This window comes from Leptosomus discolor, chromosome 2, assembly GCF_034619465.1.
Source record: "Leptosomus discolor isolate bLepDis1 chromosome 2, bLepDis1.hap2, whole genome shotgun sequence".
Taxonomy (NCBI): domain Eukaryota; kingdom Metazoa; phylum Chordata; class Aves; order Leptosomiformes; family Leptosomidae; genus Leptosomus; species Leptosomus discolor.
Window position 1 is genome coordinate 81,842,838 of NC_141392.1, and position 142,291 is coordinate 81,985,128.

At 42.1% G+C, this 142,291-nt stretch overlaps 6 protein-coding genes across 7 annotated transcripts in view; 5 read left to right on the top strand and 1 right to left on the bottom strand.

Annotated features, from left to right (window-relative positions):
- CCNC (cyclin C) overlaps positions 1-781 on the top strand; it is a 16,708-nt gene extending 15,927 nt beyond the window's left edge. Inside the window, exon 12 of the mRNA XM_086461345.1 lies at positions 634-781. Coding sequence (XP_086317471.1) covers positions 634-688 — 55 coding nt within the window. The 3' untranslated portion in view covers positions 689-781. The remainder of the gene's footprint in view (positions 1-633) is intronic.
- A 5,927-nt stretch (positions 782-6,708) lies between these two features.
- On the bottom strand, positions 6,709-8,949 carry TSTD1 (thiosulfate sulfurtransferase like domain containing 1). Its single transcript, XM_086461346.1, has 4 exons — positions 8,865-8,949; positions 8,506-8,676; positions 8,120-8,279; positions 6,709-6,806 (listed from the first exon to the last, which is right to left on the bottom strand). The coding sequence occupies exons 1-4, from the start codon at positions 8,947-8,949 to the stop codon at positions 6,743-6,745; spliced, it is 480 nt and encodes a 159-aa protein (XP_086317472.1). The 3' UTR covers positions 6,709-6,742.
- Positions 8,950-13,099: 4,150 nt separating this feature from the next.
- USP45 (ubiquitin specific peptidase 45) lies at positions 13,100-69,534 on the top strand. Its single transcript, XM_086482449.1, has 18 exons — positions 13,100-13,135; positions 21,569-21,678; positions 23,783-23,952; positions 25,562-25,665; positions 26,158-26,258; positions 35,321-35,466; positions 36,743-36,838; positions 38,942-39,072; positions 51,688-51,775; positions 55,381-55,462; positions 56,462-56,553; positions 58,600-58,656; positions 60,029-60,172; positions 63,257-63,926; positions 65,618-65,715; positions 66,048-66,134; positions 67,008-67,161; positions 68,371-69,534. The coding sequence occupies exons 2-18, from the start codon at positions 21,579-21,581 to the stop codon at positions 68,502-68,504; spliced, it is 2,454 nt and encodes an 817-aa protein (XP_086338575.1). The 5' UTR covers positions 13,100-13,135; positions 21,569-21,578; the 3' UTR covers positions 68,505-69,534.
- A 5,918-nt stretch (positions 69,535-75,452) lies between these two features.
- PNISR (PNN interacting serine and arginine rich protein) lies at positions 75,453-105,530 on the top strand. Of its 2 annotated transcripts, none has more exons than XM_086482450.1 (12): positions 75,453-75,523; positions 88,268-88,386; positions 89,658-89,843; positions 92,820-93,043; positions 94,702-94,888; positions 95,179-95,369; positions 95,984-96,121; positions 97,171-97,270; positions 97,978-98,031; positions 99,311-99,481; positions 102,190-103,291; positions 103,540-105,530. In XM_086482450.1, exons 2-12 carry the CDS (start codon positions 88,299-88,301, stop codon positions 103,568-103,570), a joined length of 2,472 nt encoding a protein of 823 aa, XP_086338576.1. In that variant the 5' UTR covers positions 75,453-75,523; positions 88,268-88,298; the 3' UTR covers positions 103,571-105,530. The 2 variants fall into 2 exon arrangements, with proteins under 2 accessions (XP_086338576.1, XP_086338577.1); XM_086482451.1 differs by having other exon boundaries at positions 102,193-103,291.
- Positions 105,531-109,366: 3,836 nt separating this feature from the next.
- Positions 109,367-115,978, top strand: COQ3 (coenzyme Q3, methyltransferase). Its single transcript, XM_009947177.2, has 7 exons — positions 109,367-109,374; positions 109,455-109,595; positions 109,948-110,100; positions 110,263-110,362; positions 111,975-112,217; positions 113,377-113,536; positions 114,968-115,978. The coding sequence occupies exons 2-7, from the start codon at positions 109,543-109,545 to the stop codon at positions 115,162-115,164; spliced, it is 906 nt and encodes a 301-aa protein (XP_009945479.1). The 5' UTR covers positions 109,367-109,374; positions 109,455-109,542; the 3' UTR covers positions 115,165-115,978.
- A 10,603-nt stretch (positions 115,979-126,581) lies between these two features.
- The window catches only part of FAXC (failed axon connections homolog, metaxin like GST domain containing), a 24,317-nt gene continuing 8,607 nt past the window's right edge, over positions 126,582-142,291 (top strand). Inside the window, exons 1-3 of the mRNA XM_086461350.1 lie at positions 126,582-126,856; positions 127,310-127,445; positions 136,231-136,427. Coding sequence (XP_086317476.1) covers positions 126,582-126,856; positions 127,310-127,445; positions 136,231-136,427 — 608 coding nt within the window. The remainder of the gene's footprint in view (positions 126,857-127,309; positions 127,446-136,230; positions 136,428-142,291) is intronic.

The following is a 142,291-nucleotide window of genomic DNA, read 5'->3' on the forward strand; positions in this document are numbered from 1 at the left end:
AAAAACCGGACTACTGTCTTAAGAATGAGTAAATGTTTCATTCGAGGTATAGTGTATGTTTTTACAGGGCAGACCTTTTTGTTACAAACAGCCAGTCTGATCGTTCAGGAGCTAGTGAGAAGCAGAACAGTCATTGTTTTATGGAGAACGTTTACTTGTGATTAGAATTTGATCAGCGCAGCTTAGCACTGTAAGGAACCGCCGTGTGAGGCTCCGTGGCTGGGCCAGATCCGTTGGAACTGGGCCTGCTTGATGTCGTATTTAATTACTGTGATTAAATATCACTGTTGGGAATCTGCACATGCAAATTCCTGTGCACATGCTTATGTAATGTGAACTTTGAAATGTTGACTTCAGAAGTACATTCAGCAGGCAGCTGCATGGGGATCTATTGAAATTGTTATTCAAATACACTGAAGTTAGTTATGCATGCTGAGAATAACCTTTGCATTCTTTATGAAACCGAGAAGAATATCTTAACCTATTTATGTATATGTTGAAGTATTTTCCTTCAAAAGGTTTTTACTACTTTCAGAATACTGTATTTTTTAATTAAAAAAAAAAAAGTAAGTCAAAATGTAATATGATGCTTCTTTTTGAAGACGTGGTTTTTGTTTTCTTTCTTCCAAACAGTGAAGGAGAACAGGGTCCAAATGGTAGCCAGAACTCTAGTTATAGCCAATCTTAAGACATTCCAAAGAACTTCTTTATGGACCACTTTGACTCAAGACATCCTGGGATCTTTCCTGTGTTCATGAAATGGACAGAAGGTTTTAGTAACATCTTTGACGAAGAACTTGAAGAATAAATAGCTTGTTTGTGTCAAGCATTTTGAAAGCTTTTTCTCTAAAACTGCATCATTTTCTCTGACGCTGGAGCAAACGTGCTAAGGTTTTTCAGTGTAAGGAATCAAACGTTAAACCAAGCTGCAACAGATTAACACTATCCACTCAAATAGTTCATTTTTGGGTTTGTTTGCTTTGAGAGAATTGTAACTTGCCATTGAAGTGAACTATTTTTAAAGCAACAGTAACCTGAAGCCTAAGTATAACTGTATTAATGACTTGTGTTGTCTTCATTTTGTTTGTGACTGAAGGAAGATAGTGCACTGTATGTTAAATCTATTAATTACCTTGAGTTTTGTTGATTTTTAAAAGATAAATCTGGATTCTGTAACACAGCAATCCTTCAGAAACAAAGCCTAGAAGAGCCTACAAATATCATTACAGTTTTAATGAAAGCTGCCAGAAAAAAAAATCAGTTCCTTTTTTGGATTAGAAAAACGCTGTTTTACTTAGTAGATGTACTTGGATGTTTTTGCTATGAAGCCCAGCTTACCAGAGAAGTGCAATATGTATAGTGATTCTGCAGTTTTCTTAAACATTTCAAGTGTTAGGAATTAAAAAACCCCAACATACTATATTTTTTTTTTTGCAAGTAAATGTACTGTATAGTACAATCAGAATATTTCACAGTCAAGTACAAATCTGGATATGATTGCTATTTTTTATGGTGGGTTTTTTTTGTAAAAAGATACAAACTGTTAGTCTGCCTTCACTGTTAGCGTGAATTTGTGTGATTCATTAGAGAGTTTATTTAAGAGGATCAAGCTGTTGGTGAGCTTCATACTGGCTAATTTTAATTGTGGTGTTAGGAGCAACTCTTCAAAATAACTGAAATGGGATTCCTTGGTTAAGCATGTGCTGGAGAAAATGAGATTCCTTCAAACAGAAGGCCATATCCTGTATTCCTTACTCAGGCAAATACCCCGCTGAAGTCAGGAATTGGCCTAAATTGAGTTTCTTGATTTTTAGATAACTTTGTTTCTGATTAAGTTCTGTACAACTTCATTTTAAATGATAACACCAACTTGCCCAAGTATAAAAATTGAATGATAAAATAAAGTGCAGTAACATTGTTCTCCATTTTTTTTCCTGAAGCAACACATTTCACTGGTTTGAAATATTGGAGGGAAATTCTTGAAAACCCTTGCTCTGTGATGCGTCTTGGTTCAAAAAACTTTAAAACCCCCTGGTTTTGCAAATGCCTGTCTTTGTAATTGGCTGGTCACTCAGTGAAATATAATGGAGGTGTGTTTGTATGTAGCCCATTAGGCTACTAGCATTTATTTCTGTTCAGGTTATTTTCGTAAAACATTAGGTAAACAAGCCCAAACCACTTTGGCGAGATAAGAAATATATACATTTTGGTCTTTGCTACTTTTGTTGCCATTTGATCCATACCTTTTATAGATACTTGATTGCTGAAGTGGAATTTGGCTATTTGCCTTTTTTCTTGAAGTCTAAAATGTGCTATTTGTAATGTGGACTTGGGGAATAGAAATAAATCAATGCAACTTGACCACTGTGTGGAGTTCTTAAACAGCAGCTGTTCTTTAGGGAAACACCAGCCTTCTCATGTATACCACATAATCTGCTAAGAAAGCTAATGTTTTGAAATGAGTTCACACTATTAGTGAAGAATTCTGGCTGGTGTGGCTAAAAGTTTTCTTGCTGCTCAAGAGCCTTTGCAGACTTTAGTTCACACCTAAATTATCTGTGTGACCCAAATCTCAGAGCTAAAATATCAGGCACTTCTTGAATGGTAAATTAAAAGTATCTTAAGTCATTTCTCTACTGCGGTGGTGAGGACAGTTCTGCCAGCTCTGATTCCAGTGTGAACAGGGAAAGGCAATAAAGTGTGGTCAAAGGAACTGGATTCAGTGATGACAGTTATAAAAAGAAAGACATAAATTGGAGCAACAGGAAATGGAACATAGTGTGAATTCAACAGCTTTGCTACCAACCACACAGAAAAAAATCACTTTTACTGTGCTTCCTTTCAAAGGAGAGAAATGCATAAAAATGGTCTATGTCATTAAAAGAGAGGTAGCGGAAAGTCTTTACGGATTACATGGTTACAGGTGACAGCGGAGTGTCAAAGCAAACACAGGCCAACTATGCTAAAAAGACTTAAGGAAAAATCTAAAAGGAAGCAAACTGAACTGGATCAGACAAGTTACTTAACTCAAAAAGCATCATTTGAAAAGCAAGGTATATCCACAGAAGGAAGACACAGAGGAAGAAAGGATCATCAACTTTGACAAGCTACACATAGTTTGAGAAACACCTTGCAAAAACTACCAGGACTAATAAAAACTAATGAAAATAAAAAGAGAAGTATACAGTGGCTTTTGTATTAAAAAAAAAAAAAATAAAATCCACAGTTCTTCAGCTCAGAAAAGATAGCGGAGATCTAGAAAAAGCAGGAGTGGTGTGAAGACTGATGAGGTCACAACTGTTCATCACTTGTGACAGAAGAAGCAGGAGCATCTGAGGAAAACAACACATTACAAGTTGAGAAGCAACAAAGGGGAAGATGACTTCTCACAACTGTTGTTAAGCCCAGTGCAGCCTGCTGTGGCTGCTGGGAGTTTGTGCTGAAAATTTACAAATACCCAAATCTACTGAGACATGGAATGCCTGAATGAAGTATCAAAGCACTCTGAGCTGTAAATGAGAATAATCTGGGGGTTGTATCACTCCATACTTGGCCTGTTTTATGCTCTTCCTCAGGTGTTTATTATCGGTTGCTGCCAAACAGAAAGTAATGGGCTAGACAAATCTTGGTGTGACCCAATATAACTGTTCGTTGTTCGCTTTTTGTGGCTATGTAGTTTTAGGTGTTGCCAAAAAACTTGCATGTAGCTACCAAAGGAAGCATTGGCCACCTACAACTAAATTGTGACTTGAGTTTAGTTGATTACCTCTCCTTGCTTTGTTTGGTGGCTTGGTCAATACTGCTAGGCATGATTAATGCATTTAGCTAAATATTGTCAGTGTCTCAAATTTTCTGTACAGTCTGACCTTAATGATCGAGATCAAAAGGCATCATTGGTCCTGGTGAGGCCTGGCACAATGCAGCCAACAGTGGGCTTCCATTGCCCCTTTGACTCCGTGCCCACAGCATCATGAAACTGACAGTCTAGGTCATGTTAAACAGGGAAAATTAATAGATCATATGATTTGGCTAAATCCAACAAAACTGTCGGCATCTGTCACTCCTCCTGATCCAGTCTGAAAAGGACTGTTCAAGAGTAAGGTAGTGAGAACTGCAGAGTAATTGACCACAACCTATCACCCATACTCATCCTGGCATTTTAATTTCATCTTACTTCCATTAATTCATCAGTTAAACTAAGCCAGTATTTTGGAAATTTTTTTATGGATTGGAAATAAAGTACAGCAATAAGACCGCTAAAAAGTCAATGATACTTGGAAGAAAAATGCACTGATTGCTTGCTATTATGACAGCTACATCACAGGGTCTCTAATTATTAGCAAAGCAAAGAAGAGAGAACAGAAGCCCCTGTAAGATACACTGTCAGGGCAGCACAGCTAACACAGCTGGCCGTGCCAGCTACAGGAGTTCTCCTCTAGAAACAAATGACTGCAGAGAGACTGTGGGACTTAGTAGAAAGAAAATTCTAGAAGATTAGTTACTTTTTCTTCTCTGTTCTTTAAACTTGAGAGGGTATAACTTTTAGGCCCTTTTCTCACCACGTGGACTGTGCTGTCAGAACGGAAGAGCTGTAGGGTAGGTGCACACTGCCTGCAGTACTGATCAGAGCAGAACCAGACATTTTAATTCCTTTTTCCAGACATTCTGCAGTCCTGAACTTCTATGCTAGGATGTAAATTTTCTAAAGACAGAAGCAATTCACCTTTGCTAGTTCCCCTGAACTGCTAACAGCATTAAAAACAAAACAAAAACAAACTGAAACAAACAAATCCTTAAAATTATGACTATGCAAATTTATAGGTGGGGATGGGATGGGTTGGGGTTTTCTTTAAAGTTTAAGATATGCAAATTAACGTACATAAAAGGAGGAAGGGTGTTTAGTAACTTCCTTGGACACCTCAAATTTTCCAGCCTAAAATGATCACCTCTCTGTAATAATAACTTCAAATATAGGCAAGTTCTCACTTGATACTGCGCTGCTGAGGGAACAGAAGTTGTTGACTGACTGCTAGAGCTTTTTGTGCTTGGAAGCAGGTCTGTGTATAAAAATGGCTGTTCTTTTAAAATAAAGAACCACACAACGTTTGAACAGTGAGTATGCTAGCATCAGGTCTGCTTCCCTTTGTATTTTCTGACCAGTAGTGAAGATTTGGCCTTACAATCACATGGATGGCCGAGCTCAGAGAGTTGTGGTGAATGGAGTTAAATCCAGCTGGTGGGCAGTCACAAGTGGTGCCCCCCAGGGCCCAGTGTTGGGACCGGTCTTGTGTGACATCTTTATCAATGATCTGGATGAGGCGATTGAGTGCTCCCTCAGTAAGTTTGCAGATGACACCAAGTTGGGCAGGAGTGTTGATCTGCTCAAGGGTAGGAAGGGTCTGCACAGCAACCTGGACAGGCTGGATCAATGGGCCAAGGCCAATTGTATGAGGTTCAACAAGGCCAAGTGCCGGGTCCTGCGCTTGGGTCACAACAACCCCATGCAGAGCTACAGGCTTGGGGAGGAGTGGCTGGAAAGCTGCCCGGCAGAAAAGGACCTGGGGGTGCTGGTCGACAGCTGGGTGAATATGAGCCAGCAGTGTGCCCAGGTGGCCAAGAAGGCCAAGAGCATCCTGGCCTGTATCAGCAATAGTGTGGCCAGCAGGAGCAGGGAGGTGATCGTGCCCCTGTACTTAGCACTGGTGAGGCCGCACCTCAAATACTGTGTGCGGTTTTGGGCCTTTCTCTACAAGAAGGACATTGAGGTGCTGGAGTGTTTCCAGAGAAGGGCCAGGAAGCTGGTGAAGGGTCTGGAGAACAGGTCTTGTGAGGAGCAGCTGAGGGAACTGGGGTTGTTTACTGTGAAGAAGAGAAGGCTGAGGGGAGACCTTATCGTTGTCTGCAACTACCTGAAAGGAGGCTGTAGTGAGGTGGGGGTCGGTCTCTTCTCCTAAGTAACAAGTGATAGGACAAAAGGAAATGGCCTCAAGTCATGCCAGGGGAGGCTTAGATTGGACATTAGGAAAAATTTCTTTACTGAAAGAGTGGTCAAGCATTGGAACAGGCTGCCCAGGGAAGTGGTGGAGTCACCGTCCCTGGAGGTGTTCGAAAAACGTGTAGATGTGGCATTCATAGACATGGTTTAGTGGGCATGGGGGTGTTAGGTCAATGGTTGGACTTGGTGATCTTTGAGGTCTATTCCAACCTAATGATTCTATAGTACAAACCTTAAAATTTGTGCTTTACTTGTACTTTTTGATAACACAGCAATTGTTTCAAAACTCCAGCTACACATGAAGTATAATAAATCCGTGCTTAAGGCAGTTACTCCAATTCCATTAGAATATCTCCAGTTTAACTATTCTAAACAAACTACCCAACACAGTTATTTGGGAAAGGATAATTTTATTTGTCCTATCATCATTAGTTTAAACAGTCATAAACTCATCATACAAAAATCTTTGTAAACATAATAACCACTTAGGTTCTTTCCATATAATTTCACCAAAAATCATAGCCCAAAGTAGAAGCTGAACAAACTTAACATCCTCTGTTCATGCCATAGTCTTTAGATATAATTTAAACCAAGCAGTTAATTCGCATGGCTATTTGAAGGTCAACGTCCATTTACAAAAGAAAACAGGAGTGGGCTGTGTTCTGGAAGTGGAATGCACGTAGTTTGAATGCTAAAACCTACAAACCATCCTGAAGCCTGATGGGGCAAGGGTTGGGGTAGTCACCTTCATTTTTTCTCTGGAGGTTCATGTTTTACCCAGTCCTCAAAGCCACCAGCATATTGCTGAACTCTGAAAATATGCAGAAGATACAACGTTAAGAAGGACTCTTCTTGAAAAAGGCATCTAAGAGGACATGACAAAAAAAACCCACAACCCTCCAAACCACAACAAAATAAAAAAAATCAGAGAAAAACCCCACAAAAATTCTCTGCAATCAAATACACTTGTACCTGGCTTCAATGAGCCAGATTGACATTCCTTGTACTCTAATACTGCCTGCTTCCATTCAGGGTGTTCTGTAACTCTTTTCTTCCAAATGACTCAATGCTGGAGATCAGACAAGCAAGCAAGTAGCAGCTGGATCAATGAAACAGTTTGCCACTTCTTTTTTAAAAAGCAGGGAACAGACTCACTGTGGTGGGAGAGTTACATGTTATTATGTCTAATACTTCAGATGTCATCAAATAAATGCAGCATGCTGATCTTTACTTCTTTGTAAACCTACATGCTCTATAGATCTGACATAAGCCTGCACAAAACTAAACTCTGGAAAAAAACAAACAAGACTCACTAGGCAAATCTATACTGACTGCATCAATTAGGCAGCATGAAAAACAGGTAATGGAGGGTTTTTTCCACTTATTAAAAGATATAAAACAAGAATGTGGTTCCATACTTTTGACTAGAGTTAGCAGGGATATTCCAGTTCGTGAATTACAGCTCAGCAAAAACATGAGCAAACAGTTTTTAAAATTCTATCTGCAGTCTTCAAGCCAGCAAGGCACCTTCTGGCACAGGTGTAACAATTCTGCCAAGCAAATGCTGCTTTTGCGTTCATTCTGTCAATCTCATTGTCTTTCTAGCTCCTGCCTTCACTGCTTTACTCCCGGAAAACAATCCAATGCTTTACTGAAAGTGATGGCGTACTTTGTCAACAGTGAACTGTACAGGTAGAACTGCAATTTAACAAAGGGTGTGGTTTCATAAACTATTTAATATAAGATTGTACTTCTACTAAAGCGAGCAGTTCTACCCCTTTCCATTCATCCTGTGTCTCACGACTAGTGCTTATGAAGCTGTATAAGGAAGTAACGTCTCAGTGAGGGAGGCCTAAAAGCCAGAAAGGCCCTTCAGTGGCAGCATGGTCTTGCAGCAGATTGCGTCACCTGCGGCGCAGGGAGATACACTTCACTTTGCTGGAATACCCAACGGTGTCTTTCGAGGTTCAGTGGAGACAAGAAGAGGTGTCTAACTCAAGTACCAGTCATTTTGTTCATATTTCACATTTACATTTTTACCCTTGCCCACAAGAAGCTGAGTACAATTTCTGCTTCATGGGAGGGACGCCACACGAATCCCATCCTTACACACACAAGTCATACCTGCTGAAACCCAAGGACATGGCAAAACCAAGTGCTTGTTTACTTCTCGTTCCTGCCAAACAAGAGAAAACCACAGGGTCCGACTTGGATGGCATCTTCTGATTGTACTGCTCCTTGAACTCCATTGGGTCCATTTGTAGAGCTTCCACTAATTCACCCACTGGGAAATACAGAACCAAAAAAAAAGCCTCATTTATTCTCCATCCACAGACAGGCTGACACAGTAAGGCTTCCAGTTCCTCTGGAGGAAAAGTTTAGCCTCACAACACACTAGCAGCTGTCTAGCACAGCTCCTCTTTGCTCAGTCACCGCCACTTGTCCACAGACTTGACCAACGAGCAAATGGGAACACCCAAGGCCTCCACCTTGCCGTGTTCGTAACTTACACGGTATGTTGATGGACGCCGGGATCTTTCCAAATCTATCGATCTCCCACCTCTCCCGCACGTCTATGTGGAGGACGTTGGTCTTCTTCAAGTCTTTGAGCTCTCGGTAGGAAAGGCTCGGCTCCCCGCCGGCGCAGAGGCTGCGGCCGGTGGCACCCGCCGCCCCGGGACCTGGCAGAGAGGCGCAGCCCGTGAGCCCAGAGCCGCCCCCGCTCTCCCGGCCCCTCGGGGAAGGCCATCGCCCCTAGTAACGTTTAGCAGTCACACGGGACTCCCCCCCGGACGCCGGCAAACCTCACCCCGCCGCCCGCCTTCGGAGAGGCGCAGCCGCCCCCCCTTCCCGCCCGTCCCCGCCTCACCGGGCGCTGCCGCCCGCCACCAGCCGCCGCTCGCCGCCCGCAGGGCCCGCGCCGCCCGCCACCAGCCCCAGCCCCCGGCCCCCATCAGCCCGCCTCCGAAGATGGCGGCCGCCCGGACCCTCCCTGCCGCTGCCGCCGCCGCCGCCAGCCGCCCGCCCCCGCCGGCGGGGGAGGAGACGGCTCCTGGGGCGGCACCGTCTTCTCCTCGGAGGCGGAGACCCGGAGGCCTTGAGGCGGCGCGGGCCGGGGAAGCACAGCCGGGATAGCCAGACTGGGTTAAACACAATCCGTTGGGATATTTTTTTTTTTCTGTTGTGAATCCTTCTGATTTCTGACAATTTATGACTCGACATCAATAACATATTTGCATACTCGTATTCCATGAACTGACATCTCAATGCGGCCAGTGAGGGCACCTCCCTGGCTCAGGGAAGGCCCGGATTTGGATTTTGCCAGAGCAATAAAAAGCCAAGCGGCCTGGGCGGATAAGCCATAGGGAGCTGCCCACCATCATGTACGGCACCGGCTGGCACCAGCTGCCGGTGGGTCAGGCAACCGCTGCCTTTGGTTTCGGTACGTCCAGCAACTGCTGCTCTGCCTGGGCAGGGTAATTTCCATAATGGAGCCAAGCTGTTGAGAAGCCTCAAAGTACCAAAGGCTGGGAGATTGAACAGGGATGAGGAATTGTGATGCCAAATCTACTCAAAGGAATTCCAAAAATCCCCTCATTGTTAACACCTGAGGAGAAAAGGCAACTTTAGCACTGGCCTGCATCGCTTTCACTCTTGCCACTGTCCCCTTACAGCCATAGGAGCTGTGGTCCAAGGGTAATAACCGCATCCCTAGTTTTGATATGCTTTGGTTTTGAAAGCCGTCAAGTCTTCCAGCCCGAAGGACTGATGGCCAAGACATGTTCTAAGCAGAGAAACGAGGGTCCCTCTGTTCAACGCATTTTAAATCAGTACTCCGTATTTACTACATACCTTTGTAGATATATTACGTACCAGCGGTTCCAGTCTTTCAAGGCAGGCATACTGGATCTTTTCTCTTTGTAAAAGATGCATTTTGAGGAGTATGTTGTTGAATCTTTACTAATGAGAGTTTTCCTTCCCAAAACAAGAACAAAATATTTTTGGTACTGTAAAGTGTGACAAATTGAACTTGGCACATATAACTGGTTCACTAGCTGCCCTTCTGCCAGCCTCTCCATATGGCCTCCTTGACAGGCATTTGCAAATTGTCTCTTTGAAGCAATGTATCTATACATGAGTTGAAGTTTTATGCATTTTCCATTTTCAACAAGGTACGGGTAGAATATATTACTTCCATAAACACTCTTTTGAAGTATAATTTACTGTATATTTTATCTGTGGTAGAATAACAGCAGTTACTCTCCATTTATTACACATACTGCTATAAGAACCATGAAGCACGTGCTGTGGAGTAGCAGGATACTTGCTGTATGAAATGCATACTCACATGAAGTTGCATTTTTACAAATTATGGCTTTAATTTGACGCTAGATCATACATACATAGACACAAAGAGAGAACACACTAGCTCGCTTGCAGAAATAGGAGTGATCCACCAGCCATCTTGTGAAAGACCGAGAGGTTGAAGTCAGAGACCAAGCTAGGCAGAATCCCCTGGTCCGTGAAAGGGTGGCACCATTTCCCAGCTGACTCCCCAGTTGCATTTACCCTTGCACATTATTTGAATCTTCTCCCTTGACTGAAGCCTTTGTTGATTGAAGAAATGGTCCACAGACATAGGCTTTCATCAGTCTTACTGCCTGATTTTTTTTTTTACTGCATCTTCTTTTTCTATCATCTGTTTCTTTATTCCCCACAAACTTTTCAACCTTCCCATAGTATTCTTTACCATGCTTTACTCTTTGCTTTTGGCCTTCACTGTTTTTCCTTTCTTTCATGCCTCTGACTGCTGATGCTCTTCATGTTTCTTTCTTCTTTGCCCTTGACCCTTCATTTTCTCTCATTACCAAACACCAGACATGATTCAGTCTTGACACTGGCTTTCTTTTGCTCTGCTTTTGTGTTGTTGAGTGCTTCTGGAGAAAAGCTGGAGACCTGGCTGATTTCTGTGACAAATCTGTTCTCCTAACGTGCAACTCTAACTTATATCTCATTTTCCCCCACAGAATGGGAACTTATGCATAAGGTCTGCTGTCCTCAATCTCTGCACAGAATTCAAACCATTTCCTTTGGAAACATTTTCACAGAATCACGGAATGGTAGGGGTTGGAAGGGACCTCGAAAGATCATCTAGTCCAACCCCCCTGCCAGAGCAGGACCACCTAGAGCAGGTCACACAGGAACACGTCCAGGCAGGTTTTGAATGTCTCCAGAGAAGGAGACTCCACAACCGCTCTGGGCAGCCTGTTCCAGTGCTCTGTCACCCTCACAGTGAAAAAGTTGTTCCTTATGTTAATGTGGAACATCCTATGCTCCAGCTTGCACCCGTTGCCCCTTGTCCTGTCATTGGCCATCACTGAGAAGAGCCCAGCTCCATCCTCCTGACAGTCGCCCTTTACGTATTTATAAACATTGATGAGGTCACCCCTCAGTCTCCTCCAAGCTAAAGACACCCAGCTCCCTCAGGCCTTTCATCATAAGGGAGATGTTCCACCCCCTTCATCATCTCTGTGGCTCTGCGCTGGACTCTTTCAAGCAGTTCCCTGTCCTTCCTGAACTGAGGGGCCCAGAACTGGACACAATGCTCCAGACCCAGTCTCCCCAGGGCAGAGTAGAGGGGGAGGAGAACCTCTCTCAAGATACTGACCACACCTCATCTTTTCCACTGCCTTTGCTTGCCTTCCTCCTCTGTCAGTGCCCTGACGTTCTACCTCTTCTGGGTATTTCTGTTCTCTCCTGTGATAAATGAACATATTTCCCTCCATATCATTCTATCCCCCTTTCACACATGTTCACTTTTCCTTCCTTCTCTTTAACCTTTTGATCTAGTCATTGCTCTTGCAGCACAGTAATTCTGTAATCTCTCCTATGCAGAGAAGGAAGGACCCACTTCTCGATCCAATTTGTTTCAGATTATTGTCCCATATTCTTTCTCCCTTTCATGTATAGACTCCACAAGCATGGTGTTCACAACCCTTGTCTGGGGCTCCTCTGTTACACGGCCTGCAGTCTGCTTGCAGATCTTTGTGCTCAGTTGTCACCACTGTCATTGAATTCCTCTTACCTAAATCAGATCCCGCTTAGTCTGTCAACTTCTTTCAACAATACTCTTCTTGACATCTTGTCTTTGCTTGTTCCAATAACTTCTGCATGCTTCTCTAACCATTCTTTTGGCCTGTTGTCAGGAGATCTACTACAGGTTCTCCACCCTTAGTTTTTGAGGGATGCCACACCAGCTTCACCATTTTCCCCTTTTTTTCACTATGCTTTATCATTGGATAATCTTATTCCAATAAAACTACTATCTCTCAGTCCTTAATTCAGATTTGCCTTCTGTCCAAATAAAGCCCCCTTGCTGTCTAGCCACATGCTGAGTTTAATCTCAATCCCAGTTTCTACTAGACCCTTCCTCGTGTGCTGGACACTCTTTACTCTGCCTGTCCCTCACCTGGGCTATGCACCTTTGCGTCTCACCTCCCTCCAGTCCCTCCCACGGTGGCTACCTTGAAAACCTATGCAGGGCCCAGACCCTTCTGCGTAACCTCTGGGTATGCCCACCCGCACCCTTGTGCACAGGCAAACCTGCTAGCTTGCTCCCCGCACGCACACATCCAGTGCAGTATCTCCAGGTCTTTCAACACCACCCTGCCAAATTCGGATGTGAACGTAGCCCTGTCACGTCTCCCTTCCTTTGCACCCCCCTCCTGTCTTTGCCTTGACTTTCTAAGGTGCCCCGCGGCCAGACCTGCCGCTACCTGTTGCCTCTCGGCGGGTCCCGGTACGCTCCCGCCCAGCCGGCGGGCAGGGGCGGCCCAGCCCCCCTTCCCCACCGCCCTTCCTGCCCGGGGGTCGCATCCTGCCCTCGAACCCGCAGCACTCGCCCTCCGCGCTACCTGTCCCCGGCCGCAACCCCCCTTGCCGCCACCGCTGGGCCCGCGGGGCGCCGGCCGGGCCGGGGCTGGGGCTGGGGCCGGGGCCGAGGCGGGGAGCGGCGCGGCGAAGCCGGGGGCGGGCCGCGCCGGGCGGAGCGGAGCGGAGCGGCGCGGCCCTGGCTGCGGCCCAGCTTCCTCCGCCGCTTCCTGCCGCCGCGCTTGCCCGCCTGCCGCCCGCCGCCGCTCCGTGAGTGCGGGGCGCTCGGGGCGGGGAGGGGGGGAGGCCGCTGGCCCAGCTCGGGGAGGGGGGAGCGCCGTGGCCACGGCGGGCTTCTCCTGCGGAGCCGGGGGGGGGGCCGCGGAGCTGACGCGCGGCGGCCGCGGCTGGAGGGCCAGGCTGTGCCGGGCCGGGCCGACCAGCCACGCCATGGCGGCTGCCGGGCCCGCGGCCTGCGGAGCTGCGTCTCGGGGGGCGCCGCGCAGGTGCGGCCGGGCGGGGCGCGGGGAGGGGGCGCGACGCTTGTGCCGGGCTGGGAGCTGGCCCGGGGCGGGGGGTACTGCCCCGCCGTGGCCCCGGGCCGGGCGGGACGCCTTCCCCGCTGCCCGGCGCTTCTCCGCGGTGTTCCGGGCTGGTGGCCAAGCGCGGCTCGCGTGGGCTCGTTTTGGGTAGCCGGCGATGAGCTGCTGGTGCCGACCGTCCGCTGTTGGTTTAAAATAGGTTAACCCTACTGTGACATGCGGACAGCAGCACCGGGCCGTCTTCGTGACCTGCAGTAAGTTTCTCGGTCTGTTAAATTAGAGGGAGTCGGTAGCATCGCCTTTGGTCGGGTTTAAACATAAGCTCGGTTCATTTTGCATTAGGGAAGTTAGCAAGCGAATGCAGTTACAAAATGCTCTTGCGGTTGTGTGTCATGAGGCTGGCGTGATTATTTCTGCCCCGCTCTGACAGCGTAGCATATGCCGGCCTGGTGATGCCACCGCCGGCCTGCTGCCACTGCTGCGTGGGCGCGTGAACGCAGGCTGCGGGCTCCCCACGCCAAGTGTTCTAGCAGGCGGCGCGTGTGGCCACCGCGACGGCCCTCCGCTGCCTGGAGTTTGGTTTTCAGCACACACAGGCCGGTACGTGCCTGGTGAGTCGATGACAGCCTGGTGACGGCCCTCTGCATTAATCGGGGACGTGGTATTGTAGACCCGTAACTGCAACTCTGCACGTTGCATTTGAGTTAGTGTTTTGATTCTCTGATTCCTGGATTTTTTTTTTAGAACTTCCTTCAGCCTTTTGCAGTTGATGTCCTTTCCTTTTGGGCTTCATCTTGCTCTTGCTGTAGATCTGTTGTTACTCTCATGGTGAAACAGGATATGCACGAGGGTATATTAAACACAGATGCAGAAGAATAAAGTAAGGTGTCAAGAATAGAAGCAGATGGCAATAACTCCAGGTGTAGCACTATATTCTTGCTGTCTGTTGTCTTTTGCTGCAAGTATTTCCCAATGCCATTAAATAATCCTCTCATACAAGCATATAAAGCAGAGTTGTGTTTGGAGGATTCTTTCTGCTCTCATTTTCTAGCTTTTTAAATGGAAGCGTAGTAGCAGCACCAGCATCTGCCAGATTGATAGCAGAATATGCCTTTGTGAAATTGCTCTGCAGTTTACTACGGTTGTAAATATTTTGTCAGATTTCTTAATGAAATATTGAAGAACTGGTGCTCTGTAGTTTTGTTTCTGTGAGATTCACAGGAATGCAGCTAGCGTCTCACGGGTTCTGCTGTGAGCCTCAATCGTAGATCAAGGACAAGTTGTTCCACTTTAGATGTGTCATCAAAACAAACTGGGGCAGTTTGTGTGGAGGAAGAAAATGGAATGAAATTTTTTGCTCTCAGTGGCAAGACTTTGACTTTCAAAGAGCTCAAACTAGTTTTCTGTATTCCTTTACGGTTTTATTTGTTTTACCCCCATTAATTAGCTAACTCCCACAACACCCTTCCAGAGTAGACGGGAAGTTATGCGCAGCCATGGTCTTCCTTCCTCTGCTCCAACTCAGCCCTTTAGGCAGGGGTACAGTGTGAGTCTCAGCTTAACGTATTCTTCAGCCTGCTATCTCACACACTTCACAGAATTAGCATTTCTCTGAAGTTCATCCTTTGCTCATACTACCCTTCATGTTCTCTTATGACATCTTGGACCATTTTTCCCCCAGTTTTTCTCCAGGTGGTTATCCTGCCAAGATACTGTGAATTCACTGGTTATTCTCTATCTGTTTCAGTTGTTGCGCTCTCGGATTTTCCGTGGTGATGGCATCGTTACATCAGTGTTCATATCACGTGAATGCATAGTCTCTCAGCTCTGACTGCCTTTTCACCTGCCAAGTTTTCACTTGTGGACCAGCATCATTAGTTATAAGCCGTGGCTATTTTTATGGTACTTCTGTGTTTTGCTTTTTAAAGCATGAATTTGTAGGAAAATCCGTGTTAGACCACAAATGCGTCTACCCTGGTGTTTTTCCCTCTTGCTGTGTTCATATTTTTTTTTAAATACACTTATGATGGGATAGAGAACATAAGCAAAAGTTGGAAGTTGCTTCATAAGGTTGGATGTTGGCAGGTATCCCTGAAATTTTCCGTAAGACCTTTTCTGTAAGATACTAGCAAAAATATGTCATCAAAATATTACTCCTTTTACCCACTTAATCCTTTATTTTGCTTTAGTCATAAAACCAGTTACAGGGTCTTTTCTTTCTTGTTTCTGGACACATCTGGTTCCTGTTCATCCTTAAAAGTAATTTTTCTGCAGTAAGTGGGTTTCAGTAGGAAGTCTGAGGGGGATTGTGCAGGATGCAAGCATGAACATTGACAGACCATGTTTAGCATGGGTGGCTGGATAAAAAGGATTAATACAAGTGAGAAATGCTATGGGTTTTCTGCTGTCACTTGGGAAGTTGTGTCTAGTGGTCCGAAGGCTTTGTCTGACTCTTTGCGCAAAAAGTACATCAGTGTCTCACCCTTTTAGGGCTGTAATATAATGTCAGGATTGGTGTTTGAGCTCTAGTGATGGTGTAGGATGTGTGATGTGCCTTTGGGCTAGGAAATCTTGGAGATGACACTTCCAGAATTTCAGATGACATTTTCCAGGGGAAGAAGTGTTGCTGCCACTACCAGTCAGCAGTTCTGGTCCTTTTACTGCTCTAGCAGGCAGCGGGGGCTTGTTTGCCGCAAAGGTTTCGGTGGCTGTCAGAGCGCTGAGCTTCCTGGCCTGCTGATGGGTGACACTGCCCGGTTGCTAACTGTGATGGATGCGGTTCTTGCTCTGATTGGGTGACATTTGATCTAGCGGCAAGCAAGCCAAAATGCCACAGGTAACGCTCAGAACAGATGTCCAAAATATATCAACTAGCAGCTTACATCAAAACATGTAGCAATTCTGCAGAGGATTGGGCACTACTGACCCGTACAAGGCTCCTCTTTCTGTACTCTGACAGTTACATGGAAGCTTATAAAGACCTTTCACAGATGTGCTATGGAGCATCTTGGCCTTTGGACTTAATCTGCACATCTGCGGTGTTCCTCAGCCGCTTGCTTTGATGCTAGGCTGCTGTTGGCAGCTGGAGAGTTCTGTAAAGTTACATGAAAGTGCTATTTTTTCACTGTATTCAGTGCATGCTGTGCCTTTTCAGCCTGATGCAGAGGGTTTTTTTGCATTAGCAACATAAAATGGTATCATTTTAACTTGAAAGTGACTAAAAGTGGTGAGCCAGCTGGAATTTAGGATGCCTCAGATGAATTGAGGGATTGAGGTAAATGTATTTGCCCCAGCTTCTTTGAATTCAGGTGCTCACTGATGAAATGATTAATAATACAGGTTTTACAGTTAATGGCCAGTCCTACTGGGAGGCTCTTGCCCATATCCAAAACAGTACCTGGAGACTATCTGTAGACTCACGTGGCTGTATTTCATAGGGTAATGATAGCTTAGATGAGCTGGTAGTTATTACACCATTTTTATCCTGTTTGCATTCTAGTAATCTAGTTAATCAGGAATCAGGAAAAATCTTGTGATAGGTGTTACACAGATAAGAACAAAAGTGTGGCACTTGCCTGGAAGAGCTAGCACCCTAATTATAAGAGGAGGGAAAAAGTCGGTCTTGGCAGATGGAAGCGGTGATATGGTCGTAGTCAGCATGGCAGGTTGTTTCTCTAACATGCTGATGATCTGGTTTGGGTGTCTTGTAAGCATCATAGTGAAGGTGCAGCATGGGAAAACTCACTAAGGTGGCACATTTCAAAATTTAGCAAGTGAGCTGTGGACATTGTAGGAGGAGGGACTCAGCTTCTGAGTAAGGAGTGCAAGATGATGAGACAGGAGTAGGTTTTGGGGAGTCTGGACAGTGAAGACATAGTTTGCTTCTCGATATCTCTTGCATAAAGGTGCTGTGAAGAGGAATGACCTGTTTGGTTTTGGTTTGGTTTGGTTTTTTTTCCCCAAAAGAAAAGTGAATTCTAGTTCACACTAGCCTTGTATCTTTGATTGGCCCTAGCTCTACTGACTTCCAGTAAAATATAAAATTTAAAAAAAAAGCCCAAATTATTTATTTTAAGAACTACAGCCAGCTCTTTTTAGTTTCTAAATACATACTTTATGAAGAGGGTGCATTTCTAAATAGAGAAATGTTAATGCTGTTAAATATAGACTATTTCAGGCATACCTTACATTTAAAATAGTCTAGGCATACCTTAGATTTAACTTCACAAATTCAGCACATTGATTTTTGGCACTCCGTCAAACTTGAAGCTTTTAAAATTAGGTAGGCGGATCATTCTGCTGCTTTTGAAGTGATTTGTTCTTTCTGGAAGGGTGGAAACGAGCAGTTGTAGTGAGGAGATTTTGATCTCGATCAGCTTTCTGTAGGCAGACTGGCGTTAGGAGTCTTTTAAGAAGTAAAAAGTAAACTGAGAATAGCAAGTGATGGTGATTATACTTCAAACTCTTGTATGCTGAGCTCACAGAATCTGAATGCATTTGGCAAGGACTAGTTCTTAGTTCTATGTGAAATGATTGTTTAAAAGGAAGAGATTTACCTCTTTCTATTTTTAGGGTTTTTTTTTTGCCATGGAATGGCATTTCTACTTAAGATTTTTACTGTGTCAAGCAGACATCAGGGTAGAGCTAACATACCTGCTGAACTCAGCCTTTTCTACCACAAAAATCAGGGGTTTTTTATTTGTCAGATTCATTTGTCAAATATCATTTGCACTGTGACTTGATGTTGTGTATACAAAATGGAAAACTTACCATATTTGTTCTTCCATCACAAAAAGAAACTTCCAAGCAAGGATTCATGGAGACTGCTTGCTGCATAGGGAAAGAGGGAGAGTCTGTCTCCTTTAGGATGCTCCACAGTTGATGACTGTGGCCACAAATTACTCATTGAACATAATCAAAAAGTAGGAGAATGGGTTGCAAAGAGGCAAATCATGGGAATATTGCCATGGTTTTTAATCTTCAGTCTATCAAGTTTGTTTTGTATAAATTTTTCATTTCTCCTCTGCCTGCTTGTCCTATGGTCAGCAGAAACCTACAGAATTTCTCTCTTTCTTTTTTCTTAGCTGTATTTTGTGCTTTCTTGAGTCTATGTTTGTTGAGAGTTTTCAGTCCAGTAAAATCTCAGTCTTGTATTTCCCATAAAGTGAAATATTTCAGAGAAGTATTTTCTGAAGTACCTTTCATTTCTTCCTCATTTATCTCAATTAGATATAATAATCAAATTCCTTGTGTAACCATTTTGATTTTGAAACGTTGATCGTGTTTTTAATTTTTAAATGAGAACTTTTACTTGTAACATTTTCTGTCCCCAAATATACTGGAAAAGGGCCAATAGTACTGCATATATACCATGCTACTTGCATCATAGATGCATGCTGAGTAGCTCGTTGCTCTTACCCTTTCGTCCCACTTACATGCTTTTCAAAATTGGGCACAAACCCTGGCTGGCTAGGTCCTTGATATGCTGTGGCTTTTCCAAGAGCTCACAGGTCAGTAAACATTGTCTGATGGATGCCTGTCTCTATGTGTGTTCATGAAGACTGATTAATCTAATGGTCTGTGTTTATCTTTTGTTCTGCCTGCTCTCACTGAAAGAAGACTGAAGAGTTCCCGGATTGCTCAGTGGGTTCCCAAACCTACAGTGTGAACACTGGCTTCTTATGCCAGTGTTCATTTCTAGTGCCATATTGATTATGTTGGACTGAAAATGCCATGTTTTCAGTTGTTGTGGGTACCAGCTGACACAGTGTCTTTTCCATGTGTCCTGAAGGACGCTGGAGAGCGGGTTCAGCAGTGGGCTGTGTGTGCCCTGATCCAGGTCATATCACCTGGCCTATTGCCACAGGATTTCACAGGTGGTAAAGACTTGCTTGTGTTGCAGCTGGTCGGGCCCATAATTGTTCTTTCGTGAAGTTATCCGAGCTCTCAAAATGTACTGATATGAGCATGACTTCCATTTGGGTGAAATCTGTGGTTTGGACAGCCTTACATAATCTGTCCAAAGAGATAAATATTGTTGTGCTGAAATGAACTCATAGATCATTTATGTCAATGTTGAATAACGTAAACACAACTACATTCCTTTAGGGAGGACACTTTTGCTGTCTTTGCTATTGACTCTTTACATAATTTAGTGTAAAATCATGGGTTTTCTAACAGCGGCCGTATCAGCCTTACTGCTCGATGAATGTCTTGATGAATCTCATGCTCAGTTACGTGGCAGTGCAACAAGCAGCGGTGGGTAGTTCCACAAGAAACTTGGATATATATGATAAGATGCAAAGGCAGAAACACACAGTTGAAACTGTTTGGGTCTGAAGCACCTTTTCATGTTCTAGGGATGCCGTGATGCATGGTTGTCGATGTACATTAGTTGTGCCAACGTTTGTTGAATATAAATAGTCTAGAGCTGGAATATTCAGATCTTTCTTACTGTATGAGCATGAATTGCAAACCTACAAAATCAGCAAAGCTGAATTCAGTGGCATTGTTTGCTTGCATGTCTAAGCATTTGAAGCTTTATACCCTTAAGTACAGGAATTTTTGAAATCTACAATTTAAGAACATTGTGGTATTTAATATAGAGTAAACAGATTGCTGTGTAAATGTAGCATTCTGCAGAAAATGAAGTGCATTTTGAAAGGTTGAGGAGACATGAAGCTGTTGCTGCAAGGAAGCAGAGAGTAAAGGTTTCTTTAATACTCTACAGAAATTTGACTTGTCCAAAGTAAATCTGTAATTGATACGTTCACGCAGAAAGCCTTTGGCAGTAACAGTATGCCTGCAAGAGGCAGAGACATCTGTCCAGATCTGTAGGAACCTGGAAGAGGAGCTCTGAGATACAGATTGCGTGCTTCACTTCAGCGAAGGCTGTTCAGATGCCAGGGATGGTGGTGCTCTAGTATTGATTTTGATGACTGTTCTGCTGAGTGGCTTAATGGGTAAGAAGGAAGAGGAATATTGAGTTTGCTATACAGGTCGATTCCCATGTCTCTCGGAGCTTCAGTAGTACAAAGGTCTGAATGCATATACAGACAAGATTTAAAAACTTGGGTAGACAAACTTTTTAAACTTTGGCAAACTTATCTACTTGATTTATAGCAAGAATGTATCTTTTGCTGTTCCCAAATGTAGGGCTTTTTAAAGGTTTCCTATACATAAAAGGGTTAGCACAGTTGAAAATGTTTGGTACTGGTGGCTCACGTGACACTATTAACCTGTTTGTGGTACACAGGATGACATAATTTTTTTTCTAAACAGAATTGCTCACAGGTTTGCAGTTTTTGAATATTGACTGTCTTACATTCATATGCTTTGTAGATGAAAACAGAAATTTATTTTTATGAAGCACATTGTTAAAAGACAACCTGTAAACTGAGCCTCAGAAGCTGTTTTTGTGATGTACAGCTGCACTTCTTCAGTGAATTCACATTTGGATTTTGATTAAATGACTGGTGTGTTGAAATCTGCGAGAATTTTTTTTTTTAAAGTTTAGTGGCAAATATTTATCCTTTAATTCTGTTCCTCATAGGACTCCTTGAGTAATGACCCAAATTTCCTATGAGAGAACTTCATCTGTATGATTCTCTGATGTTTAATAGAGGGGTCAGCTTGTACTCCAGTTTCTCCTCGCTCACAGGAGAGGACACTTTCATGAGATTTGGAAGGCTTTTGTATTTTGTTAAAGTGTTTGAAATTGCTTTTAGGGAATGTGCAAGGGTAAATGGTGACTGAAACCTTTCCGAGGGAGATATGTTAAGGGAGAGAAGCTTTTATTTTGATGAAGTTTTTCTGGTAAGGTGTGGCTGGAGCTCTGTAGTAGTTTACTTTACAGTAACAAAAATAAAGAAAATATTGATATCTCAAATATTTAACACAGTTACCTGGAAGCGTGTGTCCCCTGTAGCTACAGATACAATTCATGGTGTCATGTTGTGCAACTAACTGATCTTGCAGCATTCCTAAGAGATCATTCCCAAGACATTGATACTGTCATTACACAATAGCTGACATCAGTCAAAGCCTAAAAGAGTGTTTGTGAGGTTTGAATGTGTGATTTGATCTCATGCTTTTAGAGTTCAAACTCACTCCATTTGATGAAGCATTTAGACATTAAACAACCTCTGTTTCTCTTTCCTAGTAAGTAACAGATGCGGGTGAAAGATCCATCAAGAGCCAACCCTGAGAAACCAAAGCGAAGCAAAAGGCCTAACAGGCCGCAGGATGAGGACTCTTCAGATGATATTTCAGGTAAATACATTAGGTGATGTTTGGCCCTGAGGTTGATGGCTAATAACTTCCGTGTTGGCTGGTGAAAACCGCAAATCAGTGGTACCATGAAATACTTCTTGTGTTTGAATTTATAACAGAAATATCCCCAGTTAGGTGTTTATGACATGATCGGCCCTGAAGGGCCGGAGGGTTGGTTGATCTTTGATGACAACATTTTCAAAGCAGGAGAACGATTCTTTCCAGTGTGTGGGAGGTCAAGTACATGCGGCAGGAGGCTGCTGGGCTGAACGGGGAGCTTCCAGGTGAGCTCAGAGGCAAAAGGAAGGGCAGAGAGGGTGGAGGCAGGTTTGGTCTGCCCTTGGAGGTGCCCCGAGTGTGCAGGGGTGGGGTTAGGTAAACCAGCCTCAGTTAGAGTTGGATATGATGTGGGATGTAAAGGGTAAGGTAGGCTTGTATGGATACTGTGCCAGTAAAGCAAAGGGTAGGGCAAGTGCAAATGTGCTACTTGAGGGGGCAGGGGACCTAGAGACACAGGACATGGAAAAGGCTGAGGAACTCAATCCCCCCTTGGCTTCTGTCTTCACATGTAAGCTCTGCACTTAGTCCTCCCTGGTCCCTGGGCCTAGTGGTAGACTCCGGGATTTAAGCGTTGTTCAGAGTATAAGAAGATTGAGAGCTGTTAAGCAAACTGGACATGCACAAGTCTGTGGGATCAGATGGGATGCATCTGAATGTGCTGAGAGAGCTGGGTGATGTCATTGCGAGGCTATGCTCTGTCATCTTCTGACAACAAACTGAGGAGAGCTGTTGATACACTGGAGGGCAGATCTGCCATTCACTGTCACCTAGACCAGCTGGAGAAATGGGCTGGCAGAAACTTCAGAGTTCAACAAAGGCCAGTGGAGAGTTCGGCACCTGGGCCAAAATAACCACATGGAGTTACAGGGTGGGAATCAATGGCTTGAAAATAGCTTTGCAGAAAAGGTCCTGGGGTTCTAGTGCACATGCTGAATAAAAGCAAGCGATGTGGCTTGTGCCTGCTGTATGCTGGGCTGTATTAACTAGAGCGCAGGGCGAGGTACATGATTCGTCGCATCTTTTTGGCACTTAAGAGACTTCATCTGGAATACTGTGTGCAGTCGTGGGCTCCCTGTTACAAGACAGGCCTGGACTTGTCAGAGTGAGTCCAGCCATAGGTCACCCCGTCCACACGGTTAGGGAGATTGAGAATATGATGTGTGAAGAAGGACTGAAGGGAATGGGTTTGTTTAGCCAAAGGAATGAAAGTTTAGTTTCTCTGACAGGCTGATAGGTGGTTATAGAGAAGGCAGAGCCAGTCTCTTTTAGGAGGTCCACGATGAAAGGACTAAAGACAACAGAGAAGAGTTAGGGCAAGGAAAATTTGGCTAGGTATGAGGAAATTTGTTTTATTTTCACTCTGAGGCTGGTCAGAGAGAAAGCTGATTTTGTAGTGAGTTGGTGAAACATCTGTCCTTGAAGATATTCAACACTCAGCTGAACAAAGCCATCAGCAACCAGCTCTAAATTTATATTTGGCCCTGCTTTGAATGAGGGTTTGGACAAGATGTCCTTCAGAGGTTCCTTCAAACCTAAATTATTCTGTGATATAGTGGAATTTGTGCAAAAAATATGACAGAGAAAATGGTGGTTGATATTCATGTTCGGAATGTACAGTTGTAGTAGGGTTGCATGGGTATTTAAAATCTTTCTTTATGGGTTGAAAAGGAGGTCAACTTCCTGTGTTGTTATATGCAAAAACAGCTTTATGTAGTATTATACCATTGACAAAAAAAACCCCAAAAACCAGGAAAATGAATTTTGTACAAAGTAATCTGTTTACTTTTGTATGAAGTAGTTTATCTGTTTTTAATAGGTGGCATTTATTGACTTGAAAAGGATTTTCATTATAGAAAGACTGAAATAGATCCTTCATAAAATTCATTATATGGGGAGCAGCTGGCTAATTTTTTCTAATGTAGTTCTTAGCTATTTTTTTTGCTAATGCTGAATTCATTGAAGACTGCTCTTTTAGTGTACATGTGCTCCTTTTCATAAATATTATTTTTAATGGATGAAAGCGAGTATGTGTTGTTTTCTCTAGGCTTAACCTGCCAGCATGTGAGCCAAGCAGTGGATGTGCATCATGTGAAGAGAGCGGTAGCTCAGAGTGTCTGGTCAATATGTGCAGAATGTCTGAAGGAGAGGCGGATGAGTGATGGTGAGCCCGTGGCACCTTCAGACATATGGCTGTGTCTCAAATGTGGCTCTCAGGTAAGCATATGCTCTGAATTTACAGAGGTGGATCAGCCCTGATTTTCTAAAGGATACGATTGGTGTGGATCCTTGCCTGTTTGGCATCTCATTACCTTCAGTGAAACTAAGCACTAACATAAGTGCTTAGTTGTGAGAATCCGTGCTTCAGCTTCCTCAGTGGAGTGGAATGTGGCCTGATGTTCTTCTTGTCTCGTTTTTGACAGTATTTTGCGTTAGCTCCATGTGCTGTGGTACGGTTTGGCATCACAGGCAGTGAGTGATGGTCCTGCCTTTTCTCTGTTCTTCATCTGCATGCTCTTGCCACTTCCAGAGAATTGCATCCAGGAGCTGTGTGCTTGCAAAATGCATCAGTTTGGCTGGCTCATCTGGCAGAAGATCCCACAAACACGAATGAAGAAACAAATATGCATATTGCTGAATCAGCTTATACTGTGAACACTTGGTTGCTAGATTTGATTGAAACCAGGGAGAAAGGACTGGGCCAGAGTGAGACTTCTGCTTTTTGTGGCAGCTAGCCATTAGACTGGATCAGTTATAATGTCAAATTGTGGCCTCAGAGTTTAAAATGGCAGGTCCTGACCCCAAGGTCTTGCACGGGGTTCTGCTTTGTGAGTGAAGTAAAGCCTAATACAGAAGAATTCAGTTTACAGGCAATGTCATGCTTGTTCAGCTAATAGTTGCGTGAACAAAGTGTTTCACAATTTTCTTATGCTTTCAGCAGATCTTACTGTAGTAAGCCAGCTCCTGCCAGTATTACCTGGACATATTTAATTTTGCAAAGAAACATGCTATTGCAGGCTTCAGAAAAGACAGTTAACTAGATTTGAGGAGAACTCGTCTATCTCGCCTCTGAAAATTTGTTGTTAAGGAGGGCTTTTAAAAGAGGTTAACTCTGTGTGTTTTTTCATGTTTATGCTGTTAATAGCCTCCAAAACTCATGCCTCCTTCAGAGACCAGTCCTGAATCTTTTAAGTCCCACTCTGTAGATACTTGAAAAATGGCAAATGCTTTCTGTTGAAGTTGCTGTACATAAATGGTGTGTTCTGAATAGCTTTTTAGTACAAAACAATTTATGTACCCTTTACATTTGCTGTCTGGAATGCATTTGGCATGCTTGAGCAGTGAGGGTTACCTACGCTGTCCCTTCCTTGATATTCTGTGGAGCTTATATGCTACCTAGTTGTTTCATTCACATTTTTTTAGACAATTCTTACTTTTGTGAATGACTTAATTTTCTATGTATTGTTACTTATTCAAAAGCTAGGAATTATTTCTATTAAGTTAAAACAAACTTTTACTATACTTTTAACTGATTTTTCCAAGCAGAAAAGATGAGATTTTGGTTTTATGTTGTCATTGATTTTCTTTTATTAGTAAAAAGAAAATGCGTTCATTTAAAAAAAAAAAGGTTAATTGATATCGTAATACTGGATTATAAAGAACGTTAAACCCTCTCAATCCTTGACAATGCTAAAGGAGTATTTAGGGCACTGTAGCTTTCTGTCTTAATTTTGAAAAGTGACTTTTTTGTAGTTTATTTAGTAATAATATAGTCTTTTCCTGCTTTCCTTTTTCCCCCTTACTATGTTGATGTTTCCATTTTTAGGGATGTAGTAAGAACTCAGAAGGCCAACATTCTCTGAAGCACTTTCAAACAGCACGCACAGAACCTCATTGCATTGTTATCAACCTCAGCACATGGATCATATGGTAAGAATGAGTATGCAGGTGTTTGTGTATGCTTGTACATAAGGACTGCTCGTAACTTAAAGCAGTGTCCTCTCATGATAAAGAATGATTCTGAAGGTAAAATGAGTACACAGAGGAAAGGCAGGCTTTCTGGGGGGAGGATTAGTTTGTCCTTAGGACTCTCAGATGGATCACAAATCAGTACTGAGAAGTTTGAGTCCATTGTGTTCTGTAGAGAGTTGGCTGGTTATAGCAGTTCATCCTTCCTGCTTGTTTCTATATGATTATTTGCAGGGCTATAAACTGAGATTATTTAAATCTGTAAGTATCACAGTGGACTGATCTATAGAAGAGCATATATGAGATGAGAGAATTCAATTTTATTCCTCTTTTTAGTATGAAAAATTGAAACCTAGCGCTTAAGTAATTTGAGGAAGGTTGTTTGAGAGGTTGTTAGAGCTGGGAGGTGCGTCCAGATACCCTGAATTCCAGTTTGTTTCTTCTTTTGTTTAGGTGTTATGAATGTGATGAAGAGCTGTCAACACATTGCAACAAAAAGGTTTTGGCTCAGATTGTTGACTTTCTTCAAAAACATGGTTCCAGGGCTGAACCAAGTAAGTTTACACAAATAGTTTTATCTGGAGACATCTGCAACATACGGTCTCTAAAAATGAGCATTTTGGATCTTGAGTCATGTTAAACATACAATTGAAAAACTATGTATGATGCGAGTATAATGCAATTTGTAACTGCAGAATTACTTGAGCAAGTAATGCCTGCCAAAACATAATGTAATTTTTTTTTACAGTGTGATTACATTTTAAAAATATTTTGGGCAATGTAGGGCAATTTTTCCAAATTTGGACTTTAATGAAGAAAGTTCATTGTAGAGAAGATGTTGCCTTAAATAAGTTGCCTTGTGAATTAATGCACAAAAACTATATAGAAGTGTAAAGGAATTGATTTTTTCCTAGTGTGGATGTGTCACATCTTAATTTTTTTCTTTTTAAAATTTGTTTTCCACAGTTAATTGAATTTGTTTAAGCAAATTTTCTAGCACTCTGTTGTTGGATGTAATACTTTCTGTTAATTTATGGTTTTGGGTTTTAATTGATAGAATGCTTATTTCTATTAATAGAAAATAGTATTCAATTATTTTCTTAATGTTAGGAGCCAGAACTTCGTATGTGTGGCCCTCAACTGTCTATTCTTGATAATGCTGATGTTATTCATCCCTGCTGTAACACGCTTGGCAGGATTTCTGGCTTATGACTTAGGGAGCGCGTCCGACTCCAGATTTTCTTCACAAAAACCAGCTTAAGTAAACTTTTAAAACAATTGGTTGCAGTTTTTAGTGGAGATAGTCAACTGGTTAGAAGTAAGAATGGAAAAGGATTGCATTACTGAATTAGACTAGGTATTCCTGTAGCTTCATGTGCATAAATCCTACTGATTTTAATAGGTGTTATGTATTTTTTTGAGGGGGAAAAAATGAAAAGGCACTCAGAAATAGGTATTTTATATTTTGATCTAGTCACAAGTTGTATGTTAAATTATTCTATTGTAATAAATTGATACATTGCTACTTTTTGCATCTTTTTGCCTGGAGCAATGAAAATACGGTATGTGATTTCACTTTTGTTCACAGCTTCAGTTTCAAGTTTTTGTGTAATATATGGGTTTTGCACCTTGCTTGCAGATGGAAATGCTATAGTGTTTGTTTCAGTTAATTTAGTGGAAACAATTTTGTTCCATTTTTGCACTGCTAGATAAGACTTTTTGAGTGATACGACTCCATGCTTCGGGGTTTAGATTCTTAATTTGTGAAACTTAAGTTTTCTGTGAAATGTCTTAAATTAAGCAACTGAAATTCCAAACTAATGCAGGAAAAGTAAGCTTAAATTAGGCCCAGGATTTCTTAAAAATAATGTGTTTATAGCAGAGCAGGGCAGAATATATTTCTGCTGTATATGTACTTATGTTTCATTTTGGTACTCCGCTTTGAAAATGTCTCTATTTCATTTAAGTATTTGCCTGATACAACTGGAAACTTTTCTGTAACTGGAAACAAAATTGAATTGTTTTTGTTTAAGGCATAAACATTTTTTTCTTCCCTCCCCTGTTTTATTTAAACCAATTTTCCCTTCAGTTTCTGGAACCAAGCATTGAAATGAAAAACTAGCTATTGTCCAGCTTCAGTTTGCGGTCGTGCATTTTGTGGTAGCAGTGCTTTGATTTGCCCCTGCTGGCTTTGGTGCCTTGGAAAAGGAGGTTCACGGCAGTGATGTAAAAGGTAGAGTCGGGTGCCAGTGGTGACATCAGGCAAGCGGTGTTTTGGGCAGCGTGAGGGTCCTCCTGCAAGGTGCTGGGAGGTGCAGGACCGTTTTAAAGAGGCGACGGGCTGAGGAGTCTGCTTTCCCAGCGTCTCGGACCGTCTGTTACTGGTCTGCACGGTTACGCTTCCTCCTTCAGAGCCACGCGCACGCCTGGTTTTGAGCGTGTGAACAGTCACGCTGGCATCCTTCAAAGCCAAGGAAGCCACACACAAGCCTGGCAGGGTGGCCGCCTCGGCAGCAAGAGGTCTCAGTGTGAGAAGGTTGCTCGTGCAGGGCAGTCGTGTCTCCTGTGCCACGCCGGGAAGGGGCTGAGCCTGGAGTGCAAGCTTGCATTCGCGCAAAAAGCATGCGTGTGTGCTTCCAGTAATGTTCTAACGGTGGAAGTCTGCAGCCCTCCCCATGTGGCAGAGTGCAGCTGTGCTGAGCAGTTTGGATCCCGTTCTTGAGAGCTCTGGGAACGTTGGCCCAAAGATGACATGTTGGGTTTCCTTAAGTGGCAAGGACAAGAGGAAAAAGCTGTTTGCCTGGCATGGTCTGTTACTTTGGGCCAGACTCCTTGCTGGAAGAGGCTGGGAAACAGCTGTGTATTGATAAATAAGGGGTTTGTGTGAGAGGGAATTCCCAACCAGACTTTGCATTCTTGTTCTCACTTTGATAAATGCAACACCACTGTCTTTTCTGTTTTATGTCAAGTACTTGGGCTGACACACTTGGTACATCCCCTAAAGAAATGTAACTTAAGTGAGATTTTTTTATTTTCTTTAAATTAGGCTGCCTTTAAGAACTTTCTAAAAATAAAATCTCAAATCGAAATACAATTCGTGCTGCTGACCAGAACACAAAGGACACAAAGTATAACAGTGAAAATTAACTCTATGATTGATAATTTATCTTTTGTGATTTTTAAGTGTAGCATTTTATTTCATGTTACAGTGACATTTTCAGTATAACTGTCATCCTTTAAATTATTAGTAAGCTTAGATTGTTTTAAATTTATTTTGTATATTCGGCCATTAAAACCATAAACTAATTTAAAAAAAATGAAGAATAACTGGTGAGAAGCAAGTAGTGTAAAAGTGACAATTAAGAATTCATATTTCTCACTTAAAAATCAGTCTTGTGTTTTTTTTCCCATTACTTTTCCGTTTCTTCCTAAAAAAGCACCCAAAGTCAAGACACTTAATTTTCATGTCAGAATGTGAGACTGTAACAACAATTCATCTTATGTCTGGGTTTGTTTCTGTTGTAACAACTGGTTGGCATGGTGCATCGTTAAAATTCAAATAGCATTGTGTAGAAATTTCTGCAGAAATGCCGTATGAACATGGGTATAAGTAGCAGATGAGGGCTGCTAGGTTTTTTTTTCGGTTCTCGAAAGTGCAGGAGTCATTTAAAGATAAAATAATCAGCTTAAACATGTATATAGATTTCCTAATTAATGCATCTTGGAAAATAAACAAAAGCAAAATGCTTGTCATTTGGTACTAATGTGGTGGAATAGTGTGGCAGCAGGATCCCTGCTTTTCACTCGGCCTCTCATAAAGATTCAACTTCACTTCAGCTGTAAAAATGTGCAAATTACATTACTACTACATGACTGACTTTTGTAATTACATTAAGCGATTGAGATAAATCCCAGTGCTGGGTTCCCAAAAGAATGCTTGCAGCTGTGTGATTTTCGCATCTGATCCTATGGTTTGTTGTACCCAGCAATGCCTGCCTTTTTTTTTTTTTCCTTTTTTTTTTTTTAGAGGAGTCTGTTTGGTTAAGGGGTCATGTTGGGCACAAGATGGAAGAATAAAGGAAGATTGCTTTCTAGGGTGTACCACCCAGAAATTTGTTTTGTGGAAAAGGTTAGCGGGCCATGATGATTTTCACAGAAAGGCAGGTGCAGTATTGTCTGTGTGGCACACTTGTGAGCTTCACATGGACATAATGCACATGTAGTACACAGAAACCATGCTGAGACATTGCGATCTGCATGTCTGCTCATTTACTGGAGAAAATAAATTGGTTTGCAGGCTTAAAAGTGAATATTACGCATATTTTCCTTTACAAAAGCCAAATTAGACGTCGGTGGAGACACAAGATTGCATACTCAATTTTTTTGTAGAGCAGTTAATGAAATTGGTTTGTGTGGCAATAGAATGAAAAGGAAGAATATTTATTCCCAAATTTTGTAGTTAAATTTGTTGTTGGGAAGGTCAAGCAGAGGAATGAGATTTTGCTAATAAGTTCAACTGCCCAGATTTGCCAATAGATGAAAGTTAGAAACTTGATTTCTGTTTTAATGGATGAAACTGATGTAAAACAAAGATTAAAAAATATATAATTTTACAGTACAGGTAATAGGTGTTAAACAGATTTGCATTCATCTGCAGATACTAGCAGTTGACAAAGGATTGTGCTAAAAAAAAAATTGTGTTCTTTCATAATTGATTTTTACTGTGTGTAATTTGGACCTTGAAGTCATGTAAGTCTATTCTGTCTACTTAAAAAGAAAATGAACTAGCAAAATAAAGCAGAACATGTTGATTCTCCAAATCTGAGATACAATTCAGCAAAAAGACATTTATGTTGTCAGTCATAGATTTTCTTTCAAGTTTACTTATTTGTTAGGGGCTACTGTTAATTATATGCGTTGCAAAGAAATTAAACCTGATCATTAGCAAAAATTTTTTTAGACATTCTGTGATTTTTATTCATGGATTCTTCCCTTTCCTGTCCACCTACCGACTTAGTTGTGAAGTGTAGTACAAGTCAGCTGAACGTGGGGGTCAAAACTGGTGCTTGAATAGCTTGCTCTTTCACAGGTGTTTTTTTAGTTTATAACATTCTGGCAGAATCAGAGAAATAAAATGGCAGTTTGTAATCTTTAATTTGATAGGATTGTAACACTGCAAGAGAAGATGGGCTTTTAAAACATAAAGCTAGTGACTGTTTAAGAAGAGAACCCTGCTGCTTTTCGAAGGGTTAGATTCTCATTGTTATACAAGCTTGAAAAAAAAATTTGAATTTTTTAAATAAAAAAGGAGTGCCAGACAATTTAGTAGCATTTCATAATACAGCGTGATGAGAACTTGGTAAAAGAAAGGCAGTCGATTAACCTTGCTTTTACTGTAAAGACCTTCAGCTGAAGTACCAGAGTTGTATTCAGTAGAAAAGGCTTGACCTTGGAATAAAACTGCGTGTACCTGGAACCCTCATTTTTAATTAAAAAAAAAAAGTTGCATGAAAAGATGAGCAAAACCCTTACTCCCCTGGCTGAAAGAAAAATTGGATGTCATTTATCTTTTTGCTTGCATACCATCTGCACCCCCAGGCACAGCTCGGTTTCAGCAAGGGTGGTAAAGAAGTCCGTGTGCGCTGCAAGTGTTTGAAATACTGGCAAAACAATTGATAGGGAACCTGCGGTAAGTTTTCTGAACATCTTTTTCAAGTGGATGTGTCAGCACCGTGTGTGTTTGCACACCCGGTCCAGTGACTTGCTCTGATTCATGAACTGAATCATTGTCTGTGTTAACGTTGGGCTTAGGAATCTCAGTCAGGTACCCATGAGGCCGATGCTGTGCAGCTGTGGGACAAAAGCTCTCCCTGCCTCCGGAGAGCTTACGAGACAAGACTACAGGTGAGCAGAAGTAGGTAAAAAAAAAAAAAAGAAGAAAAGAGTGGCAAGAACAGGGGGCATTGCAGGCAAGAGCTGTAGCAGGGGAGCAGTGACTGCCGTCCTCTTTCCTGCAGGTCTGGTGGGAATTTGCTAGCATGGGGGAGAGCAGGGTGACTTTGGGAAGGTTTGCTGAGCACGAAGGCTGTGCCTATGCAGAAACACAGCTGTCTGAGAACGGACGGAGTGAGCGCTGGAGGTGGATGTCATGGTGGGACCAGAGGCAGGCACTGACCTGGTGCCTAGGAAGAGGTGGTCAGTAGGGTGTGACAAGTTGGATGGAGAGCTGGCCAGTTGATCTTGGCAGAGTGCGCTGGTAGGGTGTCTCTGCAGCCCAGTATGCTTTGTCAAGGGAAAAGGAGGTTATGGTGATCAAGGCGCAACTTAGGTGAGAGTTTTCCCTGTGTGACTGGATTAGAAAGCTGCCTCAACAACAAAACTGCAGAAGGAGTCTGACAGAGCGGCATAGTCTGAATGTGTGAGCCCAAAACTGTCAGTTGGACATACTGTCCCCACTGCAGAGGCACAGGCCTGAGGCTGGTGTCCACAGTGCCTGAGAAGGGCAGAGAACTTGAGGGTCACCATGTCAGCTCTCTAAAAGATGTAACAGTTAACTACAGACAGAAATCAATCTATGAATTTAATTATTTTTGTGCTTCTCACCCACCTTGTTCTCAATAACATTAACAAGGTCCTTCGTAACAGGTATTACTGCATGCCGATGGAGGGCTTGGACTACTTCTTTTCTCCTGTTTAGCCAGGAGCTGAAGGCCCTTGTGGGCAGCAGCAGCTGACAGCCATTTTGATGGATTCCCTCTACTGGGGTCCTTGTTGTGTCTATGCTGGCTTAAAAATCACTTTTCATATCTGAAAGCACGTCTGTTAAAACATTACAGGGTTGCAAGATTGAGCCGGCAAGGGTACATGAAACAGTTCAGTGCAAATTCACTTTAAAAAATTACATATTAGCCTTTTGATTAATAACATGCTTGTAGCCTTGGGTTAATCTTGCAGAAGGACCCTCCAGCCCCAATCTGTAGAAGTATTAGCTATCACAGTCATTACCAGCATCTTCTATTATGACTGACCAACCCTTCACATGTCAACTAAACATTCAGCTTCGGGCCTGTCTGTCATTTATCACTGAGCTGGGGACACTGAGCAGAGCTAAATTAAAAACTGATCTCCATCCTCTGGCTCTGTATATGTCCTTAAAAATATCTGTGTGGAGTAACCGAGGCAGCAGATAACATTTATAATGGCAAAGCAACACTTTCCTGTCAAGACTTTTTCACAGATACAAACATGTGGATTGTGTTTGTAAAATTATAAAAATATCAAAAGGCTGTAATTAAAACCTTCTGAATGAAAGGAGGTTCCTAAGACTTTACTAACAACATACAGGCCTCTTCTTAATTTACTACTACTTCTCCTTATCCCTATACTAATTATGCACCTTTGTGGCAATCGGATGTCTGGTTCTCGTTTATTGTGTTTTATAATTGCATATTCATCCAGCTCTTATCAGAAAGCTGGATGCTTCGGCTTTGTTTTCCCTCCCTTAAATAATTTATATGTTAAGGTTCAGCAAATGGAACCTTGCTACTTGTGTGAAGCTGCCATTTAACCATGAAGTGAAATGCTTTTATTGAGTTTGCCCTGCAGATATGGTCCGCTGTGGCAGTGCTGTCCATATTTGGTGGCTGTGCAAGGAGAGCCAGGTGGTGCTGCAAAGCATAGCACAGTGAAGCGTGGACAGATCTAGGTTTGACATTTGTCATCCTGTACTGCTAAAGGGAAGAGAAAAATCTGCTTTTCCATATGCTTATGCTTTAATTTTTGCCTGCAGTTTTGTCCAGATGGCCTTGTGAACATTGTTTACTTTAAGATGCTGTCCCAGATGTTTTTGAATGCCGATGGATAAATGCAACAACTGTGGTATACTAATACACAAATTATTTACACAATTTTGGCTTTTTTTTTTTTTTTCCTCTTTTTTTCTTCTTTTTAACCATCTCTTCTCCCCAGCACTACTCTGTATGGCACAGTTTTCTGAGGGGGAAAAAGTGTCCACTTGTATTATTAAATTTCTGAGAGTGAGCAGTGCCTTCGAGTCGTGGACACTTGGAGCTCCGTTCTCCTGCTATGATTCTTCTGGAGCTCTGCGTGGGTGGATGAGTCTCAGACACCGGCACGCGCCCCTTATGAGCATGTCCATTAAAAGGTGTTGCTGCTTGTAGCCCATAAAACTGACCGTTTCAGGGTGTGAGCAGCTCCCAAGCTGGCTGTCATTCGTTGCATTCAAGACCACTTTGCTTTTTCAAGGAGAACTTAATCTCTTACTTTGCCCTTGTACTGTCTTGATTTTCCACACGAGTGGAAAGGAGAGTATTTTAAAGCTGTGTAAGCAGTATTACCAAGAACATTTAAAAATGTTTTTAAACAGCAAAGCACCTCTAACTGCGTTTTGACAATCTTGAATACAATTTGGAAAAATGATTATGCCTTGATGGCACTATAGGGTGCAGACAGACTGCGTCAGAACCTTGTTACCAGATACAATAGATATTTAAATGACTTCTTTTTTATTTAATTATATTTTTTAATCTCCTAAGCAAGAAGCTACCTAGGAGTGTACATAAAGGAACCTTTTGGCATGAGCATTTCATTAACATAAATAGGTCTGTTAGTTATTTCTCAAGAACACTTTAATGAGACTTCAATGTGAAACTCATTAGAACAAATATATGAATTCATATGTCAAGACAGAGATTGCAGCATCACAGTTCTTGGCATCTATTAAGTCCATAACTCGTTTACATTGACATGCATTGTTAATCAATATTTAAGACACTGCAGATGTCAGTAATGTTCATATTTAGTCCTGCAACCATGACAATATGAAAGTTGCTAGTAGAATTTGAGGCTAAATGTTGCTATCTGAAGTCTTTCCATTACCTCTAGGCTACAAGTTAATGATTGTCTAACTTTGCTGCCCCTCATCTATTTAAATAATAAGGGAAATAGGGAAATATGTGGATGTTATACTGGTAGCGTATTCCATTGCAGTTTTATCAAATTTTTGTGGTTCGAAGATAAAACACTGGCATTGTATGTGTTTGGGTTGTGTTAGCCATTCCTCAGGCTGTGACAAAGGGAGGTGGGTTGGGGAGCAAATGTAGCATTTGGAGAAACTGATAACTCCAATTCAGCCGTTAACCAATTTGTACGAGGCAATTCAAATGACGCAATAATTGATAAAGACTTGCAGCATTCAGGTGGTAACTTCTGATTACCTCTCTTCAAATGCTCCAAAAAGCAGCCTTTGTGTGGTGTTTCTAGTGTGTCTAATGAACGTTACATCTCAACTGCCTGTTGTTAATAAACTAACGGAGCCTGTTTGACTGTATTTATTGCTTGGGTAATTGAAGAAGTCTTACGGGACAGTATGATTATTGTGGACGGTTTTGTTGGATATATGTAGTGGTTGGGGGGATTTTTTTTTCCCAGGGATATAACTGCTGATGTCTCTTTTTAAAGATTATGTAAAACAGCTTAGAGTACCGTCAGGGTATCTTTCCACATATGTTACAAATGATAAACATAATCCATGGAAGGAATGAATTGATTAAACTATGCGATTATATAGTAACATTAATCTATAGTTTAATTATAGGTTCATCAAAAATCATACGACTCCGTGAAGAAAACAGTGAAACAAGTGAAATACTGAAAGGAAAAAGTTCTGGTAGTGGCACATCAGTTCCAGTTAAAGGAATAAATAATTTAGGAAATACGTGCTTTTTTAATGCTGTCATGCAGGTAAGGTGGAAAGATCATACAGCTTTCTTTTAACAGATGTCAGAAATACTTGATCTGTATAAACCGTGGGCTTCAGAAAAGGTTGTGACTGTGACCAGTCTTCATTCTGCTTTCCGAAGGTCCTTCTCAAATTCTTTTTACTCCTTGCTATCCAAGCAATATTTCCTGTTATAACAAAGAAGAATTCCTGGATCAGTAGCATTTTTCACAGTAATGAGACAAATGAAAATGTCAAGTGTTTTACACACTGCGTGTGTGCGTGGGTTGTACTCTAGCATATGGTTTTATTTGTAGTTCAGCATTAGGCAGTCATGAGTAATGCGCAGTATTTACCATACTGGTGGGTGTGAAAAGTGGTACTTTATGCATAATGTAAATGTCTGCACGGTGCATTGTGATGATTTTAGGCCCCTACAGTGGATGCAGTTATAGAAGTACTTTTAATTGATTATGTTTTTTTTTCTGACCAGAATCAGAGGAATGAGCTATATTAATACACTTTTATTGATGTTGAGTGTACAGCTAGTCCATCATCCTCAAAAAAAGCAGCAGCCTTAGCAGGTTTTATATTGGACCATTCTATTGCTTGTCAGTTGAGCAGAGACATCTGTATGTGTGCAGACAGGGGTGAACGAATGAGAGAAAACTGCAACAAAGGTGTTATGAACTGGCACTCTTTACCTTGTGATTATGGTGGTGATTACAAAACTCAGCAAATAAATAGTAAATTTGTAAGGAGTAGAATTACTGCAAGTTGTTCTCTTTCCATAGTTGGGGCATTGTCGAAACCTAAGTCATCAGCAGTCAAAGTTAACCAAAAATAAAGAAGCAAAGCTGAGGTCTGTTGAGTTGGTTTCTCTCTTAAATTCAGAGAGACAATGTTTTTCAGTGTGCCAAAGCCTTTGTGCATCTTGGGGGGGGGGACGGGGGACTGCAGAGTTTAAAAGAAACAAATGTTTTCTGATACTAACATGCTCACCATAAAAACAAAAAATTAACAAATCCTGTAGTTCAACAAAAACTACAAAGTTATTACTAGGAAACTATTTTGGAATTACACAAACAGATACAATTTTAGAAACAGTTTAAGATCAATGATCGTGGCTCTTACAAGGGTGATACTTACTTTTTCTAGTGGTCTGATTTAAACCTCAGTTGTACATTATGAAATATATCTGGTTTTGTCTACCCTGAACCTAGAATTTATAACTAAAGGAAAATGTATAGCTGAAAGATCAGCATGTGTTTCTTTGGTTTATTTTTTTTTTTCTTTAAGAACTTGGCACAGACTCACGTACTAAATGAACTGATGTATGAGATGAAGGAGAAAGGAACAAAGTTAAAAATCTGTCATACTTCAGACTCCCAGTTGGTAAGTATGCAGTGAGAAATACAAATTTGAGGAAATGTGGGAAATCGCGTCTCTATTAAAGGCACACTCTTACTCTCCCATTTCTTTTGCCTTTTAATTGTTTAGCTGGTTTATGATATGTTTGAACTCACTCGTTTTACAAAACTGATTATTCGGCCCTGGAGGAGGAGGAGGAGTAATAACTTCCTTTCACATTTTATGGCATTGAAGTAGCGAATAATGCCTGACCTTAAGAAAGAGTGACTGGCTTATTTTTGTTTCCCGTGTAATTTCTTCAATATGAACGTATGATACAGGAAATAGTATATTTGGCTCTAGAAAGCATTAATGAAATATTTTATTCCAGTCTGTTCCAGCCCTTAGTTGATAAGGCTTGTAACGTTCATCAGGTGCTTCATAGGCTGGAGGATTAAACTGAGAGAAACAAAATTTCAGTAAGGACCAAATTTTTTGTCCTCAAGCTCATTGCGGGCATATGGGAAAGAGACTCCTGTGGTAATTATGAGAAGAACATGCTGCTGCTCCTGGTCATGTCTTACAGACTTGGGTTTCCATAATACATCGTTGGCAGTAAAGATAATAGCCCTTTCCCCCCTGCTAGCTAAAGAAAGCAGTTTACAGAGGATTTTTTATTCTTTTTTTTTTCTTTTTTTCTTTTTCTGCTGTTTGCTGGGAGCTTTCTGGTGGCAGTGAGGGTTGAGGGATGGGATTGTGTTTCAGATACCTCTGAAATGATGAAGATTTCTGTATGTTGCTGTTGGTGATGTTCATAGCTTCTCCAGGCAAGAACAGTGTGAAATTCACTACGTTGCTGTCTGTATTTCCTCCAGTGGCAGTTCTGAGCACCAACATGTTTCACTAAGTTATCCTGAGCCACCACAGAGGTCTGGAGCTTGTTTGTGCCCAGAGGCTTAGAAAGCCAGTGGTACGTTGGCTTATGCTTGATGAGAAACTTGCACAGCCATAAGGTTGAAAGATTTTTTTGTTGTTGTTTAATGACAATGCTTACAATGTAAATAAGATCGTTAAAGCAAAAACTGTGTTTTCTGATCTTTGTATGTCAACACAGAATTAGAGGGCTACAGTAGTCTAATACTAATGTAGATGCTCCCAGCTTACTGCTTGGTAACCCACATTTTTCCACCTTTTGATAGTGTATATAATGCAAATACTTTGTATTTGTGCGTATTCATAGCGCTTACGTTTTGTGTAGACCTGCTTTCTGGACGAGGCTCTCTAATTGTTTGTCTGGCAGGTGTAATCTTTTTTTGTGAGAGGTCAGGCCAGCTAGTAGGGACCACTGTGGTCACGTATGAACCTGGGAGTGCGTTAAGGAAAGCTGGTGGCCTGTGGGCATTGAGTCAGACGTGGCACGTAAGCAGTGCAGGAGCATCTCCTGCTCTGAGACTGGCTCGGGTCGCTGCTGGCCGGCTCCTTCCAGCCCCAGGACCTGCTGGCTGGGGCAAATCTCACACCAGGAGGGGCTGTGTGGGCTGCGCCCTGTGCCTGTCCCCCCGCTGCCACGGCAGACCTATGGGGTCTGCTGTCGGCTCCCGCTGCGAACCACTGCTGGTGCCTTCCCAGCGCCTGGTTGCTGGAGGAACAGGGTTTGTTTCTGTGGCTGTTGGATGTGTGGAAATTTCGGTGTGTGGCTCACAGGTCAGAGAGGCTGGCCACCCCTTTCTTAAAGTTGAGCAGATGGGATGCCACTGAGCTCTGTCTTACACTGGCCCATGGAGGACAGCACCCGCCTTGTCTCTACCAACTGAATTTCAGTGCGTGCGAATGTAAGAGTAAAGCAGGTAATACGGGAGGTAGTCTGTTTTTGTGAGAATCAGGCTGGCTCAGTGACATGCCTGTTTCCAAAACTATTGTGTTACCAGCCAATTTGCTTGACAAGAATTGTTTAATTTTGCAGCTACTACTGCTAAAATAATAAATTTCTCTTCGACTATTTCAATCATATAGGTGACATCAACATTTAAAGAAAAAAATAGCCCGAAGTCTGAAAGTTACATTGTTCTTTGTCATAAATGTACTAACTTGAGATCTTGAGTGTGATTAACTTTGAAATCTGATGTGCAATTTACCTTTGCTTTGAAGGATCCTTTGGTGGTAAACCTCTCCAGCCCAGGACCTTTGACTTCAGCAATGTTCTTGTTCCTTCACAGCATGAGGGAGGCTGGAAAAGGTCCTCTTTCTCCCAAAGTGCTGTTCAGCCAGCTTTGTCAAAAGTACGTATTGTCAGTATCTTTTATATTTATTTATTTGTTTGTTTTTAATTTCCAAGGATATGTTTCTGAGTGTGCCATGTCTGTTGTCCTTTCTAAGGTGCCATTAGATTTTTACTGTGCAGTCCAGAAAATGTCGTCTTCAGGTTTTAAAGTTCCAGGGTTCCTTGTTGTGCTCCAGGGTTGTACCTGCTCTTCATGAACTGTGTGGCCCAGTCCATAACCGCTAACTTCAGTGGGCTTTGAACTGAGTGTGAGGGGGCAGAAGAGGGCATGGTAAAACTGAAGAAAATAGAATTACCTTTCAAGTTTTGTTGTATATTAGCATAAAGCTGTCCTAGTATTGCAAAGCATATGTAGGTATTTTGGAAAAAAAAGGGTAAGCTTTTAAATGGGAAACCTCTGCTATGATGTCTGACCTTGGCATCGATTCAAAATTGAAAAGGGTCTAACAAGTAAGGACTTGAAGCAGTACTGAAATGGCATATGGCTCCAGATTGCAAAGAGCTTACAGGCCCTAAAGAAACTCCTGTTTCTTGGTGTGGAAAATGTTTACAGTGGTGCTTTGTAGGTGCCTTCAATTATGATGCAAACAATCTTGGTTTTTAAAACACCTGTAGAAGACCTATTTAAAAGTTGATACAAAAACTTAAATACTGACTTTACAAGTAAAAGAAGCTGTAGAAGCAGAGTAACTGATATAGCTCAATCTCACATTTAAAAAGATGAATAATGCATGTTAATTTATTTGCTGCTGTATTATTGTGTGGAATTTTAAGTGTTCTGCAGCAAGAGAGTTAGGAGGAAAGTTGCAGCCTTCTACCATGATGTTCCAGGACAAGCTCACTGTGCAAGCATGGGCTGAAAATATGGTACAAAGAAACAAAAGCTTTTAGACTAGAGCAGGGACAATTTAATTCTGGTGAAGAAACCAGTTATTACTTTATCCTCAAAATTTAACTTCAGAAATTTAGTATTATATTTTTTCTATTGTACTTTATTTCCCTTTGTTTCTTTTGAGCTGTAAAAGTAAATATGTATAAAATGTGATTTTTGAGTCCAACAGCAGTGCTCTGTTTAGCATTATCTACCTGGAAGAAAAATACATGGGGAAGAAAAATATGTTGTTTCCTCCCTCCTCCTCCTATTTTGGGGCTGACTCAAAAGTTTGATTATACAAAGATGATTAAGGGGGTAGAACATCTCTCTTATGAAGAAAGGCTGAGGGAGCTGGGTCTCTTTAGCTTGGAGGAGACTGAGGGGTGACCTCATTAATGTTTATAAATATGTAAAGGGCGACTGTCAGGAGGATGGAGCTGGGCTCTTCTCAGTGATGGCCAATGACAGGACAAGGGGCAACGGGTGCAAGCTGGAGCACAGGAGGTTCCACATTAACATAAGGAACAACTTTTTCACTGTGAGGGTGACAGAGCACTGGAACAGGCTGCCCAGAGGGGTTGTGGAGTCTCCTTCTCTGGAGACATTCAAAACCTGCCTGGACGCCTTCCTGTGTGACCTGCTCTAGGTGGTCCTGCTCTGGCAGGGGGGTTGGACTAGATGATCTTTCGAGGTCCCTTCCAACCCCTAACATTCTGTGATTCTGTGAAATAAGACAGTAGTTTTTTCTCTATAAGTATCAAGGATAGACAGGAAAAGGTGATGTAAAGCATGTTTTGCAGCCCACTTTAGCAAACTTATTGTAAAATAATCACGATGCAGCGCACTTTGGATGGCATTGTGTTTTTGAAGTGATACCTATTTTGTATCTGCTCTGTGTGTGTGTGTGTGTTTTTGTAATCAAGTGATGCCTACCCAATTATTATCGGTGTTAAATCTCAGATATCTAGTTGTTCTTTTTTTGTTGTTGTTTTTTGATCTTTAAGATGGGCACGCATGTTAACGTGGGCATACACTTTAACATATGTTTTAACGTGGGCAGCAGACTTTTGCTGTTTAGACATGTATCTATCAGCTTCTACCATCTTTTGCCTTCGTACCTACTTGTTACTTTTGTTAGCCTTGCAGAACACAACTCAGATTTAAATTCTTTCCTAGCTCTAATATCAGTAACAAAAGTGTCAGCCACATCCTGATAGCAAGAAATTGATACTCGGGGCAGTAAGTGACTGCATAGGTATGACAGAAGGTTTTGGTCTTTTGATTATTTTCTTGCTGATGGTGATGTAAGCAAGAAAGAAGGGAGAATTTCAGCAAATTCAGCAGTCTGCAGAGGTGAAAGTAGGACGGGAAATCTTTATCTTTGCAAACTGAATACATTTACTATATATTAACTTAAACAGTGTGATTGCAGTGTTCTGTCATGCCATTTTTACAAAGTCTTTTTTCATCTTTTCAAATTGGTTTCCTACTCTTTAGCAAAGCTGAAGTGAGAGAGGGACCCTGGCAAGATTGCAGGAGTCCCAGCTAGGAAGAAGTCTGTGTTGCTGCTGCATTCTCTGTAAAGTGCTTTTTGAATCCTGCCAAGAAGTCGTGTTAATAAAGTAATCTTAAAGGCATGCACTACTTGTGGTCTTCACATGCATTAGCACAAACTCTTTTTACTTATCAAGTAAAGTTTGAACAGCATCTTTCCTAAAGACATGACAGGATGAATATGTGAAAGGAAGCACTATACTGAAAAAAAGTTTGTATTTCAGAGAGATATGTCAGACAAAGACAAGTCAGTTAAATACTGGGGAGAAGGGCATGGGGAAGGACTTCTAATAATAATGTTTTGGTTTTATATATTTTATATAAAACTTTGCTGACTCAGTTGCAACCTTGGGTTTTTTTAAAATTTATTCTTTCCCCATCGCAGATCTTGCTGTCTCAGTCCCAGTCTACAGGATATGGCCATACCTTTCTTCAGTAAAGAATTTATAAAGCAGGTTGTGCAGATAGTATAGGATGTACTTGTCTGTGATGTCAGGAGTTGGACTGTGACCCAGAAATTGTCTTCCCAGTCCCACTGTTTACCATAACATTATTTTGAATAGTCGATTGTAGCTTGAAAAACAGGGACATGCACACTGAGTCGTCATGCAGAATATAGACGTTTTACTTGGTATAGTCACTTCCAAATCCTGTTAGGCTTCTTACAGACGGGAATGGTTGAAATGCTGAAGCTGTTGGCAGGTGATGGTCTGCTGCTGTTCTTTATATACTTAGATCTACCTGCTTGTCAGGACTGTTACAGTGTGGTATCTAGCCCAAAAGTAACACAGCAATTTCCTAATACTATTTTTCTCATGTGTAGCAGAAGGCTGATCCTTTAAAAATGGTTACTTTTTCCTGATGACACAATTGGATTATATATATAAAAATGTATATAAATTTCTATTGAATTGGTATTGATGAGTTTGGGTGGTTTTTTGGGTTTTAATCTCCTAGCTGAATGGTGATGTATTTTCCTGTTAGATCAGTTGATGCAAGATATAGCAAAGTTAGCTGAATAATTTAAGACCTGGCACTTTTCGTCATTTCCAGTTCAACACTGGAATAACACTTCTGAATTTGATGTCCAGAGTTGCTTTTTTTGATGTCCTTGTAGGACTTCAGGACTCCACCTGCTTCAGATGTTGCGTTACGCAAGAGTTTGAATGTTCACATTTGAACTGGGCATCCTTACTCAAAAATTGAAACATGCTCAGTGAAAGAAGACCTAGGAAGGCCGGGAAGGAAGGAAGAGATAAAAAGGAGCGAGTGAAGGCACGTAGGAATGCGGTTAGGTGTGGGCAGAGAGCGTGGTGCTGCCTTGTTCGGGTGCAGCTCTGTCATGGCACCGGCTGGGATCCCAAAACCTGCAAGTGAGAAACGCTGCAAGTGGATGCGTGTTTGCTGCTCAAAAGCAGTAAGAGAACTGGGACACAGTCCTTTCAACTGTGAACTGCTTCTTTAAGAGTCTAGGGAGATCATGGTGTGAAGTTCATCGTCTTGTGTATGAAAGGGTATTTGTGGTGCTTTTTTAAATTAAATAACAAAAGAAAAAAATGATACTGAGCATTAATTTTATCAAGTGGTGGGGTAGCCAGGTTGAAGAAGGGGAGAAGAAGAAAAGAAATGGATGAGTCTTTCTATAGCAACTGTTTAGCGTCTGGTACTAATTCATCCACTGTTAATTTTGTTAGTGTTGCAGCTGTCAGATGTTTTGTGAGGACAGATTGTGAGCATAGCTACGGGGCCCTTCTGTTGGTTTTCCACTATGCTGAATATCAGGACTGCAGACTTCTGACTTATCTGGAGACTTAGTGACTAATGCAACACTGATATATTAAGAGGACATAAATTTTATTTCTTTTATTTGTTATGATTGAATAATTTTATTGGTGGAAGAAAGCTTAGATTTGTGTAGCAGCTAAATGTTGCAGCATGTAAGTGATGAGTCCAGAAAGTAGTTACAGAATTTAGCTGCTTCAAACCTCCACCAAATAATTATTTATAGGGGTATTATATTGCTACATTAACGTGCAGGAGAAAATACTTGCCTGACAAAGATTTTATCGGTGGTCATGAAACATACATAGGTCTTCCCTTCCCGAGGAGTATTCATCCTTCCTTCTCAGGTGCAGAAAGTAGAACTCAAGGCAACGGTGGGACTGATAGAATGGAGGTCATGTCCGGTTAGGACTATTGATTAGTTTTGGAGGGAATCCTGAGCAATGCTTAGAGCATTCTGCAGTTATCACTTCTAAGAGGAAGTGCTGAGGGAAACTGAGGTAATGTTGTACGAGATCAGGATTTTTCTCATTAATTAGGAGTCTTTTTGAGCCTTTTCTTTTAAAATAATATTGCTGTAGCAGAAGATCTCTTTTTAGAAAAGATTTCCAACTTGCTTATTTTTCACGTTTGACTTTTACCATTTAAAGGTAATAGCAGCAGAACACATAGTTGATGTTTCCTTGACCAATTGTGACAAATGATTTTGAGTCCCTGTTGTGCGTCCACATGCCTTGCAGACGGTCCTGCATCATGTTCAGGAGGTCTCTGACAGAGGAGATTGTATCTTCTCCATGCAGCAGCAGTTGCGAACTTGCACGTCTTTATTTCAGTTAACTTTGTCAGAGTTTCCTTAATTTTTGGAACAAGTTAACAAAGCTGGATGGAGAAGGTTTATGAATGCAAAGGAGATTAATTGCGTATATAAGTAGTGTGCATTGGCAGGAGTCATTTGCGCTTGTTCCTGAGTTTTCTGTTCACTTCTTCCAGTCAGGAGGAAGACCTGTGCAGCATTTTGGGCAAGTATTTGCAGTGTGTGAGGTATCGGTGAGCTACGTAAGCAATGCTTGTAGATACAATGAAGGAGAAAACCTGTAATTTCATTAGGTACATTGGAGGTGTATCCTCAGTAGCAATGCTCATGATAACCAGAATAGAGCCACATAAGATAAAGCCAGTTTGGAGATTTAGGGAGAGGTAACAAAACCAGGAAGGCTTCACATCAAGAGGGACTTGGATATTGGGAGTTTAGGCAGAAGAGGATGTGAAAAGGAGGGATGACAGCAAGAGAAGATGATAAATGATAGAAGATAAATTAGCTGTGCTCACTTAACTGCCCTCGTAAGAGTTCAAGGAGCTGTCTGTGGAAGGCAACAGATTTAGAGCCAGGGGAAGAAACAGTGGTGGTTTTTAACATTTTATAGAGTTAACCTGTGGAACTTGCTGTCACAGAGTGCTGTTGAAAATCTTAGCAGGACTTAAAGGAAGAAAGAAGGATTAGACATCCATATAAAGAGAAAACTTTTTTATAGGGAGGCAGGACCTCATGCCTAAAGGCCTTCACTTGGCTACCAGCTGGTAGGAAGAAATTTCCGCAGACAGGTATTTCTATTACTTGGTAGAGAGAGATGTATTTTCCCTCTGATGGTCAAGTGGGAAATGGCTTTGTTGTAGCATGTCAGCTATTACGTCCATTCAGAGCTACTTCTAACAAGTGCTTTTTGCTCAGGTACCAGAGGTCTGATGCATTGTAAGAAAGTGATGGTGCCTCGTTTTCTCTTTCGGGGGAAGGTGAGATAGAAAAAGATGAAAGAAATCAGCCAGCATGTCCAAATGAGAGCTAAGTGCTGCCTGTCCATGCCGTCAAGATAGGACAGGCATGTCTGGTGTTACTTGTTAATTACATCTGGGGACAAGCCCATGTTTGGTTGGGTTTTTTCATACCAAGGACCTCATGGTAGCAGAACTCGTATGTCTGTGGGGCAGATGTGAGATAAGATTAATCATGGGGATTAATCATGCTGTAGGATTTTGCTCTCTTTTCTGTCATAGTGCTGCATATAATTTGGGATCACTAATGAGAACGATTGTTTTAGGAAGAATAAAACTTTTCATTCTAGCTATTCTCTAATGACAGCTAATAGGTATTTGATAGCGTCACTGAGAAAGGTAAGTCCTGTGAACTGTGGTAACTTAAAAAAACTAGCCCTTTGCGTGCTTTTTTTGGTAACTTTCATTGGTAACTGGTCAATCCTGAGAGGTGAACATCTTCATCTGCAGATAAGCAAAATTTCTTCTCCCAGTCTAACATTAAGTAAACATTCTACTTTGCTTCCCTATTGAAAGGGTTCCTCTGCATATTGCACTAGTGTAAAAAATCAAATAGTACGTTCTGTTTTCTGTTTTCAAGCACATACTATTGTTTCTAAAGTTTTTCAAGGTATTAGGCTATCTTCTGCTCAAAGACAATAAATATTGAAAGGGTGATTTTGGAGGGGATTTTTATTAGAGACACTAAAGGTGTGGCAGTTCTGTGCAGTGTGATTGAATGACGGTAATTGTATCCCAGTTTTGCTTTTGAAGCATAGCTTGGTTTATTTGGTTATTATATAATTCCTATAAGATAGGAATTAAAAATATTAATGCGTAGAGAACTGTTTGGGTTTTTTCTTAAAAAAATTGTTATTATGTAGGTTTTATTATTAAAACATTCTAGGAAGTCGATCATCATGAAAAGTATTTCTTTAACTGACAGTCGCGCAGTCGTAACTGGTCTCCAGATGAGTAATGAGAGGCTAGATAAGTCGTATGCGTGTAGATGTCACAGTTGTCCTTCACCACTTATGGCCATTAGCAGGAGTTCAACCTGTTCTGTCATTATCCTGCTGACACTGTACAACAGGTTGTATCGCATTGGCACTGGCTTCCATATGTCAGCACATCTGTGAGCGGTCAACTCAACCAACCATCTTCAAGTCCCCCACTTTTGCCAAGGATCTTGCTTGAAGCATATTTTCAAGGAGATGAGAGCACACATCTTTTAGTTGTCAGATTTCTGTGTATCAGCATGGATTAATTCCTTTTTTTTTCCCCCTAATACTGGTTTATAAGTGTAGGAAGTTCCAGTAAATGCACTGCATTATCTTTTTTTCATTGTTGTTTTGTTTTTGTTTTCTTTTGTGGCTTCCTCCCAAAACCAGATGCCCTAATCTCAAATGTTTTTCCACAGAACATCAGATATTCAGAATCGTATACAACATTACATAGCATGCTGTGTACATGAATGACAGATCAACTACATGTTAAGCAGTGTTAACTGTTACGTCATTTGTCAGTCCAAGTTAATGACTCAGACCTTATGTAGCATCTTTACAAGTCACTTTCCCTGCCTTTTCACTTTTAAAAGTGGTAGCGGTGACGTTCCCATCATCCTTGTTGCCATTAAAATCCAAGCATGTAGATTTATGACAGGTTGGAAGAGGATTTAATACAAGCACACAAAAGCCTAAATAATGGTGTCCTCGTAGATGCACTATGTGCTACTGAAGTGAAAGACTTAAGAGAAATGAAAAACTGCCATGGCAGAGTTAATTTTTTCACCCATTCATTTAAGCTAGTAAAACCGTGTGGAACGTATGGGTAAACAAGTTTCCTGTGAAATATCATTTAGGAAATTAATTTTAATCTGAAATTACTATCGTATGTTCGTCAGTGGGAAACTGCAAACCATAAACAGTAATGAAAGGTATGTGTGGGGCTTTTTTCTGATCTGCGTTGAAGATGTAGCTCTGTGAGGTGTGCCTACAATGAAAACAACCGCCTGTGACAGCGATGGAGTTTTTGCTTGCTTCTTCATCAAGTAATTATTAGTTTTTTCTTCCTTTTTACTGTAATGTCTCTTGCAGTGGCCCTACTTCTGTGGCCAAAAAAAATAAAAATCCCTATTAGTACCAGGATCCAGGTTGAGCAAATGCAAGATTTTGTTTTCTCACTATACACCGGAGCTATTAATGTGCATGTATTGGAGGAGATAGGCTGAATATACTCATTGAGTCTCACTGTCTCAGGAAAGCAAGAAATTTCTCATAAAGAAAACTAATGATAATACTGTGGCTAAAAAACTAGGTTTCTCAGAATTTAACTGATTTCGGCATCTGAGTTAAAAAAAAAAAAAAAAAAGATTCTTTCAGATTCCTTGCCATTCAGTGAAAGAAACAATGAGAAAACTGTTTTAGAAAATTGAAAAGTGAAACTGTGCATGCAGGTAAACATATGCATGCAGGTACATAGGTTCTTTTTTGTTGATAATGTATATTGAGTGGTTTATTGGATTCAAAATAAAGGTTCAGTACTTTTCAAAATGTATTTGGTTTTTATAATCAAATTAATTGGAAATGAAACATTTGATTTTAATAGAAGCAAAAAGTTGCATTTGAATAACATTAAACCAAAATATTTTATTTTTAAGAGGACTCTTTCAAGTTTGAATTAATGGATTTTTTTTTTAATTTGAAATTAACTTTTTAGGTTGACCTGCACATGCAAAGAAATGTTGACTTTAAAATGAATGCTTAAAAATATCACCCACTCTGCTGATTCTAGATTTTATGGTAAGCCTCATAGTAGAGCAGCATGATTAAATAATTTTTAACTAGGGATATTGTCAACTTTGTGTTAAAAAATAGCTATGAAGTACAAATGTGAAAGTATATTTGTAAATGTCAACATGTTGGTTTGCATATGCAGGTCGAGATTTATTCCACTTAATTTTAGGCACTGACCTTAGATGCCTCGTCACTGTAGATCCTTCTCCAGTTACATCCCAAAGTGCCTCCAGCGAGCAGTTCAGAACTGAGACCCTTGCATCACTGTCCTGCCTGTAGCCCAGGGCTGCTGTGCCCTAACTTGGCATCTCGACATCTTGCCCAGCTTTAAGTTTTACTGTTGCAGGCACGTTGCACATCTGATGCATTTTGTGATCACCTTTAATTTCTCCTATCCATGAGCACAAACTTCCAAGGCAAACCTGAGCAGGTTTAGTGCCTGAGTGGGAAAGAAACCTCACCGTCAGGAACCCTAGAACAGCTGAAGAGCATGGCCGGGCAAGTCAGATCGTTGTGCCTGGAGAAAACACTGATGTGTATTCACAGCTCGAGGTACTGGTTAGCCAGAGCGTGCGATCTGAGGCTGAAAATGAAAACTGGCTCAACATGTGTTTAATAAAATTGAGTAACTAAGTGGTTGGTTTTTCTGGCTGCTCTGCCAGCTTGATAAAATTCTTGTTTGAGCTCTGCTCAGCCGGTTGTCTCCTGTGCTAGATTTTGGAAGGAGTGCACGTGGTTACGTGCTCTTCTCAGTATGCAGCAGGTCACAGTTGCCGTTTGGTGGTGTTACTGGAAATGCAAAAAACCCTACCATTTCAAATCCCATTTTAGATGAATCGGTCCAAGACCATAATTAAAGATCTAAAGGATAACTTGCCTGGAAAGACAGTTATGGTTTCCCAGTAAGTTATAGTCAATACGAATAGAGATACGTTAGTAGTGAATATTGATACAGTCTGATTTGGGGCTGCAAGCAGCTGGACATCCAAATTGTTTATGAGAAGCCGTCCAGCTATGGTTATCTCAGTAACACCTTCAGGTTCTATCCATGCATTCATAAGTGTATTTTGTAATTTCTGTGTAATCTATGCCTGCAAAATATGGTATTTATAGTATATTTAGATGCTGTGAGTAGTGAAAAAAGGAACCTCCAGGTTTTGAATAGCAGTGATTGAGACTACTGAATGGCTGTCTTATGAACAGATGCAACGTTACCCCTGTGCAGTTGCCTAAAACATCACTGGTGTAAATGGTAGCGTACTCCAAAACAGATGTTTTTCCTCTTCTGGTTTAGGAGGGTCATATGCAGATGCTGCTGGTGGTGGTCTAAAAAGACTAAAAAAGAATCGCCTTTCCTGTGGAGCCTTCGTTTTTTGTTTGCCCAGTGTACAAACTCAGCCAGCGCCAGTGTCCCCTCTGTGTCCTTGGGCTGACTCACGAGCTGACTTGTCTCTGCTGGTGCTGTGGCCAGGCACCACGGAGGAGAACAGCTCAAAGGACGATGTAGCCTGGGAGGACAAGGGTGACACCAGATGTGTGTTTTCTAAGGTGCATAGACCCTTTCCTTAGAGACTTAATTTCTAGAGATTAAAAGTTTGGAAGTGCACTGAATTTTTTTTTAAAGAAGCTGTTGCAGTCTTTGGTGATTTAGATCTCTGTTTAACCTGAGTAGCCAGTATATATTATTCTAGAAGGTGGGCTCGTAGTCTGGGAATCTGAGTTATTCAGTATCACAGATCCAAAATGTAATGACGTTATTTATGCAGAAGCAGTCTCTTTTTCAGTTGAAGCTCTAATGCTTTTTAGCTTGTCTGGATCTCAAAAACAAAGCAAAAAAGCACTCCTTCATACAACTTTACTGTAAAAAGGAGGGCTGTGTCACACGGTTATACAAGAAGTACTTATCACTCACCTCACAGACAAAATCACAGCTGGAGAGCTGCAGCCTTGTGTTTTTCTCCTGCAGGCCACTTCATGTGCTCAGCCTGAGATGCTGCTTGCTCCTGTTTTGGGGGTGGCCAGGGAAATCCCTGTAGGGGGCAGCTGTGCAGGAACCAATTCTGGTAGGCTTGGGGCTGGCATATCTGCCACCCGTGCCTACAGATACAGCACGGGAATGAGACTTTAAAATATTTTTCCAGGCGTTATGAAGTTTGGATGGAGCGGACCACACTATCTCCCATCTTCTAAACCTGATGAGTGTGAGAAAAGAGTGTCGTATCAGGGTTTTCTTTTTAATGCTGTCCATTCAGATTAGTAAAGTAAGTGAATGGTGATAGGAAATGTAGCAGTATTAAATCACAGTAACAGTGTGGATAGTTTATGATCTTCCATTGTTTGTCCAGATAACTTGGTTTTGGTGCCCTCAGGAATTGCAAAAAAGCTGGAACTTGTAGTGTCTTTGTATTCGATATGCAGTGAGAGCAAAATACTTGATATACTTGGTTGTCTTGATAGGTGAGTAAGGAGAGTTCCTTTGAATTCATGCAGAAGACGGGTGAAGTTTGCAGCTCAGATTTTTTTTGCTGTCAAAACCAGTTGAGTACACAATTCCCATAAGAAGCTTTGGGCGGGGGGGGAATCAGACAATGTGTATCCAGTTTATTACCTGCCTCAGGTTTTGATCGGTTTTGGACTCTGGATTCAAATGTATTGTCTCAATCAAAATAACTGTCAAGAGATTGTCTCAGTTTTAGAAGTGAAGCTGCGTTTTGTTTGCTTCTGGTAATACTGCGTGTATTAACATGAATTTCAGATGTGTGAAGTATTGCAGTTTGTTAGACTGTAGAACAGGAGTTTGGATGTGGGTATTGTATGAGTTGATAATTCATGATGTTAAAAGGTCCTTTTAAAACTTCTATGAAGCAAGTACAAGAGTAACTCTTATCTGATAATGTAAGAGTGATTAACTCTTCCTACCCAAAAAAACCCAACCCCAAACCCTGGCTTTTCTGATTAGGAATGCTGTTAGGATGGAGATTCTACGTTTAGAACATTTATCACTAATATATATAATATTAGTTGAAGAAATTTAGTATAAATAGAAGAGTAATTGAATATAGTGTAAATTACATATATCAGGATATCATACCATTATAATTTTCTCTTAAGTTTTCTTAATAGCATTTGAAATTCATATGCTATATGTCATGTTTACCATCTTACTCATTGACTGTTCCCTCAGTTTAGTAAGGTGCAAATTACTGGCTTGGTTGACTGTGGAGCCATTTGAAAGAGATGGTTTACATATTTCTGTTTAAGAAGTTAAGAAATTCTCATTTGGATTCTGACCCACAGTTTTTGTTTGTTTGATGCATAACCTTGTGACTTCCTTTCCATTTCAAGATCATCTTTTTCCAGTTCAGATTATAGTGCTGTTTCTGGTTTACTATGTACGGACCGTTCTATGCACATTTGAGATTTCTCCTTGATAGACAGAAGAATGAGATAGCAAGAGAGGTTAAGCACATCTTCTGTCTCTCCATGACATTGGGAATGTTTGGTGATACAGAAGTACTGGTGTCGTCTGTCAGGAAAGTGCTGCTAGCATGCATGAAACTCTACTGGCAAAGCTGTATTTTAGTCAAGCCATCCCCAATAGGGTCAAAATGCTGCCCAAGTGAAAGTGCAGCCTTGTTGCTGTAATTACAACCACACCAGAAGCTTCTTGAAGCCCCGTTAGGTCCAGTAGGGATTTCACCTATTTGTACCCCTGGCATCCAACAAGAATCTGATGTAGACCGTGCCTCATTAAGAACCTCCCAATGTAAATTTAAGTTCCTCACCGCTTCTTTCCTAGGGCTCCTCGATTTAAGGGGTTCCAGCAGCAGGACAGCCAGGAGCTTCTGCACTATCTGTTGGATGCGATGAGGATTGAAGAAACAAAGGTAGTGTCTGTGCGCGTGGTTTTAACGAACTTCTTTGTTTATATGATAACCTACTAGTCATTGCTTCAATGTTCTTCATGTTCCTGATGTTTTAAAGACGTACTTAATGGAGTAGCAGTTGCTGTTTTTTTTTCTTTATCTTGAGAAAAATAATAACTTTTTGAAAGAGGGTTTAATTATATTCATGTTGATATCTTAAATTGCTGATTGGAATAAAAGTTTCAGCCAGCAGTAGAAAGAGTATGATTTATGTTTAAAAAAAACAAAAGGACAAAAAAAGGACTTCAGAGGGGTCAAGAAAGTAGAAGTAGAAGCTGATCTAGCTGGGAAACTGCATTTTAAAGCTTTGGGACAGAAATTAGCAGGTCCTAGCTGTGGTGCTGCCCATAATTTTCATTGAAATCTAGTTCAATGAAAAAAAAAAGGACAAAAATAAGATCTTGCAAAGTTTCTTGTAGCTTTTGAAAGTGTGAAGAACTGCTTGTTTTATAAATAAGGTGCTGCGTTTCATTATTTATAATCTCTATCTAAATGTGCTAAGCATATAACCATTTATATTATATTAGGAATGTCCCTGTGTGATTTTGCATGTTTCTTTTCCTTTGTTATTTCTGATTCCTACATTGTTGAATACAAGAAAGCGTGTGTTTGCTTGCTCAAACTATTTTGACCATATCTGATTTCATCTTCCTGACTTAGTCTTGGAACCATCTTTTCAGGTGATATTTTGGTAAATAGCCTTTTCTAAGTCTCCTCAAAAGGAGGTCCTTAAATCTCATACTGACCAGTGTACTTCCTCCTCCCTCTCGTTTAGTAATGTGATGAATGTCATGATCCTGAGCTGAATTGTCTTGGAGATGAGATATAACGCTGTGTCTGAGCCCAGTTGCTGGCACTGGAGTAGTGCTGAACGAACCCCCATCCTACCGGAGTATTAATATATATTGGTTTTGTCAGCAGTATATTGAACTGAACTACAGGGAGAAATAATAAGCAGAACTAACTGCAGGGAGAAACAGATAAACCTTGACTTTGTCACACTTACAAATAAGGTGTTGAACAGGGCACAGCAACAGAAGCAGTGACCTTAGTTAAAAAAGAGTTGTCATGTTTTTGCAGTAGAGGGAAACTTTATTTTGTTGTTTGTCAGTTTTCATGTAATAAAACGTGGAAACTGTTTGCTTCTCAAATGAGGATTCACAAAAAGCAGGATTATTACAAGAACTAAGCAGCTTCTCCAGTGGGTGATTGCACTTTCCCCTCAAGTCAGTCTCCTGTTTCACCAGTGAACGTGCTGTCGTTGTGATAACCCTTGTTTGTATTTGCCTTTTGAATCACTTACTATTAGAGAGCGGTGACAGCTACATTAGCTACCACAAAAGAGTAATGGAAGATGGTGGGGATTGAAGTGACCTTTCGGGCAGTAGAGTGTTTCCACCGCCCCATCACCAGGCAGGGAGGGGTTGGTCCCACCTCACCCTGCAATGACACCCCTCTGCTGCCCTAATTACTGCAAACACATCTTGTCACCTTGGGCTGCTCCGCCACCAACAGTATTGGTAAAAGCTCTTTCTTGTTTGTTTTTTTTTTTTTTTTTAATATCCCATGTTTCGGGTCTGCAGACGGTGTGACAAACGGCAAACGTCAGGCCCATGATGAGTGCCGGCCACCACGCCGGCCCGACCTGCCGCGGGAGCCTGGCAGCTGCCCCTGTAGCCTCCCCACCACCCAGCCTCCGGCTGGGGACAGCCTGCAGCGACGTGCCTGCCACCAGAACCCTGTAGCAGGGGTTACAGCCGCTAACCTTTCACGCCGCTTTTAAACTTTACTCTGGGAAGAGGGAAGCCCTGCTGAAAGGGCAGCCGGCTGCTTTGCCATCCACCTGCGAGTGAGCTGACCACGGCCACCCCTGCTTCCCTGTCCCTGCTGGGATTAATTGTTTTTAAGTCCTGACAGTTTTGATGAGAAATAGAGATAATACATGACATGGCACTTCTTATAGGAATGAACAAAAAATCATGTTACACTTTTCCCTCTTCTCTGTGGTTTTGTGTCTTGTATCTGACACCAGCGTTAAACTTTTTCCTATCCCTGTTAAAAAAAAGTTAGTGTGTATGTACACAAGTGGATTTTTGAGATAAAAGCTTGTCGATACTACAATAAAGATGACATAGCGTCTGCCGTTTCCAGCAATGTGGGCTGGAGATGGTTTCACACCGGGGCCTGAAGTGGCTGAACCCTGCTGCTAATTGATTAATGTCTGCTGCCATTGTCCGCAGCACCCTGCCCATTCAAAGACTATGTCTTTCTTTGACCTAAATAAATGGTTCAACGCGCTAATCCCAACAAAAGGGTTGCTTATGGCCCTAAACCCATTTATGGTGCTCAACTTCATGAATTACCTATTGATTAGTCCTTTTAGTATATTGTTGGCTTTAAGATGAACAAAGCTGAGCTCGGGGCAGCGGGAGTTAATTCACAAGCCAGGTCACATACTCATAAGGTAGGAGTGTGACTTGGTCTGATGGGTGCCTGAACTGGAAACCAAACCTCCGATGCTGTCATCCTAACACTTCCACGGCTTAAAAGCATACTTTGCTGCCTGCAAACGGGAGCTATTTATTATTCTTTTCCCCTTTAGGACACAGGGTTTTGAGTTACTTGCAGAAGGTTTGGTATCGCCATTTGCCTCTAGAATGGTACTTTGCTCCAAGTGTGACTTCAGTGACACATTTAATTATAAATGTCATTTGCACACCCGACGCGGGAGACTCGTACATGTTACTTCGTAGATGAGAGAGCCAGTGCATTTGCCAGGAGAAAGGGAAGCACGGGTCATGCACGCTGCATGTGTTCCTTGTCAGGGGACCTGCTTCGCCCTCCTGCTCCCCCCTCAGCAGTGTGTCGGAGGTTGGGCTGAGCCGCCGTGTGTACCAGCCTGTGCAATTCTGCTGCCAGGGTACGCCTCACGGGGGTACAGCCTCTCCTTATCCCAGGGCAACTGAGAGACTGGGGGGAAGCACCCCCTGTCTTGAGGTGCAGCTACAGCTCACCCATATGAATTTGCTTCTTTCTGATTCGTCTTTCAAAAATGTAGTTTTTAGGATTTTTTGAGCAAATGTTGATGACGTTTATATGGATTCATGAAAAGATTTGTACTTCCCTAAGGTTTTCTAACATAACTCTGAAATGTGCAGTGTTAGAAAATAAACAGAAGTGGTAAAAATACCGCCCAAACACGGTCATTAAAGTCTGGCTATTAAAAGATACTTCGCTGCCTTCAAGTATTGTGTGTCCTAGTCAGTGGAAGAACTGGATAGTATTTGTTCACTGAAAATCTCATCGTTTCTTGATAGCCTTTGGAGTACTCTGCAACGGCTCCCTTTTTAAGAGGAGGAAATTTTTGGATGGTTACCTACTAAAGTTAAGCCCATGTATTTTTGACTCTGTTAGTGTATAACAACAGGAGTTTTAAAATATTAAATTATGTTTATTTTACGGAAATAAGAGTAGACAAAAATCTCGTCATACATAATAGTCTTTAGAATGTTTACACTTAAAATACTTGCCAAATGGTTTTTTTGTTTTTTTTTTTTTAATTACAGCGTATACAAACTGGTATATTAAAAGCATTTAATAATCCAACTACTAAGACAGCAGATGAAGAAACTAGAAGAAAAGTCAAAGGTATGCAACTCTTTATTGAAAACTTCTAAAAATGCTCAAGTTTTTAAATACCATTTTCTTTAACACTGACTATTGCCAGCAGCAGTCCCCAAGTGCTGTAGTTTTAAGACTCTTCTTATGTATTATTCTAGTGCCACCTAGTGTGTATCTAAAGTATAGAGAGCTTAGTGTGGTAGAGGGAGCTTAGTATGTGCTGCCATGCATGTTTGTATCCAGGCTAAACGCTTCCACTGTATTGATAATGCTTCTTTTAATGATAGACAAATTTTAATTTTGTTTTCTAAAGTAGCCACAATTATTGTATCGTTCAGAAAGGCCACTTTGCATAAATAAAACTGATTTCTGTCAGTTGACTGATGCTGCAAACACTGGCTACAAAGCCAAAATAGGAAGCTGCTTCAAAGGAAGGCATGTTTTTTCAAAATGAGAGGTTTTTAATTGTTTTGTATGTGTGTGTGTGTTTATGCAAAAATTCTAATTTGGGGGATTTTGTTTTAATTAAAGTCTTAATGATTAAGCTGTTTTGAAAGCCACGCTTCCTAAATCTGCAACAGTTAAGGCGTTGAGGTGCATTAGAACAGGCTTTTGTCTCATTTTTTAGAGTTTTATAGTTTCAAAAAACATTTAGAAAGGGTGACAACCTGTCTGCTATCCTAGTGTCTATATCAAGGCATACATAGACATATATATATATCTCTATGTATTCAAAAGAAAACTGCGATTTTATTTAAAAGTCTTCTTCTGGAGAGATACAATATTATTGTTCTGTTATAGTAGATGGGGAAGGGAAGGATAAAAGGGAACTGCATCACTAAAATATTTTTAAATGTTGAGATAATACAGTATATGATGTATTAGTTCTTGTATTGTGTTCAAAACGTTTTGAATATGTTTAAAAACTGTGCTTTCATAATGTATCTTAGAAAGAATTTTGTTGTACTTATAGTGTGGCATTGGATCTGTTATTTTTCACATTTAAAAAAGGCAATGTTTTTTCAGCATATGGAAGAGAGGGTGTGAAGATGAACTTCATAGATAGGATCTTTGTTGGTGAATTGACTAGCACTGTCATGTGTGAGGAATGTGAAAATGTAGGTATTCTGGAATTTGGTTTGATGTGGAATAGATCACATACTGGTTTGATTACATTGTCTTGAAAGTATAAAATTGTATTGCCAATTTTATACTTGTTTGTTTGTTTGTAAAAACAAGACTTTATTAAAAGTTTCTCATTTAAAATTATTTATTCCTTCTTTAAAGCATTATCCTCCCAAACCTAAGAAGAGGGGTCCTTTGAATTCAAAAAGGTTTCAAGTACTGGGCTTGATTTTACAACTTAAGGCTGGAGGTTCCAAATTTTATAATCATCCATGTTACGCCCCTGTTTTATTTGATATTTTTAAAACACCTACCTATCTTAAAACATAAATCCTCCTGCCTGCTCTTCTGGGATATACATGAAAATTGGGAATTACTTACTTTGAATTAGTATGAGTGGGGAAATGCTAAAATTACTTTTTTTTCCTTGAAGTATTTTTAATAATTAACGTAATAACTCTAATGAACAGCATATTCCTTTCATAATTAATATTACTGACATTTCATCATAAATGCTTTCCATGATCCTTATAATTTTCTTTAACTTTGGAAGAGAAAAATCTTATTTGCATGACTTTTCTGACTGAATGTTACGTTTGTGTTTGGTTTAAAACATTATATTTCATATTATAGAGATTAAGTAAATCAATCAGTGTGAATAATTAAGCACAGTCCTGCAGTGCCAGGTAAACTTCCCTGTGTATGATGTGTAGATTACACTTCAATGTGCTACTAGTATCAATGAAGAACTTTGACTATGTACAAAATAGAGGTTGTATGTATTTTGCATGTCTCATTTACTTTTGCTGGATTTTTATATTCTGCCTGCACAGGACCTGGGAATTTGCGAGCTGTAGCCCTTTGAGGAAGAGTTTAGCATTCACTTTGCTTCGCCTGCATTGGCAGTGATATTTTTGACTAATGTTTGTTCATCCAAACTCACTCTTTAGAGGAACCCCTGGTTGAACACCGCTCATCAGGCAGGCAGTCATCGTAGTTACAATAGTTTTGATCTCATTTACTGCTTTACTGGAACCTAAACCATGCTGAGTCCCTTGCACAGCAGGCAAAAAGAAGCCTACAGGCTGTATCAAATATTTCAGGTGGAAGACAGGATCAGCAATACAAGAAAGGGACAACAATGACAGTAATTGAGGGCATGACTGCGTTCAGTAACTGACATGTACAAGGTGATTTTTTTTTTTTTTAAGGCCTTTTTCACAGTCTTTCCAGAGGTAGGATAAGTCAGTTTTGGAAGGAATTTGAGAACGGCAAGGGAGAGAGCTTAAGGAACAGGCTTGGACAGGATGCTCTAGCCATAATGGCAGATGGAAAGTGCTGAGAGTGAGTGTCTTTAGCTAGGATTTGTCAGATATTTCCTGTTTCAGCTTAGATTTTATGTGGCTTATAGATGGCAAAACAAAACTTCAGTACAGAAAAGAAGGTTGTTTTTTCTTCAATCCTCTTTTCCCCAGTAATTGGATTTATTTTAACAATTACTAGTATGTGTTATGGTGCGAAAATTTCTATTAAAGCTTTTGGCTGTAACCAGTAAGCCTGATGATCTTTTCTGAGAGCGTCAGTTAGAACCTGTCTTCTAACTGTCATTAACCAGTCCTTGCTGCTTAAGTGTACGAGATCAAACGCCTGCACAGAAGTGTCCAGGATCAGGAAACTCTAAAAGTTAGCCTTCTGCAGAATTGTACCATCTAGAAGGCTCGTATGACCTGAAAATCTGTCTGGAGCTCAGAGAAACTGAGCACCACACTGCTGCTAGGTCCAGTTTGTGCCCAGATGAATGGCCTTGCCCTTTGTGTCCGTATGCTGAAATTTTGTGCAGTGATAGAAAGAAAATCAGAGCTAACTTAAAATAAAAATTAAAAAAAGTTTGTGGGAAGTTCTTCATTGTAGTTTGATGCATCTTGTAACTAATTAGCATTTTGTATAGTTTCTGATAATTTATTTTAATAAAGGGAGCTATGTGTTAAGCCCGTATATTGTTCTTTGCATTTAATATGCATTTTCTCTTTTTCTTCAAGATTTCAACAGTAAAAGAACCTTTCATTGATCTTTCACTTCCTATAATAGAGGAGAGGGTAAGAAATAGAACATGTAATAACTATTGCTTCCACTGGATTGTTTTTACATATCTTTATGAAGACATTTATGGATATACACACAGTTTTGATTTCAAGCGTAAAAATATATGCTTGTCCATAAATACATGTACTGTCATATGTCTGTTCATTAGGATTTCATTTATATATCTATAGACATTTACATATCTATAGACATGACTAATGTCATAAGTGCATATATTTTTTAATTAGTCCAAACTTGGAACAAATGACAGTTGTAATTTACAGTATATGTAGGTCTGAGATTAGCTTAACTTAGTAGTATTTCTAGTATATACTTATATGAATAAAATTATTATAAACTTTTTTTTTAAGGTCCAGAAAGTTAGATTGTAGCCTGTTGGTTTGCATCTAGGAGAACCCGAGTCCCTTGGGCTGAAGTGTACCTACGGGATGAGACAGTGTGAAAATGGGTAGACTTTGAATATATTTGTTCTGTGGTTTTGCATTTCACAGAATGCCTCCATTAGCTGCAGAGGAGCTGTGTTCCTTTGAAGGCATATACTCTGGTTTTGCAGGACTTGGGGTTTTCATTTGAGAGTATGGAGGTGGGTTGGGAGTGGCTCTTCCCCCATCCTGCATATATTCATGTCTATTTAAGGGAAAGTATTTAATGTAATATTTGATCCTGTATAAAACGTACTGCTGTCCAAACACCAGTTTTGCTCAAAATAAATTCTTCATCTTTGTGGCTGCATAAAGCACAGATCTCTGTGGGACTTAAGGCTTTAAGAGCATTTTGAGTATCTGGGCCCTTGTGCGTCCTGGCTCACATGTTTAACATGGGAACTTCATGGCTTCTGTTTGAGAGAGAAAACTGGTGGCTTTTAGCAATCGCTGCTCTTCCTTGAGGACATGCATTACTTTGTGGTCATCTCTTTCCTTTATAGTCTAGATGTGCTGCTGCCGTTAACGTGATGGGGATGTGCAGCAGTTGCTTCATCACATCATAAGGTGGCAGGCTGCACCAGAGACTGACTTAAGGGGAGCTATGTCCCCTTTGATAAATTCACATCTCATACAGCCACACATGTGCTTATACAATGCCAGAATAGGTTATTTGGTATGTATTCTGTACAGGAATTTTGTATCGTTCCTATTTCTTGTGGCTCTCAGTTGATCCTTCAAAGATGTTGACAGTGTGTTTATGATAAATAAAATTAGAAAGTAGCCTTAAACCACAATTCAGGGGCCCGTTTATTGGATTTATGTAGGTTACTATGTGCTGAAGTAAAGGGAAAAAAGACACCTACGTTCATCTTTTCTGTAGGTTGCAAAGGAATACAAAATTGGCATATTTCCATTCCTAATTTCCTCTCTAATTTCTTAGGTTGCAAAACCTGTGCCTTTGGGAAGAACAGGTAAAGGTAAAAGCGTACAAGAGGCAGATCTTGGTCAGTATAACTGTTCTTCTATCACTACATTGAATAATCAACCCAAAATTGTCAAGAAACATGCTTTAACAAAAGATAAGGTAAGAACCTAAAATACTCACACTAACAATATTCTTGAGTTTATTCTGAAGTTTCTAGGGCTACAGGGGTGGGAATTTTGACACCTATCAGTGGGGGTTTTGTATACATACAGCTGACATAAACTTGTTTTAAAATATTTAGGTCATTATTAGAAGTGTGAGAAATGACAGTCATTGGGAACCATTTAGTTTTCAGTTCCAGGGTTTTGTTTGTGAAGAAATAACCTGCAAGTTAGTTTCAATTCGTGTTGCTTTTGGTTTTGTTGACTGCTTGTCTTTTGGTGTCCTGCTAGTTTGTTTCTGGTTGCAGTCACAAGAGCTGTAACGCTGGCTAAGAGAGCAGGGAAGTCTGCGTTAGTGCCATCCGAGGGATTAGCTGGCAGTGGGTACAACAGAAATAGTACAGCCAGCAGAGGCTCTTGGAGACTGAGAGCTTGGTGTCCGTGATCCACTCAGCCTTCAGCAGCCCGAGGGCTGGGGAGCTCGGTTCAGCCTGGCTGCAGTGCAGCCTCCTAACACAGTTCTTTGTGATGGCAGCAAAACGGTTCTGCAGATATGCCAGGCTAACAGAATTGATGATTTGTATGTATGAGTGTTTACAGGTTTAAAAAAAAAAAGTGCACAGACGTTATTGTTAATGAAACGTGACAAAGGCTCTTACTGTCATTATTAACGTTGGTTTTTTTTAACAAGCCTTATCGTCCATATAGGATTATGTGGCCAGTTGGAATCTATACTAGACGAGGCATGGAAAAATCCAAAATAGTGTGAATAACGGTGTTAATACTGACACATGCAACCACAATTACTGAAATGTTTTCAAAATTTAGAAAATAAGATACAGTATGGATTCAATAACCTAGACTAGATGGTCTAATAGAAAGGAAGCAACAACTCTGCTTTCAATAAGAATGAATAAAGTGACCTATGAAGTATGCCTGCCTGACTGTTGAGGCTTTGTGATTCTCTGTTCCTCCTCCGACTTTTCAGACAATGTATTTATCATGATTTTAGTCTTTTTAGAAAATTATTTTCAGTGTAATATATCTGATCTGCAGTAAAACTTCTAATCCAAAAGCAAAGAGTTGTGAATGCAGTCAGCATTTGTTCTGTGACTTCAGTTCATCAGTTCGTAAGTTTGCTTGTGAAAATGGGGGGAGTCCCGTGGGTGGTTTTGTAGGTAACAGAGTACCTGAACAGTCCTTGTTAGGCTTTTCTCCTGAAATGGGGAGCCTCATGATTGTAAGAATTTTTTGACTGCTCTTTGCGTAATAGCCCTGAACACTAGCAGTAATGTCAGGCAAATTTTTGTAAGGCAAACAAGCTTAAGTAAGACAAGAAATGGTCCTAATGGAAAATAGTGTTTGGGGATTCTAATGATTTTTATTGAGATTTTGGGTTTTTTTGCTAAACTGTTTACTTGTTTGTAAGTTTCAGGACTTGAATTATTTGGTGTAAATTTAAACTTACTGTACCAAACTACTGTACATTTAGTGAAAGTTTAAACCCAGTTCAGGAAAACATTCAGGAATATTTTTTGTCTTTCACATGGACTTCATTTGGACTTAAGTTCTTGCTTGAAGTTTAAAAACTGAGTATGCACTTGAGGATTCTTCATTAATTGACTCTACTGTGTATATTTAAGGGATAGACTGAACGACGTTCAGTGCCTGCAAGTTAGGCAGTTACCTGTAGTGCCTCACATTTTGGTACCCGTGAGCTGGAGTGGGATCAAAAAAAAAAACCAGTCCAGAAACCCTCTCTACCAAATGAGAAGCTACCCAAAGACAGGAAATACTGAACCCAAAGTCATGTCTAAAGTTACACCCTCACTGCAGCTTAGGCACACGATTAGGTGTGCAGAAGGGTGTTTCCCTCACCTAGGTTCCCTGTTACGGAAGCAACCCATCAAAGTTAGTTTCTGTAGTTTTGTTCTGTGAAAGCACCGATATGAGTTCAACTCATGCTGTGTGCCACTTCGTATAAAAGTACTTTATTCACGCCAGGAAGTGGAAGATGGAGGTGCAGGTTCCTGATGCTCAGAGGGAGTTATTTTAGAGCCTTATTTTAGGAATGTGCCTGGGCTGCAGGTTATGAGGTCATGGCAATTCTAGATTCTTGTACCTGGTATCTGAGCAAGTCCTACTGAAAGGGTCTGTGCCTTGTTGGGCCATAAAAACTCCCCTGAGTCAGGTCCTAACACACTAAATACATGTGAAGAACAAATGTAACAGAATAACCATGTAAAGACTGACAGGAGAAAAGAGTGAGACAGAAGCAGAAAAAGGACATAGGGTAGAAACAAAGGGAAGGATGGAAAGAAGAAGGTGCAGACACTGTTATAGGAGAAAACTCAAACTGTTGAGGTGAATGGAAGGATTCCCACTGGCATCACTGGAGTTTTGATTCAACTCAGATAAAGGAAAAAACCAAAGGGGAAGGAAAGTTGCTCATTTCTTTTGAAAAGCAGCCAAACAAAAGAAGGAAAGAAGAGAATCATGAACATGTATAAATTGCCTAAAATTATGGTAGCTTTGGGGGTTTTTTTAAATCTATAGTAGTTGTTTTCTGTGGCAGCAAAGGTTTTTTTCTTCTTGCAAGCTTGACAAAAGAAAAAATCAGATAATACACAAATTAGCAAACATACTACAAGCGATGCTTTGTTTAATTCTAAGACAAGTGCGTACAAGGTTCGTTGAATTTTCTTCTGGAGCTGCTCCTCAGCTAAGGCCTCTGATGGGAGGCTAGGGGACTAGCTTAAACCTGAGAACCTTTTAGAAGCTTAAGTTAGATTAAGTGAATACCACACTTATCCACAGCTGTCACAATGTGAATGTAATTAGTTGTGGGAAGTATTGATCTCACAGTAAGTATAATGCTCTTAGCTGACTGGGGTGTAGGTTTCTAATCCTAAATTGGTTTAGAAAGATCTTAAGGAAATCAACTAGCTTAAACATGTGAGAGGTGGGGGAATACAAAATAATGTGCTTTGAATTTGTCATGTTTCAAAAAGCTGTTTTAGATCACATACCCGTTTTCTGTTTCTCCCCTATAATACTGAAATAATAACGCCATAATTTACAGAATCAATTGAACCAGGAGAGACGGCTTGCCAGAAAAGCTTCCTCGAATGAAGAAGAAAGAAGTCCTGTTATCATACAGGAAAAAAACAAAAAGCTTGAGCTGGAAGGTAGCTCTGGCATCCTGTACTCTAAAGACACGACTGCTGACTCGGCTGTAAATGGAAGTCAGACGGACGGCAGCGAGAAGGAAGCCAGCCGCTCCGAAAGCAGCTTTGATGCAGACAGTGAAGCCTCAGAAAGCGAAAGTGCTTCTAAGCAAACAGCTTTCAGCCCATCCAGCAACGTGTCTGGTTTGCACGTCAGCCACATAAATGTTAAAATGCCGCACAACAAGCCGAGTGATAATAATGAAGAGGTGATTTCCAGTGCCATATCCAAACTCAGCTTCTGTGATACCGTGAATGAAGACAAAAAATCAAGCCGTGGAGATCCAGCATTAGCTTTATCAAATAATTCGGTGTTCTCAGTAGACAAATCCCCGCTATGCCAAAACCCGCAAAATGCTTTCCAGACGCTTTCCCAAAGCTACATAACTAGCTCAAAGGAATGTTCTGTTCAGTCCTGCCTTTACCAGTTCACCTCTGTAGAGCTCCTAATGGGGAACAACAAGCTTTTATGCGAGAGCTGCACAGAAAGAAAACAGAAGTATCAGAAGAAAACCAACTCTACAGGTAAAGTGCTTGTATCTGTCTGGACACTTTACAGAATGGCCTCTCAAAACCTGTGCGCTCGCTGGCGTTTCATTGCTCCAGCATGGGCCTCCCCCTCGTGGCTACATAGGAACTGTCTCCCCAGGCAGAACTTGCTTGTAACAGCTCAAAACTTCATCCTGCGAAGGCAGCAAGACTAAATTTTATATTGGAACATAATCGCAGATGTTACTTAGAATTTATTTTGCATCTTCTATTTATTTTATCCAAGTAATTTAAAGATGACCGTAAACTGAACAGGTGCATCGTTTGATATTGATCTTTGCTGCTGTTTCTGTTCTTTACAATCCTAGAAGCTTTGAAATAAATGCTGTAATATTCAGCTCTCGCAACTTACATATTGTCTACATTTAGCCTGTATCCAGGGGTAAACTATAACAGTTGCTTTATTACCCAACAACCCTTCACCAGCCAGGGAGGGGAATTGGGAAAAGGAGAGGAGGAGACCCAGGGGTTGAAGTGAAAACAGATTTAATGAAACACCACCAATACCAACAAAGGTGTACAGAGTTATACTCAGCAACATGAATATGCAGCAGTCACAATCAACAGCAGAGCAGTCCTCAGGAGCAGGATGTATAGTAATTGATGTATAGTAATTCAGAAGGATAAAAAATTTAAGCTCTTCTGATTATTTGTAAATAAAATATAAAGGGAGGTCTTACAGTAACAAAAAATTGCCTGATTGCTGTGCATTTATAAATATATGGAGAGATACAAGTCAAGCATGAGAAAATTCAGAAAACTTAATCTAAAAATAGTATTTTATAATCAGTCATTATTGGACTGAGAGTAAGTGCTATATTTTGGTTCCATGGGCACAGGGAAAAATGGAAAAGGAAAACCCGTTCACAACTAGTCATTACTAATTTTTTTTCTCTTCTAAAACAAAAGATTTATGAAGTCACTCCTATTACATGAAATGCTCCATTCTACCTCACATGAACTATTTCCCTTTGGACACATGTAAAGCCAGTAAAGTAATTAATTTTTTCAGTGAAAAAAATGCTGATGGTATGTTCCCTCTTACTGAGCTACTTTTGGTGAGAGCCCCGGGTTCAGTTCCCTCTGGACCACAGGGGGACTGGAGTCCATATATCCCAATCCTGTGTGCTTAAGCCAGCAGGTTATGAGGCATCCTGAAGTAGACAGCCCTTCTCAGACCTTTCTCTTAAATAAGCACAAAGTACGTAGTCATGCAGAAAGAACTGAAGAATGGAAAATTAATCTCTTATCTCTGTGGTTAGGACATTAACATAAATAGAGACCTGTGCCTTGCATTTCTGGTTCCAGTGATCCTCTGTTTATTTAAGGTGAAACAGTTTTAACAGGACAGTTGGGTGCCATAGTAACAGACAGTGTAGGTAGCTCAGTGTGCAAGCTGACCTGGATAGTGTACGTGCTTCCAACTTTTGATCCAGTTTACACAGGACTGGCTAAAATAATGCTCATGTTCAGCAGATTATGTTTATTAAAAACTAGAAAAAAAAGAGAAAATATTTTTCTGTTACTCCACAAAATTTCTCTTGCATTTTATATAACATGTACAAAGTCGTCGCAACGTAGATCTATCCTGTCAGATGTTTAAAAAATAGTTAAATTCTATGTGACTGCCTTCACTTTTCAAATTGTTTTGATATTCACGAACACAGAAAAGAAAATGGAAGGTGTCTACACAAATGCTCGGAAACAGCTGCTGATTTCTTCGGTTCCTGCCATTCTTATTCTCCATCTGAAAAGATTCCACCAGGTAAAAGGACAAAACCCTTTTGTACATTCCTCTTTATATATATTTGCTCTTTATATGGACAACTGGTGGAACCAGTATTTGAAACTGGTTTTTGACTGTCTAATACCTTCAGAGTGCATTTGGCCATTCAGATGTATCCAGGGAAACCACTTATGTGTCGATCACGCCTACGTGTAGCAGGCACCGTATTGAAAACATAACAGAGAATGTTTAAATCAGTTACAGTCTTATTCTTGGTTGTGGTTTATTTTAATAGCATAGTAATGCACCTTAGCTTTGAAAAGCTTCCTAGTAAAAATATTTACTGTCTTTTTTGTTCTTTTCTTTTGAAGGCTGGTTTGAGTCTACGGAAAGTAAATAGGCATGTGGATTTCCCACTGATTTTAGACTTGGCACCATTTTGTGCTGCATCTTGCAAGGTACCCCTTTCAAACCTGTATTTTTATTGTACTTCAACAGTCGTTGTCCTCAGCACAAGTTAAACTGGATTGATGATGATGTTTATTATTCCTTCCTTTCCTAGAGAAATTATAGAGGAATGTTTTCAAATAGTATCCAGAGATCAGAATGATAACTAATTGAAAAGCCCTTCATATCAAGAACGTCACAGGTGTTAACAACTATTATTGTCTACATTCAGCCTGTACCTGGGGCTAAACTGTAACCGTTGCTCTGTCACCTGACAGCCCCTCACGAGCCAGGAAGGGGAATCAGGAAAAAGGAGAGCAGATCCATGGGTGTAAATGAGAAGAGATTTTAATGAGATAACACCAATACCAGAGATATCCAGAGTTATACTCAGCCCAATGAACATGCAGCAGTCACAGTCAACAGGAGAGCAGTCCTCAGGAGCAGGGAGAAGCCAGAGGAAGAGCGGGAGGAACCCCAGCAGGAACACAAACAGGAGCTCCCCTTCCTCAGCAAACCTCTCCCCTTTACAATGACCATGACCTGTAGCTAACTCAGGGCAGCTGCCCTGGCCGACTCAAAACTGCTGGTGGCCTGCCTGGCGTGGCTGGGCTGTGAGTCTGCCCCGGCCAAACCAGGACAATTAGTTAAGCTGTGGTGCCTTGATGGCATTAGTGTATCTAACAGCATTAAGGACAAGTTTTGCTGCTTCCATGGTAACTAAAATAAGTTAATAGACTATTGAGTAGTTTTAATAGATATATTTAATTTTGTAGGTGTCTGTTTGCTTCTTTTAAAGTAATACTGTTGATAGCTAGTTAAAATATCCGTAAAATTCACGGTGAAATAATTTATCTTTGTTTTCTGTGTTTCTGGGGATGCAGAATGTTACAGATGGTGCAAGAGTGCTGTATAGTCTTTATGGAATAGTGGAGCACAGTGGGTCAATGAGAGGTGGTCATTATGCGGCGTATGTGAAAGTCAGGACACCCTCCAAGAAATTACTGGAGCATATTTCTACCACTAAAAATGTCCTGGGTACGTACAAAGAGAGCCTCCTTTCTCTGTGAGTAAAACCAGAAGCAACCACTGGCTACAGCTCCTTAAGGAATCCTTAAGGGGATTTATAGCAAGTAATTGTTTTGGTCAGAATATTCTGTTATTTTTAGGACCACATAAATCAATTCCTTTTTTTCCTGTTATACCCAGTATATGACCTACTTCTGCATTAACCCCACTCAGTTCTATGTGGGGAATTTTGGTTCAGTTATTAAACTGAGAATTGGTGGAAAACTCTCCTCTCTTTCCTAGTCAAAATAATATGTTCAGATGAACAGTGGTGCCTGGTAAAATGTAATTATTTGGCATATTTGGTATTTTAAAACGTTGTAGTACAAGAGCCAAATCCATGTCAATTTGAATTAAATTTTCCATATATTTGAGCATTTTACGTATCTTAGGACTGGAAATTTTTTATGCTTAAAAATCTGGAATACTCTGGTTTAATGTGAAAAGCAAGAAACTTTTTCATGGAGGATATGAGGTTTGCTGTAGGATTTCTGTTGATATTTTGAGAACAGCACACTAGTTCTTATTAATGTGATTTGGGTATGCAGAATGAAGTGAGATTCTAGGATAGAATCTGTTAGTGAATGACTTGTGGAGGCAAGAACGTTCAGCTGTCAGAGTAAGGTAAATATATTTATTGTTTCCCTTCACGGGAGGAGTGAGAACCAAGCACCTTCCTGTCTGTCCTGTGTAGTATCACTTGGCATTTGAAGCTCATTTCCCAGAAGGACAACTTTTAATATTTTAATTTTTGAAACAGAAGTCTCCCTCAGTCGTATGATTCCCTTGCAGTGATTATTAGAACAGATTAGATCTTTTTGTATTCTTAATTTCACACTAGTCAGCTTTTGAAATACGACTTTTTTCTATGTCAGGACTGGTTGTGCGCTACTATAACTTACTGTTAGACTCAGCAAGCTGTACTTGAAATGTCGTAGGGTTTTTCAAAAAACAGGAAAAAAAGCGAAAGCAGGGTACACTTGTAAGCTTTGTCTTCCGCCAGTTTCTCTTACAGTACTCCTTGACATGTGAATTTCAAACTACAAATACTGGCCTGCGTCTAAGTCATGAGTTATTCTTGTGGGTCAGAAGCTTCTCTTGCTTTTTGAAATATCCACTGTATTTGTTCGATGATGACGTGAAAGACAAGAAACAACTTCTTTTGCTTTTGCATTTCAGGTTTAAAAGAAGCCGTGGGAGCATCGGGAGGACAGTGGGTGTATGTTAGTGATGCCCATGTTCAGATGGTTCCAGAATCAAGAGTACTAAATGCACAAGCATATCTACTTTTTTATGAAAGATTATTACTATAATTCTCAATAGTTTAATTTAAGAGACGGTCGTGGTTATTTAGTTTATCTTATTTAAAGCTGCAGCAGTAAGAGTACCTGTAAATATTGTGCCTTTATCTTGTAGAGGATTTATCATATGTTGACTCTGAAGTTCAGTCAAGCTATTATAAATATCTGAAAGGTTCTCTTAAAGTACGCACTTTGCCAAACATTTAAAATTCCTGGATTCATTAAAGTACAGTACCGTTAGAATGTAAGATGATGTCCTATCCTACTGAGGTCTGTGGAAAGTTTGTTTCTGATCTTTATAATAAAGATAAGCTTTCACTCATAGTTCTAGAACAGTTGAGAATAAAAATACGATAGCGTTAAGTGCCTGGATTTGCTGGTGTACAGTGACAATGTAAAGTATTTCAAGCTTTTGTGATCTAGTCCAGATCCTCCCCATCACTGGGTTGGATGTCAGCTGTTAAGATTTCTGCAAACAAGAACCTGTCAAATCGTGTTGCTTCCACCTGTAGTACTTGGAAAGCACAGCGCTTCCAGAATGGAGTCACAACAGCTGTCTCCGGGTGACGCTGCTGTGCACTTTCCTGATAGAGCTGCGAATAGATTGGGAAAACCTGGCTTCTCCAAAGTGACAGTGAATCCTCAGATACCTAGTACCCTTCAGCTGTCTCCAGCTGGCACTGGTATAGCAATGTGCTCCTGTTTTAATATAAATACATACTTGGTGTGCATGTTTATATCCTCTGAGATATATATATACACACACGCGTGTGTGTGTATATATGTGCACACCATAAATCCATCAATATATATTGTCATTTTACCTACTAGGAAAGAGAATTGCAAACACTTCTGTATCTAGTAAATTTTCAACTTCGTAATGATGACAATGTACAGCCTATAAGCTTGTGTATGAATATGTATGGGGTTTAAGCGTAACTGGGTAATTCTGTTACTTTTGGTTCTAAATATGAATTTGTTTATCTGTTCCTGAATATTTTTCTCACAGGAGTAATAAACTGTAAGTTATTTTTGCACCATGTGTGTGAGTTGGACGTGAAGTGATGACTTGTGCCCTCTGATAAATGTCTGGCCTTCCCTTTGTCACCAGTGGAGGACAGCAGGTGTCCTCCTGGCAGAACTCAGTTCTGTATCCTGTTTGACTGCCCTCAGTAACTGAGTTGTTACTACTTCTGGTAGTTTTTCCTTTCCATCCTGGAGAGTAGCAGATACATTTTAAGGTCAAAATCTGATAACTACTTTAAGCAGTGTGGCAATTCATTTATTTAATAAGCAGTTAGTTACTTAAATACCAGTTACAGTAACAGTTCCATCCTGTCCAACTTGCTCTTTGGTAGAGAAAAGACTATGTTTTCTGCTTACTATTTTCATTTATGGAAGTGGGTTTTGGTGAAAAAAAAACATACTGTCCCTATTGCCGTCTCTACCACGTGTTGTCATACCTACTTGCACGACTTCCCTATTCTCTAGCTCTGTTTCAGACCTCCATCCCACCTGCATTCGCTCTTTTGCATAAGAAAACAGAAAAAGCTGCCGTAGGTGCAGTTGCTCACACTGCCAAGGTGTATTTCGTAACCGTGTTACTTGTACATCCTCATGCAGACAGTACGGACTGTTAGGCCATACAACCAATTGTCATAACAGAGTGAGGCCCTGGTCGCACAGGAGTTTATTTTCCAAAGGAAAACTCTTCTGTTCAGGTCAAAATTAGGCTATGCATTTTGGCCAACGCAGTAATTTTTTCCCATCACAGATTAAAATTGTCTCGTTCAACCCAAAAGTCGTAAAACTCGAAGAAACCAAGCAATCAGCTTTAGCCATCTGTATGCCAACTAAACACATCTTAACCTGAGTCTACACTAAGAAAGAAAGAAAAAAAAAAAAAAATCACATTTAGGCTAGAGTTGGTTAAAAAATACGTTAATTCCCTTTTACCTCCTTATCTTCCCATACTCTTCATCCACCTACACACACCTTCCCCCTCTTTGGACGTAGCTGATCTAAACTCAGAATTAGTTCCGGGCAAGAGCTGCAGCAAATACCAACTAAGTTTCACTTCTGTGACACAGCCTTGCTAGGAAACCGCAGGTGGAGCGTACCTCGCCCACCTTACAGCAGAAAGGCTGACTGGATGAGGCCTGAAGTTCCTAGTTTTGCCGACTTCTGTAAAACTACTGAACTTCAGTATCTGTATCAATCTCCTACTTTTTAGCCTAGAACTATGTCCCTAGAGTACAAAACTAGGAGAGAAACAGAACACTGTTCTTCACCTGTTGCTTTTAATGTTGTTTTCAGGAAACTCTTGAGGTGGTCTTGGCTTCTCTTTAACTGGAGTTCACGCACTGTATGGACCGCTGGATTCTCCCCAAGTGGACATCCTGACTAGGATGCCGTGAAAGATGCTGGCAGGATTATTTCCTCATTAACAGCCAGGGAACATTTCCTTGCTATTAAGGTATTTTAGAGAACATGGAGAGAAAATGGCATGAAAAAAAGCCAACGCCTTCATCCGAGATAGCCGTCACTGTTGCTCCTGGGTGAGGCTTCCTGAGCTGAAACAAAAAGCCGTGTTAGCAGCAACTCCAGTAAGTTCAGTCAGGAACGGGTATGAAAACATTACAGCAGGAAATATTCTCAAAAAATGAGGGCAACAGGTGAAGTTATGGCTTTAGGATGAAGAAATGATGACTAACGTCCGATGTCATTCATACACAATTTTAGATGCAGGTCACACCTAGTGTGTGAAGACATGGGGGCATTTTTTGTGGCAAAATTTGGCTCCAAAGCAAGTGATTGTACATCAACGTGCCTACTGAAGACTTAGCAGGAACTGCAAGGGAAGGTCAGAGCATTCCAGGAAAATGGGTGTACATCCTGTATTTGCTAAAATGTTAAACGTGAGGCTATTCACACAGTCTAGGAACTCACAGGTTCCCTGCAGCTGCCAGATGCGTGTGTGCTATTGAAAAGCTATGTGTTTTCAGAATTTAACCAAAGGGCTCTGAAGTTTAAGACTCTCCTTAAAATGTCTTCTGTTACCAGACCAAACCACACCCCCCACCGCCAAAAGCACAGTAGCCTGCTTCTTCATGTGGAACAGCTTAGAAATGGCTTTCTCCTCGTCCCACCCTTCTCTTCTCACAAGGGAACCACTGTTTTCTTCATCTGCCTCATCTGTTCTTCATGTTTTCGGGGTCTCCATAACCCTCTGCGTCAATCATTGATCCTTAACCATAACATAATATTTTCCAGTCCCATCAGTTGCGTTCCATGAACGAGGAAAACTGGTTACTGGAAGAGCTACTGTAGCTATAGTCTTGCCTCTCCCTGCCACCACACTGGCTCTGCCTACAGCCTGCAGCACAGGTATCTGAGAAAAGCTGTGACTCCTGAGGAGCCCTCTGCTGACCAGCCACAAGACAGCGCCTGTCAAACGATGAGAAAGAAAGCAAAAAGCAAATAGTTCCTCACTCTTCAGCAAGTAAACCTAATTTATGAGAAGGACTTGGTTTGCACATGGACAACTGGAACCCCCTACAGGTCCCCCCACAGCAGAGGCATCAACAAAGACACCTGTATTGGCTAAGGTGTTAGTCCAGATTATAGTGTCTTTCTCCTCAGAAGGAACTTTGCTATCTTTGGATTTACATATCATTTATGCCAAATACGGAAAACAGGGATGGGGAGAATATTTGTTATGCTAACCTATCTACACCAACACACATACAGACATCGTGCTTGCATAAGTCTGTTCTCCTAAAAGAGGGCTACAAATATTTAGTGGTGAAGGAAAAACAAACAAACCCTAAACTTCTCTGCCTGAAATGTACGCACTGTAGTCCTCTGTGTTTAGAAAATGAAATCCATGCAGTCTGCCAAACCGTCCTCCCCTGTTCCCATCTGCACCCCCTCTGTGTATCCTTGAAGTGCTCTTGCTTATGGATTTCAAGTGGTAGCAGGTGAGAGTGGTTTATAAATTCATTAAAAGGCTGAAATGTCTTAACTTCACCATTTGCTTCTTTTTTTTATGCTAACACAATCTGAATCATAAAGGGACGTGAAATTAATGCATCTACGCTCTCAACCCATTATAAAAATTTGAACACGTACTAATAACAAATTAAGATTTGGAAAGGAGTAATTTCTTGAGCAGAAACTTTAAGATGTATTAAAATTAGAACAAAGACAGCACTTGAATACAACTCAGGTTAGCAAAAATTAGCAAATCAAATTTTAATTTAAAAAGTGATAGGATAGCATACTTCACAAAGCAGCTTCACAGCCATCCTGATTAAACAAAAATGTTGTATTCCTCAGTTTTCATTTGCTGGACTTTTTTGCTGTGCCTTGTACACATTTATGCATTTGTACAAAGATTTATATACCTACGTGACAGAGATGCCACAGTAGAACCATTTCAGTCTAATTAATTTAGAATGGATTCTTTTTGCTTCTGTATCTATTTACTGTGTCTTAGGATGTCATTTTGCCAGCTGATTTAGCTGTTTGTACCTCTTCCATCGGTGTATAAATAAACTGCAGCAACAGTGAGAAAGTGATTATTCAAAATGTTTCAAAATTTTTTTTGTAAACTGAGACTATACAATATATTTTTGCACAGAAGTCTGCTAGTGCAAGTCAAAACAGTCCCTTGCACAACATTATATGAATGAAAAGTCTTAAGTGAATTTATTTGTTATAATAAAACAACTGCAATGCATTGTAACTACTTTAAGACTACTTGGTAAATATTCCGTTTACATAAAGTTACAAATACTTCTGTCTTCACTGATATTAGTAGAAAGACTATTTTTAATCGTCAAGAATGTTTCTTACATCTGTTGCACCTTCCAATATTTTTCTAGTACAAAATATAAAGGTGCAGTACTGCTTTTAAAAGAAAACAGAAAAGCATTTATTTTGAGTAGGTTTATGACTTCTTCACACTTACCTCATTGCTTTGGCACGTTAAAAGTTTCATCTTCTTTTCATTAATTTACTTTTTTCACGTGTTTGAACTAATAGTCTAACTCTACTCTGCAGGTATTTAAATAACAAATAATACTTTTAGAATTTTACTGCAGTACTGATACATTGTACACTTCATTTGTAGACTTCTAATTCCAAATATTACTAAGTACACAGGGCCTTAAAACACAAACTGTATTTAAAAAAAAAGTCTGATCGGTTTTGCAATCTATCCTAGGTGCTTTAACAAGTTCCTCAGAATAAAGCTGCCATTTGTCTTCCACTCATTTTGTCTATTCCTCTGTTATACGTTATTTGACAAATGTATAAATAAACCAATACTTTTTCCTTTCATCTTGTGTCACAACTTCACCGCACTTGGAAGAGCTAGTCCATATCCTTGAACACTTGAGCTACACCACTCGTTTCCCCCTGCTTTACCATCTGTGCCACAGTCATTGACTAAGAGACAGTTTGTTCCCTTTACAAGAACTGAGTTCTGTAATTCTGTGATAAGACCAGGACCAAGAGGGAGTCCCCCTCATACGCCCAATCAGTAGCAGCTCGAAGCTTGCCCATCCAGAAGTACCACTCCAGGGTTCCAGCTGTGCGACACTCGACCTGGACAGACTTCAAACTTCCAGAACACTCTGTCCCTGGAAAGCATTCTCAGTCCAGCCATTCCTTGTGACACAAAAAGGGGAAGTCTAGAACATTTCAGTTAATGGTAACACGCAGCATAAGTGGCACCAACAAATCTTACAATGAAACCATTGCATGAAATAAAGCACAAGTTTCTGGAAGCTTTCAATTTTCTATAGATTTATAAAAGTTAATTTATTCTATTACTCCACGTGCATATTAATGTTACTTTATCCAATGATCAAAGAGATTTTGGGTGTTTAAGGCATTTATATCGGATGACGCTAAAGGAAGGAAAGGCAGTGATCACAGAGGTAAGTAATGTGCTAGCTAATGAAAATCTCTGTTCCACAAAAAGCAGTCCAGCCACTAAGTCCTTGCCTACAGGATCAACCCCAATGTCGATACAAGAAGAGCTATTTACCAAGGATGATTCTGGTTTATCTTCGTACACTGAAATACAATGCCAATTTCAAGGTAAATGTGACGATAACTTAAAAGTTAATTTGGATATTCTGAATAAACTACTTAAAGAATTGTCCTGCTCCACGAATGCTCTAGATAGGCACGCGCTGACCTGCCTGGTTTAGAATGCCGGCCCCCCGCAGCTATGCAACACGTAAGTTACTTGCATGTTTCAATGCAGTATCATTGCACAGAGTTACATCCACTTCACGAAGTAACTTCACACGCTTCTTCACGCAGACTCCACCCTCCGCGCTGGAACTACGGAACGTACTCTCGGACTAGCACTTACCGCGGAGGCCGAGGAGCTGATAAGGCTCCCGTCGGTCTCCTCACACGAACGCGGGCAGGCGGGACGGTGAACCCCGGTTGCTTCCCACCGCTCCCAGCTGCGCCCCAACCCCGCGGCGTCCCGCAGCCCGGCCTCGGGGGGCGCCCTGCGCTGACAAGGTGATGTGGGCCGGGGGAGGGGACGTCCCGCCCTCCCTCCCTACCGGCGGGGCCTCACCGGCCGCACACGGCTGCTGGGCCGCGCCGGGCCGGGCCGGGTCTCTCTCCCCGCGCAGGGGGAGGCTGGCAGGAGCGCGGCCCCGCCTTCCTCCCCCGCCGCGGCTGCCATGGAGAGTGGCGAGAGGCAGGAACCTGGGTGGCTGCCCACAGTAAAGATGGCGGCGGCGTGGCGTTGCCCGCTTCCCGCCGAAGGAGGGGGGGGAAGGGCGGCACGGCCCGCCCGCCGCCAGGCCCTTAGCAAAGATGGTGGCGAGAGGCGTTCTCGTGTCCCAAGCAAGGGTCAACACCGTGACGCATTTTACTTCCGGGTGAGCGCCAGTGGGCGCCATATTGTCTTGTTCGTGAAGACGAGGAGCGAAAGAGGGGAGAAAGCGGCCGCGGAGCGGTAGTAGCGGCAACGCCTGCGGCGGGAGGCGGGGGAGAGTGTAAGTAGCGGGGCAGGCTGCGCTCGCCAGCGCTCCCGGGGGGCCGGCGGGTGTCGAGCTGACCCAATCTTCCCCTGCGCTCCTCCTCCTCCTCCTCCTCCCCCAGCCGAGCCGAGCCGGGAGGCGATGGAGGGCGCCGCGGCGGCAGCTCCTCGCCGCTGCCAGCGGGAACCGCCGGCCCGGACGAGAAGGGACGACTCGAGCTCCTCGCTCTCCCTCCCTCCCCCGCCGCCCGGGTGGCCCGCTGCGCATGCGCGGCGGGGGCGCAGGGGGACGAGGGGCGGCCGGCGCCGGGGAGCCCTCGAGACCCCGTCTCGCCCAGCGCGCATGCGCCGCCGCCCCGCTGGGGGGTCCCCGGTGGCCGCCGCCGGCGGGTCCCGTTACCTGCCAGTGCGCATGCCCCAGGGCCGCGCGGGGGGCCCGGCGCCGCCCGTGGCGGGGGTTAAGCCGCTGCGGGCCCTGCGGGAGAGGCCCGTGAGGAGCGCACGTTAGCAGGCCGGCCGGGGGAGCGGGCAGCGGGCCCCGAAGGAAGGCGGCTCGTTGCTGGCAAAGCGACGCCACCGGGTGCGCAGGGGGGACCGTCAACGCCGGTAGCAGTAACCCAGTTAGGGAGCAGCACGTGAGCCAGGATGGGGTAGTTGGCTGTGTCAACAGGCTGGCTCCTGCAGATGAAACGCCTCTGTGGAATATTGGGGCTGTTTCACGGGTTTCGTGTCTATTCTTGTGAGTTCGTTCCACTGGAGGGCTCCAGAGAACTAAAATTTAACGGTATCATCACACGCAGCAATGTCCGCGAGGTACCTGAGCCTGGTTCAGCGGCTTGACAAGTGTAGGGTGTTTCTACATGGAGCCTTAAACAGACCACAGGTTTGCAAGCCTTTCTGCGTTAGGCACTTACCCGCACAGGTTCTCAGTACTTTTTTATACGATCCCACAAAGTTCAGTGTTGAACTAAACTTGAGTGGGATGTGCTAGGCTTTCCAGTTAAGGGCGAGGCCATGACAATGATCAGGGGGCTGGAGCACCTCCCCTGTGGGGGCAGGCTGGGAGAGTTGGGGTTGTTCAGCCTGGAGAGAAGGCTCCAGGGAGACCTTATGGCTACCTTCCAGTACCTGAAGGGGGCCTACAGGAAAGGTGGAGAAAGACTTGTTATTGGGGCCCATAGTGATGGGACAAGGGGCAACGCTTCTAAACTGAAAGAGCATAGCTTTAGACTGGACATAAGGAAGAAATTTTTTTATTATAAGGGTGGTGAGGCACTGGGACGGGTTGCCCAGAGAAGCTGTGGCTGCCCCCCTCCCTGGCAGTGTTCAACGCCAGGCTGGATGGAGCTTTGAGCAACCTGGTCTAGTGGAAGGTGTCCCTTCCCATGGCAGGGGGCTTGGAACTGGATGATCTTTAAGGTCCCTTCAAACCCAAATCATTCAATGATTCCATGATGTGCTGCCTCAGCTGAAACTTAACAAGTTTCTGAAACAGATTACTGTACAGAGTATTCAGCCACCTTGGTGGTTGCTCATGTCTTCTCTTCCAGTCATACCTGTAAATGTTTATATGCAAACAATCTTTATGGAAAGGTGTGGGATACCTGGAGCAAGGGATGCTCTAAAGGGCAAAGGGTCAGCCACCTTTTAATGGTGAGGAATGGTAGTCTTCAAAGCGTAAGGCATGTCTACCAGCAAACAATATTCAAACATCATTTTACAAAGGCAGGGTTCCAAATAACAGTCCAGTCCAGCTGAACAGCTGTATCAGGTGTAGGAGTAAGAAGCCCCTTTTGAATTCTAAAGTTAGGCCACGCCAAGAGATGGTGCCTCTCATGGAGGTGGCGGGTGCTGTGGCTCCCCCTGACTGTAGAATACAGGGGGAATTGGGAGCCTCAGGTTTGCCCAGGAACAAGTCGCTAGCGTTACTGACAATTCAGTGACAGATCAGAAGACAAGCTACTGATTTTTAATTCGTCTGGGGCAGCAGCAAACCTCGTGTCATCTGCTATTATGCCATTATAGGACTTCCTGTATTGGCTTTGTCACATGTGGCATGCAAACTCCTGCTTCCGAAAGAGTGGTTTCTCCACTTCTAGGCTCAGAGGTATTGTAGGGCTGGGGGGTCCACAGATGTAGCACAGTTCCACATATTTTAGTGGACAACTCGCCATATAACCTGAAGTGTTAGAGTGGAGTCCAGTCCTAACCATGTTTGGTGTTCAGTTAGGTGCAGGGTTATGCAAACATGTTGCGGAGACAGGAGCGTCCAGTCTCCCTTCTTTTCATGGTCGTAAGTCTGCCTTTGGCAACAAGTGATGCTGTGGGTAGGTTTTATGAAACATTCTTACTTTGATCACTAGATGATCTCTCTTCCTTAAGTGATAATTGTGTTTATCTTAGAGGGTGATACCTGCTTGTGACTTGCGAGCAGTAGTTGTTTGTCTGTTTAGTTATTGGTACTGTTCATTTTTTTTGTGCAGAGCGTGTTCATCGAGATGGAAGTTGCAGATGGACAGTTCACTTCAGAAAAAAAATAATGCTGTGTTACATGGCTAATTGAAAATCTAGCATTAGGTCTTCTACTGGAATGATAAGTGCAAAAAGTAATCAGATCAGCCCCCCCCCCCCCCCCCCCCCGAACCAAATAGAGTTTTCACTCAAGCTACTTAAGTTACTGTGATGTTCCTGTGACAGTACATGTTTTAGCAGTGGTTTTGGTGCTTTATGATAATCAAAGCATGTGTTTGTCCTCCGGTCTTTGAAATACAAAAAATAAGTAAATGATACCTGAGTTGCCGATTTCTGATCCTTTTGTTCTTTTAAAAGGGTTGGCTTCAGCTCAGTGGATATGTGGATTTAAGTTTAAAATAACAGAACTTGGAAGCTACGCTGCTTGAATGACTCACTGAAGAAGTTTTCATAGTACTTTTTTTTATTTTTTTGGCCTTTTTTCAGTCAACTTCATCTTGGTAGCACCGCAAATATTGGTTAGGCATGCTGGCGTGTGAACCAGGTTCTGGAAAACTTTTTAGATACTGAACAAGCTGTTTTCTTAAGTTCTTTTCCCAGTTTCATATTTTGGATCTTGGGTACACGTTTGGAAAGCCTCAGTTCTTCAATGTGGGAAAGAATAGTTCTGATGTTAAAAAATGCAGTGGGTCAACTGAAGCAGACTTCCAGTATCCTAATGATACACAACTGTACATGGGCTGGAAAAATTTTACATATTTTTTGACTGGACATCGTGCTAACAGATCCCAGCAGGCATGTTGGTGTAGCATCTGGTTCTCAGGAAGAGAAAAGATGTGTGCTATCTGGGCATTAAATACCTGCAACAAGTTAGGGTGGTGCCCTAGGGGGTGTATAGGAGTCTTTGGCCAGCTAGAAGTGGGATGGGTGAAACAGAGTAGCCGTCAAGATAGTTATTCTGACTTTTTTTTTCTGACTTACTGCAAACTTAACTCACCCCATACATGTTTCATTTTCTGATCAGCAGCTGAGTATAATGTAGTAGTAAATAGTAGTTTTCCCAAATAAAATGGGAGCTGGTATGTTTTTGTGTGAGTGATGGTATGCGTTTGTTCTGACTCTGGGTGAATGTGTGTCTGCAGCCCTTCTGGAGTAACTCCTAGAGTTCGCTCCTACGCGGGTCCGTAGGGTGCAGTGCTTTTTCATACTCCCAGATCTTTTCAGCTGCAGAAGTGTTCTGACTTACCTGGGTCTCCTGCATTAAGACCATGAGCTGATGATTCTTGTGGTACCCTTTCTGCATTAACTTTTTCTTATGGTAGAGGGGCTCCTCCAGGTGTGGAGGCCATTTTTCTTTTGCATCTCTCTTTTCAGCCACACCTGTTGTGTACAGTGTTCTTTATTCCAGTGACATAGTCATGGAAGAAGTGCTCAGTTTATGTTTCCTTCCAGTTTGGAGTGCATCAAGATAGATATTTTTGTGACTTTATGTAGTCTGTGTCCTTTATTGACTTTGGACTCCAGCTTGGTTGGATGTTGATAGTACATCATGGATGAGCTGCTCTATGTGATTCCTTGCGAGAGACATGTGAACTGCTGAGGTTGTATCCCTATATGACCCTGATGAAGTGGAAGAAAGGGTGAGGGGAACAGGTCTCCAGCAGCACTTTGGCTTGAACTCATGGTGGCAGTGATCTGATTCCTGTCTTTCTACGAACTGCTTTCCTCCAGGCTGTGTGGATGTATGGTTAGATTTATCTTGTCTGTAACTGAACGATTCCACAAAATTGATCATGGAAATTCACCATAAACCTTCAGTTGCTGTGCTAAAACTCCACAGAGTCAATATCAGCTGCCTTGATTGAAAGGAAAAGACCTTACGTTAGAACAAGGAGCTTGCACAAAAGATCGAGAGATCAGGCTGTTGATTTCGAGGACCTCTGCTTCTGAGACATCTCCGTTTTCCTTTAGGTCCATCTCCAGAGCCTAAGCCTGTATGGGACAGAGAAGCTCTGCCCACAGTATGTGGTGCTTTTGAGATCTTTTTTTAAGGTGTGACGTGGATGACTCCCCGCAGCCCAGGAATTTCACAAAGAGCATCAGAGGCTGACGTACCTTTGCTGCTTGTATGGTCTTGAGCTCATGCCAAAAGATTACCTAGCTAATGATACCAATTATTTAATATTAATTTGTTTCAAAAGGAGTACTTGCAGTTTATTACAAACCAGGACAGCTACCTTTTGGGGTCCTTCCCTTCAGGTGCTCTGTAGACCTAAAGATAGTCAAGAAGTCATTGCTGCAATGGCAGGCTATCTTAGAAGAGATGGAACATCTGGGTTTTTTTACCTAGATATCTGACTGATGAATGGGATGTCAAAAAGACTTGTCTTTAAACCCTGCGATCCAAAGACTTGCTGTGTAGGGTTTGCAAAGTATGCATGATGGCCTGTGGTTTTGGCTGCTTTGTTTATTTAGGTAATGGGTACTTCTTTGCTAAAATGCAATGCCTATTTGGAAGGCCTGCAAGACAAGATCTTCAGTCACCAGGAGAACTTCTGCAGCTACGTATTAGAGCTCAGATTGCAAGTAAAACTTGTCAGGCTGTCTCATCACATGGGCCTGCCATTCAGGGATGAGTAACATTATCAGAAAGGTGGTGCAGCAGCCTCTCTTCTCATCGGAAAGCACTTGATTATTGGCTGTGGTTCTGTAGGCTCCAGAATCATCTGTCATTAGTCTACCTGTCTGCAGGGTTGAATAAACCAGATTGTGTCCTGGAGATCTGGTCAAATTATGTTGATGACTGACGTAGGCATTCCTAACCTTGATGTCTTCCGCTCATGACACAGCAGAAGATGCCTGCTACTTTCCTCCTAGGGACAGCCTGAGTCCTAGGCTGTCTCCTGATTTCTTGGAGTTGAGGTAATCCTGCTTTTAACTAATACCCTATTTAAATTTCATCTTCCAAAGAATACTTGTTTTTCATTGCCAAGATGTTTCACTTCCACGAATTTCCTGGGACCAGCCGTTCAGAATCTCCAGATCTCTTCTTCTGCAGAAGCTGTTGACGCGTAAGGTGTTCTGTGTAATTCAGATGCTGTGTAACATTCGTATTGGGGAGAAGCATATTGTCACAGTGACGGGAGATTCTTAGAAGGAGCAGAAAGAGTCTGTTAGAGGTAGTCATCTGGCCAACTCGGTACGGTTAGTTACCTTCCTGATGCTCTTCTGGAGCTGAACTAACTTTGTAAGTCTCTGTACTTCTTGTCGTGGGCTATCTGCATGAATTGGAGCAATGCAGATTATCCATTAGCTCTATTAAATTTTATTTAAGGGCAGGACTTGCTTATCTTTCCAGGGGAAATATCTTGATATTTTTCAATTCTGCTGCAGCCAGTGTCATAAGGCATGTAAGGAAGATTGCATCTCCAGGATGACAAGTGGGCTTTGTCTTTTGACATCCGCAGGACTGAGCCTCACTCCCTAAGACTGCTCCTCTCCATTGTTGAGAGGTCTGAGCTTAGATACCTCTGCACAAGCACTGTTGAAATGAGTAATGGATTTTTATGAGCTTACACTGTGAAACTGCCTAGGTAGAGCTGTCTAAGGAATCTGAGCAAATTCGTTAGAGCTCAAGTTCTGTCGATAACTTTGTTTAAAAAAGGGGCTCATCTTTGACATCAGCAGGAAACTAACTACAGGGGCCTTCACCAAGCACTGTGCCGTTGGGAAATTGTCAGGAAACTATGCTGTACTTGACAGGGTGGCATTCCCATCAGTGTGAAAGTCTGTAATTTGTTTCAAGGTAACTGTTTTTTGAGGAGTGTCAGGGGGAGTCTCCCAGTGTTAAAGGTGAGCATATGAATTAACACTCAGAACTCTGGTTACTGGTAAGTAGCTTCTAATTGATACTTTTCAGTGTTTGTGGTGTGTCTGGACATATCGTACTACCGAATCGGAAAATTATCTTATTTTGCAGACAAGTAAGTGGGTTGAAGGAGGTGCCCTTTTTCCTAAAAGAACAGGTTAACACTGAGGCGTGATCTGTAGCTGAGATGCACATCGCAATTGAGGAGAGGAGTGGAAAGGTGCCTTTTAAAATATGTGTTCTTTCTCTGTCTTAACCTAGCTCTGTTGGGTAAAATACTGAAGTATAGCAGAGAGTTTGACACCAGTTTTCAATTTTTCTGGGTGCTCTTGACTCTTAGAGTTTGCTATCTGCTGGGAATCAAGGTAAGTCCTATCTATGTCACTATGTCAGCTTTTATTGCCAGCAGGGAAGTTTTCACCAGCAGTCCTCTCAAAGGTGGCGCATTTTGGTACCAGTAATTTGCTATAATAAAACTTCAGCAGATCCTGCCTTTGAATGAAGTTCCAGTAGGTCCAGCCTTTGGATAGGATTTTTTTTTTTTTTTTTTCAAATGTACAACAGAACGTATTTCAGAACATGTCTGCTCTTACAAGCTCTAGCAAAATTTTGAGATACCGCATTAACTTTTCGTAGTCTGTTAAGTACGTGTAACTGAAATTAAATGTGAATTGACAGGGTGCTTTTCCCATGTGATCGTGTTTCTATATAAAACAAAGAATCCTGAATTGGCTTCTGTTTCTTCATTGGTAAACAGATTTTTAATAGATTCGTGTTCCTGTTCTGTGATCTGACATCAGGGAACAGCTCTTGAAGCACCAATAAGTGTTCTTTTGTTTATTCATGTTTGCTAGAGAGAAAGCAGGAAGGCTGCATCCGATTGAGTTGGAGGGTAGAACAGCTAAGTAAAAGAACTGTGACCCATCATCATAAGGGAGGGTAGTATCTGCATTTTCCTTTGCAAGTAGGTACCTGTGACATGGATCCACTCTTTAAACCTGTTTGCTTTTCAAAACCTGTTGTACGCACTGGTGACATCAGAACCAGAGTGTTTTAATGACTTACCAGTTGATATACCCTGCTGTTAGTGTCTTGCTAGTGTTTGAATTTAGTAGATTCTAGCCAATATTCACCTTCCCCTCCCCCCCCCCTTCAGTGGAAAATAAAGCTTGTTTCGCTACGATTTGGATGCTCTGCTGTGTATATGGCATTGTGTCACTAGTGGGAAGTAGGCTTAGAGCTGTCTATGGTGTAAGGTAAAGTCTCTGGCTTTCAGATAATGCTGCTTTGGGAACTTTATAAGAAATTAAAACTCATTTATAATTCATGTGACAGTGTTATCCTAAGTTACTTTTGGCAATGCAGACTTTGATTAGGTGGGAGAGGACTTTGATTCTCTTTTCTCCATTATTAATACTTGATGTGTCTCAGGAAAATAATGTTTGCTTCTTGTCACATACATTAGCACAAGAGGTTTCAGCTGTTTCAAGCCTTTAAGTTACTGATTTGGTGGGGGAGAGGCATTGTTTGTTGGGTTTTGGTTTGGGATTTTTTTCCTCACTCAGTATTGCGGGTGAATCCCTTGCAGTAAACTTAAAATTACTGAGAACAGGCTTCATTTTCTTCTCTGTGTTTTGTGAGTTCTTTCAGAAGTAGTTTGTGCCCTTCCCAGTTTATGGCACTGAGGTTCACAAGTGTTGTTTGGGTACCTCTCACATTTGGTTTGTTCATTGTCCTAAGACTTGCCTCGGTCTGTTTTTGGTTTGGACGTCTTTAAAATAGCGTCACTAGCAAAGGAAAATGTCAGTGATGTCTGAGGGGACAATATTGAGATTCCGTTGAAAAGTTCTTACATACTTTTCTCAGTAAAGTTTCACAAGCAGTATACAAAGTTACATTACTTTTATGTAAAAAAGAGTAACATCAAATAGTCTATGTGCATGTGATTTAATAGATGTTTCTGTGTATAAGATTTATTTAGTTATCTTTAGAATGTGGTAACTTAAAAGGAAGAGCTAAAGCCAGTTTGTTTGCCTCTGAAACTTAAAAGCAGATGAAAACATTAAACACTGCAATGCTTAGCAAAACAATTTGTGAAGACAATAAACCACCTTTAAATGCCTGTAGCCTTCCTGTATAAGTGAGAAAATTTTACATCAAGTACCCTTTTCATGTTTACCTTATACCAGTTAGTGAAAACTTAGAAAAAGTGCAGGAAACGAAGTGGGGAGCAAAAAAAGCAGGGAAGTCTGTTTCTCAGAAAGTGATGGTGTCCTGCTATTTCAGGTCACCATATAGATGGAGGCCTTAGAAAAAACCTCTTCTGTTCACTGGCTCTGAATAGTGCATATTAAAATACATCGTTTAGTGTTCAATACTAAATGAATTTGAATACATGTGGTCTTTTCTTTTAGCCAGTATATTTTAAGGTTATTTTTATAAATATTTGAAGATGCTTATTTTGCTCCTTCCATATCCAGTTCCTGTTTCTGTCAAAAAAAAAATAGCACGACGAAGATGTGTTGAAATAAATAGAAAATTAGAAATAGTTTTGGCCAATTTTCACATGATATTTGAAAAAAGGCTCTTGCATATACAGTTGCATAAAGGAAGTGAGGTAATTGCTTAAGTATTTGTGTAGTACGTATTTCTGATTAGTAAAGAAAGTTTTTACACTGAATTTGGTAATGAATCTGTGTACTTGAAAGCCAGCATGTTTTATAGTTGCCGGCCTATGAAAACCAACATTTTATCAGGAAGCCAGTGAAAGTACAAATGCAATACAGGATTAAAAGCTTTCAAATAGAGTGCACAAACTAAAATTAGCAGTTTCAAATGGCAGTGATTTTATATCTGGATGGCATAAATTGAATTAACCAAATGTTGAAGTTCCTCAAGGTTTTACACAGTTGTTGCTGTCTTGTCATACTGTTATGCATGAAAATAGGAATCAACTCCATGTCTTGACCTCTTGCTTTGCACTTCACTGCCCGATTTCTCTCCCCAAAATAGCAATAATAAGGTGAAATAATCTCTCTGGGGAAAGTCGAAGACTCTAGGCCATATTATATTGCAGCGTGATGGAGGAGAAGCAGCTACATATGCTAACAACTAAAACCCGACTGGCTTTTTACTCTGGCCCCGAAGCCAGCTGGCACCAAATGAAAGTCTGACCTTCCAAACCAGAATGGACACGTCCCCACTGCCCGCTGGGTCCCAGGTCTGTGCTGACACCTGAAACATGCTTGGAGCAGCCTGGAGGAGTGCTAGGTGGCCTGGGTCAGTGCTGCTCTTTGATGGGGAGGTGGTGGAGTCCTTCAGCGCCACTTCCCGTAGGAGTGTGGACTTGGCCTCAGTGTCCTAGGACATGATAACCTGCTGAGAAGGAAGCCAGGAGGGGGACGAATGCCGCTGGTGCTGCCTTAAAGTCACTTCCTGACTGCTGTGTCTCTTGGTCACCTTTTCAGATGCTGGTTGATACAGCTGCAGAATGATTTTTATCCCCCCCCCAAGTTGAATTAATTTCTTTGAACACCTTGTGAAATAGTAAGGTAGTTGTTGTCTCAGGGGCAGGTTAAACAGAGGAGATCTGGAGGCATTTGTTACCTTAGACCTTCTTACGCTCCAAACCAGTGCTTCGCTTTGTGCATAGTTGAGGATCAAGGCCTGAGAATAAAGAAAAAAAAGCTGGAATACTAAACGTTCTTTTCAGTGCAGAATGCATGAGAAACAGATAACTGATAAGCATTTTAGCAGGTACAAAAGTTTATTGGAAGTTAATTGTGTTAACTGGACCATGTAAAAAAAAATACATAATGTCGAAGATTTTTAGGGTAGAGATATAGCCAGTCCGGTAAAAAATAAATCTCCTGTGATCCAATCAAGTAAAAACTGTGTGTAGGAGTTCCAATTCAGCTGAATTTGTAGAAGTGCTCTTAATATTGTTACACTTCCATAAAAGAAATTTGTATTTCTTTCTTTAACGGTTTGAAAATTTGGTTGGTTTTTTTTTGGCATTAAATTATATGCAAACCTGCCTCTTACATTATTAGTGAAACAGCTAAATCTTTACTGGATTTATTTTAATGAAATTTCACAAACTTTTACCAAGGTATTATGTATTTAGATTAAAAAGTGCTACCAAAATCACTGAAATACATTTTTATTATTGCTAGTGTGATTTAACAGCTGGAAACAAAGGGAGTGGCACTGTGTGCTCTGCTTTGAAGGCTAATGGTTATCTTGAACTACAATGGTTTCAACTTTGGTTTAAGATGTAAACAAGCTTATTTTGGCAATTGAAAGAGTTTGGATTCTGGATGGAAAGATGAACTGAGGGGTGGAAGAAACAGTTTTTTTCTTAATTTAGGATGAAAATAGTATGTGAGGTTACTTCTTCATACTTAGTGTATGAAATACATATATATGAATATTTTGAGAGCTGGGTCTGGCAGGGCCAGTTTAAATGTTGCATTAAGTGCATTATTAGCCGCTCTTACACTGAACTGGTGTAAGAAAGTTAATTTCCTAGGTACAGATCACAATGTAAAAAAACCCTAAATTAAAAAGAGACTGTCTTCACCTACTGGAGGTTTGAATATTGTAAAGATATCATTGCAATGGAAAAAACCTCATACTTAATTTGGCAAGAAAAGACAGTGAAAGAGTAAAGTAGGTTTTGCCCAATACCCCCCCCCCCCGTTTCCAAAGTTGATCTGGTCTTGTTTAAAGCCCCCCCCAAAAGGCATTTGCAACTGAATTTTTCCGAGCCATACATGTGTAATTTTTGTTCTGGCTTGAATGCAAGCGGTCTCAAAACAAAGGTGATCTACAGTTTTTCAGATTAAAAATAAAAATTCGTCAGAAGTATGCAAAGTATGAGCTTGCATTCATCTCTGCATGACCCGACACCCCACGATGTTAAGTACAGCCTTTTTTGTTGTGCATTTTTGTAGTGTGACGCTCTCTTCCTGTGCAGTCGTGCAATTATTTGTATGAACGCGTGAGTACTAAGCGCGAGATCCCTCTGCGAGCAGGATCCACTCTAATTGCTCCTCTTCTGTCTGCTGAAAGCTGGCTCTGTCGGTGGGGCTGCGTGCGCCCTGCTCGGTAAGAACGGCCGGGGTTGTGTTCCTGGCTGGCCACCCGAGCGGCTCCGGCTGCTTTGAGCTGGTTTCCTCTGAAGCGGGCAGGCTGTATTCATCTGCTCTGTATGGCACTTGGCTGTGAGCCACGGCGAGGTCTTGTGTGCTGCTCCCGTGACCTCAGGGAATGAGTTTTTCTCTGTGTCTTTTAAGTTTGGAGTGTTTGAAACGGCCTACGTGGGTGGTGTTTTTATAGCATGAAATCAAGGGTTCTGTGTCGAATGGCATGAAGATAGATTCGTTGAGAGGGGAAAGCCTGCTGAGAAGTTGTTAACAGGCTGGGTAGGACCGAGGGAGTCACACTCAATGCGGTCTTACCCATATTGGTGTTTGGGAGCAGTTCCTGGAGTGAGGTGTTCCCAAAACTGTGTCCAGGCTTTGTCTTCAGTAAGGCTGTTTGGAGCAGCTTAGGTGGCTGCGCTCTGGTCCTCCCCGTGTAGCAGGTTAGGTGTTTGCAGGAGGTGCAAATGACTGGAAGGAACTGGAAGTATGCCGTTACAGGCATACCTGCCTGGTCGACTGCTGTGCCGCATCAAATTCTTGCGAAGCTGATCCTGGAGCTTCACTTAAAACAGGTTGTGGAGGTCCCATGGCATCAGGTCCTAGGGCTGCTGCTACCTGCTCCGTGAGGATATACGACACGGCACCAAAAAATGTTTCTTGTGATTTTAAGGGACATGTGGTAAATTTGCAGTTACACATTACACAGTTATTTTTTTTCTTCTCAGATTGGAAGGCATATAGTTTTTAGAAATGATAATGAGCCTGTACAATGCATAAAATGCATGTGGACACCATCTTGTACCTGTGAAGTTCTCCAGTGCAGTTGTTAACGATGGGTTTTACCATTCGGTAACCTTCCTTTGTCTCACTTAACAGCCTTGCATGACACTTGTATAGAAAAAATACACATCTTTTCCCTAAGAAACAAACAAGGATATAATTTAAGTAATGTCTTTTTCATATTGACTTACTTTAATTTGCCTTTATTGCCAGATGAGTTCTTGTCTTACAAACTTGTCATATCTCTCCTTGAACGTCATTTTGTAATTAATTTCTTTGTGAAAATACAGAGAAAGCATACTAGGATTCTGAAATCTTACAGTAATATTTTCAGATATTACTCTAAAGGATGAACCGTTTCCTTCAGCTTAAAATATTAAGCCAGCATTGCTTCAGCTTGCTTTGCAAGGCTTAACTATATCTGCAGTTATGTAACTTTCAGTTATGTGATATTTCATGGGCATCTATTTAAACATACAACTATTATTTTTAGTTGAAATATAGACTATATAAAGACTTAAAAGATGTGGGATCAAGGTGGACAACCTTGGCAGCAATGGCCTTTGAACCAACAGCAGTGGATGCAGTCATTTCAGCACCAGCAAGATCCAAGTAAGTATATAGAAAGCTTTGTGGATTGATTATTACTTTTTTTTTTTTAATCTGTTGTTATTTGAATTTTTGAATCTTTGTTAAGAAGCTTGACTGATAATTGCTTTTTTGTAGCTGCTGTCAAGATAGTACATGTATGATGCTTTTCTGAACAACTAGGAAAACCAGAAAACATATATTGATTTCAAAAGTTTTGATGTAGTTAATATTTAATATGCAAAGTACAGGCAAGCAATCCGAGTCATCCTGGACAAATTATCAACATTTTACGAGTCATACAGATCAACATTTAGACCTCATGTACTTCTACAGAACCTGTATCCCTGACCATTCTTTAGCCAAGCTGAATCATTTATTTGAGAATATCTCCTTTTTATTCAGTGTCTGTATGGCAGAAGTACTAATGCAGATGAATACACAGGAAAAATATCACTGGAAGATGAGTATGGTGCTTGTTTCAGATTACAGCAGCAATGATCATGGTCTCGTTTGGATTTTTTTTTCCTCACAAAAAACCCCTCCATTTTAAACAATAGAACATAATATACCTTAAATGGAGAGTGAGGTGGCAGCAATTTGAAGTATCAAGAAAGATACAGAAATGGTTAAACAGAGTGGAGGTGTGTATTTCACCCGTGCAGAGTGATCAGGCACACTGGCTTTACATTGCTTTCTGTCACTTCAATTTCTGTGACTTCACTAGAGAGATTTCCTGACTTGGTAATGAGCAGAAGACATACTGGTATCTTCATCTGAGAGTGCAACTTACTTACTTTCTGGTAGGAATGGTAGTAAAGAAAAAAACGGGAGAGAACTGTAACATAAAATACCATTCCAGAAATCAGGGGTTATACAAAGAATATACATTGCAAAATGTAGTTTTGTAACTGTATCTTTCTTACACTTGAATCTTCATGAATTTAGAATTTAAGGCTATAGATATTTCTTTCTGATATCAAAATTAATTCATTTAAGAAAAAAGTGGTGGTATTACTACCACCCATTCAGTGCTAATGTGAACCTGAAATAATGTGCCTTATGGCATTTTGAACATATGCAGAGAAACTCTTACTTCAGCAAGTACGTACACTGACATTTGCTTCCAGTTTGGTTTACTGTATGCTGTGAATAAGTTTTAATGGTGCTCATGGTACTTGCTGAAGGTAAACGTTGCCCGTTTCTCTTGAGCAATGAGATATGTAATTGAGAAACAGTGTTAAACTTCAGACACGGGAATGCTAACCTTTTAAATTTCCTCTGTTTTATTTTAGGCCAGATTGACTGGGCTGCATTAGCTCAAGCATGGATTGCTCAGCGAGAAGCCTCAGGGCAACAGAGTGTAGTGGAACAACAAGGAATGATGCCAAACGGACAGGATATTTCAGGAATAGAGTCTGGTCCAAACAACCATAATAATTTTCAGGGGGATCCCAACTTCAACAGAATGTGGCAGCCAGGTTTGTTTTCCTTCCCATTCATTCCTGTTTTTTCATGCAATGAAATTTTACTTCTCTCAGACATTACTGGATGTGAATATGCCCTGTCCCTCTGGTTTCAAGATGCAAAACTACCAGAAGCATCAACTCTTTAACTGAGGATCATCACAGCTGCTACTTTCCAGTCATGTGTTCCACGGAATGGGTAACAGTACAGACACAGAAGTCTGATAACACAACTCAGTAATCTCTATATAAAATAGATAAATAGGGTTTATAATATATATATATGTTCCATCCCCGAATGTTCTAGAAAGATAAAGTGTGAATTGCAGTTATATATTTATTTCCTTGGATATTATGCGTACGTCTTACGTGTTTTCTTGCTTATCCCACTGCACTAGGAACAGCAGCACTGAAGGCAATAGGATGCCTCAGAATTAAAGGGCATCTGTTGCCCTCTCCTGTAGTGTAATACCGGCTTCTGGCATGATCTTGACACGTAGAATGAGTTCATGATATAACTGGCAGATGCTGGCTTTAAGTGTCTTAAGATCTTGAAAAACGAGATGAACAAAATTCTGTGTGTAAAGTATGTTTTTATTGCATTTCACATACTTAGTGTTTTGCCCTTTTTTGACTTACGTATCTGATTTGTCATGCGTGTAATTTTTCAGTTATTGTAAGTTAAAGTTGGTTGAACGCTTCTGTTAGTATCAATTGTTTTCAGTTTTTATAACTTCCTCAAAACTTCAGTTTTGGTGAAAAATTAATTTTCTTTTTAAAACTTCATAAAATAGCGCTGACAATAAACATGGGGTAGAGATTGGATATTTTCTGCTAAGAATTTTTCTGAAGTTGTTTTCTGAAAAGTTTGTTATGCCACCACACTATAATGCAATTTGAAAGGTCTGAGCAAGGTAGTTGGTAAACCTGCGTGCATGCCTTCTGTTGTCTTGGTGAAAGCAACACTTCATGCTTGGTTCTATTAATGACTGAAAGAATAACATCTTCAATTTTCACTGTGACTATTTGAATTTGTTTAAGTGCAATGTTTAATAAAAGTAGGCTTAAAAATGTCACGAGCGGTTCTTACATGGGCATAACAAAATGGAGGTAGCCGTCTGGTTTCACTTAAGTTTCACCTGCCTGTCCTGGGCTACAAGTTATTGTAGCCGCGTGGAAGAGTTTTAACTTTACTACATGGCCGTACAGAGAGTGCATTCTAGCTGTATTTCTGTATAGTAAGTAGAGGTTTTCACAGAAATACTGTGTCATTATTGGCAACTTTATTTTTCATATGATCCTGCGGTGGTGAGTTCTTCCTCCTATGCTTTTTCATCTGTGAGGTGAAAGAGAATAATATCTTAAGTGGTAGTTTTTGTAGATAGTTGCAGAATGGTAAAAGGGAGGAAGACATTTCGCTGATAATTATGAATGCTTGGTGCCCAAGCTTACCCAGAAAGTGCAGAAACACCTTAGATCTGGGAGTGAGAATAATCTGACACCTTTTGTTAACTGGAAACAATGTGCCAATGCATTTTGTTATCATTGGTTATATCATTCAAAGAATATGTGTTTTCCCAATTTTTTGGAGCACTGATAAAGACTGTGCTGATGCAGATGTAACTCAGCTTCCCTTAATTTAGGCAATGTCATTCCTAATGTGTGAAAGTAGTCAGAGCAGACAAACGAAATCATAGCATGCATGGCTAGACAAAGTTCTCTTCATGTGTTTACTCTGTTTCTACAAAGTTTCATCTTTTTCCATATCCTTCCAAGTTTCTTTCTGGATCCAATAAATAATACTACTAATAAAAAACCAAAATGGCAATCTGAAAACCAACTGCGTAATTAGCAGACAATTCATTTTAAAGGCGTTCACGTTCCAAAAGTAAAAACAGCATCTGTTGTGTGCAACTTGAAGTAAACTGGACAGTAAACTGTCAAATTTATGAAGAATAACTCTTATAAGCTCTGCTTAAAGAATAAAGGATTCTGTCCCTTAGAATGTTTTAGGAGTATTGACTCTGGAAAAAGATTTGATTAATCAGCTAAACATGACCTACCAGGATGACAGTGAGAGTGAAAGGAGTGGTAACAGTCTTTGAACATTTGAAAAAGAACGACAAAATAAAAAAGCTACGTTAACCCTTTTTAGTTGCTGCAGTAGTGGATCCAATTATGATGCAGATGGGAAGGACAGTAAAAATTAGAAAAACTGAAAGAATTATTAAAGGACTGGATGGAAGGTAGGAATTAACTGAACAGGCTAGGTATTAATTCTGTTACTGGTGAAAGTTAGAAGGCAGTTCTGTCACGGTCTATAAATATCTGTATAGTAGACAAATTTTTAGCCTGGTTTCCTAAGAAGACAAAGCTTATGGCCACAAGAGCTATTATTCATTCCTTAAACCCTTTTCACTCTGTTAGCCAGTTGCAGCTTATGTTTGAGGGCTTATGACTGTAGCTTATGCTCGAACCTCTGCTAGATATTGGAGAATCCGGGGAATCGTCCATTATCAAGACGTAAGACTTTGGAAAGCAGGTTTCAGGGGTTGTGCTGCTTACAAACCCATTTGCTTTCCGTAATAGGTCTGTTAAGTCTATTATGCAAAGGAATAAAATAGCTCATTACTTTGAATGTTGAAGTAGAGAAGTAAGAGCGGTTCTTTAACAGTTTACACAATTTGTAAGTGCTGTGGTGGACTGAATATCACTGGAAATTTATAAAAACCAAATTCCCAGCATGCATGTCTGTGTCTGTCCAGTTCAGCCCCCCACCATGTTTTGGCTCAGCTACAGCTATTTGTATTTCCTTCATTTACTTGAAGAAATTTTTGAGACAGTATAGTACAGTCTGTGGATTGACAATTCTTCATAACTCTATCACCTGCGTTGCTTTGAGAAACCTTATGATAAATACAAGAACATTGATTGATGACTCGTATAAATAGTCCTAACTTGGTGTTGAATTGTATTCTAAATCCTAAACAGAATGGGGAATGCCTCACCAACCCCCTCACCCACCTCCAGATCAGCAGTGGATGGCTCCAACCCCAGGTCAAATGGAAGTTGTTCCTCCATCTGAAGACAGCAACAGTCAGGACAGTGGGGAATTTGCTCCTGACAACAGGCATATATTTAACCAGAACAATCACAACTTTGGGGGACCTCCCGATAACTTTGCAATGGGGCCAGTGAACCAGTTTGACTATCAGGTGAAACATATTTGTTGCTTTAATATTGTAGACGCGCAGAGTCCCTTCCGTGGATGTGTTCCTCTAATTCATCTAGCGGCGACTTTCATTCTTCAGTTCTACAAACATCTACAGAATCTGTTATCTGCTAAGATACATTTTTACCAAACTTTACAGAAGAGACTTTAGAATTTTCAGTTGTGTTGTGAGGCGAAAGAGTTTTTTTCTATACTAGTAATGAGAAATGGTTGTTGTCTGCAATATTAAAATGAATCACTGTGTTCCAGTATATAAAATAACATTATGCAGTTTTGTGTTTAAAACAAAAAAAGGAGCAGGAAACAGAAGTTGAGAAATACATACTTAAATACACTAGATAATGAACAGTCCGGTATTTGCAGGGAGATAGACTGGATGATCCATTGATCCTTTCCATATCTATCTACTGTGATTCTTTGAATAAAAATGGTATTTCTAAAAAAAAATCCACATCCACTTTTTTCTTCATTCTGGCATGTAAGTTGCATAGCATAATAAATCTGTAGGTGGTTTTAGCACTAATAATAGCAGGGGGCATCGCGCAGATCTTTAAACACAAAGAAGTTTGGGATCTTCCCCCTCTTTTCAGTATTTTTCTTTCAAAACTCTTGACATAAATGACAAACTGTACCTGTTAAAACACCCACCTCCTGTTCATAAACAAACCAAAGGGCAGACGGGCAGAAATGTGTTTCTATCTTCTGGCCTACTTTTTCTCTATTATTAAATTCTCTTGTTCAGCAAAATTGTTAGGAAATGAACCAGTATTTTCAAATACACTAGCTTAGTATAATTTCCTTTGTTTACTATTGTGGGACCAACTCTTAAAATTAATTTCTCTAAGTACAGCAGAAAACTTGTTTTATAGTGAATAACAGAAGGATGCTTGGCCTGAAATTGTAGTGGAAGAGTGCTTCTACCACTAGTGACTTAAATAGATAGTCAATAGAATATAATAAAAAAATATTTGATGCCGTAACTTTCTTCCTAAACAGTGTCCTCTTAAATAGTTTTATTAGGCATTTCTGGGCAGAAAATATTAAAACTAAAAACCCCTCATGTATGCCTCAAGACTTGTAACTTTTCGATTGTATACAGCTTGCTCAGAACCCAGGGTCTGTACTAAACTTACATATTTATATATTTAATATTTTAGTCAGCTGTACTAATAACATCCGTGAATGATTACTGGAAAGCGCACAGTGCAAAATTCTTGTGTAATAAAAGCTTGAACTTTTCATTTTTGTCCTCATGTTGTAGTTACAAGGAAAGATGCTAATGTAGCTAGAGTTTTAAACCTTAATTTTGTATACTCTTCATTTAACTGCATGCTCTGATGATAAGCTGACAAGGAACTGCTGGAGATAGATGGTGATTATAGGGCTTAATGTTTAGCACAATATGAAAGGCGATTGGTTGAAGCCCTTTCAGCTTCGTTAGTATCCCTGCTTAAATCTAAGTTTACTCATTAAATATTTAAGGAAAACTTGTTTCTTGGGGACCGCAGAAAAGGAGATTGAGAGATCTCAGTAGCCTAGAAATCGTGGATTCCTACTTGCATGGATTTCTGTAGACCGACTTGCGCACATGCTGTATTTAGTGTTACATGTGAAGAAAAATAAACTGCATTACTCTTTCAGCATGGGGCTGCTTTTGGTCCACCTCAAGGTGGATTTCATCCACCTTATTGGCAGCCAGGACCACCAGGGCCGCCAGGTCCACCAGCACCTCCTGCACCTCCTCAAAATCGAAGGGAAAGACCCTCATTCAGAGACCGACAGCGTTCACCTATTGCGATGCCTGTGAAGCAGGAGCCTCCACAGATTGGTACATGTTAACCACTCCTTAATGAAAAAACGTAAAAGCTGTGTTTTGAAAAGAATTGCAAAATTTGAAGCCTTTTTTTTTTTTTTTTTTAATAAAGTAAAAAAGAAGGGAAAGAAAAAGCTATTGTAAATGGGTTTTTTCCCCACAATCAAATGTATGGCTTGTTTGTATTGGGGTGGAGGGTTTGCTTCTTTGTTCTTAGTTTGGTTTTGTGGTTTGTGTTTTTTTTTTTTCTTGTTTGGGGGGAAGGGTTTTTTCATCTTACAAAACTGTAAACCTTGCTTACGTAGATGCTGTGAAGCGTAGAACTTTGCCTGCTTGGATTCGTGAGGGCCTGGAAAAGATGGAACGAGAAAAACAGAAAAAATTGGAAAAAGAAAGGATGGAACAGCAACGTTCACAGATGTCTAAAAAGGAAAAAAAGGAAAGTGAGGAGGCTGAAGAAGGAGATGGCCCACGGTTACCTCAGAAAAGTAAATTTGTAAGTAGAAGGGTTTGCTTTTTGCTCAGGTTTGTATTTCCGGAAAGGTATCAATTTTTTGGTCTCTTCAAAAGAGAGACTGTCTATTCCTGGTTATCTCTTTGTTTCTGTTGCTTAAAGTAAAGCTAAGCTGCTTTGTTGATATTTACTTGGTGTTTTGAAGTTGATAATGTCTGAGAGGTAAAAGTGTATTATTTGATCTGTAGTAGCAAAGAAACAACAATGAAATTTGGCTTTTTCTGTGTTTTGGGAACATAGGTGGTCTTTGAAGGTTTGAATTCTGAATCAGTAGCTGAACAAATACAGATACCTGTATTTGCTGAACTGAGCCCATTTAGGAAGCCTTGTGCTGCCTTCACTTTAGCAGTTACCTTATTTGTTTGCCGTTTTGAGTACCTGTCTGGCAGTGAAATGACAGCATTTTTTTTATTTACTCATCTCATGTGGGTAGAGAGGTACCTGCATGTTTATTAGGAGGGGAGAAAAGAAATAGAGGCTTATGATAACTGTAATACAGATTTCAGGATAAAGTAAATCACGTTGACTGTCATAAATAGAAACTAATGAGTTCTAAATGGAGGTTTTTCCTGAAATGTACGATGCTGTTGTTGTAGGACAGTGATGAGGAAGATGAAGATGCTGAAAACACAGAAGCTGTAAGCGTTGGGAAAATCAGCAGGAGTCCATCTCCCGCTCCTCAGGAGGAGCAAAGTGAACCAGAAATGACAGAAGAAGAAAAGGAGTATCAAATGGTATTAATAATGTAGTTCTCACTAAGTATTTCTGTCAGTTTGCTCATTTTTCAGGCATAAGAAAGTAAACCCACTCTTTCTCTGCTTGATACTGTCAATAGAGGGATAGTACATATCCTACAGTAAAGTAGGGTTATATTTGTATGTCTCTCTGTAATGCTGTCTTTCTCACATAGAGAAGGATATAGGTTATATAACTCATATTTAGCACAATAGTGAAAGAATATAATGACTGTAATCTCTACATTGATCGTTATTAATTCTATGGTTTGGCTTAACTTGTCACATTCCTGAAAGCTTTTAATGATTAAATGCACCCGTCTGAAATCTATCCTTCCACCTCTCTTCCTGAAAGGGAATTTAAGAAACGTATTCTTGCAAGGAAGTGCTAGAAACCTAAGTCCTAGACCAGCAACAATTTCACTGTGTCTGCAGAAACTTCGTACTTTGAAATCGTAGTTGTATGCTAATGGTACAACTGCAGCCTTGTGAATGAAGGCCCTGAATTCTGAAAAGTTTGATGAATGTATTTTTTGCACAGCACATGGCCAGACTGAGCAGCTTAGAGAACTAGCTACCAACATTGCAATTTTTATAGTAAATATGTAATAATAGAATGCTACGTAAGTAACTTCTGATGATTTTTGCAGGATTGGGGTCAGTGAGACAGCATACCAGACAGAAATGACCTTTTCATTTTTTTGAAAGAATTAAATGGGATCAGTCGTATCTAAGTACATTTCTGATTTACATACTCATTTGTTGTTTCATCTTTGACATTAGGAATCAGTGCCCTGGATAGCTGTGTGTAATACACATGGATACAGTTCACAGTCAAAATACAAACTGTTCTGAAAGTTTTGAAATTGGGTCAAATTTAAACAGTTTCAGACTTAGGGTTTTAAATCATGTCTGTTGAAGTCATTAAATAAATAGGGCAGGAGAGTACTTTCATAGCTACCAAAAGAAGTGAAGCTCTATGGATATAATTTGAGTGCACATTTATTCAAGAGGTTTTGGCCTTTAATTGCATATACAATCTTCTTCAGATGATGCTGACAAAAATGCTGCTGACAGAGATTCTCTTAGATGTCACAAATGAAGAAATTTATTACGTGGCCAAAGATGTTCACCGTAAAGCAACTAAAGGTATGCCGTTTTTTGGGGATTTTTTTATTTTGTTAGTTTCTTCTGTGAATATTCTATATTTGCATGTCTCTAGAACATTTAACCTCCATAGTTATCCCCCAAGAACAATTCCAGTATAATGCATCCAACTTGGTAGAGATCAAATCCAGTAATCATGTACTGTTGTCCTGTGCAGTGTATTGTGAGTTACTTCAGTTACCCATTTCTTTCATACAGTTCATTTTAGTTAAAATGGTACCTGTGTGTCAATGGCTCTTGAGTTGAGGCTGTTTCTTAATGCTATCATCTTTATCTCAAGTTCTTAGCTGTTCAGAAGTGAAAAGAGACGAGCTTTTGAGTCCTCAATTAGTAATTCATTTGCTTTCACTATTAACATGTATTGTACTTACATAATAGCTTTTTTTAACATAACTGAGTTAATCTAAATATGTAACTACTGAAACTTATGTGCAGATGCTGTAACTTGGAAAGTGATTCATGAGTATATATTTTTTTTTTCTGTTCACTGTTAATTTGCAGTTAAATTCTAAATCTTCGTGGTCAGAAAATCTAGAAGTGGTTTTAAATGGATGATGCGTTTTTAATGTTTCTTCTCTCCCTCCAAAGAACAGCAATAGTAGTAGATTTAACAATACCATAGACTCATGACTATGAAATCGTGGCTATTTGTGTTAACATGTTGTTCCTGTTGTTGATGTGATACAAAGCTCCTGCAAAACAGCTGGCACAGTCCAGTGCACTGGCTTCCCTCACTGGACTCGGTAAGTATGTTCCTTATTTTTGAGAGGGCTTAAAGGGGGAGTTTCACTCTTGCCTTGCATTTCTAGAAATTGCATTTTGAAACTAGATTTTAATTGTCCAGGCGTATGGGTCACTTTCCGATAACTTTATCATTATCAGCACCTTTGTTTGTTCCACAGGTGATTCTGCTGATATAAGTGGGATGGTTTTTGAAGTAAAGGACTAGTCAGTGTGAGTTAGTGTATGGGAATCTTGCCCTAATTTTGAAATACCTAAAAACTTTAGATAAATTTGCTTTCCAAAGTATGATTGTTTCAGAAGCGCGCTGCAGTCTTCAGAAGGAGGAATACTGTTTTATATTTTTCTCCTATTTTGATCCATCCAAACAAGAAGGGGAAGTTGATAGAAGAGTAATGTGGAAGTCTATAAATAAAAACATTATAATGTTTGGAATTATTATTTTATTGAAAAGCTACTTAAGCACAGAGGCTCCCATATCATACCAGAAACAACACAGGAAAAAGAGATAGAAATTCCAGCTTGAGACACGACAGCAAAAGATCTTTCCCAACATGCTTTTTATCATCTAAAACATACTACAGCAGTGTCAGTGATCAGTTATGTGTTCGTTACGTGGAATGCCGATGGATTAGGTTGAATGTTATCATCGCGAGTATTCACGTGTTTTAAAACTAACTCAATAAAGGTAGTAAGAACCTCAGACTAAAAGAAAGTGAAATACCTCCGTGTCAGATGTTTAAATTGACTTTATCTTTCTTATCAGTCCAGTAGTTATTAATATCTCTAGGGGAGAAGAATGTCCATTTCTGTTCCATCTCCGTACCCGTCAAAGTGCAGTGTTTTCTAAATCAGTATAGAGAAAGTGATATGGCATTCAGAATTTCTGTAGCCTTGGACTGCGGAGGCGGCTGAAGTCATTTCAGAGATGTCTTCTGGGAGAGGTCCCAGGCATCTTCTGTCCGGTTGCTGATACAGAGGCAGGCACTGTTACGATCTCCGCAGGGAGCTTTTTTGCCCTTCCATACAATGGAGAAAGTACCATGAGCACAGTGGTTGCTTGCTGAAAATAGATGAGCTGTTCCAGACAGTGAGCATCAATGCAGATATGGGGGCCTTGATCACACCAGTCAAACAACATTGGCACTTGCCAGAATCAAGTGACTTCTTCAGAGAAGAGGAAGTGAAGGAAGGGCAATGTTACTCTCCTCTTTGCCCCACAGAAATATTAAGAACAAAGCTTAATCTTTCCTCGTGATAGACTGGACTTTATGCACGCAGGTGGACTGGGTGGTTATGGATCAGGAGACAGTGAAGATGAGAGGAGTGACAGAGGCTCTGAATCATCTGATACTGATGATGAGGAATTACGACACAGAATCAGGCAAAAACAGGAAGCATTTTGGAGAAAAGAGAGAGAACAGCAACTACTACTAGAAAAACAGCTAGAAGGTAAATCATAAAATGTCGTCTTACTGTGCTGCTGTATATGGAGTTTACTGCTTAGTGTATGTAAATTCGTGGGAGAGAATACGCATTTTAAGCCAAAAAGTATGAAGCTAAATTTAGAAATAATGTTCTTTAATTAAAAAGTTTTAACACAAAGATGTTTGAGCTACTTGATCAAAATGGGGTTTGCTTTTCTTTGTAATAAGAAAAAAATCAATTTGGTGTCTCTCAAACTATTCTACTTCAGTGTTAAAAGAGCAGACGTCATGCATATCTATCTATATGCTGTAGATACTGTACTATATAAATAATAGTGCTGCTTCATATACATAATAAATATAAATACATATTTTAATATATTTTAAATATATATAAATATAAAAATGCATGTGTATGGATAATGTATTTTTAAAAAATTATTAGTATCTCAGTTGTCACTGGGGGATAAATTTCACCTTTCTGCACCAGACTGCAGTTTATATAAACTTGATTCCTTAAAGTTGTATACTCTTAAGTATATGACGCACATTTCATGTCATCTGAAAAATTTGCTTTTCTGTTACATAACCTTGAGCAGCGCGCGTTTCAGAATGTGCAGTGGGAGGCTGCAGTTTCTTTGAACTTGCTGTTCTCAGGTGTAGTTGATGTTTGTTTCCATATGCTGAATCTTCACAACCATGGTTTTATACCTAATACCGGGGAAAGATTTTTGAACCCAGTCAGTTCACACTTAGCCTCTGAGAAGGTGGCAGGCTTGATTTTAAAACGGTAAAAATAAATGTGTGATTTACTCATGCTTCGCCGTACAAGGTAAGGTTTGTCCTTCTGTACCAATAATGTAGGTCAGAAAGGTATCACAGTCACCTTTCACTGCTGAGGAGCAGTGTAGATCAACAGATGAATACAGTGGTAAGAAGTCGTGACCTAAGTTCCGAAGCTGGAGGAGAAAGAAAGTGCTATTATGATAGCATATTTTTGTCTTGTTTAAAGGTGGATGATTTCCTCCTTTTTATTTTAAAGGCCTGGAAATAAGACATACGGATCCCTTAGGAAAAGGCTGAACTACCTGAACTTTTGGTTTCCTTAATATTCTTGTGTCTCTCAGAGTGTTTTAAGATTTATGTATAAAAGGATAGTGGCAGAGTGGTGTCTATGACCTCTGTGTTAGTGCAGGAAGCCAGATGCCAGTTTGGGGACATCTCCATGGGGTTATTTGCAGAAATACAAAGAAGCTGATTCTATATATCCAAAATAACAAAGAATACTAAACACAGGATCTTATTTGTAGTGGGGTTTAGGAAAGGCAGAAGATTTCTAATGTACAATACAGCATCTTCTATCATATGCTGGCTTCTGCCTGCATTACCCAATAAGTCAGGGACCAGATGGAATTGTTTTCTGGAATTGTTTTCTGGGTTAGATTTGACCATCAGTTGGTGTTTGGATCACTCTGCATTTCCAGATGCAGTTTTATTCCCTAAGCTATTTCAGGAACTGATGGCCCACATCAAAAGGCCATTTTTTGGCTAAAAAATGTTGTATGTCAGTTATTTTTTCTCTGGGTTCAATTTAAAATGGGAAGGGGAGATAAACTTGGCCAGTGATGCAAAGGATCCTAGGTTGAGTAGGAATAAGGAAAACCTTTTTAAAGTTGGAAACTTCTGGAAAATGCTCGGAGGATCTGAATGTCTTTGTTTTGCTACATGAAAATCTTGGCCTGATACTCATTATGTTACTGTCAAGAAACGTATTTTTAATTCTTTTGTTGTTTTCTTACCATGTTTATAGTATTTGCTGACTACCAAGCTTGCATATAATCTCAACTGACATTAACTTCTTGCTTTGTAAGAGTTTCACCATCTAGCTGTTAAATGCTGTCATCTTAACTTTTGAGCTGAGTCTTAAAGAATTATCTACAAGTCTCCTTTTTAATGCTATTCCTCCCTTCCTTGGAATTCATTGGCTATCAAACCTGTTAAAAAGAAGGAAAAATGTAAATTGCTTGTACGATTTAGGACCAATCTAAGTTATCCCTGGAAAGTGCCATCAACCTGATATTTTCTTTCAAAAAATAAACATGCGTCACTACAGCAGAAGGTACTCCTCAAAGACTTTTTTGGGTGGCGAGGCCTACAAAGCATACAGGTATGGCTAACGTTGTTGTGAGGTTGAGAGGCCACCCATGCGCTGTGTGGGAAGTAGAACTTCTTCCGACCGGCCAGTGATGACTCAAACCCAGATGAACGGGGCTGGAAGGAAGGCAGGAAGCGTAGGTACTGCTAAAGGAGCGTTGTAGGAAGGAGATGGGGGGAATCAGGTGTGTCAGGAGGTTGCAGGAGGAAAAAGTATGTGTGTATAGATGAATTTGGGAATTCCAGGATATTCGTTTGAGAACTTCATCTTAAACCACTGAAACATGAAATAACATCAAGGACTTCTAAAAGCGTCTGGGTCGTGCATTTTTGCTAAAGGAGGACAACTTTTCAAGAATTATAAAAACAAAAAAAAAAAGACAAGTTGTTTCGTAGGTAGTTGGTATGATGGCAGACAGTGTTATTAATTATTTATTAATATTAATTATATTAATTATAAGTCCTACGAAAGGTGCTTGGAAATTTGGTTTTGCCGAAAGTAACAGCATGGAAATTGTTGACTGACTACTCCAAATTAATTGCATTTTTCTTTTGTATACTTTTTTTTTTTTTTCCCAGAAGAAAAGCTACAAAATGAAAAAGTTTCAAAGGAGATGAATGAATTTATCAACAGAGAACAAAACAGTAACTCAGCATCACAGGAGGCAAAAGAAATTGAAGCAGATATGGTTCATGAAAAGAAAAGATCTCCAAATGCAATCGCACCTGATACAGAACTCAAAAAAGAGGGTAAAGAGAGGACAGGAAGGAGCGGGTCAAGAAGCTCTAGCAGTGGTAGCACTAGCAGCAATAGCAGAAGCAGTAGCAGTAGCAGCACCGTATCTAGTTCATCCTATAGCACTAGCTCAGGTAGTAGTCGCAGCTCTTCGCGTTCTTCCTCTCCTAAGAGGAAGAAGAGACACAGTCGCAGCAGGACGCCCTCACATAAGGTTAGGCGCAGCAGAAGCAGGAGTTACTCCCACCGAAACAGGAGAGAGAGGAGTAGGAGCAGGGAGAAAATAAGGGAGAGGAGAAGATCTAGTAGAAATCGCAGTGCTGAAAGAGGGGAGAGGCGAAGAAATCGGAGTCCTTCTCGAGAGAGAAGCTGGGATAGGCGCAGAAGCAGTAGCCGTTCAAGAGACAGGCGAGCTAACCGTGCGAGCCGCAGCAGAAGCAGGGATAGGCGTAAAACTGAAGACCAGCGTAGAAGCCCTACTGGAAATAGGCACAAACATAAAAGCGAGGGTAAAGATCAAGAAAGGAAGAAGGAGCAGGGAGGAGGTGTAGATAAAGACAGGAAAAAGAACAGAGAAAGGGACAGAGACCAGGAGAAAAGGAAAGATAAGCCCAAAAAAGAGGAAAAAGAAAGTAAGGCTGGCAATCATGACGACAGTAGATTAAAGAGAAAAAGAGACAGCGAAAGAACTTTCTCTCGCAGTGATTCAATATGTGTGAAAATAATAAGACAGGATTCCAGACAAGAAAGCAAAAAAATCACCACCAAAGATAGCAAAAAACGGTCAGGCTCCGAATCTAGTGCAAGGAGTAGTTCTGAATCACCCGGAAGCAGTAAAGAAAAGAAGGCTAAGAAATCGAAGCATATTCGGTCATGCTCCATGGAGAAATCTCAAAGGTCTGGTAAGAAGGCAAGCCGCAAACACAAGTCTAAGTCACGATCAAGGTAGTATACTTTTTAAGTATTTTGTCTGACTTTTTTTTTTTTATTATTTTTTGATACTCGTCTTCATGTGTACGGCATATGAACTTTTTTTTAATAAAGTATGGTATTTATTAAATTTTTTGTCTTAGGCAAAAGTAACTTTGGAAAGTATTTTAAAACTATTAATTACTAAGCCTAAAGTGTGTGTGGGTGTGGGGGCCTTTTATTTTTTCCAATTAACTTTTCCCCCCTTTTCCTTTATTTTTCAGATCAACAACTCCTCTTCGTCGTAAACGCTGAGGAATTTATGGCACCAGTGCTATGACGTTTAAAAATTCCATGAGTTATAAAAGGCTTGTCTCATTATAGAGGCACATTGTGGCTATGTAGGTGAAACCAGAATCCTTTTTTTATCTGTAAATAGGTGTATTTTTTCCAAATGCTGCTCAGAATTAAATACCTAATAGGATTTCTTTGTATTACATTTTTTTCAAGAACGGTAGTGCTTATTGAGAATATAAACCAGGCCATTCTCTTTCAGCTGTAATGTTCTTAAAATTACTATTGAATGTACTGTGATGTCAATAAAGCTCTTTAGTTCATTTTTTGTTTAAAGTTCTTGCACCTGAATTTTGTGTTAAATTGTAGAAAGTACTTTAAAAAAAAAGAAAAAGGCAGCTTTTTTTGGTATAACAAATTTTTAAAGTACTTGAAAAAGATTTTAACGTAAAACACTTGTCAAAATATGTAAACCATGGACACGATGAGATTCGTCCATTGGGGGGTGTGGAAGAACAAAGACAAGACATCTTACTTTTTCTTTAGATATGTGTAATAGATTTTAAATAACCTTTTTATTTGGACTAGCAAGTAATATATGCTGTGTGTGTAAAATGTGGGTCACTGTAATACAAGCTATACTTAAACAGACTGAACCCCATTAGGAATATGTGTGACCAAGCGATCTTGTGTGACAGTGTTAAGCTCTGGAACTATATTCCTCACCCAGTTTTCAGAGGGAACTTTCTGGATGTTCAGGGATATTACAGGAACAAGACTCAGTATTTTAGATGTTTTTATGGAATATATTTATAAATGGCACTCAGTACACGTTAGAAAACTGACAATAGGTTAACTTTACATTTTGGCACATGCATTAAGAGTGTAGTAAACATTAAAGCTGGTTATTTTTGTTAGTGTTACGAGAATTGTGATTCCTGTTAAGCTAATACATTGATTAGACAGCAATGTAACTAAATTCGTGGTTGTAATATCACCATAAAGTGAAAGAGGTCACTGGTTACCTCCTCCTTCAGGAGATGAGCTATTGCTGTTAGTGACAAGAGTGTCAAATAATACTGGTTAAAAAAAAAAGGCAAAACAACAAGACACAGCCCTAGGACAGCGACTTCCAGTAATTCAGGAAAAGATTGGAGATCTGTGCCTAGAAGGTCTGGTATGATACCAGTTGTGAAAAAGATAAAAGGCTTAACATCAAAGTAAGATCTCTTTGATGGCCGTAGCTTCTAAGAAAAAATACACTAGTACAGGCAACTTGCAAAGCATGTCTTCATGAACAGATTAATCCATTTAACTAAAATTAGAATTCAGCTATGCAGCATTTTTGCCAGTGTAATTCTTTTAATAAATTAGATGCAGAAGTAAACTGCTTCAGTGCAAAGAATCACAGTTTAACTCTACGTTTATTAAGCAAGCTAGTGGCTGGTGAATACATGCATGTTTACAAAAACACTGTTACAGACAAATAATTAGTCTGTTATAAATAGCATACGCCCCCAGTTAGCTCCTTTTACATAGAGTAAGCAGTCATACCTTTTGGCAGAATAAGGCATAATTTGCAACACACTACTTTTACTTGCATTGCTGTGGATGTAAATACTGACGACAGCTGGATCCAACCTCAGTACACTATTGGCTCTTGGTGAAAGTGAGGATTTTTTGAAAGGTAGCGTAACAGTTCAGATGTCTTAGAAGGGTGTCTGTTGAGAGAGAGAAAAAAATTAAATTTAAGAAAAGCTATTGAGGAATACAGTTTCCATGGTGCATTGAAATTGATTTTCAGTTCAGATTTTATATTCTCTGTCTAATAACAAAAAAGATTGTGTATGAAAAGCTTTATATACTCTGCCAACAACTGGAATTCTGTCACTTCCTGTAAATATGAAAATTATTTTTTAACACAAATGCACTTATATGGGTAGTGACTGTATGCCAATAAAAAGAGCATACGATCTCTGTATTTAACCGTTTCAGAAATCTTACTAAACAGCATACTCAGCACACCAGTAATTGAAAATACATTGGTACTGTGTCAGCTTCACATACGTTAGACTTCTTTGTGTTTTAGTAACTCCCTTACGAATGTTTTTCAATGGTAAAGGCTAAAATAACATCCAGTCTCTAATTCCGTACATCTGAAGTGATCTTAAATTAAAAAATATAAAAGTGGGAATGTATCATTTTGGAGAAATCGGAATTGGGTTCTTGCTCTATTCTTTTACATTTTTAAGTAAACACTGCAAGAGTATTTCAGTGCACTGCAGGAGAGCAAGGAATACAATTTTGAATGCAGCAACATGACAGCTGGAGGCAGCTCCCGTGAAAAATTTTTTTATTAAATAAGGGATGGTGTGGAATCAAGTGAAAAATGGTTTCTGTGAAAACTGAAGATGAATACAACAAAACCAATGTCAGTATGTACCACAAGGTACCCATTCTGCTGTCTAAGAACAGGAACCGGCTGTGGGAGGGGATAGGCCAAAAAAGAGTTGTTGGGTAAAATACCGTAAATTTAAAGGTTGAGCAACTACACACTTTTTGAAATATAGTATAATAACTGGTTTGGGAAAGAAAATCTGTGTCTTTAAGGCCCTGTCTTGTGGGAGAGGTTAAGAGTCTAGGCTGCTGCCTTTAACTGCTGCTATCTTAAAGTCTGTGTTTAATTACAGAAAAAATGGAATAGCTACCTCTAGTTTAAAACCAGCTTACCCTGTTAAGTAAAATACTTGCCAGCGTGCAGGTATTTAATTGCTTGTTACTCCATTTTTAAAAATCACAGATCTGAAAGCAATGGCAATGTAAAATTGGCTTGCCCTCTCCAGATTTTGCGTTTGCTTTGCTAAATAAATGAAAAGTAATTATTTGCATAAGTAATATGCAGAAGCACACTTTGAAGGAATGCTTAGTTTTGTGTCTTAAGGAGACCATGTGTCTTGCTGTAAGGGATTTCTTTGAGCTCTGTTTTTTGAGTAGCTCTGAGGTGTTATTAATGACTCCTAAGTCCACTGCACCATGAGCTTTGCTAGATGGAAAGTAGGTGAGTAGAGAAGCACTGCACGTGCACGCTAAGCAGGTTTGCCATATATTTAACTGCTGCCGAGACAAGCTTCTGTGAGACCTTTCAGTAGTCCTTATTTAGCTCTTTTAAAAAAAAAGAAAATCCAAACTTTTAACTACTAAATGAATTATACTATATTTACAGGAGCCCTGTACATGGGCAGATTTCGAGCAGTGAGGGTTGTAGCGCTGAGCACGGTCAGTTCACAAAACAGGCTGGCATTAGGGCAGAGTGAGTCAAACCATGACTGGTTATGCTATTCCAAACCACCTCCTGCTGCCTGGAGGGTGCTCCTGCCCCTGCCTTTGTGCAGGCTGTGCCTCCCGCCTGCGGTGCCAGCGTCCGCACGGACAGGCAGGAACCCGGTCGCTGCCATCTCTGCCCGGAAGCACGGGAGCGCACTGCTTCCGTGACTTGCCCCCTGCCTTGCTCCACACCGCTCCCTTCCAGCCAGCTTTGGGTTTCGTGGGACTTTCTCGTGAGACCTGCCAAGGGGAAGAGGAGCTCCCTGTCTCTGTCAGCTCCAAACTGCCAGAGCTGCTCGTGGTGGCATGTGGATTCAAACCCCTCAGCTGAACCTCGAGTCAGGGCCCTGGGCAGCAGTGCCAGGGCAAGGGAGCGAGGAGGGCAGCCTTGTCCCTCCTGGGCCACAGCCTGGACTTTGCCTAAAAACTGTGACACAACAGCCTCTGCAACGGGCAGTAGCAAACCAGCCTGGATGGTCGGACCCCAGGAGGAAGCGCTCAGCACCTTGTCTCAAACCCAGCCATCTTGGGGGCCCAAGAGCTCTGCTCCGTGCCACATGTCTGCGGTGCAGGCTGTTGGGTATCGCTTCTCCCCCATGCCTCCCCTCTCCCAGAAGCGGGGAGCCTTGTACTGTGGGCCCTCCCCTGCAAGTCCAGTGTGTTACCTGTTAATAAAAGAGACGGAAAGCTGATAGCTCGTCCCTGTGTCATCTGAATGAGCCCCTGCTAAAGGAGTCTTTCCTTGTTCCAAGACACGCAAGGATCGGGACAACATGCAGGAGTACGGGGGTGTAAGTTTAAATAAAACCACGGTGTTAGTTTTCAGCAGAGCTTCCCAGGTGAAGCCACGGTGACGCGTGCCGTGACACAGCCCAGGGACAATGCAGGCTGGCATTCATATGGCCGGGCCTTGCAGGCAGAAGGGTGCCAAGGGGCTGCGTCTGCGGCGTTGCGGTGCACAGTGCACCGGGACACCGCAGGGCTCCACTGTTCTGAAGGGAAAGGTGAATACAGCGGTTCTTCTTGCTTGTGCCACATCTTCATAAGCTGGAATTTTTTTATTTTAAAAATTAAGTCTGAGTAAGTGCTCGTAATGGTCTGCCCTGCGGTTTTTTTTTTTCTTTTCCCTTCGTTTTATAATATAAATATTCATAAAAATTTTAACAATAACTATCTACACATAGATTTTACAAAACTTTCTACGCGCCGGCGTTGCCCTCGGACGGACTGGGCCCGGGCGCAGAGGCCCCCGGGCCCGGCACCAGTCGCTGAAGCCTCACACCGGCTACCGCAGCACCCAGCCGGGGGAGAGCCGGCCCGGTGCGCCGGGCAAAGACGAGCCCCGCCGGGCTGCCAGGCCGCTGGCGGGAGCTGAGGGGCAGGCCGGGCCCCAGCGCCGGGCGGAACCAACCTTCCCGGCGCCCGCCCCGAGGGGCGGCCGGCACCGTGTCGCCGCCGCACGCCCGGCGCTGGGAGCGGAGCCGGGCGGGGCGAGCGCAGAGCGGCGGCTGCCGCGACGATGTGGGGCGGCGGCGGGACGGCCCGCACCCTCACCCGCGCCCTCGGGCGGCGGTGGGCGGCGGGCGGGCTGTCGGCGGCTGCGGGCGGTGAGCGGGCGCGGAGGAGGGCGCGGGTGGGAGGGCCCCGGCCCGGCGCGGTGCCCGCGGGCGGCGGGGCCTGGCCGGGCCGCCGCGCCCCCCGCGGCGGCGGCCCCTTCACAGCAGCGCCCCAGCAAACCCCCCCACCGGCTTCGACACAGCGGTTGCTTCTGGCGTCCGCCCCGGCCGCACGCAGCGGCTTTCCCCGGCACCGCGGCACCGCGTCCGTCCGCGCAGTCCGGCCAGTAGCGCCGGGCCGCCCCCAGGCCAGACGAGCAGGCCGGCTGCGGCGGGGTCGCGGGGCTCTCCCCAGGCAGGCGCTTCCCTGGGCCGCCGTCTTTGCAGGCCTGCAGCGCGGAGGTGTCTGCAGATCCCCCCTATCGCTCACTGCGGCTTAAAACCATCCCAAGGGGGCCGCTGCTCCGGGCGCAGCGGGGTATGGCTGCGTTCGGGCAGTGCTGTGACCAGGCCGCGGCCTGGTGCGGGAGTGTGCGGTCCGCCCGGGGAGACGAGTCGTGCCGATCCGCGCCTTGTCGGGGCGGGCGTGGGGAACAGCTTCCGAGACGGTGTCCCCGGCCCGTCTCTGCTCCGCCCGTGTGGTTTCCTTGCTGGGGTTTCCCTGCCCATTCATACGATACAAAATGAGCGTGCAGCTCTGCATTTCCTAGTCCGGTAAGATGAACGGGAATCGGAGCCCAGTGTTGGTGACTCTGTATGTGCGCGCACAGCTGTGGTCAGTTTTGGTGAAATTCTCACTTCATCTGCTTGAAAAGTTCCTTCAGGCTCTGAAAGATGCCATCGTACTTAATTTGAGAAGTGCTGGAGTGGTGAAGCAGCGTGTGCTCTTTAATCCCTGTCCACAGCCTAAGTATGATAGCGAGCACACGTGCGAAGATTGGCGCGGTTAGTATTGTTCTAGAGCAGCGTTGTTAAACGAGGGTCTTTGCCTGTGAGCTCTCACAAAGCTGATGTTTTCTATTCAGGTGCCTTTCTTTTATTTATGCAGATGACCATGCTGATCTGTCTTTTCAGACAGGCCTGAGGGGTACCCTTCAGAGCTACAACTGGAAAATGAAATCCGGGAGCACTCTGCCTGTCTCTCTGACTGAAATAAAAAGCAGCATGTAAGTATTGTATCTAAAATAATCCTGTCTGGCAAGGGCTGGCATTTTCTATAACAATTTTTATTTTACTTGTGACAGTGTCACATGAAGTCATTTTACACTTCACAACTCGTTAAATGTTTGATGTGGCCTGCTTTTATTTTATTATTTACTATAGGTATGCAGCCATCTGTTTTGGGAGATATGTTACCCAAACAGCGTACAAAATGTGTTTGTTATTAATCAAGTATAACTGGAGTCCCTAAAGGAATATCAGTTTTTTCATTTTCTGATGCAGAATTTGTTTTTCCCATATTTCAGCTGACATGAAATATCGGTATTAGTTTTATGACATTCAGCTTTCGTTATTTAGGCTCACTGTGAAGAGACTTTTCAGCACTTCACACTCATCAGTGGATTCAAAGGAAATGAAAAAATTCCAGCTCCTCGCGCATAAGTGGTGGGATGAAGAAGGAGAATATTCAGCCCTTCATTCTATGAATGATATTAGAGTGCCGTTCATTAGGTATGGTTTTGAAGACAGATTGGTTTTTTGATCTCTACTATTTCTGCATAACCTCAGAAAACATTGTAAAAGAAAAACAATTACCAGTACTAAGATAACTGCATATTGCATCTACTAAACCACCTTGTGTGTTTGCCCCTAATCACACCCCTTTTCTTTCAGAGATACTCTGTTGAACACAAGTAGTAATTACCATCTGGGAAATCCACTTTCTGGAGTAAAGATTCTTGACATTGGCTGTGGCGGTGGGCTGCTAAGTGAGGTAAGAGATGGCGTGCTCTGGTTTCTCTTATTAAAAAGCATACGAGGTATTTGAGTTGTTCTGCTGGTACACTGCTTAATTTCTAATCCTCCAAGGAGGAGCTTTTCTGTTTTATGATATGTTAGTTACTGAATGTTTTGGAGTGCAGTGCGTTCTGCAAACCCCACAGAATATGTGGTTGGCATAGTGGTGGTGGTTTACAGAAAAGGAGGGAGTTGGTAATGAGAAATTCTGAGGTTTATCAGAAAAATAAGATTTCAAACACAGTAAAAAAAAAAGGAGAGGGGAAGAATAATGTAAAAGTCTTTGAGTATTCCTCTGGGCAGTCACAGTGTGACAGCTTTTTTTTTTTTTTTCTGTTTTTTAATTTGCAACCCTACATAATCATGACAACCCTCATTACCAGAGAAGTATTTTCTATATAAACTTGTTCTTACACGTTCATTTCTTTGAATTGCCTGTCTTCATTTTTTTATATTGGGGATGGGGAGTCTCGCCTTTGCTTTCATCTCATGGGAAAAGCACAGCATAACGTCAAACACCAGAGACATACCTCCCCTCTGTCAGGAGAGATTCTCCTGGTACACGGGCTGATGTTTCAGCTGCTTCCCCAGGAGTCTGCACGCACCTGGCCCTGAGAAGTAACTATGCGTGGTGGAGCCCTTTGGCTGCACAGGCCCTGGACAGTGTCGTCTGCTGTCATAGAGCAGGGATGGTTTGCGAATGTAGGATCACAGCTCTGGCTGACATACTCTGGGAGCTTGTTCAGCATCTGAAATGAGATGTTACAAAGGGAACCAATCCTCTCCCCGTGTTTTCGTGGGGGGCTTTTTTGTTCTTTTGTTCTTTTTTTCACCTTTTTATTCTAAACAAAATCCTGAGGCTTGTGAGCGCCTGCTGGCTGACAAGGCTGGCAAAACTGATGTGCTGCGTCACCTTCTCAGCATGAACAACCGGTGCATTTCAGGTTGGAATAACATACATGTGGTCATGTTCTGCAGCCTGTTTCAGTTTCAAAAGAGGTGATGGCTGAGGTGTTAACCTATGAGTAAGAAGACACTGGAGAAACTTGAGTGACAGCCAAGCCTGATGCTATCCTAGTAAACATCAGTGTTTAGTTCTCAGTAGTGAGAAAATCCCAGAGATAAGCATATATTAAGTAACCATTAAAAATGTATGAGGATTTACCGTTACAGGTGGATGTTGAAGAAAGTAATGACAGTAATTAAATACAGCATTGTTTTCCCCCCTTTATGTGCTGTGTTGATTTTCCCCCTTTATTTGTCCTCTATCAGAGGGTAATAGTGGAGGAAGTCTTTATTTGGCGTAACAAAATGGATTCAGAACAATTTGTTCTAAAAGACAGTTTAAATGTGTATATTCCAGTATATCGTTTTCTAAGAAAAATAACTCCACCTCCCCCAGATCGAAGGGTTTTCTTGCTTTAATAAATGTTTAAAATAAAACTGCCAGATCAGAGCTTATCATTTACTGTTGTTTGTCTTGTTCTCTGATGGATGTTTTCTGCATCGTGTATGTGCGTTGCAAAGTTGCAGACACCTTTAAGTAAATTGTTTTCATGCAGGGAATAAATTACACTCTGTATTATTAGCCTTTAGGTAGACTGGGAGCTTCAGTTACTGGAATTGATCCTCTGGAGGACAACATTAGAACAGCAGATCGGCACAAGTCATTTGATCCAGTCCTGGCCAAGAGAATACAGTACAAGTCCAGTTCACTGGAGGAGATTGTGGAAGAGTATATGGAAACCTTTGATGTAATTGTAGCTTCTGAAGTAGTGGAGCATGTGGCTGACCTTGAAATGTTTATCAAGTATTGCTCTCAGGTGTTAAAGGTAAGAGAGGTTTTGCTTTCATTATTGGGAGTATTTATCCTCTTTTATTATTAAGGCTTTCATTTGAAGGAATGCGAAAACACCTACGTCCGCATTCATTTCTCCACCCTGAAGTCTGAACCATGCTCTAGGGGTGCCTTCCGTTCTCCTCCATGATGCAAGTGCATCTTCCCAACTTCAGTATCTACAGTTAGAGGAAATTTATTTCCCCAACCCCGCCTTAGGAAAGTGTTAATGGCATTACTTAGCATTGCGGTGTTGCTTTGCATCAAGACCTTAAGAAATCTGGTTGTGTCTGATTTCACCCAGCTGAGGGGAGACAAGGTAGTGCTGCTGCTGATGGATGGCTGTGGCTTAGACTGTGTCAAAACTGTAATGATGTTTCTGACTCCCAAGATTCCATTCCAGCTCCAGCATCACGCCAGATGCGCTCCTGCATTGCTTTTAAGGGGTTGTAATTATGTTTGGAGGTAATCTGGCGTTGTTTTATTCCCCTTGATAGTATTTCAGTTGTAAAGAAGGGTGGTAGGCCCAGTACACAAGCAGCAGCTTTCTTTTAATCTCTTGATTTACCCTTATGGTCATCAGAAGGAATATAGGTTATGTGAATGGAACGCTTGACTGATTTTTTCAGCCTGCTGGGGACAAAGAAATGATCCTTGATTTCTACCAAACAGTCTCTTAAGGATTCATTTCTGGCTTTGTTTTTTGACCTTGGAGTCATTAAAACAAGCATGGCATTCAGCAGCCTCAGAAATTAGGCAGTATCATCTGTTTTACTTTGGTTTTAATTTTAAAAAGTGTTTCTTCTTACAGTAGATGTTGTATGTACCTTAGTAACTTTTATTTATCCGTTTCCCTGGGCAATGTTGTAAGTGACTTTGTTAGATGTTTTTTTGGGCAAGGAAATGGTTTTCAGACCACCTAAGACTTTGATTATGGTGACTCTTTGAGGACTACTGGGTCATACTGTTAGAACGTTATATTCTGTGTTGTGAAATGGTATACTTGTAAATACCTGTTCTGGGATTAAATCAGTTCTTACTCTTGAGCGTGTAGACTTGTAGATAGACAAATTATGTGGTTTAATGCAATTAAATTTACAGTCTTTAAAAAAAATAAATATTCTTCTAATTGAACATTTTAATCTTTCAATTAGCCTGAAGGTTCTTTATTCATTACTACAATCAATAAAACACAGTTGTCCTATGTCCTGGGAATTGTGGTTGCAGAAAAAATAATGGGCATTGTACCAGAAGGAACACATGAGTGGGAGAAGTTTGTTCCCCCTGAAGAACTGGAGCGCCTTCTGGAATCAAGTAAGTTCCAGGCCAGATGATGGGAATGCAGAGAGAAATCCAAGTGGTCCCTGTAGAAAGGGTAGGGGGGTTAGCTAGGTGGGGTGAGTGCAAGGAACGGTACACAGCCTCTCCCATGTGAGTTACCAGTCGTATATATTCTGAATGCGTTTTCTGGTTTAAGGACACTACTGCTCGCTCGATTTTGCATAAAACAAATAAACTAAGTAGAGTACGAAGAATGGAGAGATTACTCAAACAAAATCACTGTTACAGCCGCCCTCTGTTTACAGCCTAGATGAAAATTCCAAGGTTTTCCATCCTGTTCTGGTGACAGAATGTATGCTCTGAAGTGGTTCATACATTCACGGTCAGGTTTGAGAATAACAACTGTGTTGGCACCCCAGAGCTGTACCGCTGCCACCAACCGCATTCTTTGTCATCTTCCCCTTGGGAGAAGGTGTTTTTATTTTTGGTTGCCCTCCATGGTTTTTTATTCATATTATGTTAATAAAAGATGTCTTCAAAAATATGAAGATGAAACCTACCACAAATTCATTAGTTCTCGAGCAACTCTGTGTTACTGATGTGGAGAAATAATTAAATTGCCCTAGTTTGATTGCTTTTAAAATAAACAAAGCACTGAGCTGGGAAGAGTTCTGCCCATTGCCCTCTTTTCCTGCAGATGTTTTAAAATGCTGTCACCAAATATTTCCCTTTGCTTTAGTGCACTGTAAAGAAGCTGACCTGTGAGTTGAGCTGTTCTCTTGGCAGGGTCTTTTCCTGGCACCTTGCAGTGATGCCGTAAGGAACATGACTAATACCAGTTCACATGCTGGTGGTTCATTCCGTTCTCCCTTCAAAAGGAGAAGCCGGTGCAGCGGAGTGACTTGTGTTTGTTTTCTGCCTCCCCTCACGTATCTGGCTGGGACACAGCAGGGCCGTGCAGTGAATGAGAGCTGCTCAGCAGCGCGTGCTAAATCATCTTTACTTGCACCGAGTCCTTTCGTGGCATTCTTCTGCCTCTTTCTTACGTTTTTTTCATTCCTAAGGGGAATCTGCAGAATCCTTCCAAAGATAGGCTTGCACTTTCGTTTTGAAGCGTGTGATGTCAATCTGAAAGATGTCTCCACCTACAGAAAACGTCACCCAGGCGTGGTGGTGTGAAGTTGGGGTTTCTAGCACGCCACTTCTCAGTGGCTCACCACATAGGGTGCTAAGGGTACGTGGCCTGGCACAGAGCTGCTGCTGCCGCTGCCAATAGCAGCACCCGCTGTCGCCAGTTGCCGCTGCTTGTGGTGGTGTCTGACAAAGGCCAGCTTGTGCAGCGCCGCTCCCCAGCTGCGGGGAAGAGGCGTGTTTCAGACTTGCTGGTCTAAAGGGTTTGATGTTGCAGTGACTCACCATATTTAGGAACATCTGTTTCTTTATGGCTTCTTCTTTCTTTTCTAGATGGGTTTTCAGTCAAGACTGTGAATGGGATGTTGTACAATCCCCTCTCGGGGTCGTGGAGCTGGATGGAGAGCACGAGCGTTAACTATGCAGTGCATGCGGTGAAGTCTGGGGCTCAGGGACAGCCAAGCCCAACCGACGCCCTGTCAGAGATGGAAAGTGAGCAGCCCTCAGCCACAGCTGGCACTGCCGTGTGACCGAGACGTGTGCTGGTGGACTGCCACCAGGAACAGAAACGAAGGTTTTACCCAGATGGACGTAATAAAAGCTTCTGTAACAAGCTTGCGGTCTGCATTAATAATGCTTGTGCTATTTTTGGTCAAATATTTTAGGGCGGTCTCACAAAAAAACAAGTGCCCATTATCTCAGGAATCTTTTACGATTGAAATGAGCAAAGCTTTTAAAGAGTAAGTATTTTTGTAAGAAAGTAGTTTCAAATTGTTGGACAGGGAAATGTAAATTATCCCGTCAGTAGCTCGGAGGAAGCACTTTATATGTGATTTTTCAGCCCTACCAGGAAAACTCAGATCTGCATAGAATAATAGCTTAAATGTAGAATGAGTTAAAAAACACAATGATGTATAATAAATAAAATGCCTTAGGTGTTTTAAGTTACTCAACTCAGTTAAAATCTGTGAAACACTTAAAAGCCACAAACACTTGTTTCTATATTATGTGTTCTCCCTGAGAGGAGGAAAGAAAAAAAAGGCAGCAAACCTCTTCTGTGGGGTCATGCTATTTCCGCAGTCAGTGTGAGCGAACTGTGCCGTGGAAGAGGAGTCTCTTAGGCCAGAGTGCCTCAGCTGTCAGAAGCCTTTTCACTTGTGTCTGTGCCTATTACTTCAACTTTCTTCCTCTGCCCAGATGAAGTTGCAAGTAAAATTTTACTAAGCAACTGGAAAAATGATATGTTAGCAGTCTGTCCTAGGACTGAAGTGCCATTCCTACTTGGTCTTAAAGTCCTAGTGCCAGGTAAGAAAAGTGTTGGTTTACAATGAAATAGAACTTTCTAAATAAAATGTCTTGTGTGTGCATCCATGGCTGTATCTCTTTACTTCTCTCTCTCCTTTTTCTTTCAGCTGGTACGCAGGTAGAGGTGGCCTGGCTGTGTTTGCAGGGATGAAAATGAAACCCTTTTTTTTTTTTTTTTTGGTTACTTGTGCATTTCTCCTGCAGTAGAGGTTTGGTGGGCTAAATCACTGTGTTACACATCTGCATTCTTGCTGCTTTGCTCGATCTGCATGTTGCCTTGGGATCCAAGTTTCATGATGGATCTGATGATGCCTGGAAGAATATAGTTAATTTATAATGGAAATAACAGTAATTTGTAGGTATTAAGACTAAAAAGGATTATCTAGTGCGATCACTTCCATGACAGTAAGTTCTGCCTTATAATACTTCTTTGGGCTATGTCTTGACAAAAGCCTTATTGCAAACACCTGACCTTCTACTCCAACCCATGTATAGGAGCCCTGTCAGTCTGGGAGAGTTGAGTGACTGGTGTGGGCAAAGGGGACTGCTGGAACAGGGCCTTGTGCCCATGGCAGGTCTCCAGGTGTCCCAATGTGCTCCGTCCGCAGTCTCTAGCCCTCAGTGTTCCTCTCCTGGTGGAGTGTCCTAACTGTTGTGGCTGTATTTCATCTGTCTTGGTTAAAACAACCTCTTTTTAAGCTAGAAAGTAAATGATTGCACTAGAGATAATTTTAGTGAGGTAACAAACAGGGCAAGAATGTCCTACACCTTGCTTTTTAGGTGTATTTTTGGGTTTTGTTTTTTTTTTTTTTTTTAATCCTTGCATTATTCATAAACGTGCACCTCTGGCACAGTGTAATCAAACTCAGTACTGTGCACTGAACATGTGCTACGTGTTCGTGCTGCAGAAGGTTTTTTCTTAAAACTTGCATAGGAAACCAATCAGAAATTCACACTTTTCCTTAGCCCAGTTGCCATGGAAATTTAATAGGTGCTATTGAAATGGACAGAATTTAAGTCAAATAAATTTGCAAATCTTTTGGCTTTCCTTTTGCAAGCTGTTCATGAGTATGGAGCCATAACTTTGACACTGACAGGAATAATGGGAGGAGGTAAAAAAAGTAAATGTTGCAGCACCAGGCACACACCTGGTGAGGCAAGAGGTGAGTCTTGCCTTGAAATTAGGGAAGTGTCGTATTTTGGGTTTGCTCTTTTTCAGCCTCTGTGTTTAGTTCTGGTTGTAGATCCTGTTCTCAGCATTTGTTTCTGTAACAACAAATCAGAGCAAGGAGCTGATGTGGCCAAAAAAATCCAACAGAGCAAATGGTGGTGTTCTGGGTGGTCTCGGCTATTCAGCTCTGTTGTGGCTCATCGTATTGTCTCATTTTCCCCCCATTGCTCCATGTGGTCCCAGTTCCAGCCCTTCGCTGAGACTGGTGCTTGTCTGAGTTGTAAATCTTCCACTTTGGGGTGCTGGTGGGGGTTGCGCTGTTCAGGGAGCTGAATTTTCCTGCTGTTGAGGACTAGTGCCAGCCAGGAGGGTAAGCAGTGAGAGCACATGGCCAGGGAGAAGGTGGGGCAGTAGGCTTTTAGGTTGGCTCCATGTTTCTGTGGAAGGCACTTTCAGATAATAATTGAAATGTTAATTGCACTTAAGCCAGATTTGAGTAGTATGAGATCTTCCTCGGAGATTTGCATTTAATTTCCTTTTTAAATAAAAAACAGAACTTAAAGTTTCCATGATGTCGTGTTACGCTGTCTTGTTGCCCATTGTTCCTGGTGGTCCAGTGACATTTCATGGCCATTTTTGCAGGACTTTACAATTTCTTTACATATGTTTCTACAAACACCCTGAGTCAAGTTCCTAGGGAATGGAAAAAAGGAAGGAAAAAGTTGTGGGAAAGGAAATGTGTAGTGGCTGTGAGCAGAGATAAGAATAAAGACTGTCTTGTAGAAAGTTTTTTTGAAAATGACTTCTCAAGTTCTGTCATTATTTTGAAATCTCAGCTTTAATTTAAAAAAAAAAAAAAAAAAGCGTATTTTCCACACTCTTCTAAGAAATGCTTGAAAGGAGTAATTGCATGCCGTTTAGAGGTTCAAAACTCAAAAGGCTCAGCTTCTGTAATCAGCCAGCCTGATGAAGGCGACTGGAGGAGAAAAAGTAAGACAGAACATGAATCATCATGTGAGTGTTGATACTGTAGTTGCAGGGATTTGAGAGGCACCCAGGAGTGCCCGGAATGGGGGCAGCATTGAAGTCAGAAATGGTAGAAGGAAGCAGAGTGATGCCTGGAAGAGAAATATGATTCTGATGGAGACGAGAAGTGTGAAGCAAAGGTACGGCGGGCAGCCAGGTTCAAGTTTGCTATTGAAGAGGAACTACTGATGGTTGGGAGAGTGGCTCTGCGTCAGCCTGAAGCGTAACAGTCCAGGTATTCACAGCCTCCCACTTGTTTTTGCATGTTCACCTCCAGTGCCTCGTTCCAAATGCATACCCCCTCGCTGAGCTCCTGGGAAGGAAAGGTGGGCTCCTCTCACTTCAGACTGAATGTTGGTCACCGTGAGTAGCTGCCAGCTCCCTCATTCGTGGTGCTCCCCACGTTTCTGCAGAGGATCTCTTACCTTGCTGCATGCAAAGGAATTCACATTTAATTCCCTTTTATCAGGAGCATAAGCTAGAGCAAAACTTGTTCGCTATCTATCCCAAGATGCCCACTGGTATGAACAACTTGCACCCTAAAACTGCAACAGTGTTGACTTGAGTTAGCATTTATTTACTAAAATTACTGGCAGTATCTTGTTAAAAGGAAAAATGCAAAAGCATAATTTCTCTTCCCCATCACCTCCCCTTTGAAGTTCTCAAAACTGCTTTTCCCTTACTGCCTGTGCTGGGATTTGCTGAGCCTGCGAGGGAGTAGTAATGCTTGGTGTACAATCATCCTTCGGTACCTCTAAAGCAGAGTTTGTGGTTTGTTCGGTTCTGTGCTGTCTCAGAGTAACGTTCTAGTTTTCCAACTTGAAGTGAATTTTGTTGCGTTGTCTCCTGCTTCATGATGAATGACTAAAAAATAGTTCTTTTTATGTAATGCACTGTCGTGCCATCATAACCACATATTGTCGCCAGCCCCTTCTTCAATGGAAGGCAGAACGCTGCTTTTATAACCCTTTCAAAATAATTTGATTACGCTTAGACTGAACAGTACTACAAGTTTGAATAAAAATAACATTATTCTCAGATTATGTTTTGATGATAAAAATCAGCCTGGATTTCCCCTGATTCCTCCAGGTTATAGGAAAAAATTCTAATCGTTTAAAGTTTGTGCTAACAGTAGACTTTATTGGTATTGACACGTCCCATTTGCTTGAGGCAATATAAAACGATGTCATGTTTTATTCTAGCCAGAAGGGCTGGGATTTCACCTGGGCTGTAAAATCATCTGACCTATCTTGACTTGCACATGCATTAATTGCACAGCCACCTCTCAGTGCTTTAGGAATTCAGGATATATACTCTGATCTGCATTTTATTGTGCTTTTATCCCCCCATGGAGCATGCCAGCAATATAATCAATACTCACTTTTTCTAAAATATAATAATTTTTTTTCTGCTTAAAAGGATTGTGAAGACCATTAGCGTTCCATTAATAAATCTGAAACCTCTGTTGCATCCTCGTGAGATGTGTTAACTTAAAAAAACCCGAGCCAACCCTGAAACAACTTGGAGACTGAGCTGCTAATATTGCCATGCCCAATAGTTGTATTATAAAAACTTGCAATAACAGAAGATATAGAAAAAGATGTGGTGTTTATTTTCCTGAATTAGAATAAGCACATGCAAACTGAAGACGTATAAAAATGAAAGTAAACATACAATAAAAAGGAGACCTCAGAAGAACGTACCCACTCACACAAATAACAGTCAAAGTTAGCAGATTTACCCTGAACGCCCTCTGATGAGGCAGAGCCCCAGCACTGAAACTTGGGGTGCGATTCCCAGCTTTGCCTTCTGGCTGTTTGGTGAAGCTGCTGCTCGCTGCCTCGCCTCCCTTCATCCACCTTAAAGTTATGCTTCACAAAACCAACGGGACCTGGTTACCCCAGAGCCCTGGGGGATCTGCCCTTAAGGGTGTGATCTGCCTTTAAGGGTGCTCCCTGTCCCACTCCTCAGCTGTAACTGAGGAGGTCCTGGCCTGGACAGGCACATCCACAGCCACCGAGTGCCTGCCACTGCTGCAGGAACACTGAGCGTTGTGTCCCTGCCACACCCAGGGATGTTAAAAACCAGTAAACCCCAATGTTGATCTTTCTAAACAAAGCAGTACCAGATTTCCTTTCAGTGTCGAAGAGAGGCCCGGTGTTCATTACCCCCCTCCTCACCCCTCTCAATCCTAATAGTGAGACCATCTAACTTCTCGAGAGCGCAAAGCTTTTGAACACCAAGGTGGTTCCCTGGTCGTGGGCTTGCCCTGCAGCCAGGATAAAATGCCCCTTTGAATTTTGAATCACCAGAACAGCATTTCTCAGTACGCCGTAGTAAGAAAAGTCCTGCCAAAGCTGCCAACAAAGGGTGTCCGATAAGGAGAAATGTGTGTGTGTGTGGGATGAGATCTGGCTCACCCTGCTACGGCTGCCTTCAAAGTGCTCTGGAGACACCTTGCTTTTCCCTTCTCCGGAGGAAGCGTGAGACCTCAGATGAACCTAGAGGTCAAAGTTTCTGAAGCTGTAGTCAGATGAGATGGTGTGCCATGAAAAGATGAGAAAGGGAGGAAGATACACAGGCTGAAGGACTTCACGGCGGGTAATGGAAGAAATTTCAAATGGCCTTTCTAGATAGGACAGCATTCCCATAGGGGTTGTGCATCTTTGCCTTATTGAATCCTACCTGTAGATAAGAAAAAAGCTTCTGTCTACAGGACTGCTTGACAAGCACCTTTTTGCAGAACCAAATTCCCAATAAACCAAAATCCTGCTATCTGCTACGGTGCTCACCAGTTCACCTTCTCCGAGGATGCAGACAACAGTCCATTGGCTCTGCTGCTGTCTTTCCCATCCCTCTTTACTTCCGGAGCTCTTGGGAGATGAAAGCACAGCCTTGGCCTCAGGAACACGGCCTCTGGAAAGGGCTCTCCTCCTCCCTGTTTCCATCCCTTCTTTTTCTCCTCCCACTGCCTTCAGCTGGGAGTTGATTTGCAGACAAATGCATCATGCTGGAATGATCTCCTCTTCACATTTTGTGGTCCTGTCTCCCTGGGTTGACAGGGTTTGTGCTCACTAATGGTACATTGCTCTGTTTTGCAGGGTTTGCAGCAGCTAGCACGTTTATCTCTGTCATTACCACCTTAGCCTAGTTGCTAGCTAATCTAAGGCAGGTGCATTAAACAACTCTTTTCCCACAAAACCCAGCACTTCTTACTTAATAGGGTAAAATCTGAAGACCATATAGATCTTTTGAAAAGAGTAAATATGGTAAGGAAAAGAAATCTGTGTAAGGAAATTGCAAAAACTTCACACATCTCTATTATTATCTATCTTTGAGCAACAGCAGGGGGGTTGGAACTAGATGATCTTTAAGGTCCCTTCCAACCCAAACCACTCTATGATTCTATGATTATTAATCAAATATGAACCGAGATGCCCACCAGGTCATGGCAGCATGTACTGCAAATCTTACTTCTCCTGATCAGAAGATGCTGTAAATGGGAGAGCACTTCCAAAAGGGCAAAGACTGGGAGCTGCTGCATTGGGCTATGGCAAGCAATCTGTATCTGGTTCCCAACACTGTGCTGCTGCTGAGAAAGTTTTAGGTAAAAGATCTTAATATAAAAGTGTGTAACTGCCCCCATGACATTATGAGGGCTGTCAGTTGTCCAAAAACCTTGTAAAACAATGTAATACAAACAACTAAAGAATTGTGAGAGTGTATGTCTGTCAACTGAGTAGCAGACGGCTATACTCAGCTGCCAGCCTGAGTATTTCCACCTGCAGAAAGCAGGAGGTTTCATGCAAAGCCCCCTTTTTTTTTTTTTTTTTTTTTTTTTTTTTCTGTGAAAGCAAGGAACCCCGAGTTATTTCACATCATTCTGGGCAGTCTCAGTGTACATGTCACCTCAGAAAGTGGCTTTGTTTACCAGAAAGCGCAAGGTAAACTCTGGGCAACTGCTGGAATTGCACTTGATGTGGACTTAAATATAGGTACTTCTGCATAGCACAGAAGTAGTTTAGATTCTGGATGTTTTGCAGTTCCTATGTATTGGTACCTTTGTATGTCATTAAAGTTACCACTAGCCCCTTTTCTAAATCCAAACTGAAACGCAGCATGACTGTGTTGCAGCTATACCTTGGCTATTTTTATCTGAATAATTAAAAAGACGTGTATATGAAACTCAAGCTGCCCAGAGACATCATTAATATTACAACAAAACCAATCCTGGCAGCGGTCAGCAGTTATTTCAGCAGGATCCTGGAGAGCCGGCTGGCGATGAAAAAGCCTTTTTTCACCCTCTCATAAACTCAGCCCTCACCACAAAACCCTATTAAACTACATCTTCTGTAGACAAGGGCTCGGTAAGTTTGGGCTATTTCAAAGAGAAGGAAAGCATTTCCGTACCACCGGAGGATGCCCTGCCAGCACACGAAGCAAGAGCCCCACCTGAGCAGGGGTGTCACTTTGGCTGGGTACAGCCGGTCACCCTGCATGGGCACAGCGAGGCGCTTTCACTGCAGGCAGAGCAACCTGTAAAAACAACCCATACCGATTAACGGAGCTGTTAAAATGTTGGCCATGTTGGCCGAACTCTGGCCGCTTGGAAGGGAGAGAGGCAGCGAGTAGGAGCCACGGGTGATACCAGTGTAGGAGACGAGCAGAAAATGGGTGGCTATATTTCTTGAAGCCCCAGGGCAGATTTGGCTAGTGAAGCTCTGCTCTTCGAACCTAGTTGGCAGCAGTACAGCAAAGTAAAACTTGGGGCAATGTATTCAGTGTGAGCCTTGATTTCTAAAAAGCTTAGTCAGTTCTCAGGCAAAACACAGACGGGACAGCTTCTGCAGCGGGACTCTGCACAGACCCATCGCAACCATTAGGTTCAGACTGCGGTTTCGACATCCATGGGCAGCCTGCCCTGCTAACCACAGGCTTTTTTTAAGAGGCGCAATGAACACAAAGACATTCTAGAACAAAAAAATAGATTAATGTAATGAAGATCAAGAGTCTTTATACCAACATACAGAATCTAGTAACACTAACGAGTTTATTAGTGCCTCCCTGCCCTCAAATCAAACTGCAGACTTCAGAAGAAAAATTTGGCTTGCTATATAACAAAGTAGGCTTAGATTTATGTTAACTAGAAAAATCTACTTATGTTATTCTGTTAGTGTCTCTTCCTTTAGGCAGCCGCACTAGAACAGATTACAGATAAAAGTGTACTTAAACATATTAGATCTGGTTTTGCTCTGCATGATGTATCGAAGGGATGACTGTTCCAGATTGTGCCGCGCTCAGTCTGTGTTTGCAGCCAGACAGGCGTGTGGGTGTATCACTGTTGGCTCTTATTTTCCCCACTCAAAAAAATGAAAAGTGGTAATTCAGCAAAGATGCAGAGCTGGATTCCCACCCTCCCTGTGCAAGAGAGCGAGGCGGCTGTCAGTCCGGCGGGCGTCACCTGTGAGCTTCTCTGAGGCGAAGGTGGGAAAAGCAGACCATAGCTCAGGAACCAGCCCGCGACGGCAGCACCCGCGATGCACAGGAGCAGAAAGCAGTAACCCCCGCCAGACAAAGTGCTGTCGCTTGGGTGCCTGGCCACGACTGCCGGCTAACAAGCCTCTCTAATACAAGTCATTGCCTACAGGCAACGGTGCTGCCTTGCGAGGCTGTGCACCTTCCTTGGAGGAATGGGTGCCACCTTCTTCCACAACCAGGGAGAAGGCGGGCTGAGGAGATGCTCTTTGCTGGTTTGCCTGCAGGTAAGCTGGGCTGCCAGGCTGCCGGGCCAAGCGGATTCAATACCTGCTGGCAGGAGACTTTGAAACCCCGAGGAAGAGAGGCTGGCGGAGCACTGCTAGCGAGCCAAGCGTGTGGGACCGGTACGAGGGTACAGAACTCGTGTTTTATCCACATTCTTTATTTGCCGTTGTTAAACTCTGGCTACCCAGATGTGCCATTAGGACCTGCACCTTTTAAATGGTCAAGTCCGGTCAGTGTCACGCAGGTCATAACCAACCTCTTAAAATCTGGTTTATGAGCAGGACAGCGAGGCTGTGGGGGCGTCCGTGGGATCTGTACCTGACATACCACGAGGCACATGGGCTCTGCTGCTGAGGCTTCCCGTGCTGCGTCCCGGGAGGCACTGCTGTGCGCTGGACCCTGGCAGCCTCTGGGCAACACCGCACCCAGAACAGGAGTAACACAGCGTAGGGTCCTTCTCCAAAAGAAAGGTGTCAGTCTCCTTGTTGAACAAATGTTAAACATCTAACTGGAGCATTGCTCTAATAATCCTGGGGCAACCAGTTTGCCTTACAGTCTCCCTTGCATCTGTACAGCATCTTAATGCCAGCAAAGGCACAAGCCGGACTACCAAAGCACCGCACTGACTTTTGGAGTATAAAGTGCAGTAATGCTTCCTTCAAAACACGAGGTTTGCCTGCCTCGTCTGGGGCATCACTGGGAGGTGAATGATCTACTCCCTCCTTCTCTCTCTCCTCTGCCCCACAGGTCTTCCCCATTTGTGCTGGCCACTGATTCAAACTGCAGGTTTTAGGATGGCTCATTTGCCTCTGAAAGTCAAGCTCTGGCAGCAGCTGGGATGTGGATACCCAGGGACTTTTTTCTCTGCCCTCATGGAAGCTTAGATCCCATCTGTAACTGGATCCCTCTTATCGGCAACCCAGCAAGCAATTCCCTTGCAGTAGCAAAAGCTGAGACCAGCTACCAGGCTGTGACGGTCCAGATTTATTAGGCTGTCTGCCACTTGAAACAAATCTCCAGCCTGAGATTTGCAGGTGCTGTAGCAGAGAAAAGCACTTTTCTTTGTCTCTTCATTGCCCTGTCGTAAGAATTTGACAAAACCTCATGCTGCAAATGATCAGCTGTGGCATGAAGCAGCTGCTGCTCTCACTTTCCACTCTCACTCCATTACCTGTGCATCATCTGTAGTGTGGAGTGGCCCAAAAGCCGTAAAGAAGGTGCTCAGTCAGCACCTGACTAAGGATGAGGGCAAAGGAGTGCAGCAGGCTTTGGAGGGAGCAACCTCTTTGTGGAATGAGATTTACTGGGTCCCTGGGACCTCTCTGATCCCATTAATTCCTGTGAGCGGGGAACAGCACAGTATCAAACACATGCTATGTATCATACACAGGGCTCTTGCACTGTAGCCTGTGTGTTACTGAATACCCGTAAACAAGAAGCTGAAAGTGAGGAATAAAATGAAATGCTGCAAGGAGCTACTGCAGGGAAGTGTCAGAGCACGGCAGCCTTCCTGGTGAGTGCAGACAGGAGGCAGAGACCATCGCTCTCGTGGATGTTGCACAGCGAAAACAATGCAAAACTGGACACCGCTGGCACTGGGAGAAGTCGGCACACGGATCTGGACACCGTGGCTTCACTCAGGGCTCTCCTCTTCCTCCTCTTCCCTCTTTGTCTAATCTGTCCCATACCCTGAGGGTCTACGAAGCCCTGGTCATAGACCCCGTCCATCCCCTACCAGATGTTGAAAGTTGCTCCATTCGTGTGAAGAATCGGGTCGCTTCTATTGCCCTTGCTGGTGTAACAAAATACCTAAGGTGTGGGAGCTTTTTTGGACCAGCTGCGTGCACACCCCAGCACCTGATGAAGGACTAAGTATGTGGGCAGTAACCAGAACGCCACGGGCGTCGTTAGCGCGTTAGGGTCAGTGCGATACGCAGAGCCGTGATGCCGGGCAGGCCATCACCACACCAGCACCGGGTACCCCAGGGTCCCGCTGCAGCAGGGAGGCTGCAGGCAAGGGAGCGCCGGGACCCTCGGTGCCAGGAAAACCTCGTTACCTGGGGGGGGTTTTGGTTTGAAGTCGCTTTGCTCCCCTTTCTGCGTGTAAAGGTGCTCTCCTCATCGAGCACAGGAACAGCAGACAGAAGACGGCCGCGGGATGTCAGGTGTTTATAGAGACGGCTGCGGCCAGGCACCGGGGCGTGATGGCGCGGCGGCTGTTGTCCCAAATACGGCATTGAGAGGCCTCTGTTCCTCCGCACAGGAGCAGCGCGGCGGTGCTGGGAGCAGCAGACCGCGGCTGTTTTAACGGGACCGGCTCACGCGCCAAGCCCCGGGGCGCGGGGCGCGGCCAGCAGCACGGCTGTGCGCCTTCGCTCTCGGTCACCGGAGCCGCAGCGCTGTCCCCACCGCGCAGCCCTCCCTGCCCGGGCCCGCCGGGGGGACGCGGGCGCCTCTCCGCAAGGGCAGGCCCGGCCCACCGCGTCCCCTCTCCTCCCCTCCCGGCGCCTTGCGCAGCCGCGCAGCGACGGCTGAGGGAGCCGCCAGAGCCGCCCAGCGCGGCGCGGCCCTCCCCGCCGCGGCTGGGCTGGGCGGGGCGGGGCGGGACGGGGCAGGGCAGGGCAGGGCAGGGCAGGTGCGGGGCTCGGCGGTGCGGTGGGGGATGCGGGGCCCCGGCGCAGCATGCTGTGGGGGGTGGGCCTGGCGGCGCCCCGCTCCTGCGTGGCGGACCTGAGCCGCAACCGCAGCCTGTCGCTGGGGTGGTGCGCGGGGCCCGAGGAGCCGCCGCCCGCCCTCTATGGGGGCGAGATCGTCGCCTTCCCGCTGGCGGGCGGGGGCGCGGGCGGCACCATGGCGGCGCTGGGCTCCGACTCCTGGTGGAAGAAGACGCTGTACCTGACGGGCGGCGCGCTGCTGGCCGCCGCCGCCTACCTGCTCCACGAGCTGCTGGCCATACGGTGAGGCTGCGGGGCTGCCGGCGGCGGCGGCGGCGGGGGGGGCCTGCGGCGGCGGGGCCTGCGCGGGGCCGGGCGCTGTCCGCTTGGAAGCAGCGGCGGAGCGCGGGGCTGAGGCGGCGCTCGGAGGCGCCTACCTGAGGGAGAGGGCGTCGAGGCCTGGTGGGTTGCTTTCTCCGCTCCACCGTGTGTCTGCCATTTACCTTTTTTTTAAAAAAAATTATTTTTAAAACGTTTTTTTCCCCCCCATTTATTCTTCGCAGCAGCGGCCTGAGTGCTTCTCACTGCCTCTGGATCCCATGAATCAAAAACCTGCAGCAGTCCATTAAGGGAGGATGCGTGTGTTGCCTCAGACGGGATTTCTGCTTTGTGCATTTAATGTACTGATGTGTCATGCATCTCTTCTTTTTTTTTATTTCTTTTTTCCTTTTTTAAATTCTATTTTGTTTTTGGCAGGAAAGAGCAAGAGCTTGATTCGAAAGATGCTATCATACTGCATCAGTTTTCGAGGCCTACCAATGGTGTTCCAAGTTTATCTCCATTTTGTCTGAAAATGGAAACGTACTTGAGGATGGCTGATTTACCCTACCAGGTACACTGTGCAGTTTTCCTTTACATTGCAGCTCGCTGTAATTGCATGAAATGGCAAATAGGCGTCCCGTCTCTCCTCCCCCTCAATCTGTCTCACCCAGGGAGATGTAAACATACACCTACAACGGGGTGGGTACAGCGACACTTCTATGTCTCCAGTTAAATTTGGTGTATAACCTTTAAAGATATGGCTTGAATAAGATTGATCTGGAACAGCTCTAGATTTAACTGGCAAAGCTAAATGAATGTTAGAAGCTAACTTGTCTGGAAATGCTGAAGTGGGAGGGTAGTCTGGAGTTTATATAATGCTAAATAACACCTCAGAACTAAAGCATAACATTATTTTGTCTTTGATTTTCACCATGCTAAAGAGATCAAGATTAGACAGCTGCAGGTTCTTATTTTCTTGGAGGGTTTCTCAGGAGCTCTCCTGGGAAGATGTGCTTGCCTTTTGCTTCACCTCCCATCACCGGTGCTTCCCCGCCAGTGAAGGGAGACAGCACTGCTTTTAGGGCTTGTGAATGCTGCTCCTTAATTGTGGCTGGGTGCATCTTGTGCCGTTTTTCTGCAGAGGATGAAGCCTGAGCTGCTCCAGTGAATGAAAGCTGGGAGAGCAGAAATTTGAATCGAGCAGTCTCGCCTGTTAGCATCAGGGTTTAGCTGTGACGTCGTGAGTCTGGCGTGCGCCTTGTTGTGGTGTCGGCAAGCGGTACAGCATGCAGCCTCTTTGAAACATGGGCTGGGTTTATTTTCTCTTTGTGTAAAGCACTGAGGGCGTTTAAGATGGTACAACAGTGGTGATAAATATAATGAGGATCTTGGGTAGAAGAAATGTCTCTTTTTTTTTTTTTTTTTTTTTTCCTTTTTTTTTTTTCCCTAGCGATGTAAATTTGGTATCTTACTTTCTCTGAAAGAGGCTGAGCTGTGGGTAAGTTGCATGCTTGCTCCTTATGGGTTCAAGTCACTTTTTACTGCTGCATACCAAGGTGTTAGGAAGGATGTTTTATTTATGCCCAGTGTTCTACAGGGGAAAACCAACCATATTACAACTTTTTTTTTTTTTTTTACACATTTATGGTTGATAATCATTCAGCTTTGTATGTGATTAAACTCCTTTACATCAGAAGTGAAAGAAAACCTAATTAGTACATTTTGCTTAAGTCTTTAAAAGCTTGAGTTTAATGTTCATTATCTTGAGGTGCAATGGTACTTGAATTGGCTACTTCAGAGCATTGAAGAGGGAGATTTCCGTCCTGTAGGATGTGTTTTCGTCATTTAGGTTTACTAAACCTTCAAGATACTGAAGTTTGAACAGATCATGGAAGCAGGAGGACTTAGTGCACATTGCTTCTCCACCCAGAGTAATTTGGGTAGAAATTGCATATTTGAAGGGAATACTATTTTGATGAGATCTGTTTTCTTTCTAATGGCAGTTGATGCAGTTCAGAGGGTTGTGATGATCAGAGTTGCTCTGGTGGAGAGTAGTTAAAGAAAGCTGCAGCGTAAAAGATGGTTGTCACAGGATACAGTTACTTCTGAAAGATAACACTGCACATTGGTGTGATTCAGGATGGAGTTGTTTAGACAGCTGATGCTGGGTAGAAGTAAGTCACTCGGGTTTTGGAGAGAGAGATTTCCAGAGGGTTATCCTCCCCTCATTATTTTCTGTACTGAAGGTCAGCATTGCTCTTTAGTGTTGCATCTCTCTATCCCTGCTCCTAGCTGTGACCATGCTGAGCTGGCATATGTCAGCAGGACCTCCAAAAGCAACAGTCCTGCCTTCAGCAGCTCCCTCTTGTCCCTTCCTGCACATGTTTTTTTGTGCCAGATCAGGCTGGACCAGGGCTGGCCTAGCTGGAGCCATGAAGGTTTATTTTATTTGGTTTTTGCCCAGCTTGGTTCCCCGCATGCTCCACGTGCCACACTGCAGGAGCAGGAATGGGTCCTGTGGGTGCTGGGAATGCCAGGTTGCTGCCTTCAGTTGTGCTGGCTTATATAGGCATGAGGTGTTTGTGGGGTTACTGATCCTGTGTAGGGTTTTAGAGGCAAGTTTGGTGGAGCTAAGCTTAGGAGATGAGGACGCAGCTGTTTTTCTGGAAGAGGCAAATTCTGCTTCTGTCCTTATATTAGGAGTATGGCACTGCGTTCAGCTCCGGTGGGTGGAGGAAGGTATGGATGCCGCCGTGGGGTTAAGCAGTGAGGGAGCAGGAGGTAGCAGAAGGGGAGCCTGTGGGTGGCACCGTTCTCAGCTGGAGTTATGAAGTTTCCTGCACTTGGACTACCTGGAGACTTTTATTTTGTTCCCTAGTGGTTATGTTACCTGTAGGACACTGTAGGTGACAGAGGCATATGATGCCCTCCCACTTGCCAGCGGGGTGGGTGTGTAGGGGGGGTACGGCCGGATGGAGTTGGTCCCTCCCAATCCAGGCTATTCTGTGGTTCTGTGAAACACCTGGCTGCCCTACATGCTGGCGGGGGCTGTGATGGAGAAGCGATGGCACTCCGGGTGGCAGCTGGTGCCCGGGTTTGCCTCCAGAGACTTGCTGTGGTCATCACCTTCCTGAGGAGGGGCTGCTTCAGAGGGAGAGTTGTGAAACGGGGTGAGAAGGCAGTGGGGTGGTCAGAGTGCTTTTATTTTACTCTTTTGATTCCTCATGTTCATGCTTTATTGTAGTGCATCAGACTATTGAATAATGTGCTGTGTGTTATGCAACATGATTTAATGGCATGTAAGAAGTGGAATTGGGTGACACGTTACCCGATGTAAGGTCCTACCTTACTCTCATCTAAATTTCTCGCAGCAGATTTACTCTTGTAATGTGCTTACGTTTTCTTGAAGCTGCTTTTCTAGGTGCAAGTTCTCCATCAAAAATAGTTCTGCCAGCCCCACCCCAACTGGGCTGTCATGTTACCTCACTGTTTTTTTCAAAATGTTTGATGCTTTTCTTGATACAGCTTGTTTTGAAGGAGTCCATTCTAGGTGCTTGTGGAAAGCTTTTGGGTGTTCCTTGATTTGCTCATGAATATTAAGAGCTGAGCATTTATGTAATCTGATAAGTATTAGCACAGCAGAAATGTGCTGTTTTCATGCCAGGTCTGTGAAGATGCTGGCCTCCTTGGGAAGCGACATGAGTAAAAGTAAAAGCATAAGCAGCAGTAATTGAAAATGTGAAACCTAATTTCTTCTGGATAGTACTATAAAATCACCCCAGAATGTCATTCTGTTTATAATTTCCTCTGTAAATGAGATTCTGAGGAGATCTTGTTATTGTTGCTTTGCAGGCTGCAGTTCAGTTAAATGTACTATGAGGTATGAGGGGATATTTTGTTTGTTTGTTTTTGTTTTTTTTTTAATGATGATGCCATAGTTTTTCCCTGTTCTACAGCTGGAACAATTTTTAAGTGGAAAATTGATAAATACTTGATAGCAATTAGTAGCAGCCATAAGGATACTGAGGTTTCAAGCCTACCCATTTGAGAATGGTGGACAGAAGAACAGTGTAACCGAGATTTTTTTAAGAGACTGAGGTTTTCTGAGGTTGTCGAAAGATGGTTCCTGTTTTGTTTGATAAACTGTGTGTAATGAAACATGGAAGTCCCAAGGCTTTAAGTTTACCTAAACCAACTTTCCTGTAAGAACTTCTAGCTCTCATTTGTGTTTTTGAGAGTGTAATATTAGTGCAGTACTAAAGTTTTTACACAGTGTATTTATATATATTGTATATATGTGTTCTTGAAGAAATGTGCTGTTGAATAATAAGGACTTGCTTTTTTCTGGGTTGCAAATGATATGGACTACAGTAATTGCAATATGTAATAAACAGATCTTCCAAGTCTAGCAGTTTCTGTAGAAAGCGTCAATGTTTGTGCACAAGAAGGGAAATCTGATACTGAAAGGGCTTAACAAAGGTGAAGCCAGCAATATTCAGTGCCATGTAGACACACTGTAGGTCCAGAAAAAGCTTATGATTCTGTATTAAATTCATAATGAAAAATTATGGAAATCAATCAGTCAGTCCGAGTGCTGAAAGAGCCTTTTGGTGAAGGAAAGGTCTGGAAGGTGGAAGGCTGGGGCAGTGCTCTCCTTTCCGTTTCAGGTGTTCAGCAGTTCTAGAGTTTCTCCCACGGACCAGTGTAATAACCCCCATGTCACCACACGTGCAGGCGGGCTGCACTCGATTGCTTTATTCACCCGCGCAGGGATGCAGTTAGATGAGACGTTACGTAGTCTGGTGTCCCTGCCATGGTATTTGGGCAGAAATCCCAGAAAAGGCTACAGCCAGAAGGCATTGTTTTCCCAGCAGCGTTACCCGTTTCGTCTGTTTTCATCCACAAGGGAAGAGCCTCTGGGAATGGCTGCACGTTCGTAGTGCATTGCACATCCACGTTTTGAGAGGCAGCCAGGGTGCTGTGCTCTCAGACTGAGCTGGAGGCACACTGTGGTGTACGCTCTTTGCTGCGAGAGGACCTTAATCCACCTTTAGTGGATTCAAGAAGGGTAACTACTTGAGACCCAAATGGGTCAGTCCAGAACTGCTAAACCTAAATTTCCAGCAATTGGGAGCTATATCGTGAAATGCTTCGGGTGACTGCCAGCAACTGAGTGCAGAGTCTTTATGGTGAGCCTTTATGGTTCAGCTCTCTGAGCTGGGGATTTTTGTTCGCTAAATAACAGAATGTGAGGATGGGAATTGCAAGCCAGGAAGAAAGTTCTGCCTTGTGTCTGCCTTCAGGAGTAAGAGAGAATTGAAGTCAAATGTCTGATCGTGTTTTGGCAGCTAGCAATTCCTCTTGTGCTTGTCAGATGAGACGTAAATTCTCTAATCTCCGTGTTTCACCTTCTTCAGCTGTAAAATGCGGAAAATATATTGCTACTTCTGCATGTGTGCTGTGCTGAGTATTCAGCAGTGCACTAGTGCTGTCCTGGTGCTAGACTCTTTGAGACCCAATTGTGACAAGTGCGTCTGTAAATGTATTAGATTTCTAAGTTCCGAAGTTGCAGGAGCATATGTAAAGGCAGATTTCCCTCCTGCTCAGTGAGGGAATGATAGACCTTTCATTATACGCTTGTGATTGTGTGTGTTTTATCCTTGGAGGTAATGCAGCTGTCTGAGATAGGTAGTGAATTAATCTTTATAAAGTAATTTAACATGAAAAGTGCTACACTGTGCAAGAGCCAAATTTAGTTGCTAGTTCTGTGATTAAAAACTTCTTTAGAATAACAGACCCAGTCTTCTGGGAGATGTGAACATTTCCAACCCTTAAATAACCCGGGTACCAACATGGGTTGGTCTATAAGACACTTGGCCTGCTAGTAATAGATGAGGTTAACTTGTCTCAAAGGGGGAAAAGGATCGTGGGACAAGAATTAGCAGGGCTTATAGGAAGAGCTTTAGACTAGCTTTGAAGGGGGATGGGGATGAAACCAGGCTTGCCAGAGAGGAGCCTGGATGCGGCATATCAATGCTTATGGGTCGGTGTGCTGGTGTGTTCTTTCCATCTGACATCTCAGTTGAGGTGGAGGATGGTGACCCATGCAGCAGCAAAAACACTAGGCTTGTTGATAAGTTGGTAACCATGGAAGCGGCTGAGAATGGTCGGGTAAGAATTAGGGCTGCTTCTGCCAAAACAGTGGCAGGATCATTAGCTCAGCTGAAGTGCATCTATACTAATGCATGCAGCCTGGGCAATAAACAGGAGGAGTCGGGAGACCATTCTGCAGCATGAAAACTATGATATAGCTGCCATCATGGAAACCTGGTGGGATGACTCCCACAACTGGAGCACTGCAATCAACAGCTACCAACTTTTCAGAAGGGATAGGCGAGGAAGAAGAGGTGGTGGGGTGGCCCTGTATATTAGGGGGACATGTGAGTGCACACAAATTAATGTCAGTGATGATAGGGTTGAGTCACTATGGGTAAGAATGAGAGGAAAGGCAAACAAGGCTGGTATTGTGGTGGGAATCTGTTACAGACCACCCCACCAAGATGGAGGTGGATGGAATATTTTATAAGCAGTTGGGGGAAATTTCACGATCGCTACTCCTTGTTCTTGTGTGGGACTTTAGTTTTCCAGACATCTGCTGGAAATACAATATAGCAGAGAGAACAGTCCCAGAGGTTCCTGGAGTGTGTGGAAGATAACTTCCTGACACAACTGGTAAGGTAGCCAGCCAGGGAAGTTGGCCTCCTGGACCTGCTCCTTGTGAACAGAGAAGATCTTGTGGGGGAAGTAAAGGTTACAGGCCGTCTAGGACATAGTGGTCATGAAATGATAGAGTTTTCAGTTCTTGGGGAAGTAAGGAGAGGGGGGTCAGTAAAACTGCTTTCTTGGACTTCTGGAGAGCAGGCTTTGGCCTGTTCAGGAGACTGATTGACAACTTGGGAGGTAGCCCTGAAGGGTAAAATTGTCCAGGAAGGCTGGACATACCTCAAGAAGGAAGTCTTAAGGACGCAGGAGCGGGTTGTCCCCATGTGCCAAAAAATGAGCTGGTGCGGAAGAAGACCGGCCTGGCTGAATAGGGACCTTTGGCATGACCTCAGGCACAAAAGGTGAGTTTATCACCTTTGGAAGAGGGGGCAGGTCTCTCATGAGGTCTATAAAGAAGTAGTGAGGCTATGCAGGGAGAAAATTAGGGTAGCCATAGCCCAATTAGACCTTAAACTAGCTACAGCTGTTAAGGACATAAAAAATGTTTCTGTAAATACATTAACAACAAAAGGTGGGCTAGGGAGAATCTTCATCCTTTACTAGATAGAGGGGGAAACACAGTGACAAGGATGAGGAAAAGGCTGAGGTGCTCAATGCCTTCTTTGTCTCAGTTTTCAGTAGTAGAACTAGTTGTTCCTTAGACACCCAGCCCCTTGAGCTGGAAAACAGAGAGTGGGGGCAGAATGTGGCCTTCACAATTAAAGAGGAAATGGTCAGTGACTTACTACACCACTTAAATGCACACAAGTCTATGGGGCCAGATGGGCTACACCCAAGAATACTGAAAGAGTTGGCGGATGTGCTCACCAAGCCTCTTTCCATCATCTATCAGAAGTCCTGGCTGACTGGGGAGGTCCCAGTGGACTGGAGAGTAGCAAATGTGACACCCATCTACAAGAAAGGCTGAAAGGAGGATCCAGGAAACTACAGACCTGTCAGTCTGACCTTGGTGCCAGGGAAGGTCATGAGCAGATCATCTCATGATGAGTGCCATCACGAGTCATTTACAGAACAACCAGGTGATCAGGACCAGTCAGCATGGATTTATGAAAGGCAGGTCCTGCTTGACTAACCTGATCTCCTTCTATGACAAGATGACCCGCTTGATGGATGAGGGACAGGCTGTGGATATTGTTTACCTCGACCTCCGTAAAGCCTTCGACGCTGTTTCCCATGGAATTCTAGTGAAGCAACTGGCTGCTCATGGCTTGGATGAGCATACGCTCTGCTGGGTAAAGCACTGTCTGGATGGCCGGGCTGGAGAGTGGTGATCAATGGAGTTAAATCCAGCTGGCGGCCAGTCACAAGTGGTGTTCCGCAGGGGTCAGTACTGGGGCCACTTCTGTTTAACGTATTTACCGATGATCCTGACAAAGGGATAGAATGCACCCTTAGGAAGTTTGCAGATGACACTAAATTGGGTGGGAGTGTTGATCTGCTTGAGGGTAGGGAGGCTCTACAGAGGGACTTGGACAGGCTGGATCGATGGGCTGAGGCAACTGTATGAGCTTCAACAAGGTGAAGTGCCAGGTCCTGCACTTGGCCACAACAACCCCGTGCAGCGCTACAGGCTTGGGGAAGAGCAGCTGGAAAGCTGCCCGGCAGAAAAGGACCTGGGGGTACCGCTTGATAAGCAGCTGAGTATGAGTCAGCAGTGTGCTCAGGTGGCCAAAAAAGCCAATGGCATCCTGGCTTGTATTAGGAATAGTGTGGCCACCAGGAGTAGGGAGGTGATCATGCCCCTGTACTTGGCATTGGTGAGGCCACACCTCGAATACTGTGTGCGCTTTTGGGCAATTCAGTACAAGAAAGACATTGAGGTGCTGGAGAGAGTGCAGAGAAGGGCAACAAAGCTGGTGAAAGGCCTAGAGAATCAGTCTTATGAAGAGCAGCTGAGGGAACTGGGGCTGTTTAGTCTTAAGAAAAGGAGGCTGAGGGGAGACCTTACTGCTCTCTACAACTGCCTGAGAGGGCATTGTAGAGAGGTAGGTGCTGGTCTCTTCTCACAGGTAATTAATGATAGAACAAGAGGGAACGGACTCAAGTTGCACCAGGGTAGGTTTAGATTAGACATTAGGAATATTTTTTTCACCGAAAGTGTTGTCAGACATTGGAATGGGCTGCCCAGGGAGGTGGTTGAGTCACCATCCCTTAATGTGTTTAAAGGTCGTTTAGATGTGGTGCTTGGAGATACGGTTTAGGGGTGTACTTGGTAGAGTGGGGTTGATGGTTGGACTTGATGATCTTAAAGGTCTTTTCCAACCTGAATGATTCTGTGATTCTACTTAAATAATATCACATCATGTGGCATGCAACATAAAAGCATATACCTTGCAGTACCTGGAAATAATTGTATCTGAATTGTCATATAGGGTAAAGCTGTTGCTCTGATTCAACAGCTACCACTAGTCTAGAGTATGAATTTAAAAAAAAAAAAAAAGTTTGTTGGATAATGTTGCCTTTAAAAGCACATAAAAGTATTTAAAAAGCTTTATTCTCGTTGAAACAGAACCCAGAGGGCCTTTTTTGTTTGTATGTTTGTTTGTTTACTTGTTTGTTTTTTTTTTTCTTAGAACTATTTTGATGGAAAACTTTCCCCTCAAGGGAAAATGCCTTGGATTGAATACAATCACAAGAAAGTATCTGGCACCGAGTTCATTATTGATTTTTTGGAAGAGAAACTTGGCGTGAATTTAAATAAACACCTCGGTCCGCATGAAAGAGCTGTTTCCAGAGCCGTGACAAAAATGGTGGAGGAGCACTTCTACTGGTAAGCTTGCATGGTGAAGCTGGCTACGTTCTCGTGCTGTCAGATCTGCCCCTGCGCTCGTACCTGGGCATGAATGGATGTTTTTTTCTTGCAGAAAGCTTGGGTACCTAATGATTAATTTCACAACTCTCTTCACCCTAGAAAACTACTGCTGTTGCTTTCTGCGTACGCTAGTATGAGCTGGGGGTAACTCCCCTGAGAGTTGTAGCGCTGTGCAGGCGAGGTAAGGAGTGAGGCCCTTCGCCTGCAGCTTTACAGAAAGGAGCAGCACTGGGCTGTTCCTCTCTCCTGTTTTCCTATGACCTCCGTATAGAAACAGCCTTGTTAATAAAGAGCAAAAAATGAAGGTGGCTGAACACATTTGTGGTTTGCAGGGGAGGGCAACAAATCCAGCGTTCGGTTTGAATCCAGAATATTGTATTCTTACAGTTACTGGTTTTAATTAGCTGTGTGTGGAATTAGAGTATGGATTATTGCATTTCCTGTAACACAGGATACCCATCCCTGTTAGTGTGTATTGTTTGCAACACTGACAGTTGAGGGGGTACAGTATTGGTCACAGTATCCTGAGAAGGTGAAGTATGTATATGAATGGAAAACATAAATATAAACTTGCTGGTACTTTATGCATTTTACCGACGCCTTTCAAAATAGTACCTGTGATTCCCTCCTCGCTTGACATTTCAGTCCTTTTTAAGTGCCCTTTCCAATCTGGATTCGTAGAAGTAGCAGGTGGACATGGCATCTTGGATGCTGCATTGGTTGCCTCAGCAGGCACAGGGCATTTTCCCCCACAGTTTGCTTTCTAGCATGCATTTAAGTCTTTGCTGTACTAAGCCTTGCATTTATGTTGCACTTTTTTTCCTCCAGAACAACGTGTGATTTAAATTGAAAGCATTTACGTGCTTTTTCTTTTACCTTCTGATCGAAGGTGGGCAGAAACATGTGTACTTACAGTTCTTCAGATAATTTTTGGTGTTTCCTGGGAACAGTTTTAGCATTCAGTAGGCAGGTTTAAATGGTACGGTTTAGAAATGTAGTCCCTGCCTTCTAAGAAGTGTGACCTTCAGCAATTATACCCATCTGCAGTGCCATAGCCACAAAAACCTGACTTAAGTAGCCTGCAAATGTAACTTTTTTGTTTATTTTTCTCACTTCAATTATTATAGTTACTAAAGGGAAGATGAGGCCTTTTAATGCTCCATCTCCTTGCCTTAGTGTCAGTTGTTTTGTGGTCCATCAACTTAACTACTTTAAATGTAACATTACTGGTGACAAAACTTATACTGCTGTGGTGCCTGAATTACAGGTCGTGCTTTCCCCTGTGGAGCTGTTTTCTGTCTGTCCATGTTTTCTCCCTGAGCTGACTTGGGACTGCTGGACATGATGTAAGGGAGCACGGGGGGCAGATATTGCAAATTCAGGTGCTGACCCAGGGAGGTGGACAAAGCTAGACCAAGTAAGAATAGAGATGTGCACACCTGGCTGTGTATCCCTGTTGCCTTTCCTGTTTAGTCACACCGTTGAGTTTCCCCAAGGTGTGTATTTTTGCTGCAGTGTAGTAAAACACCCAACTGTAAGTCTTACTGTGCATCCCTGCTGTGTGGCTGTACCAGAGGCTTGCTACGTTGGTGAGGTTACACCGTGCCATTCTCTATACTAGGCAAAGCCTGAGCTAGGAGGCGTCACAGTTGTACCGCTGTAATTCCTGGATAACAACTTTGACCATCCTGTAGTTACACCAAAATAAAATCAGGCTTTAGCTGTGTAGGACTGCGTTTCTCCCTGACAGCATTGCACCTGCGGTTGTGGAATCCCTTCACATTGGTCCTTGAACCTGCCCACTTCCCACCAGAAGCTTGGGATTTGTTCATGGTGTCCTCAAGTCCCCTGGTGAGGAATTTGTAACAGTGATCGCCTTTCTGCAGAATAAGGTTTATAAAATCAAGCCTTCAAACCAGTGATATAAAATATGATTCATGCTGTTCCCTTGCCAGCAGTGTGCAAAGTAGCTTCATCATAAATAAGTAATACTGTAGTACATTTACTGAACAGAGAAGCAAAGTACATCCTGTGGTGTGCGGTCTCTGGATGGAGCTAATTCTGGTGGGTGCGCAGCACTTCCTCATGAAATGTTTAGCTTTGGCCAAGGTGATTGCTCCTCTTCTTCACCAATTAGTGCTTCTTACAGGTGGAAATTGCTTCTCTGGCTGGAGTTGAAGAGCTGTTATGAACCTCAGCCTCTAGACACCCTGCCTCTGCCCCAGGCTGCGATGCCTGGCAGGGGTCAGGCAGAAAACAAATGAGTGAGCGTGCCTATTTTTGTGCTTAGAGCATATCTCCGAGATGCACAAGACTGATTTGGAGCTGATGCTGGAGCTTCTGTCCCTGAAGAATCCCATAGCTATTAGGCTTTTGCTATGCTTAAACTGGCAAAAGAAAAAAAGCCTGCTACCTGAATGGGTGTTGGGCCTAGTCAGTAGGGAAGGGATGGGAGCAGATCAGTTTTGTGGCTCTCCAGGTCCTGGATCTGGTGCAGACTTCTGTTGTCTGCTGAAGGCTTGCCCTGGGTTGTCTCTGCTGCCTGCAGTGACCCGTGGGCCCTCAGAAACCGGCGGGGTGCCCACAGCCACCTTCAGGATGCATTGAGTTTTTGGTGTATCTGCAGCATGTTTGTGGGCTCGGACCTCTATGTGAGATGGGTCGAGGACATCTGATTCTCACATCCTTCTGGTGCAGGCACGCTGGGTTTGGCGGCATGGCCAGCGTTCAAGCCAGGGAGCTCCTGGTGCCTGGAGGGCTACCAGTCGCTGTGAGGTGCTTTCTGGCACTTTAATCTCAGGAGAGGGATCTTAGGTCAGTGACACTTAAGGTGCTTAGTAAGAACCTAAAGCCTTGAATATGCAGCTTAACCAAACTAACCCGTTAGATTGGTTTAGCTGTATTGTCAGACACAACCTTAGTGATTCGTAAGTGTGTGTGTGTATGTATTTAACTTGTTTCTTGCTTTGTCTTTCAAGAAGACCATGTAAACGTCACATATGTGATGAGTGCTTGAAGTACAGGAGGAGCATGGTATGAGAATACAAATGAATCTGACTTGGGTTGGTATTCAGACTTCCCATGTATTAAACATAAAATGTTTGTAATAAAAATATGTTTAAATATATCAAGCCAATTGTAAGAGCAATGTCTCCCCTGCTGTTAACGATGATGAGGCTTGAATGCCACTGGTGGCTTAAAAGCCAGTTGCTCTGGGAAGCTGCACAGCAGGTGGGGTTTCTACAGCTGATTGTGGAATGAATTTGTTATAATCCTTTTGTATATCAAGAAATTCCAGTCTGCACAAGTTCAGATAGGGAAAATAAGCCCAGTTCACATCCTTGTGAACATCTCCCGCTTGCCTTGATGTTCAGACAGTTTGGGGATAATCAGGCAAGCCGCAGTTGATGAGTCACTTTCTCCTTCTCCTCTTCCGATTTATGTATTGAGGCCAAAGCTGCTGTTACATTTAAGACTTCAGATTTGCTTCACCCCCACAGCATTGCTCTTTAACACTTTGTTGTTTTATTTATGCGCTTAGGATTCGTACAGATGTGCTGGCACAAATGGGAATGTTAATCTTTCCCAAAATGTTCAGTTCAATATTTAAAATAATTATGTCATCCTGTAAATACTGATGGTAGTTTAAAATGTATAGTTATGCTGAAGTAGGTTGTGTAGACTACCCAATTTCTGGCATTTGCTAACCTTTTGTAATGTTGGTATTACTCTAGTAATGTAGTTTGAGCAGGGGGATGACGGGTGGGATTAAATGCAGAGGAGCATGTTCTGATAGGAAGCACAGATTATTGAACTTTTGAATAGAATTATTTTAACAAAGTGCTTGTAAAGCCAGTTTTAAAAGTGTTTTTAACTCTCTCTGGAATCTGAGCCTGCTTTTTTTCTTTGCTTTTGCGTGCTCAGAAACATAAGATTTCAGGAGTAAACTTTGTGGTTGTCTGTTTAGCTGCCTTCATTGCCCATGTATATTTGAGATTTGGGACATGTGACAACTTTACTCATTCAAAGTGACAAGCAGTCTTAAGACTGTGCTTGACAGTTTAGCCTAAGCAGGATTACCTAAATCCTGTGCAGTTCTGCTCTTTTGGTGTTTCTGTCCTGATCGCTAAATACTTTGTCTGATCTCTGCCTCTTCCAGACCCAAAGACCTTCTCCCCTAGAGCAAGCAAATGGTAGGGAAATGTATTTTTGCTTTAAAGTGGAGGCTAATTATCTTTGTGGGAAATGTTGTTCATCCTGTCTCATGAAAGTAAAGCCATCCTGGACGTGGTTGATCATTCTTGGTGTGGTGCCAGCTTGCTGGTGTGGTTGGAGTGAACAATAGTGATGGGAGGTCCATAGGGCTGAGTTGGTCTTGTGTGATTGGGGTGACTTTGAAAAAATGCTGCAGCAGAGTCTCTTTTTTTTTTTTTTTTTTTTTTTTTCCTGTTTTGTTTTGGCTTCTTTTTCTTGTTGTCCCTTACCATGGCCATGCCTGTTGTCCTAAAGCAGCTAAGTTGTGTCGTGGAGTTGCTGGGTGTAGCTAGTCAGGTCCATGCTGGGGAAGGAGGGTCTTTGCAGTGAGACACGCAGCACGGTGCTTGCTGGCTTCACGCTGCCCCTTTTGTGCTGGTGCCTTTTGCTAGATCTGGCTTTGTTTCAAACTCCACTGTGCTAAAACCAGCCCAGTGACTTGAGTTGATCCATCCATTTTGAAAAACAGGGATTGTGCAGAACACCCCCCCTTCAAAGAGTGGTACTGAAGCGTGTGAAACATCAGCGGGATGCTTTTGTCATATTGATGCAGTGCGAAGGGTTGTGGAGAAACCTGTTGAGGATAAAAAGCCACCAGAAACATAGCAGGTGCATTTTTGTTCTTTGCTGTGCATGCATTTGCAGCAAAACCTGCAGATACCTCACTCACATCAACTTGAGCAGAAGGCATTATCCTGCAGTGGACAATTTTAAATCAGATTAAAATGCCTTTCAAACACTCTGTCGGGAGCATTCTAAATTTGAGCCGTAAGTGTTTTTTTTTTTTTTTCAGCTGTTATGCCAAATATTCTCCTTTTACCTCATGTTATTAGTAATTCAAGTAAAGAATCTGTAGAAACTTAGATTAGAACATTTTCATGGTGTAAATGCAGTTGTTTTCTGATGGTATTGCTGAGTTCAACTTCTGTTTATGACATGTAGGAGTTTGATAAAATTTAAGCGTTTAAAAAAAAATTCACGAGTTCTCCAGGAGATAGTGCTTTGGTTTTTTCTTTCTTGAAATAGGTGATCTGTATCAGCAATAAGGAAATTATGTGCAATTAGAAATATGCACAATGGTAAAACTGAAGTCATATTCCAAACTAAAACAAATTGAGCTCGGATCATACTGGAAATGGAAACACTTGGTTATTAAGTTAGCATTTAATATAATTGCATACATGAACTTGCAACTTTTGGTATTTCAACTTTTCGATCTAACTTCTCTAGTTTATCATGTCCCCATGAACCTGTTTTCCTATAGTCTCAAGTCTGTAAATCCACTTGGAAATCGCTACAAACATAATAGAATGTAAGTATCGCCTCTTAGCATTTCTGAGACCCTGTTGGCTTCATATGTGTGTCATGTCTACTTTGATGTATCTTTAGCCCTTTTTCCAACATCCCTTGAAGTTGGTGATTGAAGTCATATGGTGTTTTGGTTTCTCTGTGATGCCAGAAGATGCTAGATGTTAAGAAAGTTGTTTCTTTTTTTTTTTTTTTGTAAGTTTCTTGAGTAGCGACAGCAACAAATCAATTTTTTGTTTGCCTACAATATCAGAACAAAA

Bases quoted from the DNA above. Each gene is read 5' to 3' on its own strand.
- TSTD1 (XM_086461346.1), bottom strand. From the start codon at position 8,949: ATGGGGGCCGGGGGCTGGGGCTGGTGGCGGGCGGCGCGGGCCCTGCGG. The intron at 8,280-8,505 runs GTAAGTTACGAA...TGTATTTCCCAG, and splicing joins GGCGTCCATCAACATACCGT to TGGGTGAATTAGTGGAAGCT. The intron at 6,807-8,119 runs GTATGACTTGTG...GCATATTTTCAG, and splicing joins ATGTCCTTGGGTTTCAGCAG to AGTTCAGCAATATGCTGGTG.
- USP45 (XM_086482449.1), top strand. From the start codon at position 21,579: ATGCGGGTGAAAGATCCATCAAGAGCCAACCCTGAGAAACCAAAGCGA. The intron at 25,666-26,157 runs GTAAGAATGAGT...TCTTTTGTTTAG, and splicing joins CTCAGCACATGGATCATATG to GTGTTATGAATGTGATGAAG. The intron at 51,776-55,380 runs GTAGTGTCTGTG...TTTTAATTACAG, and splicing joins TGAGGATTGAAGAAACAAAG to CGTATACAAACTGGTATATT.
- PNISR (XM_086482450.1), top strand. From the start codon at position 88,299: ATGTGGGATCAAGGTGGACAACCTTGGCAGCAATGGCCTTTGAACCAA. The intron at 97,271-97,977 runs GTATGCCGTTTT...TGTGATACAAAG, and splicing joins TCACCGTAAAGCAACTAAAG to CTCCTGCAAAACAGCTGGCA. The intron at 98,032-99,310 runs GTAAGTATGTTC...TTATGCACGCAG, and splicing joins GGCTTCCCTCACTGGACTCG to GTGGACTGGGTGGTTATGGA.
- COQ3 (XM_009947177.2), top strand. From the start codon at position 109,543: ATGAAATCCGGGAGCACTCTGCCTGTCTCTCTGACTGAAATAAAAAGC. The intron at 112,218-113,376 runs GTAAGAGAGGTT...TCTTTCAATTAG, and splicing joins ATTGCTCTCAGGTGTTAAAG to CCTGAAGGTTCTTTATTCAT. The intron at 113,537-114,967 runs GTAAGTTCCAGG...TTTCTTTTCTAG, and splicing joins GGAGCGCCTTCTGGAATCAA to ATGGGTTTTCAGTCAAGACT.